We start from the raw sequence: 144,179 nt of genomic DNA, 5'->3' as shown, positions 1-144,179 counted from the left end.
TCAACATGACATTTCAGAATTTATGAAATGTAGCCAAAGTATTACAGGAAAATTTATAGTGTTTTCATGCCTTTATTAGGAAAGAAGAAAGAATTGATGATCTAAAGACCAGCAAACTGTGGTTCACTGACCATGTCCAATTCATAGTATGTGGACATCCTGCTTCTATACAGTCTATAAAACTAGCAGAACTAAGAGACAAATCTCCAGTTATCTGAAAGAGAGGAACACCAAAGAGTTTACAGATATTAAAAGAAGAGCCTCTGGTTTTTACCAGTGGTATCTTGTCCTGGGAATATTTTGGCAATACCTAGAGAACTCTGGTTGTCACAATTGGGTTGCTATCAGCATCTAGTGGGTGAAACCAGGGAAAACCACCATAGTGCACAGAACAGACCCCCACAGCAACTTGCTGATCTCAGATATCCATAATGCTAAGACTGAAAAATCCTAATCAAAATCATAAAAGAATATTATAAATAAATAAATTTAGACAAATAAATCTGATAACAAAGGAATAAATTATTTGAAAAGCCAACTACCAAAACTGATTGATGAAGTTGAAATCTGAGTATTTGCATATCTGTAACAGAATTTGAAGTCATAATTTTAAAATGCTTTCCAAAGAAAACTCTAGGCCCAAATGGTTTCACTGGTGAAATCTATCGAACCTTTAAAGAACATATAATGTCCATCATATAGAAGGTTTGAGAAATAGAGGAGAGATAATGAAAGTATAACCCTCAAAGAAAAACTGACAAAGGCGTTAGAAAAAGAAGAAAAAAAATCACAGAGGAATATGTTCTGAATACAGATATAAAATTTCTATGCTAAATACCAGCAAATTGAATGCTGAAATATAGAAGAAATATGGGTCATAGTCAATTGGGGTTTATCCCAGAATGCAAAATTTCCCAACTTTAATAAGCCATGTAATTTACCACATAAAGGAGAAAAAAAAATCATACGATCTTCTCACTAAATGTAACAAATAAGCATTTAACAATGTTTTGCCGGCTTTTTTAATATTTATTTTTTAGCTGTAGTTGAATGCAATACCTTTATTTTATTTATTTTTATGTGATGCTGAGGATCAAACCCAGGGCCTTGCAAGTGCTAGGCGAGTGCTCTACCGCTGAGCCCCAACCCCAGCCCATGTTTTGCCAACTTTTGATAAAACCACCACAAAACTGGAAATTAAAGAGAACTTCACTTTATAATGAAAATTTGAGAAAGACCAGTAGCTACTATCATGCTTATTGGTGAATTATTCCCAGGACTGGGAACAAAGTGAAGCTGTCTTTTCCCTCACCACTTCTATTTAACTTGGTTCTCACAAATCTTATAAAAATTGTGAAGATTAGAAAGAGTAAAACTGTACTCACAGTACTCCCTGCAGGGAAAAAATTTTTTGTTTGTTTGTTTTAAAAGCCTACTGCCAGGCATGGTGGTGCACACCGGTAATCCCAGTGGCTGGGGAGGCAGAGGCAGGAGAATGGCCAGCCTCAGCAACTCAGTAAGGCCCTAAGTAATTCAGGGAGACCCTGTCTCAAAATAAGAAATAAAAGAGGGCTGGGAACGTGGCTCACTGGTTAATCCCTATTATGGAAAAAAACTACCAAATTGTCTTTGTAGATTGTTCATGTATAAAATCTTCAAAATCCACAAGAATTAATAATTAAAATTAGTGAAGTCATAGGATAAGAACTGGAAAATCCCCAAATCTCAGTAATCAAAGGCACACATTTTCCAGATTGCTGACCTCAGAAGCTCAGGGTGACATCAAGGCATTTTTCCTCTCTGTGCAGCCAGTTGTTACACATAGGAAATGATTATGGAAATATTAGTGCCACATTCTAACCAGCTGCACTAACCTGGCACTGCCCTGTGATTGGAATATGCTGGGAGCAACTGCAGACGGCTGTTCTATCCTTGAACATTGTACTGAAACAGTTACAGCATATTTAAAATTCATGAAATTTTTCCCATTTCTTGCTTCCCTCAGACTGAAAACACTGATGACAAAAAAAAAAAAAAAAAGTCTGGGAACAAGATGGTGGGTGTAGTTGACAAAACAGAAAATCTGTTCCTGGACAGCTTTTGATGAATTTAATAAGTAGAAAGATAATGAACTTAGACTACATTTGCATAATGGCATACAAAAATTCATTGAACACTGCTAACTGGGGAAACCACAGTTGGGAAACTGAACGTAAGATTCTGGTTCTGGCAAGATGACTCATTCTATTTAATGATGATGCATGGTTTTAAACAAAGGGAGGGGGGAAACAGCTCCATGCTTTCCTCGTTGATTTGAAATATTTCATCCTATTGTAATAAAAATGATAAAATTCATTTTAATAGAAAAGTTTCCAATACCCAGAGTTGTCCTAAGTGGATCTTTTCCAAGGATTTAGGAAAAGTATAAGGTTCTCTTTAATAGACCTTGGAGAGGATTGGGATTATAAATCATTTTTTAATGTTAAAAAAAAATTTTGACCCTTGAAAAGTTTTTTAAGTTACTCTTCCCTGTATTTTAACAGTCAGTTATACTTAATTTAAAAATACTAATTTTCAAATTTAACTTTATGAGTAGAGTTCAAAAGACCCTTTTTTTCCCCAAAAAAAAAGAATTTTTATTGATTAATTATTTTAAGCCTCTACATTTTACAGTTTTAAAACTTCATGCTACTTAACATTCTGAAAATAATTGTAAAATTTTGGTATAATTTTCTGAAATCTCAGGGGAAGTCTTTCTGAAACTTTAATATGAGTTTGAATGTAAAAGGAAAACCAAATGTGATAGTTTGTTAACAGTTAATTACAGCTGAGATTATTAAACCATTAGATGCCCACTATGCTCACAAGAATACATTACTTGTTCTCTCAATATCCTGTGAAATAGAATCTACTGGAGTCCCCATTTTACATACAAGAAAACTGAGGCTCAAGGAGATTAACCAGGGTATCCAAGATTGTGCAGTAATTAGTGAGAATCTGGCTTTGAGCTCAATTGACTCCAGGGTCCTCATGCTTAATCACTGATGTTTACTATCCCCCATTTTTTCTGTGCATTTACTAAGTAACAGGAGTATTTTGAATCCCCCAATGTAATCTGACCTCTGCAATTTCAATGTTATCTTCCTATGAGTGTCATATACTATAATGGCATGGTGTGGCAAAATTTCCAATGCGATACACAATTTCACCACACGATGGTGCCAACGAAGTGAGAAGCTGTGTGCTAAGCATATTTGACATTAGGCTCAGACCTAAATATAAATGTCTAAAGAATGTAGTTCAAGGTGTTTAAAAAATCAGAATTTATAAAAAGAGCAGTCATAAGGAATTATAATCTGTCTTTCAAAAACAAAAGATCACCACAAGAGTAATTGCCTCATAAAAGTTAAAAATAAAAAGATAAAAGATGAGCCTTTGTATTCATAAAGAAGCATGTGGGACAGATGTCAGAGACTTTCCACAGGAAGGAAAACACCACAGGAAATGAATTAAATGACAGCAGGTGACTTAAAAACAAAGTGAGACCAGCTGTATAGGGATGTAACTCCAGGGTCAAATGGCTAAGTGCTCCAGTAAGATTCCACACTAAGTGCAAATGGGTGAGCAAAAGCTAGGGAGTAAAGGATTAGAGAACCCTTTAAAAGACATCATTACTTTTCTAACTAGAATAAGTACTATTTCTTTTCCCCTGCAATATCGAATAACTAGGGAGGAAGCATTACTTTCGAAAATTATTGAAGCAAATTTTTACACATTCTTTTACTTCAGTGATTTCTCAAAGTTGGATCCTGGGACCAGCAGTATCAACTTTACCTGAAGTTGTTAGACTTGCAAATTCTTTGGCTCCACGCTATCTTACTGAATTAGAAGCAGGGAACAGGGTTCCAGGTGGTCAGATGCATCCTAAAGTTCAAGATCCACTATGTTACCATAAAAAAAAAAGAAAATCCATTGAAGCATTATTAATAATACAAGGATATGGAAAATTACAGTCTAAAATTAAGTGATAAAATTATTATCCAAGCATTTACACAAGTCTGTTAATACTTTTTAATAATAGAAAATACATATGCTATTATAGTGCAAAAGTTAGAATATAAAATTGACCTCACTTATGTAAAAACAATTGTAGAAAAATATGAAAAGAAAACAAGCAAGACTAACAGTGATTGGCCTTGGAGTGATGAGATTATACACACCTTCTCCACTATGCACATTCTTGTTTACACATAGTGTTTTCAAATTTTCTATGAGAAACCATTTTATTCTTATAATAGCCTTATCAACTTGATAACTGAGTGAGAAGAAAGAGAATGGGGATAGGAGGATAGAAAAATTAAGGTGGCTCCAATTTGGTTGAGAGCGCCAGTGTGCACAGAGCTAATTCTTAGAAATCACATTTGACAAGCTGCAGTTAGAGACAAGTCCTTCAGTCTTTAACTTCCCAGTGAAAAGTCCCTTTAGGAAAACTGCTTTCAAGAAGACAGATTTGCAACCATTTCCAGTCCTAGGACTCGTACTGACTTGTTGAGATCTGGAAAGATTTATTGCTTACTAATGACTTCACCCAACAACCAATCATGTTTAATGTATAAACATCCCCCAGCACCAGTGTGTGTGTTCCCCAAAACTTGAAAATTAGCAGGGTCAAAAGAAAATGGTTCAAAGTAAGTTACTTCACCTCTCCCTATTGTCTCCCTTTTTCCGTTTAAAAATCCAGTCTTCCTTCCCCTTCGTGGAACACTGGCTTCCAATGAACCTGTGTCTCCCGGTTTGCAAATCCATCTGTACCCATAAAAATCATCTCTGCTTTTATTTATTTTTTAGAATTTTTTAATTGTAAATGGGAACAATACCTTTATTGGATTTATTTACTTGTAGGTGGTTCTGAGGATCAAACCCAGTGCCTCACACATGCTAGGCAAGCGCTCTACCATTGAGCTACATCCCAGTCCCCTCTGCTTTTATTTTTACCTTGTTTATTATTTCTTGATGTACTAAAGCAACAGAGACAATTTCCAAAGTCCTATTTAAAGATTACATTCTTGCCCATTTTTTTTTGTAAATATATGACGGTTGGGAAAAAATTGACACAAGTGACAGACCAAAGCTTTAAAAACAAACAAAGCCCAGCCATCTGATTAGTACTAGAGAAACAAAGCACAGAAAGACATAGTTAATGTGTATGCAGCATTGGAAAGAAGTGGGGAAGAAAAATATTTGACAGAGAAAATCTTGTAGATACCAACCATATGCTTTGCTTTTTCAAGTATTATTAGGTGGTAAAATATTATGCTTTTTTTTCTTTCTTTCTTTTTTTTTTTTTTTGATACCCAGGATTGAATTCAGGGGTGCTTAACCACTGAGCCACATCCTCAGCCTATCTATATCTATACCTATACCTATCTCTCTCTCTCTCTCTCTCTCTCTCTCTCTCTCTATATATATATATATATATATATATATATATATATATATATTTTTTTTTTTTTTTTTTTTTTTTTTTTTAATTTAGAGAAAGGTCTCACTGAGTTGCTTAGGGCCTTGGTGAGTTGCTGAGGTTGGCTAAGCCTAAGCCTCCAGAGCTACTGGGAAAAAAAAATATTAAGCATTCTAAATAAGGGAAATATCTTTTTTTTATTTTTAAAATAATATTTAATCTTTATTTTATTTACATCTTCTCTGATGTTTAGTATTTTTTCTTCTACTAGTTTTGGGTCAGGCGTGTTCTTGATTTTCTACCTCCTTGAAGTGGAAGTCTTGGTTGTTTTCTTTTTTGATGTAGGTATGTACTGATCTAATCTTAAAATTGCCTCTGCTCTATGCTATAGGGTTTTTTTAAAAATTTTTTTTTATTGGTTGTTCACAACATTACAAAGCTCTTGACATATCATATTTCATACATTAAAGGGAAATATCTTTACATTTAGAAAATAATATGCTTAGATGTATTACTCCTAAGAAATATTCTTACTTTATACCACTGCCACTTGAATTAATGACCTGACAAATCAAATAAGCCAAGAATAACTCATAAAACTATAATTTAAAAGATTAATAATATCTACCTACCTACCTATATAAATTTATGTATGCCTTGGAAATTAGACCCTACATATGATTCTATCCTACATTTGATGAGGATCTATAGAATATGTGATAAAATTGATAATGTATTTGGGCATTTAAAACTTAGCCACTTAAAAAAATAACCTAAAACAAACCATGTTCTCTAAAAATTATAAAATGTAATACAAATTAATAGGAAATGATTAAACAAGGCGGGAGAGGCAACTGTTTGAAAATTTGGGAGGAGAGTTGTCCCAAGTAAGTCTTAGGACAAAAAGGAAATTAAAGTTATAATTACTGATATTTTAGGAAAAGGATTAAAATATTAAAACTCATTGAGCTTAAACCAAATCCATTATTTAAATATTTCCATTGTTTAAAAATGAAAGCCTTAATTAAAAAGTATTCAACTCGATAAAAAATAAAAAAATAGGAAAAATAACCCTTCCCCCAAAAATATTATGAGAAAGGAAATAAGAATTATCAAAGTTAAAATTGAAGAATTCTGAAATGAAAGCCATTCGAGTTATAAGTAGACCAAGCATTGTGGGTTTTTTGTTTGTTTGTTTGTTTGTTTTTGAGCAAAGAGAATACAAGACTGCCCTGAGAATTTCTAATTAAGAAACACAGGCATACACATACAGATACCTAATACTTTAGGAATGAGAAAGAAAATAAAACCCCTTAGATGTAATATTTTAATTATAAAAGCAGACCTCCATTTCCAATAAGACGGCAGGCTAGGTTTTTTCAAACTAACACTTTCTGCTGGAGGGAAGAATTGACTTGAAAACGATTGGTAGCACATACTGACAAATTCCTTAAAGCCGTAAAGATCTAATGAGATAGTAAGGGATTTCCAGGATGAAATCTAAATGGAGAAAGGCCCCCAGAGATGTTAGCAGAAGGCTGAAACTATGGAAATGCCCTAGGAACATTTGCTAAACTAGACAAACTTTGGCTACCTTCCAGCCCTTCCCCAGGGAGACACTTTTCTTGTCAGAGCATTGGCAAGGGAATAAGTGCTTGCCTGAGTTTGCTGGAGAAGCATGGTAACTTTATATTGGATCTTGTTTTTTCTAAAGAATTCAGGTTTTTATTCTCTGTGGGCAAACAGAACAACCAAAGTTCTTTGCAATAGGATCATCCTTAACACAAACCCCACTTCCTTTCATTGCCTTAAAGATACTTTCCCATTTCATTTTTAATAGCCCAAACCATTAGAAATTGGCAGAAGCAGGAGTCAGAGGCTTGGCCATTCCACTGACAGCTGTCAAGTCCCTCCCAGATGCCGGCTGCTTGTCTGCAGCTCTTGCCACCCTGGGGTACAAACACCTTAGCTGGACCTACATGATCTGGTGGAGATCCGGCAGGAATTGGATCTGGGGCTGCACCAGTGTCAAAACTGGATGCCAGCCCCAACCTCCTTGGAAGGATCAGGAAACAGACACAGGGAGTCTGTGGTTGCTGCCACATGCTTTGGCTCCTGACCTTTTTGCTCACTGCTGCAGCCACCTGGCCGTTGGAGTAACAACCACCCCAGGCTGGGAGGAGTGGGGGCCACTGCTGTTCCCTGGGCAGCCCCAAACCCAGCCATGCTATGATTGACACTGCCAGGGCTCCTGAAGTCCTGTGGGAAGGGTATGCAAACCTGACTTCAGTCCCTTTAACCCTGCCCACAACCCAACATCTCCCACTTCTGTGGAAACCAGGAAGCTTCCCATCAAATGGCCACTTTGGAGGTCTGATGAGCAGTTATGATCGCCATAGCCAGTACAGATGCCTTGAGATCGCTCCTTTGCTTGAGATAGACATTGCTTGGCTGAAGCCGATCTGAGTGTTCCATGAATGCCCCCACATGACTCTGCTTCCCTCCCCAGCTAATCTGGGTGTTCTACCCACCTAAGCAGCTGTTTCATATGTCTTTATTTGTTCCCATAGAAGAACCTCCCCCATACAGCAAAGCTGCTTTGTCTACAAAAGCACAGCACACCTCATTGTCATTGGGCCATCCTGGGACTTCTGTTCTGTGCACTGACGAACACTCCTCCTACCAGGTGCTGCAGCATGGGCCTCAGTGAAGCCTTGTTTGAATGTTTTATTGCTTATTTGTGATTTTTATCTTATGCAGAGTGGATTGAGCTGGTTGCACTAAGAACTGTTTACACCAAGGGCTGCTAGCTCTGAAAATACTTAGCAGCCAGAAAGCTGCAGAAGAGCTCCAGACAGTTACACCTGGAAAGCTGCAGAGAGCTGCTGGGAGCTGCTCTGGCTTCTAAGGAGCTGCCAAGAGCAACTGCAAGAGCTGTTGACACCAGCTGCCCAGAGTTGGGGCACTGAGAGCAGAGAACCATTAGCCCTTGGAACCTGGACCCTCTAGCATTAGCTGCACTTTGCCTTTTTGCAATTTCTGTCCAGATTGAACAAAGAACCCCTCTGCTGATTGGTGACAGTTTCAATGATAAAAATCAACATAATTCACAATAACAAATGATAGGTGACATATTAAAGGCTGACATAAAATTTATGACTTAGTCCAGAAATTCAAAGATATTTTAATGTTGACTATTAGTTTAAGATCCATAATCTTCATTATGTTAGGGTAGCATCTCATTTCTTGTTCACTAAATGTTTTAATTTAATCAAGAATGGGTAGTAGCCAGGCACAGTAACTCCCAACTCTTCAGGCCACTGGAGCAAGTTGTCATCTGGTCCTAGGAGTTTGAGGCCAGCCTGGAAATCATCACTGAACACTTATCAATGGAAGAGTACTGAGACAGGATGAGACCTTGGGTACACAAATTTCCAACCCAGAGGATATTGGGGGTAGGTAATAATGGGACTCAGCAATCCCCTTTGTAGGGTCCTGGTTCTCAAAGTGACATTTGAAGAAACCTCTTTCACACAAGGTGTGGAAATAAGGCGAGGAATGTTTCAACCCTGCTTAGAAGATTGATAAGAAATAAAAGGAGCCCAAAGTCTGTGGGCTGGGCTCCATGCCCTGCTGTCATACAACTTCCACCTGGCTATGGCCAGGTTTTAGAACATAAGGTCCTGCCAAAGATGGGGTGACAGTGCCTAGGTTTGGCACGTTTCTTAAATAGATAGTTGGTGAAGAAGGCCAAATCCAAAATGTGTTGGTAAACATTGATACATTTATAACTATCAGGCCAGTTATAAATCACAATAAAAAGCCCAGTTCACAATACCAACAAAAATTATGTATAAGAAAGGTGGCATCACAAATGAATGGGAAAATATGTGTTATTTAATAAATGGTTTAGGAAAATTGTTTTTTTAGGTGGAGAAGCAGCAGCAAAGGCATCATGGAGAGCTGGCATTGTCACTGGACTTCCCTTTGAGTACCGAGGCTGAGAGCAGAGCAGAGCAAGCAGGTTGTGTATGTGTGTGTTTTACCCGAGGTTGCATGCTAGGTAAATGCCCTACCACTGAGTAATATCCCCTGCCTTTTTAATTTTATTTTGAGACAGGGTTTCCCTAAGTTGCAAACTTGCCATCCTCCTGCCTCAGTCTCCCTGGTAGCCATGATTACAGGCGTGCACCACGGTGCTTGGCTAAGACAGCAGAGATGAAAGAGTTCTGCCTTTAGTACCAAACCTACCAGTAATGTGTGATTCCTAGATCACTGTCCATCTTTCTTTATTTAGAGATTGGGAGGAAATATACAATGCTAGCAATAACTGTCTCCTAGTTTTATGTTTTAATCAAATATACAAAGAACATGATTTTATTTTTATTAATCATAAAAGTAATGATGGGACATTGAACCAAGGGCACTGCAAGGTCAGGAGGCATCTCTAAGATCATCAGTGCTAGGCTGAGACATATGGCTTCCTCCACAAAAGTTGCCTGGTTTGATAAACATTTTTAAAAAATGTGCATGCAATTATATATTTATGGGACACATAAAAGCATATACATGATCATATAAATATGTATATATGTAAAAAATATTCATGTACCTATGAAGCTCTGGCTTCTCAGGGGTGCCAAATCCAAAATGTGTTGGTAAACACTATACCAAGTTGGAGAAAAACTACACACTTTTCAAGTTAAAGAAAAACTACACACTTTTTTATGACATTATATACAAACAAGTAGAAACAGATATTTTTAGGAAATATGGATTTAAAACATAAATATTAAAAATTAATAGCAGAGACATAATCTGCTTCTAGTCCAAGCAAGATGACAGAGCCTAGTTTCTCTAACTTCTCTGCTAAGAACCAATATTAACAACAAAAAATCCTTGAACAAAATGAGGCAAAATAGAACGCAAGGTGAACTCCAAAAGTGTGAAGAACAGGTGAGCTGCTCTGGGACTACAGGACTGGAGGACAGCTAACACGTTTACATAGTTTGCTTTGATTTGTTTTGCTTTAAATCATAGAAGTCTTTATTTCTTCTTTTTTTTTAAATTTTTTTTGTGGTTGTAGATGGACAAAATGCCTTTATTTTATTTGTTTATTTTTATGTGGTGCTGAGGATTGACCCCAGTGCCTCACGCGTGCTAAGCAAGTGCTCTGCCACTGAGCTACAGCCCCAGCCCTGTTTATTTTCAATAGTAGGTAATAATAATTTTTAAATTTAAAAAAACTAAATTAGCATTGCCAGAATTAGCAAATAAATATAGGGTGCCTATGAATATTTGGTACATATTTATAGCAAAAATGTATTTGTTGTTTATCAGAAATTCAAATTTAGTGAGGCATCCACTATTTTATCTGGCAACCTAATCTAAACCTAAATGCATTTTGATTTTCTAGATTTTGGGGGGAGGGGGGGGAGGGTGGTTACTGAGGCTTGAACCCAGGAATACTTAACCACTGAGCCACACCCCCAGCCCCTTTTTGTATTTTTTAAATTTTGAGACAGGGTCTTGCTAAATTGCTTGGGACCTTGCTAAATTGCTGAGATTTTCTAGAACATTTATGATTTTACTTCCATCATTACTGAAGGAAAATGGGTTTTAATCTTGATCAAAGATTATAATCAACTAGGGAGCTGGAATCTGGGGCATTGACCAGGACTCAGGATTTTATTCAGTGACCTCGACATCCTTCTCATGATCTTAACGTGGAGTCAAATTTAGAAAAACTGCCATCAATAGTTTTAACTGCTTAAATATTCTCCATTTTGCATGAGACTCCAAACATTGAAAGCTATAAATTTCTAAAATAATTACCATAATCTAACTTAATGTCTTTGACACATTGTCTTTACTTGACAGTAATATGTAACACTATGTCTGACAGAACCATTTTATAGACAGCCTGTTGTTTTAAACTACATTTCTTTGGAAATGTTCAAGCTTTTTTCCTTCTCATTCAACAGAAAAATGCTCAAGGTTATGGTATAAAAGCAGGCAAAAGCTCTTCCCTATGCTGAGACGAAGAACAAGACAGTATATTTTTAAAATCGTATTTTGTGAGGGACTTCAATTTCAAAGAAGCAAATAAACTTTTAAAAAGATTCTATTAAAAATACGGGCAGTTGGCCCTGAGGCATAATTCAATATTTATTAAATGCTTTGTATATTTTTGCTGAACTTGGAAAGAGTCGCTAGCTTTGTTCTCAGATAACTAATATTTAACTGTCTGTGATAAATATTCCTAGTCCCCTTTATGCCAAATTCAAATGTGCTTATTTGGTGTATTTTCAATTTCACAAAAGAGGGAGATAAGACTGAATAGCCAAGTGTTGATCTTGTTCACTGTTTCAGCTTTTTGGAATAAATGAGAAATGCACATAGCTTTAATTTAAAAGACCCTATGGGGCCAGGTGTCACCACAAGCCTGTAATCCCAGGGACTTGGGAGACTGAGGCAGGAGGATGGCAAGTTCAAAGCCAGCCTCATCAATTTAGTGAGCCCTAAGCGATTTAGCAAGACCCTGTCTCAAAAGTGAAAAATAAAAAGGCCTGGGGATATGGCCCATTGGTGAATTGGCCCTGGATTCAATCCCTGGTAACAAAAATCAAACAAAAAATACCCCAAAAAACATTAATTGGCTGTGTGCAACCGCTCTTATAAAAGAATTAAAAGTCGTGGGGGGCTGGGGATGTGGCTCAAGAGGAAGCGCGCTCGCCTGGCATGCGTGTGGCCCGGGTTCCATCCTCAACACCACATACAAACAAAGATGTTGTGTTCGCTGAAAACTAAAAAATAAATATTAAAATTTTCTCTCTCTTAAAAAAAAAAAGTCGTGGGATTAATTCCCCTGCACTTTCTAGTCCGTTTTGACAGCTATGCCAGCCAGTTTTTTTTTTTTTTTTAATTCCTGTAAGTCTTGAAAATGACCATGTCCTATCTGACATCTTAAATCGCATCTCAGCTATACATCTTCCTATGCATAGTTACAGAAATGTCTCCCAAGTATTTCATGATTATTGATTGATTCAAATTGCTGATTGGAAAGAGAACTTTCTTAAAGCCATCAGACTTGTGGGAAAGTCTGCCAGCCACCTGCAGGGGCACTGGAGCCACTTTGTGGGGACAGTTGCCCCCTACTCTTGCCCCACAGGCTCAACTCCTTTTATTCTTTCTCAGGTATGACTCAGGTTAGGCACACTCATGGACACTATGTATGTGACCAGAAGGACAACAATGCATCTTTGCCAGTAATTCTCCCCACAGGCCAATTTCCATTTGAGGCCAAGCTTCCATCAGAAGAGGAGTCAGATGCTGCCCATGGCTCACGTCATCCATCTGTCACACCTACTCACCAGCACCAGTTTAGGGGTCATTTCTATGTTGCTGACCATGGGCTCCAAATGACATGTACCTTTGAAAAATATGACTAAATATCCAGTCAGACTATGGTTGAGTGCTGGTGGGCAAGGGTGGGTGTGCTTCCTTATCCCCTCTGTGTTCCTCACTCCAGGGTTTAGTCATATTTTTCTCTTTCTGTATCCTAAGGAAGAACACCGTGTCTCTGAAACAGAAGCCACATGAGAACAGAAATCTGCCTTGTTCACCAGGAACACCCCCCTTCCCTGAGCCTAGAACAGTGCCTGTAACACAGTAAGCAGCAGTAAAAGAAAACAAAGAATTGAATGGAAGAACAAAAGAATATTGTCCCCTGTATTCCTATACTAGATGACTGTTGTTTAGGAAAAGGACATATCGTAAGTCAGGACCCCAGAGGAGCTTCAGGAACAGAGTTCACACACTGCACACCTGATTTGCCAATTAGACACTCACACATGTTATTATTTTCTCTGATCTGTCTTTTCCTTCAGTTCTTACCACGGTTGGGAGTTTGCAATTTATTTGTGTTTGTAACAGCTCTGAATCGTGCTCGGGGAAGGCTGGGCGACATCTGATTTTTATACAGCCTCTGTCTGTAGGCTGCCTCCCTTTATGCCAGGGGCTCCATATTCATAAACATCAACTTGGGTATCGTGAACCACATCTGTCCTACAAGCACAGGAGAAGGAAACAGTGACTTGGGGACTTTGGACCATGGGCAGGCAGCCATTCCAGCTTCCTGAAATCACACCCCACAAGGAGATGCTGACTTGACCCCTGGTGGACTATGCCAAATTGGTGCTCCAAGGCTGGTGACAGGAGGAAAGAGCTAGGACCCAGTTCATGTTCCTTTTGTAAAACATACTTTATAAAAATCTAGTCACATACTTAATAATCACTGTTTGCCTAAAAGTTGTTCCTTTCCTCTAACAGCTAGTAGTGCACTTTTGCCTTGATTATGGAATTTTGTATATTTAAATGCTATTTATAATTTGTTTAGTTTTACATTTTTTGTGGCGTGCTATGATAGCCAACCCCCAGAAGAACATCAGTTACTTAAAAGTCAAGTATAGAAAGTAGCAATGAGGGGGCTGGGGATGTGGCTCAGCGGTACAGCGTGCGCCTTGGACGTGTGCAGTCCTGGGTTCAATCTCAGCATTACATAAAAATAAATAAAATAAAGGCATTGTGTCCAACTACAACTAAAAAATAAATATTAAAAAAAAGAAATTAGCAATGAGGATTGTAAACAGGACAACAGTGTAACTGTAAATGGAAAACAGAAATCCAATGCGAATTTGGAATGTGAGGCTGTATTGGCTAGAACGAGTCTTGATGAATATGTGAAAATTGGATTTTATCAGACCAGCAATCAATTTGCCTGTAGTATCTATTGCATTGTCTGTTGCGAAATTTTGTTAAAGAATGGCAAGAAGCCACTGGAGCTTTGCATTGCTTTCAAAGTACCCTGACCTTTCTGATAAACCAATTGAGTTTTTCCTGAACAAGCACAAAATAATGCTTTCAAATGTGAAAGTGATTAATTTTGTCATTTAAAGGTGGAGAAGAGACCAAAACTAAAGAAATATCATTCAAAGTTAAACATCAAATGTGTGTGTGTGTGTATATATATATATATATATATATATACATACATATATTTACATACCAGATATCTATCTATCTATATATGTAGAGAGAGAGAGAGAGAGAGAGAAATCACACTATGTTTAAGAGGTTTCTCTATAAGATTAATGATAATGACTATGCTCAGGAAGAAACTTTAATTAGCTGCTGAGAATTTCATAATCCAAATGGATTGTCATACATAATATAAAACTAATGGCATGCTGCACAGAAAAGCAGTGTTTAGCAGGAGTGTGCCTTGTAGATGTTTGACTTACATTTGGAAAGAATCATAGAAGCATGGAGTATCAGTCAGCCCTTGGCAGAGAAGTGCAGAGATACAAGCAAGACGTGGCCACATTCAATGCCAGGAACCCATCCATCACCTCCTCCTGTCTCCCTCCGTGTTCTTCCTGCTTTGGGACCCCCACCTGGGAATGAGGATGTTGGCCTAGGGAGCAGTTCCTCCTTTCATTGTGGCATTTCTGGCCAAGGGCCTCATCCTTGCAAAACGTGGAAATTCCACTCAAGAAGGAGAACAAAAATATGAGAGAGAAGTGCTCGGTGACTTATTGGCGAGTTTGTAGCTCCCACCCCAGGCAAGAGGAGGTCCCTCATGTCCTCAGCCATGACCGTGGGAGCCAAGATGGAGGCTGAAAGACACACATTTACTGCGAGGACAGAGCGTTTGTCCCTTTATCCATCATTTCATTCCCAGAAGACTGTGGGTGAGAGCAATTCATGAATTCACTGTGACCCCCAAGGGTTGGTCTTTTAAGATGCTTTGGGAGAAAGTGGAGCAAGTCCGAGCCTCCTCTTCCACATAGATGGAAACTGTTCATTGAGGTGAAGAGTGTGTACACATGTTTTCGACAAGAAGAAAGAAAGAAAAAGCTTTATTCGTGACACCAGTAATGTCATTTTATTAAAAGTAATGTATTCAAGTGGCATCTCTCCATGATATGTTCTACTTTCAAGGGCCTCAGTCAATCATGTTGGGATGTAAAATTTATCTTTTTAACTCCTGGAGCTATCAGGATTTTTTAAGAAGACTAAACTATGGTACAAATATCTTGAATTGATTTTGACACTTTTTTTCCCCCCCAATCATCAGAGAAATCAGTGATATTATGGGACAGATTTATATGTCAAATCCAAAAAATAAGATGAATAAAAAGTAATTCAATGCTGGAGAAATACTTTCCAGAGCCATATCAAAATAATATTTCTTTTTATTTCTTTTTTTTTTTTTTCTTTTTGGCTCTGGGAATGGAACACAGGGCCCTGAGCATACAGCGCCACATGAAATAAAAATGGAGGAGAACTTCACTTACCATTATCTCTGAGTAAAATCCTAGAACATTTTAGGTATTAAATGGGATGTTTTTAATCCTAGTGCCTGACACTGCTGAGAAAGAAATTACAGCATACTTTCTGGTACATGTTTGAACTACGTATTTAGAATTATCAGACAGAGGTTCTGATCAGTTTTGCCAACCCCAATGACTAATTGTGGTCAGAACTTTCTATTTCAGTTTCTATTTTTCAGAATGAAAAAGAAACTGACCTTGTGTGGATTCCAACTCAGTTCCTTAAGCTTTTCGTCTTGTATGGCATCACAGAAACTTTGGTGAAAGATCACAAACACTCTTGGGCCTTTTACTGATACAAAATAATTATTTAATTTGAAACCATTGTGTTTTGCACAAACCTTGAAGATATTATGTTGTGTGAATAAGCCAGACACAAAAGGGCAAATACATTATCCCCCTTTCATAAGGGAACAAAAATAGTAAGTTCACAGAAACAGAAAGTAAAATTATGGCCACGGGGGTTGGAGGGAGTCAGGATTGGGGAGTTAATGTGTAATGGGTGCACAGTTCCTAATTGGAGAAGTGAAAAAGTTCTAGAAATGGATGCTGTGTTGACAATGTTAACACCACTGAATTTTGTTCTTAAAAATAATTAAAATAGTAAATTTTGTTATGTATATTTTATTATTTTTTGGGGGGGGGGAGTTGCCAGGGATTGAACTCAGGGGCACTTGATCACTGAGCCACATCCCCAGCCCTATTTTTTGTATTTTTTATTTAGAGACAGGGTCTCACTGAGTTGCTTAGCACCTCACTTTTGCTGAGGCTGGCTTTGAACCATGATCCTCCTGCCTCATCCTCCTAAACTTCCGGGATTACAGGCATGTGTCACTGTGCCTAGCTAAATATGTAACTAACTTTTAATACATTATTTAAAAAGAAAGTCTCAAAATTAGAAGGATTTCCATCCCATTATCTCTAACCTTAAATTTTCGAATTCATGACTTCAGAGATTTAGTTGTTATTGGACTGCAGGGGTTGGGGGGCAGTACTGGGGATTGAACCCAGGGGCATTTTATCACAATCCTCCTGCTTCAGCCTCCTGAGATGCTGGGATTACAGGCATGCACCACTGCGCCTGGCCTATATTACTACAGTTCTAAAAGAAGTTGTTTTTAATTGCAAGTGTGTGTGTGTGTGTGTGTGTGTGTGTGTGTGTTGCCAGGGATTGAACCCAGGGCCTTATGCATGCTAGGCAAGCGCTCTACCAACTGAGCTGTATCCCCAGCCCCTAATCGCAATTTTAAATTGTCATAATGATACATTTAATATGTACCAAATTGTTATCCCTGGGTGTGCCAAATGCCCAGGGTCTGTGTTAGAAGCCATCCCTGGCTGTTCCCATTCGGGACTTTGAAGCACGATTCCTGTGAAATGGAAGAAGTGAGAGTGGATTGGAAAGAATCAAGGGAAGGGCTGACCCTGAAGTGAGAGCTATGCCTCCTGTGGTTTGCCGTGGAGGGTCCACGCCCCTCTTACTTGCTGAGAAAGAGCCCAGGAAAAATATATAACTCCCCACAGAGAACTCTGAGGAAGGTGTGGCCAGTGCTGCTATTTGGTAGTTTGCTCCTATGCTGGGCCTCGATTCATTAGGCAGGTGGAAGAGAACACCTTTGGTGGTGGGATTCCATCTTCAAGAAAGTAGTCAAAGTAAGAGTCTTTGGGTCTCAGTACGAAGACAGAGGGTCTGCTTGGACTTTACTAGAAGCTAGCATTTCCTAAGTGGGGGGCCGCAGGATATTAACAGGTGTTCCAGGAAAGAAGATTTCTGTGGTTCAGTAATTGATGTGACAGGCTCTCCACTGCAGAACCTCCCAGTGTGCATTTTGAATCAACAAAAGGATTCATTTTTTTAAAATGTGGCCAACATTGTCTGAGGTCTTAAAAAGAAACTGCTTGTTTTTCTCAGAGCATTTTACAGACATATGTTCTGGGGAACACACATTGGGAAAGGTTTTCCCTAAAGAAATCATTTATATTGTTATTTGTTAGCTAGTTTCTTGCCCAGGTTTTATGTGATCACCATAAATACCAGTGGCTCAGTTGCTGTCACGTGGTCTTAACGCTTTGGTTATCCAGAGTGTTTAATGTTTTTTCTTATTAAAAAGGCAGTGCATGGGTTCAATCCCTCCTACCACCAAATAAATAAATAAACAAAATAAAAATAAACAAAAATCAAAATCAATGCAATCTTATTGGAGGTAATAGAAAAATATAGAACATAAAAAAGTATAAAATAATACACCTGTGGCCCGCCCCACTTTCTAAAAGTAGTCATTGTTCCATAAATCAAAAATTCAGTTCTCTTCTTATTAAAACAGTTTTTTACTCCAATGACACACTCAGCACACATTGTTTCAATCTAATTTTTTAGATACCAAACACAAACTTCTTCTGTGTTAGTAAATATTCATCCACAGTATAATTTTATTGCTAGAAATCCCATATTAGTAAATAGATATGTATGATATTAACATGCAGGTCTGAACTATCCTCACAGACTTTGTCGGTTTAGGAAATGCAGAAATGGCCTTCGTTCTTTTTATCTCCTTTACGAGAAAGGATTTGGTCAGCTCTTCCTAAGTCCCTCCACAGCTGTATTTTGGCTAATTTTTTTTTTTTTTAATATCAGGGATTGAATCTAGGGGTGTTTAACCACTGAGCCACATCCCCATCCCTTTTTGTGTTTTGTTTTGAGACAAGTCCTGCTAAGTTGCTTAGGGCCTCGCTAAATTGCTGAGGCTGGCTTTGAACTTGCAATCCTCCTGCCTCAGCCTCCTGAGCATCTGGGATTACAGGCATGTGACACCATCCCTGGCTTGGCTAGTTAGATATAGCCACAGCTGAGCAAGATTATGAGTGTTGATGACATACTTGCCTATAAGGATAACATGCTTTGATTCGTACTTAAAAATGACTCATTTCTGAGACACCCCCCTGCCCCCTGCACTGGCAGTTCACCTGTGTTTACTTAGGGTTGATCTTGGCCTCCCTGCAGGCTTGGGACCATTAAGGGTGATTAGCAACTGAAGCAGAGCTCAATGCACTGGAAAAACAAAAACTTCTTCCAGGAAAGGAATTTGGCCTTTGAATGGAAATCTGTGGAGAGCCCTGCCACTCTCCCAAAGATCCTTGGAGATCAAAAGGGATGGGCCAGGGCACTCTGCCCGTGGGAACACTGCTTCTCAGGAGGAAGCACCCTGGTAAAAGGAGGCCTTTCTCTCCTTTGTCCTTTTTTTAACAACCCGAGGGAGATTCTTCCTCCACCTTGGTCGCCTTGGTAGCCAGGGTTCAGCTTGAGGACCAAGGTTGGGTAATAATATTAAGAGAGGCACTAGGGGTGTAGCTCATGGTAGAGCTCCCGGCCAGCATGCTAAGGCCCTGGGTTCAGTTCCTACCCCCCCACACACCAAAAATAAAATAAAATAAAATTATGAGCATAAGTAAGTATATCTTAGAAATTAAAAATGGAAGTCTTTTTTTTAAATTTTACTTTAGGGGTAACTAATTCACTTAGAGATATTGTTTCCAAACTATAAACATTTCTAACCAATTGCAAGGATAAACACAAATTGATAAACAAAGAGTTAAAGATCACACCCTTCAAGAAACAAAGATAGCCTAATTCTCAAAACCGTTTGGTTTATTAATCACCTAAAAGTTTCCCCTTCCAATTTGCCAAATCCTTCAGACAATCTGAGGTACCTGACTATTTCTAAGGGTACTTCTAAGGGCTGAGAAAATAGTCTTGTATGCCCCCAAAAGGGGCTTTTGTTGCCCATAAAAAGCACACACAAAGAATCAGACACACAAACTTCCACCCACTTTCATGAATAATATTTCAAGACCAATACTTCACCCTATTTTAGGTTAACATTGAAAAACTTACGCATTTTAAAATAAAGCCAGGAGCAAGAGACCCAAAGGAATACCGAATACTTAATTGTAGTTCAAAACACTGTTCTTCAGTTAACAAATCTCCCAGAAATAAGAAAATGTGCATTTGTGAATGGGAAGCCACTGTAAGCGAAAGCAGAAACATATGAAGCTAAAAAGTTTTTCTAAGTGAAAACAAATATATTTCTGCATCTTTCAAATGCCTCGTTGCTCACTCTCCACACACAACTAGGTAATTAAATATCCTGAACAAATGATCCCTTTTGAGAGTTGGAAAGTACACTTGGATGTCCTGAAGATTTTCTTCAGTCAAGGTTCTTGAGAGGAACCCAACTTTTAGAAGAGACCTACCTATGGTGAGAGACACTTTTAGATCTGGGAATGACATAGCAGATCATTTATCTGACTGCTTCATTTGACGGATGACACAAAAAATACCCCACTCGGGGAAGCTGAGTAGAGCTGCCCGGGGTCATCAAGCCATCGACCTGTGGGCAACACCGAAATGAAAAGACCCCAGGTCTCCGGGTCTCCTGATCCCTCGGGGTGGGGGGCCTCCGCCATCTGTCATGTGATGTATGATTGATCAGGTCTCTCTGTGCAATGATAATATCCATACGTGCCCATAAAGTATGCAATGGCATTTATTGAAATTGATGCTCCTTTTAAATCAGTTCCTCACAGAAACTGTCACCCTTCACACTCAATCCACAAGTCCTCACTCAGTCTCAGAGGCTCAAGTATGGTTCAGGCAAAGCATTGATCCCAGATGCTATGTTACACTGAATTGTGTGATCATAAGATTCGACTCTATGAGGGCAGGAAATAGATCTCAAGCCCTGAGCACAGTATCTGGCACAAAATGGATGTTTAATTAAGTGAATGGTGATCACCAGCGTCAGCGAATGAGAAGAATTCAGGTTAACCATTTTTTTTTTTTCCGTGTTCAGGACATGGGCAAATTGTCCTGTGGCTTGTGACTGTGAAGATGCCCATCAGTGTGGGGTAGGGGGAGAGGAATGTGCCAATGGCTCAGTAAAGACTGTTTTTCAGATTTTACTTGTTTATTTTTGGCACTGGGTATTGAACCCAGGGACTGAGCAGGCTAAGCACATGCTTTATCACTGAGCTACAGTCCCAGCCCCCAAGACCGTTCTTAATAACGGTTCTATATCTGACTACGGGGACCTCGTGTTTTTGCCTGTGGCTGTGGATCCTGTCCTTCAAGGCACAGTCAAGCCTCATTTGCTGCATGTACTTGCGGATTTTCCTTTTTTGCACATATCGACCCAAGTAACGAGTGTGAGAATTCCGCAGCCTTTACTCCAGGTGGCAGACCCAAGCCCCCATGTGGGTCTGCATGCCCCTTTGAGATCCCACTAATATCCCAGCAAGCAATTTAAAATGTAAAAGAAAACAAAAACCAGCAATAGCAACAATTTTTTAAAAAGGCAAAGGAACCATCAATGGATGAGAGTCTTAGGGCGTTTCTAGAATGTGTGAGAGAATGGTGAGCGCTGACCATGAACCAGGCGTGGTTCTGTGGTGCAGAACGGAGGAGGCGAAGGCTGCTGCTGCGGGGAGGGGACAGGAGAGCAGATATCACAGCAGAGGGACAGAAGGGTGGCAGAGAACAGAAGGGCTCGCTGCACAAGTCCTCTCCTCCCCCTCATGATCCCTGCTCTCAGAAGAGCCACAGCCCAGCAACTGCTCCAAGGACACCAACTTCCCCAACAGACTCTCCAGGAAGAGCGAAGGCAGACATTGTAGATCTTGGTACCCAGAGTAAAACCTGCTCCTTTTGACACACGGGTCCTAACATCATGGCTAAATGGCTGAGAATTCAACAGACATGTGAGATGAAACAAGCACCATGATCTAGAAAGTTCAAGATAAAAATAACACCAATGCATCAGAAGAATTTGCAGTGGAAGAAAAAAATCAAATAAAAATATAATAAAAAAAATATAAATAAAAATAAAATTAAAAACCCCCAAAACAAAACAGAACTTTTCAGAGTTAAAGAAGCTAATATATCCATAAAATAAGAACTGGATGGTCTAAAAAGGAATCTTGAAAAGTGAAGATCTCACAGTAGCGTACACCTGTAATCATAGCTCCTTGGGAGGCTGAGATGGGAAGATTGCAAGTTCAAGGCCAACCTGGGTAAATTAGTGAGGCCCTGTCACAAAACAAATATAAAAATAATTTTAAAAAGGTTGGGGATGTAGCTGAGTTGTAGAGCATCTCTGGGTTCAATACCCAGTACAACAAAAAAAGCCGAGGGGAGTATGTAAATCTAACACCAAAAAAATCTGTATTAGTTTCTATTGCTGCTGTAAGAAATTATCCCAGACTTAGTGGCTTAAAATACAGATTCATTGTCTTACAGTTCAGGAGATCAGAAATCCAAAATGGGTCTTACTGGGCTAAGATCAGAGTGTTGGCAGGTCTGCGCTCCTTCTGGACGCTCCTTGTTTCCTTGTTGGTCAGTTGCTGAAGACCACCTGCATGTGTTGGTTTGTGACCCCTTCCTCCATTTTGAAAGCCAACAGTCTGGCATCTTCAGACTTTGCCTTCTCTTTCTCCTGGGCTTCAGACCCTCCTGCCTTCCTCTTTTCCTCCAGAAGACCCTGGTGATCATGTGGGACCCACCTGGATAGTCTCCCCATCTCAAGGTCTTAGGCTAGTCACCCCTGCGAAGCCCATCTTTGCCACACAAACGACACATCCACAGATTCTGGGCGTTTGAATGGGCCTCACAAAGTTGGTGACATAGAGAGCTACAGCTGGATCTGTCATCAGGAATCTCAGTACACCCAGGGCGAAGAGAAGATCCGAAAGGCTGTCAGTGGAAACCAACAACCATAGGTCGTCTAAAAAAGCACGATAATCAGACGAGCATGGGTTCCATTCAGCCATCCAGCCATCCCAGGTCAAAGGGAAGACTCTCCCAGAGCCTTCAAAGTTCTTAGAGGGAAGTTGTTCTCAGCCTGGAATTCTGTGTTCAAACTATCACTCGAGGGGGAGAGCAGAATTTAAAAAGCTTCTCAAAAAAAAAAAAATGAGATTTTGTTTTACATTAGGAATTGACTTATTCAACCAATAAAATGAGGAAGGAAACCAACAGATGATGTCGTAGCATCCAGGAGACACAAGGTCAGCGAGAGAGTGCAGAGAAGGCAAGTCCTGAGAAGGTGGCTATGCAGACCCCCAGGGAGCAACTTTTATGGACGGGGGAGAAGAGGGAGGCAGGGCTCCAGAACAGAGGGCGATGTGGAAGACTCAGTGGTACGTACCACAAAGACGTTGGCGAAACTTCAAGATGAATAAAGGAACAGACGGGAAGCGCATCAGTCAAGGTTCAGAGAGAAGAGCAGAAACAGTGGGGACATGGGAGGATGGAAGATTGATAGATGACAGACAGTTGGGATCATGAAGGTCCCCCAAAGGACCCTGTGATCAAGATTTGGTCTCTAACCTGTGGCACTATTGGGAGGTGGTAGAACCTTTAAGAGGTGGGGCCTCCTGGGAGGAAGGTAGGTCATTGGGGCAGTGCCCTTAAAGGGGACATTGGGTCTCGGGACCCTTCCTCTCTCTTTTTTTCCTGGCCACCCTGAGGTGAGCCCCTTCTTCCATCATGTCTGCCTGGCCCTGATGTACTTCCTTGCTATAGGCCCAAAGGACCATGGATGGAAACCTCTAAAGCTGAGAGGTAAAATAAACCTTTCCTCTTTTTAAGTTATCTCAGGTAATTTGTTATAGTAACAAAGAGCTACTAGGTAGCTGGTAGGAAGGAAGGTAGATAAAAGATAGAGTTAATACAAGGAATTGGCTTATGTGATTGCGGGGACTAGTATGCAAGTTTGAAATATATAGACCATGTTGTAAGAAAGGGAAGATCATGGCAGACTTGAAACTATACAGCAGGCTGAATCTGTTGACCACAGGTGGAATTTTTTTTTTCTTTCTTCGAGAAATTTCAGCTTGGCTTTCAAGGTTTTCCAACAGATTAAATTAGGTTCACCCGCTTTAATCTCCCTTATTTAGAATTATTTGCTTAGGGACTTCCTAGCAACACATAGATTAGTGTTTATATAACTGAGGACTCTAGTTTAGCCAAGTTATTATATTGAAAAAAATCATCATGTGTAGGCCAAGGAAAAGAAATCAGAAAGCATAACTAAACAACAACAACAACAACAACAAAAAAAAACACCCATTATCAGAAAGCTATAGTCCAACTACAAGCAAAATAAAATGAAAGAGTCATTATGATTACATGGTAGAACACACAGAAGGAAAATGCATTTGAACTTGACTCTGGAAACAGTTGCTACTGAGGGGCAACCAGAGAGAAGGGAGGTCAATCGGAGCTCCCCACTTGGCTCTCGATGGACACTTAACACGGTTATGATGATGTAAATGCTGTTGGTTGACTTGGAGTATTTGGAACCAACCTGTTGGCAAATCCCAGGAGACTCGAGTACGTTAAAGAACACAGTGTAAATGAACTTCTACTTGGAGGATGTCGACATTGAAGGCAAGGTAAGACCCTTTGTCTTAGTCTCAGAGAGTGGACGGGTATTCATACAATTGATGGATCATGAAATGGAGAGTTAAGGTTTGCAGCGATGAAGAAGGCCAGGGAAGGAAATGAGGATCACAAAATTGCTCTCCCGGGAGTAGGCGGGAAGGGGATGTGGGAGCCATGTAAGCTAAATCCTCCATCACAGGAAGAAATCAATAAAGAAGGTCTAGAGTTAATAAAACCAAGAAATAGAAGTAGGAGTTTATGATTCAGAACTGTAGAGATGGCAACCAAAAGAGAAACAATAACAAACGTTAGCACAGGTTGCATTAAGGCAGCAGAATTAAGATAGAGGAGAGTAGAGCCCAGGATTGTGGCTTTGCAATTTTAAGTCAAAACTGTATGTTTGAATGTGAATTAATCAAATGCAAAAACTTAACTGTATCAATAACTTAAATTATATTTGAAAAAAAATAGGAGTAGGAGGAAAAGAAGGGGAAAAAAAGATCCCAAACAAAAGCAGAGGTGTGGTATCTGTAAAAGATGAAAGGCCAGGCATGATGGTGCATGCCTGTAATCCCAGTGGCTCTGGAGGCCAAGACAGGAGGATGGCAAGTTTGAGGCTAGGGCCTCAGCAATTTTGTGAGGCCCTAAGCCACTTAGCAAGACCCTGTCTCAAAATAAAAAAAATAAAAAGGGCTGGGGATGTGACTCAGTAGTTGAGCACCCCTGAGTTTAATCCCCAGCCCCCCCTTCCCCTCCAAAAAAAGATGAAAGTCAGACAAAAGAGAGCACTGTAGTAATATTTACCGTGGGAATTCAGCCTTCTATGCCTTTGTCTGCAATGAAGCTCCCCGAGATTCCTGTTTGGGGCCCAGTGTAGCAGTTCAGCATGGTAATACACAGCTAGTGTGGACCATGGGGAAGAACAGCAGATAAGAGTATAATGTGATGATAACATGACCTTGACCCCTAATCAATACAGAGAGCCCTTCTCCAATTACCGGGCTTCTCAGGCTGCCTGCTTTTGCCCCTTCACCTCCAAATGAAATGTCAGCCGCCCTGCGGTCTGAGGAAACCTGGGGAAAAGGGACGTGTTGTCAGTGACCCCACTTCTAGCTGAGCGTCCCCGTGCAGGTGACTCAGGCTCGGTTGGAACCCTCCCAGCTTTTACTTCTTCATTGCAATTTCCTGGCAGCCCTGCTGCAAACCTGCAAGACATCTTTACTGTCCCTAGAGCCATTCCCAGTAAACATGCCTGCATACCTGAGGGAGCCATGGGAGCTGGAGGAATCGGCAGGTCAGTGCTTGCAGGTGGACCTGGGGGAAAGGGCCGGGCTCTGTCCTCTCCTCCCCCACCCCCACTCTTCCTTCATCCTGTGGTCAGCCGTCAACCCTCCTCCTTTTTCTCTTCTTTCTCGTCTTCCTTTGCCTGATGCCTGGGCTGTCAGCCCTCCCGCTCTGCTTCTCTGTTCTCTGCATTTGCAATTGATATGCATTTGTCCCTTCTCTGGGCATCACGCTGATGCTCTGTTTTAGTGTGTTTGCAGATCGCTCCTATCTTTTTCCTCCTGGCTTTTCCTCCCCACTTTTCCCCTCCATTTCTTCTTTCTTTCTTTCTTTCTTGGAGGAACCCTCACCATCTATTATCTATTTCATAGTGATACTGACAGATCTCCTTGAGATGTCTGCAGTTGGGATCTCAGTTTGTTGTCTGTCTGGCCCCATCTGAACACTCTCAGTGAAACCTTTTCAGCAAGGAAACCAAGCTTTAAGTAGAATCACGGTAGGCAGTGTGCAACCTGGGAAGAACTTCCTGATCTCCTTCAGTCTTGTTTAAAGGCCAACTAAATGGACAATGGCATAGGATGGTAGACTGTTCTCACTTCCGCCAGCCAGGGCATCAAGGTGAGAGCGCTCAAGAAGGGGCATATTCTACTTCACGAGCAACAGAAATGCAAAGCAGCCTCTTTTTTTTCTATGGCAAACCAAGAAGCAGGGATGCCTCTCTTTCTAAGAGTAAAAAGATGGAGTCGAGATAAGAATTTCCCAGGGAACCTCTGATTGTCATTTCCTAGAGAGAGAAAACCAAGTAATAAAGTGTATCGTCCTTTTAAATGAGTTAAATACGTTGGCTCATGTATAAATTAGAGCAAGTCATCAGTATTTTAGAAACTAAGAGCCTATGAAACTGCAATTTTAAAAGCTCAAACATAGCTCAGTAATTTTATTATAAAATTTACATTCTGACCTGTACTACAAATTTAAAAGGAATTTAAAGATGTATCCAAAGTGTGTGTATGATGGTGGGGAATGCAAGTGTCATGGTACAGTTATAGTATTTGGTGGAAAACAGAGATCAAACGTAGTAAACATTATTTATCCCCGGTTTTAAAGTGGGATGCTTTGATATTATATTTAACTTAGGATAAATGGAACACTGCCATCAATTTGTGAAGCATTCCTAGTGGAATTGTCAGAGGTATCAGACTTCTTGATGGGATGAGAACATGGCTAAGAAGTGGACATAGCCCTGGACACTGGGTTCTAGACACAGGTGCGTGCTAAGACGCTGTGAGGCCTTATAAATGCCCTAACCACATAGGCTGCAGTTCTTCATTAGGGGGAAGGTGGATAACCTTTTACAGGTCACAGTTGGTTTTGAGAATTTAGCGGGCCCACCCAATCCCACACTTTCAGGGAAATACACCTTGGCACATACACAGAATGTTTTACATGCAGTCTCCTGACCCTAACACCACACATGGGCCATCCAAGGCTCCATGGCTATATGGTCTGTCTTCTGCAATTTCTGCATCGTGGGCTGCCTCAGATTGATTATAAATCAGACTGGGCTCTATCCTCTACCGTTTTGAAACCTCTTTTCAGTGTTATAGGCACAGATATCCTCCATGAAATCCCACTGCACATGGAGTGGGAGACTGTGAGGAGGAAATCACACTAGGAATGGTTATTGCCTGAGGTGGTGCGCTGTGCTGGGGGACCCCAGTGGATGAGCTGCCAACGTGGCCCCCGGCAGGCGACAGGGAGGCTACACGGAACAGTCATGCCACAGATACTTTTTATTTTGCAGTGCTGGGGATGGAACCCGGGGTATTTCACATGCAAAGCAAGTGCTCCTCAATTAATCTACACCCCCAACTCTTGTGAGCACTTCTTAAAGGATGAGTTAGAATTTTCCCGGCAGCAGCAGAAGGACCTTAGAAGACCACGTAGAGCAATGGATGTTGGAAAGCTTGGTGTGGCAAGTTCACCAGTGTGACTGGAGCGCAGGCCTGTGTGGGGACATGTAAGACAGATGGAGCCATGCTATGAAGGGTCCCTGCTGGCTCTGCAAGTATGTCATTGATGTCTCCTTATGCATGTCATGTGTGATGATAGGGACACACTGAAGGATTCTCTCAGGGTAGAGTGACATAGCTGGTATTTTAGGAAGATGGTGTGTAGGATGGATTGGATGAGGAGGCTGGGGGTCCCGTCATGAACACTCATTATAGCCATCACTTTTTGTCTTTCTCTTGATGGAAGTTTCTACTTGCTGGAGCCCTATGTTCATATGTCAATTTTTAAAAAATTTTATTTCCTGGTGCTGGGAATTGAACTGAGGATCCAAACATGCCAGCACATGCTTTAGCACTGAGCTATACTCCCTGCCATACAACAATTTTTGATGTGGACAATTTTTGTTGCTTAATTAGAAATGAAAGTTTGCTGGCAGCCCTCTGACTCGTGTCCCTCCATTGTGATTTGTGAGAAGAAGAAGATATCACGCATGAAAACTTTTATACTCCATGTTCTGGCCCACAGATAGATCTTGTCTAAGAAACACACACCTAAATAGGCAGAAAAGAGCTTGTAAGTACACTGTGAAGGTTATTTTCAATGAGTACTGATTTTCCACCCCTGAAATGGTGAGCAAGGGCACCACAGATGCCGCAGGTGGGTTCAAATGTTTTAACCTCCTATTTTATAATGCAAAACTTAACAAGCCAGTTGCAGTAGCACACCTGCAGACACAGCTATGGGAGTCCAAGGTGGGAAGATCACTTGAACCCAGGAATTTCGGACCAGCCTGGGCAACATAGTAGGACCCATTAAAACAAACAAACCAACACTTTGCAGTTCTATATGTTATAGAACTAGGGAGGCCCATTTATAGATTGCCGCAGTCTGGCTGGGCATAATTCACGAGCCACTTATCAAGCAGAAATGAACTTTATTTTTAGAACACACATGCCACACCACACAAGCTCTTCAGGAATTCCCTCAGAGCCCAACTGCCACCACCGGCTTCCCACAAGCCTCTCAACCCCCCCACTCCTCCTGCTCTTGAGGCTGATTGGCTGGGTTGTATAGGCGGGGCCAAAAAAATTCCCCAATGAGCAGCTCTGTGGTCCAAAAGGGCAGGGAAACAGCCCAATGAGCATCACCGCAGAGGAGCCAATCAGCTGGCAGCTAGAAGTTTGCTGGGGCCGCTGTGAGCCAATCATCAGCTGGCAGCTGGAAGTTTGCTGGGGCCCCTTCGGCTGTGGCTCTCAACAATAGATCACCAGCAGGATGCTTTACCTTGTTTGTTCATTCTTTCATTCCACAAATCTATAAGGGTCCCCTTCCATATTCCAGACTCCGTTGGAGGCAGAAAGAATGCACTGAAGTCTTTAATCAGGTGGCACATGCTGAGAGGACTCAAGGAGGCGCTTTGACAGAGAAAGCCTCAGAGCTATGACTGCTGGTTGGTTGGCAAGGGCTGAGCAGGTGCAGGAGGGAGCATTGCTGGTGCCGAAACCAAAGTGCCAAAGGTGGAGCTACTGTAGTGTGTTTGGGGACTTGGGCGGCACAAAGCAAGGCAGGAGAGATAAGCAGGACCCAGAGCACCCAGGATAGTGGTTTTCAAACTCACGGGACCCAATGGCTTCTCCCCCTCATTTCTCAATTAGGGCATGATAGTAATACATAATACTGGGGTTCATTCTGATATAATCATACAGAGATAGGATGTGATTTGTTCCACTTTAGTCCCCAATACTTCTTCCTCTTTCCCTCCTTTCCTCCTTCCTCCTGTTCCCCTTTCTCTATTCTACTTGGTTTCCTTCTATTTATTTATATTTTTAAAAAATCAGTGCTTAATAGATAATACATAAAGATGAAATTCACCGGGTATGGTGGTGCATGCCTGTAATCCTGGTGGTTTGGGAGGATGAGGTAGGAGGACCACTCGTTCAAAGCCAACCTCAGCAATTTAGCAAGGCCCTGTGGCTCACTGGTTAAGTGCCCCTGGGTTCAATCCATAGTACCGAAAAAAAAAAGAAAAAAAGAAAGAAGGAAAGAAAGAAAAAAAAATTCAATATATGTAAATTCAATATATGTATGAAATATGTATATTCGTGTATATACATAGCATAGTTTGGTCAATTTCATTCCAGCATTCCTCTCTTCCCATCCCTCCTCCTCCAATCTCTTTCCTCTGCTCCACTGATCTCCCCAATGCCATCTTAAACAAAAATGTTTGTGCTGCCCCTCCAACTGCCCTGAAATCCCTACATAATACACTATTTTCACCTTGTTTTTTTTTTTTTATTTTTTTTTTTATTGGTCGTTCATAACATTACATAGTTCTTAATACATCATATTACATGGTTGATTCACATGGATTATGAACTCCCGCTTTTACCCCGTATACAAATTGCTGTATCACATCAGTTTCCCTTCCATTGATTGACATATTGCCTTTCTAGTGTCTGATGTATTCTGCTGTCTGTCCTATTCTCTACTAACCCCCCTCCCCTCCCCTCGCCTCCCCTCCCCTCCCCTTTTCTCTCTCTACCCCTTCTACTGTAAATCATTTCTTCCATTTGTATTATCTTGTCTTACCCCTCCTTTCCTCTTATATGACATTTTTTATAACCCTGAGGATCGCCTTCCATTTCCATGCACTTTCCCTTCTCACTCCCTTTCCCTCCCACCTCTCATCCCTGTTTAATGTAATGTAAGTTTTATGTAATGTAAGTTTTTTCTCAGCAAAAGAAACAATAAGAGAGATAAACAGGGAGCCTACATCCTGGGAACAAATCTTTACTCCACACACTTCAGATAGAGCCCTAATAACCAGAATATACAAAGAACTCAAAAAATTAGACAATAAGATAACAAATAACCCAATCAATAAATGGGCCAAGGACCTGAACAGACACTTCTCAGAGGAGGACATACAATCAATCAACAAGTACATGAAAAAATGCTCACCATCGCTAGTAGTCAGAGAAATGCAAATCAAAACTACCCTAAGATACCATCTCACTCCAGTAAGACTGGCAGCCATTAGGAAGTCAAACAACAATAAGTGCTGGAGAGGATGCGGGGAAAAGGGCACTCTTGTTCATTGCTGGTGGGACTGCAAATTGGTGCAGCCAATTTGGAAAGCAGTATGGAGATTTCTTGGAAAGCTGGGAATGGAACCACCATTCGACCCAGCTATTCCCCTTCTCGGTCTATTCCCTAAAGCCCTAACAAGAGCATGCTACAGGGACACTGCTACATCGATGTTCATAGCAGCTCAATTCACGATAGCAAGACTGTGGAACCAGCCTAGATGCCCTTCAATAGATGAATGGATAAAAAAAATGTGGCATTTATATACTATGGAGTATTACTCTGCATTAAAAAATGACAAAATCATAGAATTTGGAGGGAAATGGATGGCATTAGAGCAGATTATGCTAAGTGAAGCTAGTCAATCTTTAAAAAACAAATTCCAAATGACTCCTTCGATATAAGGAGAGTGAACAAGGACAGGGTAGGGACGAAGAGCTTGAGAAGAAGATTCACCTTGTTTTTGAATGTAAAAATATCAATCATCTTCTCCTAGGAAACACAAAGTTGATATTAAAACTGAAATTTCAGTCCCTAACTTGGAGGTAGCCAACAGATTGATGGGTTCATAGGAGGAAGACCTCTCCTAGGTGTTCATTTTGTCCTAAGAGTGTTACTCTATGTGTTGGGAAATAATCTGTGCCTTCATCCATCAATGGATGAGTATAATTAGACTAACATTCTTGCTCATAAGCCTGAACCGGTATTGTAAATGAATCAGCCATTCATTCTTGTTAAAGGAGTAATTTAAAAAGCAATTTATAATGAAGTACTTTGCATTTCCATAAGCAATGCTCAGGCATGACTCCACTGGAAACATCAGGAGTCATCAGCTGAGTCCCATGTAGGTGGAACGCATGTGCAAGTGTCAAGGTGTGTTGCAACGGTGACTCAGATAGAGTCGGTGGCTTCTCTAAGGATGAGGTAAGTGATCTTCTGAAACATTTCTAGATAAAGCTTGGAACAAAACAAAAAGTCTCTTTTTCTTTTTTTTTTGTACCAGAACACTTTACTACTGCATTACATCCCCAGCCTTCCATTTTTAATTTTGAGACAGAATCTTGCTAAGTTCCTTAGCGTTCTCCCCAAGTTGCTGAGGCTGGCTTCAAACTTGCAATCTTCCTGCTTCAGCCTCCTGAGTTGCTAGGTCACAGGCATGCACCACCACACCCAGCCAAAATGCATCTTTTTCTACATTGACACAGAAGTTGCAGTCCTGGAAGATCCCACGTAAAGACTTTGCACTGGATATATATTATTGAGCAAAGAACAGGCTTAAATAATGATCAACGGCCGGATGAAGGATCATTCCACAATATGGACATCTAGCATTCTCTATCCTGCTTGCTAAATGCCAGTAGCAGCTCCCCTTCCTAATAATTTGACGATAAAAAAATCTCCTGTAAAATTCAAGCCTGCCCTAGGAAGGAGGACCACGAGGCGGGGCTTTATGAGACATAGGAAGGAGTTTGCATTTTATTCCAAGTTCCTTGGAAAGTCACAGAAAGATCTTATTCTGGGACATAACATAAACTGATTTGCATTTTTAAGTTTGCCCTGGATGCCATGTACAAACTGATGGTAGCAGGGCTGAGAGTGGGGGCAGGGACATTGCAAGCAGCAGCATTGACCCCAGACAGCAAATGAGACTTCCAAGGAGCTAGAACAACAGTCACTCACTCTCCCTCTCACGTGCACAGATATCAGATTGAATCATTTAACCCCAATACATACTGCTAGTTATGCAAATCTTTGCATTCAGTACAGTGGTTAATATTCCTTTGACAATATTATGATATGTATGATGAACCACTTATTAGATTCAAGAAGCATTGTAGCACGATCTTGTGAAATGTGAAGGAACATGAGTTTCGTCTGAATGAGGACGTCTGTTTGGAGTAGTTCTGAAGTGGGAGGAGTCTATAAATGTTCTGTGAGAGACCAGAAAATTATTTCTGAAAACATCCCAAATATTTTAATGTAGGTGGTCAGACTAAGTCAGAGTCTTTTTATGAGTGGTGAAAAAAATATGTATAAATAAAGCAAACATAAACACAAACAAATCACACTTCATCAATTTCTACTAAAATAACAGCAACAGTATTGCTATGTAATCAAATAAGGAACAACAAAATAAATATTGAACTAATTCCAACTGAGACCAAGCTCGTGTCCAGAACCATGCTGATTATCCCAGCAGGCATGACACGTGATGCTACCAAGCACCTTTAATGTAACCGGTCCAAATTGAAATATGCTTTGAGTGTATAACACACACTGGATTTTCAGAAACTTAGTATGAAAAGTGTACAAAAGACTTCAAAAATAACTTTGTGTGGATTATTAACTGTAATGATAATATTCTGTGTGTATTGATTTAAATAGATTTAGTAATAAAGAGTGAGATACACACATTTATTAGAGAGAGAGAGAGAGAGAGAGAGAGAGAGAGAGAGAGAGAGGAAGACCAGCCAGGGAGTTATAGTTGGAGTCTAATCTAGTCTAGTCTCTTGATCATGGGGCCCACAAGATGGGTGAAAGTAGAAGAGATGAAATAAATGGGTAGGTTCAGAATGTGTTGAGGGCAGAGGCAATGGGATTTATTGATGTGGTCTGAGAAAAGATATTTGGCTTTGCAACTGGGTGAATGATGGTGGTCTCTGGTGATACAAAAGGGGAAGAAACATGGTGGGTGGGGAGCAGCCCGAGAATCAAGGGTTCAGTCTGACCGTGTTAGGTTTGAGATGACGCCTGTGAGGGAATGATAGGTTAGGTGATGAGATCTTGAGAGCTGCTCTGGCTGGAGACACATCTGGGACTCAATAGTACACAGGAGGCTTCCAAGGTCGTGGGGTTAACTGGAGACAAGTGGTCACCTTAGAAGAGTGGGTGGGTGGAGGAGAGAAGGGCAGCCGGGACAGAGCCCTGGGGACTCCCACACTATTAAATGGGTGACTTTTCTCTATTAATGACTCCATTACGAGAAACACTAAAGTTTTTACATTAATTTTAATGGGAATAGTTAATGATTGATGACTCCAGTTTTGGCTTATGAGCAAAAATTTTGGAACTAATTAGACTCATTTATCAAAGCATGAAGATGTACTTCTTTATGAGTTTTGAATTATTTCCCAATGCAGAATACAGATATCATAATAATCTTACAATACAAATGTAGTAATTAATGTTTGGATTAAGGGCAGACTACATGTTCTCAAGTAAAATGACAGATGAGTTCATTAATTTTTGTTGGTCACCTACAGCACAGGCATTAAGCATTTTTTTTGTTGAGAAATCATTTTCATGTTTTCTAAGTTAATTTGATAGATTTCATCTTTTAAACTTAAAAAACCAGGTTTATTGAAGAATAATCTTTCTACTCTACAACTTTGAATATTTTTGAATTTGAAGGGGGTTACAGTGAATTTTCAAATACACACACCCATACACACACACACACACACACACACACACACCACCCACCGGTGTAACCAACATAGTTATAGCAACTATTATTTAATAAGTACCAACATAAGTGTCAGGACTCAAAGTTTCAGGAAGACTTTCCAGAAATTGCCCAGGGAGGAAGTACAGGAGGCGGGATTTGAACACAAGTCTCTTGGACTCAAAGCCGTTTCTCTCTCCCTAACTTCAGTATCCCAAGTGATAGAAGCTGGAGTCTAGAATAAATGTGGAACCCCGCCCCCATTTCCAAGCTAGATCCATGTCACAACTCATCGGTATTAGAGTTTTGCTAATTCAAACGTTACAACGTTTTACTGTCCTAAGGGGATTAGCTTCAAAGAAATGTCTTAGTGGTGTTACACTTAACACCTCGTGCTTAAGTAGAATTACACATCTTACAAATGTTAAGTTGGCCTATCTTGTCTCGTTCCTCTGCAAAGGACCTGTGCTAATTTAAGTTTCTAGATATATTTAGGCAAGTGTGGGGGCGGGGTAGGAAAATTGGTAGGGACAGGAGTTAATGGGTTTTACTAGATACGAGGGAGTTATTAATACGTGATGACTAGGGAGGGTAGAATGTGCTGTGTATTTAGGCAGACACCCAGGGCAAAGTGACTGCCAGTTCACCCAGTTAGGGATCATGCACTTCCAGAAGTAGAATGCACTTCCATGTTCTGACCAGGGGAGATAAAATGACACCACCAAAATAAATCCTCGCCTACAAAGGGATAAACAGGAATTTGGGACGTGGAACTACACAATAAGAGAAGGCCCTAAGTCATGATGAAGGCATCGAACTGGCTGCCAATTCCCAGGGGGATGACAGGATTACTGGCAAGTCCTTCCAGCAGATGATGTGGAATGTGGGCGACGGAACTGAAGGGCAGCTTGAATCCTGTGGGAGTCGTGGGCGGGAGACCAGGTGTGGCATCTATTCAAGGTAGAACAACAACCCAGGACCAAACCAGGAATAAAGAAATAATTCTGGGATTTTTTCTTTTCTGTTTTACTTTCTTCTTTAATTTGTTTTTGAGGAACTGGGGGATGGAACTCAGGGACTGGCACATGCCAGGAAAGTGCTTTACCACCGAGCTCCGCCCTGAACCAAGAAATTATTTCAATATTGGACACCACAAGAGTAAAAGATATCCTACAAGCAGCTGGTCTGTAAGTTAGAGATGCTGTAGGAAGTAGTGTAAATGGAAATATTTATAAGCATCCTGAAAGAACAATTATTTAGCAAAGCCCTGTGTGATTTCCTCCCTCCCGTCATAATAAATAACACTTTTTACTGCTATTGTTGCAATTTAGAAAGTTCGGGGGCGGGGGGCTGTGTTCCAAATCACCTACCATGTCCCATGGATACTGAGAATCCAGCACCACCATCTACTGAGTGCTCAGTAGGCCTTGAGGTCATTGTCACCAACTGCAGCCAAACCACTATTAGTGCTCACCATGTGGCTTGTGGCCAGGTATTCCATGTGCATCACACCGGTCCAGCTGCGCAATGACCCATGAAAGGGTGCTATTTTTCTGTTCTACAGATAATGAGGCCGAAGCACAGGCTTTAATTCACTTGCCTGAGATGGTGAAGCTAGGAAGAGGTAGAACTGGTGTTAAAAAGCTCGGGTCTGTAATTCAAGTGCCTGCTCTGAATCATCACATCTGCAACGTAATTATCAATCCAAGCCAGGGGTAGGTGCATATCCTTCAGTCTGTATCTGACCCACGACCAAGGGAAAGATGAAATGTTCTCATCACGGCCAGCTCCAATGCAACTTCTTTTCTTTTGTATCCCCCTCTTTTGTTTTTGAAACTTACTCTGTGGGAATAAAGAGAGCTGTGACACTTTATTTGTCTTTTGGATCAAGTTTTTTTTTTTTTTTTTTTTTTTTTTAAACAGATCGTCAGCTTTTCACAAAGTATTCCTTAGGAAAATCACTCCCAAGCTTTTAAACCTAACAGGCCCCTGCCTTTGAATCATCATGCTACATTTAGGCTGAATGGATTATGGCCTTTCCTATTCTGTTGCTAACACTGAGCTTTCAGATCTCCAAAGAGATTCTTCAGTTCCAGGGCTTGGAGACTGTTGGCCACAGGTTTCCTTTTGGCAATTACGGCCTTCAAAGCCACTTAAGAGTTACAAAACTGTACCTGGTAGACACTTGTAAGACTCAGTAAAATAGTGACCTTTGTAGAAAACTGCCCATAGTTCATACAATCCAAACATCCCAGAAGAAACAGATGATTATGAAAAAAAAAGAAGCCAATTCACCTTGTGGTGAGCAGTCCTTCTTCAGTGTCCAGTGACAGGGCACGGTCATGTGACCTGAATGTGGTACATTTGCAAGGCACTTGGCAATTTGCTTACTAAGGCTAGCTAGTAGAAGAAAATGCAGGCAATAAATAAAACACAGTGTTTTAAGAAATACCTGTGGTTCTAAGGGACTCTACTGGTATTATACCTCCCAAGAAATACCAAATATTCTAAGGCCGTGGTCCCTGGAGCTGGCGATGGGCAACTAGCTTTTCAGAGATCTATGTTTTTCCACAGCTGCTAGAGACCCAGTGAGCTTTGGAGGAGCAGGGGTCTGTCCCTGATCCCAGAGCTGCTAAACTGGAAAGGCCTCGTCTGCTGTCACCATGTCTCTCCTGCTGCTGTCCTGGAAGCTCTGTCTTCCACTCATCCCTCTTGCTGGGTGTTCTTATTCTGGGTATCACTGTGGACATGGTCTTATCTGGGGAAGCAACTGAGGAGGGCTTGGGTTTGCTTTGTTCTGAGGTTCTGGCGGGAACCCAGGGCCTCACGTGAGTGCTCTACCTCTGAGCCGCACCCTTTGCCCCAGCCTGGGAATTCTTCATTAGTGAGCTTCATCCAGCTCATTCCCCCCCTCCCCACACCTGTTTCCTTTTTCTTGACTTCCTTTCATTTAAGAGTATTAAAATCTCAGTGAACTGAACTAGAAATTCTTCAGAAATCCTCCCAAATCCTTGGGTATAGGGAATTTTTAAAAGACACAGATGATAGGAGATCAATGAAGGAATTTCCCATTGCCCTCTGTCCGACCCCAGGATGGATTGATGGCTGTTACTGACTCTCCCGGGCTTCCTCTTCAGACCCAAGTTCTTCAGGATCCTGGGGTGACTTAATTTTTGTCTCTTCATTACTGTGGTGCTGTCCCTCCCTTGCCCTACTTCTACTGTAACCTTTGCAATGTCTTCTGTATAATTCGGTATGACCCTCGATGGCTTCAGTTTCCATGAGGCTACACCATTTCACTCATTCATTCATTCATTCATTCATTCTTCTTTACTGAGTGCCTAGGCGCCATCTAGTGGTGCACTAATGAAAATCAACACTCTACTCCCAGCCATCCTCTTGGTTCCTTGAGTTTTCTCTCCTCCAGTGACTTTTACAACTCTGCTCCATAACCAGCACCCCTGGTGAAGGTTTGGTTTACAACTGATCATCTTTGAGGTTTCTGCCATCTCAGATTTCCCAGTGGAAGGCTGTGGCTGTTCACAGTGAATGTGCCCTTTCTCTCCCTTCTGCCTTGGTGTCCCTACTTTGATTCTTAGCCTAGACCAATGGGCCACCACTGCAATGAGTGTCCCCAGGACTACATTCTCAGTCCTAAACCCTGGGGACTTGAACACATTTTCTTCTTCTCTGATCCCCAATTCCAGCCTATAGAACTCTGGGGACTGGATCCACTTCAAGTCCCATCACCTAACCTTCGCGGCACTCACAGATGCTTGACGGTGCTTCAGCTTGTGACCAGTGGGTACAGGGGTTAGCTCCTGGTTCTAACACGACCTTCCTTCCCTTCCATGCATCTCTCCAGCTACACAGACAGAGTATCCTCCATCTTCTTCTCACCAATAAACTTTTAGATCAAAGTACTCTGCTTCCATTTCTTTTAGTCATACTTTCAACCTCTTGTTATTGGCCTTTGTGAACCACCCCTCAAAATTTTTAACAGTCCTTAAAAACTTCCTAGTTATTCAGTTAAAAAACATTCCTAACTAACTCTTGCCTTGGTGTCTACCACGACTCTTTCCTGCTGTCAGGTCCTTCCTGCCTTTTATGTGACAGCTTCACTAGAGGTCCTCTCCCGGGCCCTGGTGGGTTTAGTCTCTACCATCTAGGAGCTAAAATCACAGGGGAAAATAAAAAAAATCCCAACCCTTAGTACAACCTACACGAGATCCCTAACGACCAGGCTCCTTCCCAACGGCCCTGCGCCTCCAGCTACACTGAGTTACCCGACTGCGCCCAGGTCTCCTGGTTGGGCCTTCTCCTTTTCTGCCTGGTAGACATTTCTCCTGCACAATACCCAGTTAGCCCTGGTGAGTTGCTCTTCCCGTCTGGGTTATGCACCCTCAGTGGCCCTATCATGGCACTGGAACATCAGTCTCCTGCCTGCCTTCCTCATCAGAGTGCAGGTTGCTTGGCAGCAGGACAGGTGTTGTTGACGTGAGCGCAGTATCTCGTATTCTTGTGAGGGTGTGAGACAGTGCTTAGAAACCTGTCACTCAGGGCCAGCAACACAGTAGGCACCCTGCAATCTCCTGTTTTCTTCCTTCCTTTCGTAAGCTCCTGGGGGACAGGATTTCCCCGATTTAATGAGCCGTACCATCATTTACTGAGGGGTTCTAAGTGCTTTGCATGGATGGACTTAATCTTTAGGATAACTCCATTAAATAGGCTTTTTGCTTCCATTTTACAGACAAGAAAACAGGTGCAGAAAGAAACTTGCTGGATATCAAATTCTATTAAATAACAGAGTGAGGCTGTAGTTCTAAGGCCTTCCATTTTTTTTTTTTTTTTTAATTTTGGAGCCAGGGATTGAAACCAGTGGTGCTCTATTGCTGAGCTACATCCCCAGTCCTTTTTAAGTTTTGAAACAGGATCTCATTAAGTTGCCCAGGCTGGCCTTGAACTTTTGATCCTCCTGCCTCAGCCTCTCAAGATGCTGGAATTACAGGTGTGTGCCACCATGCCCGGCTTGGCAGCTATATTCCTATGACATTTTCCTACGTATTTTTATCTGAATGATCCTCATCTCAGTTTTGTGATAAGAACATAACTACATGATCTCTGCTTAACAAATGAGAAAACAGGTTCACAGAAGTTGGATCCGAACAGATGGGCATGAGTTTGTTATAACATGTATCTTCTAGCCAGGGCTTTCTCTATTGCACTCTGGTGACTTGGCAGACAACAATAAGAAGTGGGGATCTTTTCTTGATCGTAGTGTGGGGATACTGCATTCTGGTGATGGGGAGGGGGGCAGCACTTTTTTTCCTTTTAAGCTGGGTTTAAAATGGGAAGAGAAAGAAACTTAAAATTTTAGGTCTGGTACACCTCCAGGAAAGAGAGAAAATGTGAAGGAGAAAGAGTGGCATCTATTTGGTCAGGAAAGTATGTAAAAGTCCTCAAAATTTGGGTCCCTTACGGACAAAATCATTCTCTCTTTTTTTCCTTTGGGAGGGGTTTGGAATCATACCAAAACCCAAGAGAACTGCAAAAGCAATTTCTCTTGTTGCACTGAGTTCTCAGCACCACCCACTGCCCCCCAGTAACACCCTCCAGTCACTCTTAGTGTCATCTGAGTTGGAAACTGGTTCTTTCAGGTGACTGAACGGCACCAACCAATAACGGTTGCTGCTGTATTTCTGCACACTGAAGGATGTGTACATTTAGATTCTGCTAGGTTTTTCTCACATTTTTTTAGTTCTACCTGTCCTTCCTTTTCTGACTTAAAGGGACCTTGCTCTCTACCTGATTCCTCTTTATTAGTTATTTAGTTCACCTGTTTTATTTGGCAGAGAATATCTGAGGAAAAAAAAACTTTCAAAAGAAAAGCAAATCTTACCCTAAAATCTAATATGTAAAGAATGAAATTCACCAATTTTTAACCAAAGTAAGCAATAATGACAGGTTTATTTAAAATTTCCAGTAGAGAAAACCCACTAGTTTTGGAATAAAAGTACTCAATGTACGAGAGCATAAGTGAATATAAAAGATAACAGAAGAAAATAAAACCAAACATAGTACAAAAAAATTAAAAAAGTTTGAAATGGATTTAAACAGGGATGTTCTTTAAATCCTCCAAATATTTAACAGTTACTAGGTTTGGCAAATAATTCATTTGAAAATTAAAGCCTGTTTCTGTACTGTAAACTCCATAAAAACTGCTTAATAAATTCAAGCACTCCACACAATTGGTATTGAAATACATAGGCAGTCGATTTCAGAATAGCAGGAATTATTCATTTGCTCTCACAGTTATATGAATTAACCAGCTGCATAACTGCTTTTTTGGGGAAAGGATGGAGAGAAGAAAGAAAGAAAAAAAAAAGAAGATAAAAATCTCTAAAAAATTGAAACACAGCAAAATTCAGACATCAGTTCGTTTCTTTAAGGCGACAAACTGAATTTTTACAGTATATTCTACATTTGCAACTGTCATTTCCCCCCCTCCCCCCACCCCCTCAAATACTCCTAAATTCACTAGTCTAATCAATTCTTAACTTTCAAATATTCTGTACATACATATTTAGCAAAGAGCATATGCCTAACATTATTCTGACAGCAGTATGGTCAGCATACAATTTTAGAAAGATTACTATGTATATCATAAAGATTAATCTTTACTTAAAAACAAACAAAACCAATACTAAACAAATAGTTTTAAAAATTATGAAAACCCATGAAAAGAAGATTCAACATGGGCCCTAAACCTGATAAAAACACACTTCAGAAAGACTAACCATTAATGCTAAACTTCTGCCAAACGATGACCCTAAAGTGCCAAACACAAAAGAATCTCTTAGGACCATTTTTTCTAATAGATAATTTGTCCCTGGCTTGGCCATCTCTTCTTTAACTATACACAGAGTCCTGCTAAAAGTCTGCATTTTAGTTGATTTTACAAGAGAATGTTACAATGTAAACTAGACAGGTTCTTGATATCAATAGTATGTTACCAAGGGTTTTCAAATTTCTGAATCCAACAGTTGGTCACAGAGGTCAAGTATTATCAAGGCTCCTTTGTCAGCTCTCCATTGGGTCTGACTCATCCATCCTTCAAGTACATGCAAGGCTCAATAGTTTTCAAGAGGCAGAAGCCTGAGGCCATTTAAGACACTGATGAAATAGGATTATGAGGTGAACCCATCTGGGTGAGAACTTTATCCAGCCACTGGAGGGGACCGTGCAGATGTATCTCAATCCAGCAGGGGGTGCTAGTAACATCCTGGCGGTGGTATTCTGCTCCCCAGCCCTGGAAAAAAACAAAGCAGGGGTCATTTAACTTGTTTAATGCAGTGTTCAACTTATTAAGTAAAAGGAGTTCACCTAATTAGGGACTCTGACTGAAGCGACAGACAGTTCCCAGAAGAGTGCGCACATACACGCCATCTGGCAGGCAACCTGCGGGAAATGGTGCTGGCCACTGGAGGACTCCAGGTTAAAGAATTGCTGGGGCTGGGGCTGGGGCTGGGGCTGGAGCTGGGGCTCAGTGGTAGAGCACTTGCCTAGCAGTGAGGCACTGGTTTTGATTCCCAGCACCACATATAAATAAATAAAATAAGGGTCCACTGACAACTAAAAAATATTAAAAAACAAAACAAAACAACAAGAATTATTGGCCCTGGGGAATGAAAGTTTTAAAAGACACACATTTTTTAACTTTCATATTCATTTCCCATTCCCTTCTGATAGTAAGGTAATAGCTATTATTAAATTCTCATTTTATCATCAATAAAATAAGGAAAAGGCTTCTTTGGACATTGATACCCTCTCTTCCCTGTTCAGCCACCTAAGGTCTGCCTATCAACACGGACCTCTTGATCTTTTGATCTCTAAGCAAAACTGGCAGGAGTGCATGTAAGTATCCCCAAAGTTACCTAGCCACTGCCTGAAGTCAGCATTTAATTATTCATTTGTATAAGAAGGCAGCTTGGCAGACATCTTCAAAATTACTGAATCAGGACCCTAAATTCCATAGAAGATAAAGAGCAGAGTAATACTGCCACTTCAGAGCTCAAAGACTTGTTGGCAAGTGTGGACAGCAGAACATGAAGTTCTGGTTGATCCCTGTTCCCTGAGGTGTACCACAGAAGGCTGGCTACCTACTCTAGCAATTTCGAGAGGTACATCTGAGTGTACACCTTCAGGAGACAGTGGTGACATGTGAACTCTACCTGCACATAGTACGCAGACACATGAACTTGAACCTCCATTAATATATTGCTAAATGGAATGTGTCGGTTTTCCTCCATCAGACAGCAGGTTCTGAGAAGGCAGGGACAACGTCCAGCACAGTCACTGGCACAGAGCAGAAGCTCTATACACCCTTGTTCAGCTGAACAGATCTGGATTTTTCATCTATGGGGGAGTTTAAGATGCAAATAATTTATGAAATATATGCTTTATATTAGCATCCTAAAACGGCAAGCTTAAAAATGGTGCAAGATTGGTTATTAATGTTGGTTATATTAATGTTCCTCAGCATTTCTCCAAGATGCTGAATGGCAGAGGGTGAAGTGTCCAGTCATTGTGATAATGAAGAACAATGCTGTAAAAACAATCTGCAATGTTTTTGTTGCTAATATATGGGAATCCCTTACGATGTCAGCAAGAGTTTTTACTAAGATTCGTTTATCCTCAGCTCTCTAAACCCAGCTTTCCAGCTGTGTCCACTACACGGTGTCAGCCCCTTCATGCTAGTGCACATGGGTATGTTGTATTAATTACATGTGTGAGACCACAAGCATCCTGAAGCTAGAGACTGTAGGTTGTTTTCATCTTTGTATTCCTTCTCTGGAATACTGCTAAAATTCTGGCTGAAAGAATAAAATCTATTAGTGTAAAAGTTTTTTTCTTGTGTAAAAGTACATTATTGAAACTATAAAAGTGCAGTCACAGATATACACACAGCATATAATAATAATGTCTATTTTATTCTGTTGTCCTTCCTTTCCCCCCTTCCCCTCCCCTCCCTTCCCCTCCCGTGACTGCATGACCAATGTGATTCTGCAACCTGTACACTCAGAAAAATGAGAAATTATATCCCATCTGATTCAAATGTATGATATGTCAAGATCATCATACTGTCATGTGTAACTAATTAAAACAAAAAAATTTAAAAAAATAAAATGTAAAAGTTTATTCATGCTAAAAAAAGAAACTATAAAAGTGAAATAGTTAAAATTGATTGGATAATTAATATGAAATGAATCAGAAGAGGCAACTAATTGGAGTATTAGAGCCATAAATTCTTCCAGAGTGGCCTTCAATAATAATAAACTCACAAGGGATCATAGAATAATTACCACAGTCCCAGCTCCATCCACCCCCATTTTACAGATGAGGAACATGAGGCCCTCAGAGGAGTCCCTGCACCTTAGTCACACAGTTAAAATAGCAACTAGAGGCCAGGTGAGGTGGCACACACCTGTGAGCCGGGCAACTTGGAAGCCTGAGGTAGGAGGATCACAAGTTTAGGGCCAGTCTTGACAACTTAGCAAGACCCTGTCCAAAATTAAAACAAAAAAGGCAAAGACAGCTAGAAGAAGAAGAACCTGTATCTCTTCAGGCTGTTCGTTCCTCCAAACCAATAAAAAGAAACAAACAAAAAAATGCTTTAGGCAAGTCATGTCCTTATTTTAAAAATCACCTGAGTCAAAATGCTAAGTCAAAAATTAAATAGTGAATTAAAAATGGATGAAAATGGTCTTTGTAGTCTCATATGTACATGGATAATAGGTCAAACTCTGAAAGGGGTAAAACAAAACAAAACAAAACCCTCTTTTAATATTAAAGAGGTACCAGGCTCCGTTGCAAAGAACCACTGAACTACATTTTGAGAAAAGAAGCAGTAAGAAAACATACCAAAAATCTGCTAAGAAACTCAAAACAGGAAAAAATGGTATTTGGGAAAAGATACATTTGATCTAAAGAATGATGAACAAAATAAGGTTCCAAAATTATCCTCAGTAATAAATACATTACAAAACCGGTTTGATAACTAGCTAAGTGAGCTTCTAAAGAAACGACATAGAGGGTGAAGGCCTCACCCAAGTCTGTAATTAGTTGTGTTTCTCAGAGTGACACAGGATGAAAATTTATCTTTGAGAAATCAGAGACAAGTCAGTCAGTTTCTAGAATAAGTCAGTGACTCATTAAATATAATCAGATATTCAAATTTTTTTTTTTTTTTTTTACATTTCAATGGCACCTTAGAAACTTTCATTTCTCAGAGGCACAAGATGAGGCAGCACAGAGTGACCAGTTAGTACAAGCATGTCTTTAACCTTCTCTTCAAACATACAATACACACCTAATGCACTTAAAGCTAATAAGGTATCTATCTTAGAGCAAGGGCCTTAATAAATTTTGAACTATATGAAAAGTACAAGATGTACTAGAACCACTAAAACAACAACAACAAAAAAACCCTGACCAGTCAAAAATAATTTCCAGGGGTGAGGATATAGCTCAGTTGGTAGAGTGCTTGCCTTGCATGCACAAGGTCCTGGGTTCAATCCCAACACCAAAAAAAAAAGAAAAAAAGAAAAATCCAGTGTGATGAACTTTTATTTTTACAAAAAGATCACGCACTTATCATTGAACCAAAAGTAACAAGTGTTACTATCATAAAAGTAGCTAAAACAGCTAAATTTGTATAAGGAACAGGCTACTGAAGGCTACTGCAATTGACATTTAACACAAGCGCTCCTATGTCCCAATATTTTCTTAGAAATTCACATGCTGGTTAAGGTTTAAAAATCCTTAGATAGTAAGTCTGCTATGACTGAAATGTATCAAGAGGATGTAGACTGATACACTTCTACAAGGCACAGCAAAATGTATTAAGCCTAGCCTAGAGCAATCGGAGCTCACTCACCTTCACAAAGCTCATGCGTATAGTACACATTTTTGTGAGCTCGTAGACGGTCTCGAAACCATGGTTCACAGACTGTGCCAACAACTGAGCAAATTCTTGGTTGTTAAAAATTTTCAAGCTACACCCACTAGGGATCTTGCAAACAGTAGTGGGGTGAAATCCATGATGGTAGTTGCAGTTCCGACTTTGCACAAAGATGCTACTGTCACTGAGGCATTCGGCATACACCTCCCCTCCAACATAGTAAAGATGCACTCCTGTGGGAAGACAACCATTTAGTTACTGCCATCGTTTTACAGCTGAAAGGCACTTGTGCAACCTCAACATAAAAATATACATTTATATGATTTCAACTTTGGCAACACAGGCAGATATTCTCTAAGTCCTGCACAACTGAGAGACTCTTAGTTAAAAAAATATTCCATACATGAATACAATATCCTTACATCAATAAGCACATCCAGGAGGTTTCTAGGGAATAACAGAACAAGTCTTGAAAATAATAACAAAGTATAAAAATTTCATGTTTATTTTTTGGTACTGGGGATTGAACCCAAGAGTGCTTTATCACTGAGACACATCCTCAGCCCTTTTTGAGACAGATCTCACTAAATGGCATTGGGCCTTGTTAAGCTGCTGGAGCCAGCCTTGAACTTGTGATCTTTGTGTCCCAGCCTCCCAAGTCACTGGGATAACAGGCATGTGCCACTGTGCACAGTTCATTTTTGGTAAGTAATTAATGCCTTATTTGGCCATGGCTAAACATGTATTCTCACTCTAAAAATATTGTACGATAAAACTTGGGCTTTGTTGTGGTATCTTCTATGCATTCATAATGTGTCTCTTGGATTTATTCTGCAGCAGAGAAGGGGGAAAAATAAGGTACGATAAAACCTGGGCTTTGTTGTGGTATCTTCTATGCATTCATAATGTGTCTCTTGGATTTATTCTGCAGCAGAGAAGGGGGACCAAGAAAAGTAAACTAGAAAACTAGAGGTTGAATAAGCTTTGCTGAGAACTGAGATATAAGGTCTAGTAAAACAAATTTTTAAACTAAAAAATATATTATATGAAACAATAGCTCACTAACCTACCACCTGCTGCAAACTTCTTCCTGTGAGACCGACCCAGAGTTCTAGAAGTGTAGGAAATCGATACTAGTCAGTCTTTAAAAGAAGGAAAAAGGGGAAAGGGCCCCTCTGACAAAGTCCCATGCCATTAAGGGAGATTACACAGGCCACCCAGCAGTCACAGCCCGTATGGCTTTAAATGATCCATCTTACAGGTAGCTGCATGGCTTAATCACTGCTAATGTGGCTGTCCCATCTGAAATATGAAGTGTTGTGTTTACATGTGCACCCAAGGCAGAAGACTTCTCTAACAATTAAATAGCTGCTGAGGCAGAAACCCATCTTTCACCTGATACAGTAAAAACTTCTTCACAGAAAGACTTTCATCCCTGATGGAAAAATGATAAATTTAACCATATAAAATTTAGAAAGTAAACAAAAAATGTAAAGAAGCAAAAAATGTCACTCCACTAGCAACACAGAGGAAATAATTGTTAGTAGTCTGAAACACCATATTCAGTTAAGGGCATCATTAAGCTTTCTTTGTAAACATTTAAAATACCTGCATGACTGTATGGATCTAACCATTTGTTTTACAGTTCTCCCATTAGCAGATCATTGTGTTGATGCTGATTTTCTGCTGTTATAACAATGCCATGATAAATGTCTCTGGACAATTTTTAATAATATCCTTAGGAGAGATTCCTGGAAGTTAAAGCACTAGATCGAAGGCTTTGACTCACTTTGCCAAATGACTTTCCAGAATGCTTGGATCAATTGACACCCTCACCAGTAGTGTATAAGTGTCTTCCTCATTTGACCCAGGCAGAACTGAATATGAGCTTAAACAAAAGCAAAATTTTTCTAATGTATAGCTGAAAAATAACATAGCTGTTTTCATCTGTGTGTAAGGCTGGATACACTCTCCAAGTCCATTCGACATCTGGGTTTCTACCCTGAACTCACTGTTCGTGTTCCTCCCTTATCCTACTACAGTTCTGGCTTTCTGATTATTTTTTTATGAGCTGTGCATATAGAGATAGAATGTAAATAATTTATTTATTATTTCCCTGTTCTTTGTCTTTTAATTTGGTTCATGATATATTTTTTAACCTAAAGAAGTTTGAAATCCTTTTAAGTCTCTTTTTGTTACTTTTTTATGCTTAGAATTTTTTTTTTACATCTCTGATCAAATATTTTTACTCTAGCTTTTTAATTGTTTGCCTTTGAAAAAAATGTTCAAAAATCCATTCACTTATATGATATGAGGCCAGGATTCTCCCCACTTCACAACAGCTGACTGTGTTATTGAGGTCTATTAAAAGACTCTCCTGATTTGCTATGCTTCTTAACAACTTAAATTTTTATGCAGTCTGAATTTATTCTCCTGTTTTGTTTTTGATTTACTTGTTGTTTTGTAACATTTTATTAACCCCAATGTCAACAGTTTTTTTCTTTTCCATTAAATCTTTTAGATACTCTCATTTGTTTATTCATCCAGGTAATACTCAGAATACATTACTCAAATCTCAGAAAACATCACATTGTAGTTTAACTTCCTTTAAACTACAATTAAGTTAGAAAGAGCAAATATCCTAAAATGCTCTCACAATATTAAGCCTTCCCTTTAAGGAACAAAGACTGCCTATTAATTCAAATTTTATTTCTCTCTCAGTCCAGTTTTAGTAGCTTTATATAATCTTGCTACAGTTCAGATTATTTCCAAGAAATTTATGTTTTCTGTTGCTATAGGACTGGGACTTTCCCCTCCCTTATACTTTTTAATGGGCTATTGCCAGATGAAGGGAGACTAACAACAACAACAACAACAACAACAAGGTTCTCCAGGGCTTCCAGGTGAACAGTGCTCACCCACAGTGTGGGCACAGGTGAGGGAGAAGGCTAGTGTGCTTCTGGCAGGGTTGTGAATTAATATTAAGCTTTCTGATAAAATACATCAAGAGCTTTTGGCCTACCAGTTTCATTTCAAGAATGTATCTCGCGAGTGTTATCTAAATCACTCTTATCATCTGCAAATCATGATAATCTTGGCTTAAGCTTCCATCTTCTGAAATTGTGAGCACACTACTCAGAGCATCTGGAACAATTTTAAGAAATGGCATTCCCAGAATCCTTATTTTCTTCCTAATATTCTGAAAGGCAATTGTACACTGGCTTTTTACTACTTTGGGGGAATAGTCACCTTAGAATTTAATGAAAAGTAAGTCCTTCTATTCCAAAGGCAGAATGTGTTTATACATAAATTACAGGGGTTTACAGACCATACAAAGTTATCTGTGTATGTTATGAACCTAATTTCTAGCATTTCATCATTAAATGCATTTAGTTTTTACTTTTTCCCCTTTTAATCATATTAAGGAAATACCTATCAATTCCTATTTAAGGACTGCTGGGTTTCAATGCCTCTAGAATGTTAAAACTTTGTCTCAAATGCTTTTCAAATACCCATTAAATAATCTATCTGGTCCACTATTTTAAATTTCACAGGTCGTTCTTTTTAAACATTCAACTCTGAAAATAATTTCAAATTTATAGAGAAGTCTGAAAAACATAACAAAGAGCAACCGTACACCCATCACCCAGACTAACCTACATTGACAATCTGCTACATCTGCTTTATTGTTTGCACTCTCCTTTCCCACTGTCCACACACACACACACACACACACACACACACACACACACACCCCTTATGTATTCTGACACAGAGTTGCTTCAGATACAGACAGATGGAGAGAAGACAGATATCTTCATATGTACATAATGTCTTTCTCAACTATTGCATCACAGTCCTTTACTCTTAAGTACTTAAGTATGTATTTCCCAGGCAAGACGGTTCCACACAGTCCTCAGCAAAGTCAGTGGATTTAACATTGATATGAAACTTTAATCTACCATTCTTATTCCAGAATTCTTCTCTCAATAATATCATTTATAATATTTTTCCCCCTGTCCAGTACAGGATCCACTGTCATATATTATATATAACTTGTCATGTCTCTTTTTTTAAAAAAACTATTTTTTTAGAGGTTGATGGGCCTTTATTTTACATGCAGTGCTGAGAATCGAACCCAGTGCCTCACACATGCTAGGTAAGTGCTCTACCACTGAACCACGCACGACCCCAGCTCCTTAACGTCTTTTAATCTGGAACACTTCTAGCTTTTCTTGTTTTTTTTTTTTTTGGACAAATATTTTGGGAGAATAAAGTCACTCTTTACTCTCTTAAATACAGAATGCTCATCATTTTGGGTTTGCCTGATGTTTCCACAGGATGGGGCTCAGGTTTGCATTATCAGCTAGAATCCTGCACGGGCGATCCTATATCCTTATCAGGGTATCACATCTGGAGGTATATGGATTCGGCGCTGTCTTTACTGCTGATGACAATGTTGATCCCCCAGTCAAGATGGGGGATCAATTATGTAATTATAAAAACAAATTACACAGTTTCTGTAATTACTGCCTTCTAGTGTCCTTTGTGACTAATAGGTAGTTTGTAGGGAAACACCTGAAGACCATGCAAATATCCTGATTCTCATAAAAAATTCTCTTGGTATTTAGTATTCATCAAGGAGCTTTTGCAAACTGCTGTTTCTCCAACTCTAGCTCATTCTATACCAATCAGTCTTCCTAATTCACTAGTTCATGTATTTATTGTTGACAAGGACATATGTTAGTGTTCTTGATTGGTTTAAAATTAATTAATGTATCTACTTATATTGGCCCCCAGGTACCCATAGGATCTAAATTCACAGATTGAAAAATATTCTTTAAAAAAACTGCATCTGTACTGAACATGTACAGACTTTCCTTTCTTGTCATGATTTCCTGAGCAACACAGCGTAACAGCTACTTAAACAACATTATATTGCATTTGGTTTAAAGTATATAGGAGGATTTCACAGGTTATAAACACTAGTACACCAACCTATACAAGAAAACTGAGTACCCAAGGGTTTTAGTACCCTCGAGGATCCTGAACAAGATACACCAAGGGACAACTATGTTTTGTGCTCACACTGGGAATTGTGGAAGCCCCTTCGAGTTGGCTCCTGTGACACGCCCCATAAGCATTCTTTACTTTCTGCCGTAATGAGATGCTGGCTACTTTTCCAAGGAGCCCCAGTTCCTCTTGGTGGGAAATGGCAACAGAGGTTGCAGTCGGGGCTAGAGATGCACTTGTTGCTACTGGATGTCTCTGTTTCTTGGCCCTCCCGGCACACACATCAGAAACCACATGCATGTACAGACACACATACATAGATTTCCATACACACGAGAACACACACAAGCATGCACGTCTAAGTATCTATTATTAAAGTTATGATTACACACTGATGCCTCCATCTACCTCACAATTAATCTCTTGCCCTCCTTCATGTTTGTGTGCCTCTTACTCCACAGTGAAAACCAAGCTCCCCAAATAGCCACACACTCATTCTCTTAACCTTATCATATATCTAAAAGTAACAGAACTATTTTACTCGTATCACCACTAAATAATTGAGTCTATTAAAAAGATATTTCATTCTACAGCAAAAAAAGATAGAGCAGTGCCCTAAAATAGCAAATCACGATTCTGGCTAACTCACATTAATAAAATGGCAGTCAGGAGACCACATAGTGTTTAAATGGAAGAACTTCTAGATAATACAAAATTTAAAAATACTTCAAACTGCAGCCTCTGAACATGACCCTGTGTTTGCTACAGGAATGAATGACCAAGTCTCCTCTGGGAGAACAGCGATAGGAAAGATAAACATCTGAAGGGTTCAAGTGAAGACTCACCTTTTCCAATATGCCGCCTGGTGTTTTCAATAGTGGAATTCCGGTTAACATTGGAGAGCAGCCCAAGGCAGAAACGGTTCTTATTGTTGGAAGGATCAGTGAAACCATCCACCAACACACTTGTGGAGGAGGCATGGAACGCTTCACCCACTCGATTGTTGAGCTCATAGTAGACAATAGAGCACCAGTGTTTTGGTTCCTCATAAGCAACTGCCTGAACATCTGTAAAACAGAAAAGGTTCCATCAACTGAAGTTTGTGCCTCGGGCTCTCAAAAACTGAAACTGCATCCAAAAAACTGGCTCAGGATCATGGAAGAGCAACTGCGGTTACAGGTTTTCTCTGATGCCTAAAGCAGGTACTTCTTACGAAGTGTGACATTCACCTTTAAAAGGAAAACAATTTCCTACAATTACTATCTGAGAGCAAGCCCAGCGACAGCATCTGCTGAATACTAACAAAATGCTACTTGCTCTTTAATATGCAGAAATGGAAATCACCCTACCACAGACCCTGGCTCCCCATCTAAAGAAGCGAAACAAGAGGCCAGTGAAAAAAACAAGTGGGAAAGAACAGCAGAGGCCCGGAGTTAGGCCAAGAGGGCCGCATACAAAGGGCTCACTTTTGGCAAAGCCTTTTCTACCTATGCTTTTTAAAGGAATGAAAATCAGTTTTTAATTATTGATAAGAAGTGACTTTATTTCGTATAAAGTTGCCAATAATGATCACAGCTCCAGTTCTGCTCCAGTTCTCCAACTCAGGAAGAAATCCTGCCAGCTGGCCATTCTTACACAATGAATCATATCTCTCTCATCCAGATTTCATGCTAACTTCCTTATATTTGCTTTAAGTCATGCAGAGCAGGTGTGTTTTGTCTCTCCATTCCCAGAATGGGCCAACAATGGAAATTACCCAACTTTACTGACAGGATGCAGCTTGTTAAGTCAAATCTCCTAAGACTAACAAGTCTCCCAACAGAACACACTTCTAAACACTTGCAACTAAAAGGTTTTAAAGATAAGTTCCTTCTGTAGTAAAACCTCTTGTACAACTGCTTTAGAGATTCCAGGAATACAAAACCATAGTATTTCCAGCATACCAATAAATAATGATCTGAGGTTTATGAAGTCTTGGGTGTGCAATCATAAAAAATTGAAAGAAAATCCACATCAGAGGCATGGGCTATAACTGTTCAGGGAGAAGAACCTCTGTGTTCTTACTATCAGCCTCTACACATATTAAAATGCACTTTGTTTTTGACTTTGGTAAAGAAAACAAAGAAAACGATCACTAAAAAATCCCACACATTAGTTGCTTTATATACTTACATATTTCAGCTGAAAATATATACTATTTCCCTTGTTTTCTAAGCAACTCTGCCATGTCAATTTGCTTAAGCTCATGGAGCAAAATTTTAGTGATTTACAAGTGCCCAACCTTAAAGACGGCTCCAATGTCATTCATATAGGTCTTTTATCAGCTTCCAGAATTGTTCAAAATACTATTCAAGTAGACCAGACACTGATGCAATTCTTTTTCTATAAAAGTGCCCTGATAGGGCTGGGGCTGTAGCTCAGTGAAAGAGCACTTGCCTCACATGCATGAGGCACTGGGTTCAATCCTTAGCACCACATAAACATAAATTAATAAAATACAGATATTGTGTCCATCTACAACTAAAAAAATATTTTAAAAAAATGCCAGAATATTTCGTGAGCCATACAATCTTTATTAGAACTACCCCACTCTGCCCTTGTGCAGCAAAGGCAGTCAGAGATCACAGGTAATGACTGGCACGGCTACGCTCCAATAAAGCTTAGTTTACAGAAACAGGAGCAGACTCAAGGGGATGTGGGCTCCAGTCTGCTGACCCCTGCTCTTGGGAAGTCACCAACAAGGACAATAAGAAAAAGGCCCAACATCCCCTTCCTTATGAAAATATTAAATGATTGTAGACTTATTCCAATGGGGAAAAAATTTAAAGTTATATTAACAGGAACATTCTTAAATCTGTGTCTATTTCCTGAAATCAACATGTTAGACTTAACCACAATGGGCACAGGGTCCACAGGGTCTCATCAGTGTGTACTACTCTGTCCGTTCTCTCCTTCTATCCTGTTCTCTAAATTCCAAAAACGTGTGCGAGAGGGATTATTTTTCAAATCAGAGTGTTTATTTGTTGACTTATAGTTGTATGTTTGATAGGATGTCCTAGAGATGATCAGGTACCATAAAACAGAGAATCAATAAAAAAGAAAGTGATTTTAAAAATTTAACTGCTTAGAAGTTGTACATCCCAATTTATTACATTGCACATCTAAGAAAGGTTCTTTGAGTTCGACTTTTTAAAAATAAATCTTACTTTTTAGAGCAGTTTTAGGTTCACAGAAAAGTTGAGTACAAGGCCAATAGATTTTCAATATGTCCCCAACCCTATGCATAGCTTCCCATATTATCCATAACCCCTATTGAGGGGTATATTTGTAATAACCTATAAATCTACTATGACACATAATTATCATTCAACGTCCAGAGTTAACATTTATATGGGGATGTATGTGGTACTGGAGATGGAACCCAGGGCCTTGTGCAATCTAGACAAGTGCTCTATCTTAGCTACACCCTTATCTCTTGGTGTTGTTCATTCTGATGGTTTGGACAAATGCATAGCAACACATAGCTATCATCATAGTATCATATAGATATCATCAAACTTTAAGTACTTAAAAATACCTGCAACTCTGACGAAGTCTGAGATATCTATTTTAATTTAAAAAGTGTCAATAAGACATATCTAGCAATCAAGTTGCATTTTTAACTTCAATTTGCATAAATGTTACACAGATTGAACAATCTGTGCATGTGAGTGTGTGGGTGTGCCAGTGAAACCCTTCCCGAGAGGCCACTGGCTGTGGCTTCTAACAGATGCTCTCTGCTCTCTTAAGCCTACTCGCCACTGTCAACCTGCAGGAAGGATGGCACTATCCCCTCAGTCACTGCTGAAATTAAAGACCCACCCTTCACTAAGGAAGGAAAGAAACACTCAGTTCTGCTTAGAGTTCTTCAGGGTGAGAAGAGGAAAAAGGTGTGCCTCAGTGTCTTTCGGGTAATAAAGTTAGAAATAAATTCAGCAAGAAAGAAGCAAATGTTATTAGTTTTGGTTTCAGCGAGACATAAATAAGGTCTAGAAAACAGATGGAGTTTATGCATATAGATCCTAACCACAAAAGAAACTTTTCAGAAGGCCAGTTATGAGAACTTTCCACTCTGAACATCACCTGTGGAGCTGGTGCTGTGCCCACTGGGGTTCAACTCCCCTCTGTCCACTTAAAAGCATTCCTTTCATCACCAGCTCTAAACGATGCAGTATTGGAGATAAAAAGACGACTGCACAACCACACTCAGGCCTCTGTTAATCAAAAATTCAGTGTTTGCTCTTTAAATAAGAGACATATGTGTTATCCGCAGAATTCTGCCCACCGAGCTTCTCTTCCTGTGCTCTGCCTTTCTCTAGCAGCTATCTTTTTTTTTTTTTTTTTTTTTTTTTTAAAGAGAGAGTGAGAGAGGGGAGAGAGAGGGAGAGAGAGAGAGAGAGAGAGAGAATTTTTAATATTTATTTTTCAGTTCTCGGCGGACACAACATCTTTGTTGGTATGTGGTGCTGAGGATCGAACCCGGGTCGCACGCATACCAGGCGAGCGCGCTACCACTTGAGCCACATCCCCAGCCCTATCTTTTTTAAAGATTAATAAACTTTGTGAGAGAAAGCAACATATTGACTTTGGATTGTAAAAGGGGAGTAACCAGCAACTCATTTTACCTCCTCTGTTGATTTCTGAGGGCAGGGAAGGCGCCATCATATTTGTGTCCATTGGTTGAGAGCCATCCTGGGTCATGGGGTCCTCGGGAGGCAAGTAGGCAGGTGGGGGAGTATCAGCTACAAAGTTTCAAAAAAAATCAACATGCTTAAAACACTCTTAAACACGTATTCTCAAAAGTGCTTAAAACACATATTCTCTTCTCTGCTAAGACAAGACCCCAAGTTGCCATCTAACCTCCACATCAGAAGACTAGATACTACGGACACTGGTCTTGATGTTACCCCAAAACCTTACACATTCTTGATGACAATTCAATGGGAGGAGCACCCACTATGAGCCCAGTTCCAGGAGCTGTCAGCCTGTTCAGGACCACACGATTTTATTTATTTATTAAACATTACATGCAATTTCTTGTTAACACTTAGGAGTTTCACCCAAGTTTTTAGCACTAATTATACAGAAGTCTTAATAAAAGTCTATGGAAAATGCTTCCCATCACTAATATTTGTTGTAGCCATTTTTGGGAACCTTAATGACTTCAGTGTCCTTAAGGCTTATAATATGGCATTACTATTGCCAGCTTTTTCTAAACTTCTGCAGAAACACATCCAGGTAAGCAGACTCACTAGCTGGCTTGGACCAGGACATTTAAAAAAACAATCAGAACGGCACTTAACTATGGATGGAAAACATCTGAAAGCTAATTATTTAAAAAGGAGGTTTCAGAATCTTTTGTATTAAACCTATGGGCTTTTTAGGAATTTACCAGCCAAGTTTCATTAGAGTCTATGGATTTAAACTGATAATTTTCCATGACTTTGAGCAATATGTTAGGATTACCTTCTCCCTTCTATTTAAATCAGCACTAGTTTTAAAATCCCTAATAATAAAATAGTTGGAAATAAATCAGTTTATCACAGTTTTAATTCTAAAATCTTCTGTTTCAGAATCTACGTATGTACTCTTCTGAAGGGCTCACCAGCTGGCAAACCAGGGCAGCAACAAAGACTAATAGAAGTCTGATGTTTTCTTACTGTAAAATAGAGGGTATTTTGGTTCCCCACAAACAACCCTTTGTGGTCCAAAGCCAAATTCCTCACTGGCTCTTGGGAGCCCACCACCTAGCACCCATAACAGAGCCTAGGGAACAAACTTTGATCTTAGGGAACCATGCATGCTTGGAGAAGTACTCAGGGCAACTCTCCAACACAAATAACCAGCACTTGGGGTTCTTGGGGATTCTACTGATGCTCCTGTTGAATCAGCCCAATGCTTCCACCATCCAGCTGCTGAAAAGCTGTGACTCAATGTCCTGACACAGAATTAAGGGGTTGCAGCTGGATGCCTTCCCCCCCCCCCCCCGCTTTCTCCTTCTCTTTTAAAATTAGCTTCTTCTCTATTAAAATTGACTCGGTTTTACCTCAAGCCAGGACTGAAGACAGCCTCCTCTGAGCCTGAATCCTTTGAATTTCTGCTATCAAGTTGGTGACAATTTCACTGGCAGCCTGCAGCATCAGCATGGCTGATGAGGAGGGAGCAGTTCATTATTGCTGGTGGTCTACTACTCCTCCTTTCTTCTTCCTGCATTTCCTCTACTTGGCCTGTGCCTTAATCCCTGACAGTCAAGGACAAGGTGTAAATTCAGGCAATAACCTTCAGTGTTTTCTTTCAGGCTCGCCCTGGGTGTCACTATTGAAAGTGCTCTGAAATATATCTCCTTGCCACTAACCTGTCCATCAAACCCAACAGGTTTTTGAGGGAGCAGTGTGGACAGGGAATCACCAAATGATATTAGTTTGATCTTACTATCACACCACCTTCATCCCAAAAGTTTTGGATTGAAAAAAAAAACAAAAAACACAGGCTTAAAAGTGGGGAGTTAACAAATACATAAAAATAAAATGGAAGCAATGGAAGCAATATGAAGTATGAAACACTTTCCTTTTTTTTTTTTTTTCCAGTACTGGGGATTGAATGTAGAGACACTTTACCTCGGGGCCACATCCCCAAACCTTTTTATATTGCTAAGTTGTAGAGGCTGGCTTTGAACTTGTGATTCCCTTGACCCAGCCTTCCAAGTGGCTGGCATTATGGGTGGGTACCACCACAATGGGTCATTTTTCAATTTTTGAAGGTTCAGGACTGATGTTCAATTTGACACGTTTGCCCATTTTCCTTTTCCAAAATGTTAAAGGATTTCAAGTGTACCTTTGATTCTTCTTGAGGTCAACTGGCCAGAAATTTGGTATTAATTTTTTTTGTGTGTGTGAGATGCTTGTTTATTAATTTATAATTTGAAAAATACAATGTCCTAATTAATCATTTATTTTGATAACCATTACACCATCAGTTATGTCTAAAAGAGGAAAATAATTGTTTTTTGTCTCTGCTGAGTTAAACAAGCAGATGGTTTCCAGTACTTCTGCTGCAATTCCTTTGTTGCTAAAGTATATGTTTCTTGGGATTACATCACCACTTAAATGAATTTAATTAAATGGGGAGGGAGGGTGTGATCCCTTAGGAAATATCTTTTCTGAAGTTGCACTGGCAACAGGGGTTTTCCACATCTGAAATGATGTTAATCGAGACTGTTTTTCATAACAGCAATGTGTGTAATGCACTATTTCTCTCTCTCTTTTTTTGTATCAAGAGCAAAGACTGTAATAATTATGCCACTCCCAGAAGGATGCAGCTGTTTCAAAACTTTTTTAAAACAAAGGAAAAACAGTTTATTTGAGCATTTGTGCCTGACAAAGAAAGCAAGACATTTGCTTCCTTGGCTGGAACCTCCTTCCTCTGCAAGTGGCACTGCAAAGCACCAGAGATTGGGCCCGGATGCTGCGGTGAAGCCCCCTCCCGCCAGGTCTCCCTGGGACCACTCCATCCTACCTGGCATCTGGAAAGGGCTGCCCGGGTCTGAGCTGGTGGGAGAGTGGGGATAGGTGCTGCTGCTGCTTCCGGGAGAGTTCGGGTAACTGCTGCTGGGAGAATGAGGGAACGGGTGGCTGTTGGGCTGCTGGAAAGAATCTGGAAAAGTGGCGTTGAGTGGCATGTGAGGCTCATTCTGTCCCAGGTTCCGGAACTGAGCTAGGAGGCTGTGCTGAGGGTTATATTCACTGTGTCTCGGAACCAGCACTGGAGGAAGAACTGGAAACAAGGAGAGGAAAAAAAAGAGAAATAAAAATGAGAATTGTGAAGATCGATCAGCACCTCACTGTAAAGCTGTAACATTATCTGTAAGAAACAACAAATGATCTGAACCCGGCCCTGCTGCCAACTCAAAAACACCATTCAAATGAAAAGCCACTGAGGCTCAGGAACAAATATAGCCTCTTTAGACCCCGAGATGACATATGCCTGAGATCTGCAGCACAGACAAAATGCCCCAGAAAAGTTTGCAAAATATATTCTTTTAGGTTAAAAATTGTTAAGTTTCTCATTGTTAATTTTTCCACCCACTAAAAACCAAACACAATTAGGAATATGTCACCATTGACAAGTCCACTTCACAGCCCAGCTGATAAGGTGTTTATTGAATGATATGAATTATTCCCAAAGAATGTTTTAAATTGACACACGACTTGCTTTAAAATGAAAAGGAGATAAATGAAGTCAAGAAGGTAGATACAGTGGGCAAGAGAACATCCCAAGGCTGGTGAAGATGTCCATCACACAGGGAGCGATGCTCTGTCGGGCAGGTTCATGCTGTGTCCCATCCCAGCAGCAGCACTCCATGAACATCTTTTCCTAAGGAGCTCAGTGACTTTACCCAGCATTCCTTGGCACCACTTGGTAGGCCAAGGAGGACACAGGATGAACTCTACATTCTGCTAACTGAAAACTCAAGGTATGAAGGCCAAAAGGCAGGCACCTGGGAGAAGCAAAACAACTCCTGTCACTCCTAAAAGCCTCCTAAAAGCTCTCTATAATACTAAGAACCCAAGGAGTTGAAAATCGGCATGTTCATCAACCTCTAGAAACCGCCAGGCAAAGCCGCTATTGATACAGGGGCAGGGGAATGGTCAGTTACAGAGCCTTGAGTAGGCTCCACCCTAAGTTTCCCACTTGGTCACCGGTTCCTCCTAATGACAAAGGCCTCTGGAAGTCCTCCTGCTCTTGTAGCCTCGATGGAGAGGATAAAACCCATTTTCAAACTGCACAATCCAAGAGACAAGATTTCAAATCTATTATAGTTGGAAGTTCAAACTCCATGTGTTAAAGAAACAATACTTGGTGGCATTAGGAATTCAGTTGACTTTTGAGGCTTTCCAGGCAATCTGTCCATGATCTGTTTTATTTTCGGGGAAAATAAGCTCTTAATACTTGGATCATTACATATTTATGGGCTGAAAAAAATATTTTTTAAGTAAAAATAGGTTTTATAAGTATTAAAATTTCTCATGCTGTATCTTAAATTTCTATATAATCCTGTAGCAGATTTGTTGATTTCTCTATTATTTGGTCCTTTAGGAACTAAGCTTTTGAGCATATATAATTTTTTTAAAAAATTTTTAATAGCTCTGTGATGGAATCTGCCCAAACCAAGCCATGAAAAGCCTGATTCTTTTCTCCTTCTACCTTTCAATGTCATCTGAAGTACAAACTACTTTGCTTTATCAAACAAATTCCTAATAAATGCTTCCGCTATGCCAATAGAAACCTTACAAAATAAACACAATCTGTCAAACAGTCCAATACCTTTAAATTATCTTCTAGCTACAGTTTGTTATGCTTTTCACTCTAACTCACCCTAACTCCTAAACCACTTCCCACAAATGCAGAACCAGGCTGCAATCTGAATCAATTCTCCATCTCCTCTACCTTTCCGAGAGCATCCCCTGCCTGCCTATTTTAGCAGCTCTTATTCTGCCCAGGAGTCTTAGACTGAGGACTTCCTGTTCCTACTGCCTGCAGGCAGGGCAGCCAGGGGGGAAGAATTAACCTTTGCCACAGCAAAGGACAACGTGTTTCTGTACCCCCAGCATGTGTTCCTGCAGTAACCCTGTTGTGTGGCTACCTGCTCAGGCACAGAGCTGTCCTCAGCCACAGATGAGCTCCATCAGCTTTTGTAGATGACCTGGGAAGTGAACCACCAAGGACAGCGAAGCAGCATGCTGCAGAAGAACTTGACCAGAAAAGTAACTATTTCCCTCACCTCTGTTTTATTTTGGTGTGGTGCTAGGGACTGGACCCAGGGCATTGCACATGATAAGCACATGCTCTGCTGCTGAACTCCACCTGCAGGTCTTCACCTCCGATTATTAAGATGATTTTGTCATTGCTGGTACAGGACCTTTTAATAAACTCTAAGTAATGAATTATTAGAGATCTATAGTGAGATGCACAGATCTTCGCATAAACAAAACATATACTGCTCCATCTGGCTTCTTCCCCTGTGAGATCCATCTAACGTTGTGTTCCATTTTATCACATGTATATATTGCAATATATTTGATGATATAATTATATCTTATGCCAAAGAAATTTTTTCCAGTTTGGAGTAATTATAATGAAGCTGCTATGATTCCTTTATTTAACTTATTTTAAAACAATTTCAAAGCTACAGAAAAATTACAAGAATAGTATAAACAACTCATATATCCTTTACTCAGATTCAACAGTTTTTAACATTACGCCACATGTGCTTCATTATTACATCTCCTCCCTTCTCCTTTCACAGGCACATGCACATGCACATATACTCTTTCTGAATTATCTGAAAGCAGGTAGCATATATCCCCCACAATTCCTAAAAAGAATATTAACTTCCACATATAAGGTTAACAAAATAGCTGCTTTCAGTTTCATACTACTAACATTTGAGTTGTTTCATAGACTCTCTCTCAATTTGGGGTTTCTCCTCTGTTTCTTTTCTTTTTTAAAAAAAAAATATTTTCTTAGTTGTTAATGGACCTTTATTTTATTTATATGTGGTGCTGAGGATCGAAAACCAGTGCTACACATGTGCTAGGCAAGTGCTCTATCACTGAGCTACAGCCCCAGCCCTCTCCTCTATTTTTTGATAATTAAACTCAGAGATTTCTGACTGAAATACTGCCCAGGTGATATTGCCCCCTTCTGAGGGTAAATATCCAAAAGCCACTGTGTCTGCTTATGATTGATGTGTTGTCTAATTCATCCACTGTCTATAGTTATAATTCTTCCTTTTGTAATAAGAAAATCAGTGAAAAATACCTTAAGTCTATGTAAATACCATTTCTCATCAAACTTTACCTCTATGTGAAGCATCCATTTTTGCTTGAATCAATTTTTGCTATAATGATTACAAAATGGTGTTATTTAACTCCATTATTCCTCGTCAAAATTCTAACATGAGCACTTTCCCTTCTTCCCCATTTACCTGCCCATCTATGACAATCAATCATCCACACGGAGTCAAGGATTCTTAGTCAAAGGACTACCTATTTTGACGTTCAGATGGTCTTGGAATTGGCCATCAGGAGCCCTTGCAAGCTGGCTCCTATGTCTTTTTAACATGCCATAATTTTTTGAGATTTAATTTCTGGAATAAGATGTTCCAGACTTATCTTTCACCGTTCTCTCCAGCTCTAGAATTCCCAGTCCCTTTCAGTTAGGAATGAGATATAGAAACCAAAATCTGGGCTCTGTGTTCTCTAAGTTTACCAGAGTCACACAGATTCTAGGGGTGTGTGGGCACCTGTGTCTTACAAATCCCAAGTTTTTACTGTTAGCTCCAAGTCCAATCCAACTACACAGGGTTTTGATTTGATTTCCTCCTTTAGTTCATATCAGTGTAGCCATATTTCAGGAACAAGCCTCAGCAACACCAATATTAATACATTTATGAAGAACATCCTCAATTCTAAAAGATACTTAAAATTTTTCAGAACAATTTTTCAGAATCATTATATTTATACTAATTTATAAACCAAACCTAAGATAAACTTGAGGCTTATTTTCTTTTTATGAAAAGTTTTTTTTTATATATAAAAAATACTTAAGATTTGCTCCAATTCATTTACAATGTATTCCCTCACACCCAGTGTTATTTTATTAACTTGAAATTTTCTTTCTCTTCTTTTGGTGAGTTTATTTATTTGAACATGACGTTTGTTGCTGTTTTAAGAATTTTGTTCTGCAATCTTGATTTAACTTTATTTTTTAAATAAAAGAATGTTAACATGATTCTGAAAGTCAAATACTATAGTCCCTCTCCTGTGTCTTTTACTCAGTCCCCTATTCTAACCTCCTCATTTTTATTTTCAGGTTTATTCTTCCTGTGTTTCTTCTTGGGGGTGGGGGAAAGCAGATAAATGTCTGATTTTTTTTTTTTTTAATTTCCTCTTTACTACTAACAAAGAAAGGTGGCCTACTGTTGTTATCTTCTGCACTTTTGCTTTTTCTACACCTGTTATGGTTTAGATGTGGTGTCTCCCAAAAGTTCACATGTGAGACAATGCAAGAAGGTTCAGAGAAGAAATAATGTGGTTATAGCCTTAACCTCATCAGTGAATTAATCCCTTATAGGATTACCTGGGTGGTAGCTGGAGGCAGGTGGGGTGTAGCTGGAGGAAGTCCTCACTGGGGGAATGGCTACGGGGTCTATATTTGTATCTGTCAAGTGGAGACCTCTGTCTCTACTTCCTAATCATCATGTAAGCTGGTTCCCTCTGCCATATTCTTCCACCATGATGTTCAACCTCATCTTGAGCCCCAAGGAATGGAGCCAGCTTCCTATGAACTAAGACCTCTGACACTGAGACCTCAAAAAACTTTTCCTCCCCTAAAATTGTTCTGGTCAGATCCTTAAGTCACAGCAGCAAAAAAAGCTGACTAAAACCACATTCTAGTAATAACTTCATGTTATAGAGATCTTCCTCATTTGTTTTGAAGTCCACCGTCAGTTTGTTGAGCCCGTCTCCCATGCCTGGGTGTATTAAGTGGTTCCCATTATTTTACCTGTAAGGTTGCACTGACTGCGCGTATGTGCGTGCTGCTAAATTCCCACAGGTGGAGATGCCGGGTGAAGGGGTAAATGCACATGTGACGGTGACTGTTAAGCTCCCCTTGTAAGGTTGTCATTTCCCACTGCCACCAGTTATGCATGAGCATCTTTCCCCTACCATTTTCCAGAGACTTGGTCAAGCTTTGGATGCTTTTGACAATCTGGTGGGTGAAACATGTTTTCTAGGTGCACTTTTAATTTACATTTCTTATTGTAAGAGATTATTATCTCTTCATGTATTCTGGAAGAGTGTTTTTATATCTTCTGTCAAGTGTCTGTCTGCTTATGCCTTTTTGCCTGTTTTAGGGTTTTTTTTTCACCCTTCATTTAAAAAAATATGTGTCTATGCCCTAGAGTTGTCCACATTAGCCTATATCTCATGTTGCAGGTATTTCACACCTGTCACAGGTCTTTTGATTTTTCTTATATGCCAATGTTTTTAATTTTTGTTAGTCAAATATGTGTTTCACTGCATGTGAACATCTACGTCATATAGTCATTTATACCCATACTACAAGGAGGAATTCATCTAGGCATTCTTGGGTGCAAATAAAGTTTCAGGGTTTTTTGTTGTTGTTGTTGTTGTTTGTTTGTTTGTTTTTAAGATTTAAGTTTGATTTTACTTGTGAGGAATCCAATTTTACCTTTTTCTAAATAGTTAGCCAGTTACTCACTTATTGAAAGGCTCGTCCTTTTGTCTTACTCATGGGAAACACCACTTTTCTCATAATTTCTACATGTTTGGGTCCCTTTTAAGATATTTCTTTATACTTCATTCTCATCTGCTCTGTGCCCAGTATGACTGTTTCAATTGCAGCTGTTCTGGTCTCTGACAGGGATAATCTCTCACAATTCCTGCTCAGTGTTTTATTTGTAGGCTTATTTTTCCACCTGACTTTTATTATTTACCTCCTGAAAAATGTTATTGATGTTTTCATGTTACTTTTATAGTCTACTATCTGCCTGGATTATTGGTACTTTTACTGGGATCATGTTATCTTCATAATCTGACAGCAAAAATCAACATCTTGAGCATGGTAAAAGGCCTATTCAAGAACTAGGAAGGTCTGCTGGATTCTACTGTTGTGCCTTTTGTGTTCGATAGACACCATCTGTATTAGTTTGCTAAGGCTGCTATAACAAAAGTACCAGTCTGGAGCCTTCAACAACCGAAGTTTATTTTCTCCCTGTTCTGGAGACTGAAAGTCTAAGATGAAGGTATTGGCAGGTTGGTTTCACCTGAGGCCTACTGATGGCCATCTTCTCAGAGTGTACTCAAATAGCCTTTTTTTCTGGTATTTCTCTGCATGTCCTAAACCTCCTTCTTATGAGAAAACTAGACAGATTACATTACAGCTTTCCCCTCATAACCTCATTTTTACTTAACCTTCCTTAAAGACCCTATCTCTAAAAATAGTCATGTTATGTGGCACTTGAGACTTGGGCTTCAAAATGAATCTTGGAGAAGTAAACCATTCAGTCCATCATGCCACATACCGGATTTATTCATTCCTTTTTAAATTTACTAAGCACTTTATATTTTCTGCTATTTTTAAAAGGGTTTTTCCATTACATCTTCTAAATAGTAATTATATATACAAAGGTTATTGATATTTTCATGTTACTTTTATAGTCTACTATATGACTGGATTATCTTGCTGAGTTACTTTTATAGAGATGTTCAGTGCATAGATCGTTGTCAACTGACAAAGGGACAGCTTAATTTTTTTCCTTTCCATTGTTTTCTCTTGTCTAATTGCATTGACTAATCGTGTCAGCAGAATGTTAAAAAGCAGCCAAGGGAGCAAAAACTTTCCTGACTTATCTTGACCTTGGTGGGATGCTGAAGTGTTTCCTCCTCAAAAAAGATGCTGACTTTAGGATGGAGGTGTATCTACCCATTCCTAAAGTTGAGTGTTTTTAATTAGGAATGACTGTTGAATTTTGGCCAAAGGCTTTTTTAGCATTTCTGCCACACTCGTATTTTTCTTCTTTGACGTACTAATACAGTCCCTGCACTCCTGGCATAACAGCTGCTTGGTCATGAGATACTATTTTCCTAATATTAGAGTCTGACCACAATAGTTTATTTAGGATTTTTACATAAATATGAATAAGTGACGCTGGTCTGCGTTCCTGTGTGCTACCTCTACTGGGTGCTGGTGTCGACATGATGTCTGCTGCATCAGTGTCTGTAAGCTCTGAAGCAGTGTGTTTCCGGACAGTCTCCCCATACTCAGTTGGCTGCCTCTGTGAGGCCATCTGGGCTTGGTGCTTTTCTGTGGACTAGTTCCTAGATAACTTTCGGTATTCCTCTATGAAAATAAATTTGTTTTAGCTATCTCTACTAAGATAAGTTTTAATATTTTTTTTCTAAAAAACTTATAATTTCTTCTTGGTTTCCCAATTTATTTGCATGAAAATATGAAACAAAATCTTAAAGTTTTTTTTCCTTCTATATAAATAACTGTTCCCCACTTGTTTCTTATTTTTATTGGTTAAATTATCTGTTCCCTGGTATATTGTTGTTTCTTTTTTAAAGCAGGGTTTGGATTTGATCTGTCCCCCCTCCCCAATCTGTACCTCAATTTTGTGTTTTGTTTTGTTTTGTTAATCTCATCATCCCTGAACTTGCTTCGATTTACTTTGACGTTCCTGTCCTGCCTTTCTGATTAGGAATGCAAAACTCATTTTTACTCTTTCACTTCTACTAATAGAGGTTATGAATTTTCCTTTCATCATTTATTTAAATGTATCCCACTGACACCAATCTATAGGTTTTTGCAGAAATAACAATTTTTTGTTTATATCTTCTCATTCACCTACAAGTCATTAAATGGAAAAGTTTTTAAAATTCTCAGGTGGGGGATGGAGATATAGCTCAGTGAGAGAGCACCTGCCTAGCATGCATGAAGCTCTGGGCTCAATCCCCTGCACCAAGAAAACATAAAACCCCAGGTAGAGTAGCTACGTACTTTTACAATAGCACTGTAATAAGAATGTTGGTTTTATTATTTCTACTTTATGGAACTTGACATTTTGTGAGCTACAATATAATACATTGTCTGAATTTTGTATTTCCCCAAATGCTTATTTGAGGATATTTATTTTGAAGCACTTCACAAATTCAAGCCATGGACCTGAAGGAAATCACATCTGATAAAGGACTTGTGTGTCCTGAATACATAAGAACCCCCAAAAGTTATTCATAAAGACTAAAAATCCAATTTAAAATTAGGCAATCAATTTCAACAATCTCTTCACTAATGAAGATGTACCTTCAAAATAAGCTTAGAGAAATAAGCCAGACTCGGTACCAATAATCTGTGATTTCACTATGTGAACAGGCAAATTCACGAAGGCAGAAAGTAGAGCAGAGGTTATCAGAGGACAGGGATAATGGGAAGGGGGGAGAATTGTTTTATGATATGGAGTTTTCACTGGGAATGAAAAAAAATGCTGGATTTGGGTAGCAGGAATGGTTATGTAATATTGTGAATGCATTTAATGCCACCAAGGTTTATACTTGCAAAGTATATACTTAGCTATATCCCCAGCCCCCATACCTAGATATGGTTAAGATGATAAGTATTTTATGTTTATCTTATCATGCTAACATTTACTTTTTAAATCAAAAGTGCTGGCATGGGTGTTGAACAAAAGGAATCCTAATACACTGCTGGTGGGAATATTAAGTGGTTGTCAGACAATATTTTGGCAGTTTCTTAATAAACATGAAATTTCTATATGACCCACAATCTCATACCTAGATTTTTTTTTTTTTTTGTGGTGCTGGGAATTGAACCCAGGGCCTTGTACATGCAAGACAAACACTCTACCAACTGAGCTATATCCCCAGCCCCCATACTAGATGTTTTATGCACGTAAAATCAAAACATTCCACACAAAGACGTGTATGTTTTATTTGTAATAGTCAAAAACTAGGAACAAACCAAGTGTCCATCAATGGCTCAATAACTAAACAAATCACAGTTTATCCATACATTGGGATACTGTTCACCAATAAGAAGGGATGAAACATTGCTTCACATGACAACATGTATAAATGTCAATTATGTTGAAACAAGGCAGACAGAAAAGGGGTATCTGCTATATATTCCATGCATACAAAATCTAGCATAGGCAATTCTGTATAGTAACAGAAAGTGGTCATGCCAGAGAAGAGGATGGGCGCCCAGCAGGGCGTTACAGGCAATGCCTATGTTCACGCTCTTGTGCCGATGTCTGCATGGGTTCTTAGGTCAAACATAATCAAACTGTATGTTCTAAAATACGTACAGTTTGTTCTACACCAATTCTGTTTCTCAAGAAAGGTATTCAAAAAATAAATGTGAAGAAGCGATTTTATATTGTCCTATGCCAATTTTTTAAAAAGCTAAAATTTTGCTACTGTCCACTCCTTTTCTACCCCCATCTTTAAGATCTGAGAATCGTTACTCTGAGCTCTCGACACTACGACATTCCCAACTAAATCAGTTTTATTCTCCTGTCTCTATCACTATCCCATAGACATAGCATTATACTGAAAATCAACTGAAGACACTGAAGTAAAGAGCTATGGAGTGGTGGTAACAGTTCAGACACAGACTGTCTTGTAATACGAGACACCAAGTTCAAAAGCCAAGTGCGAGGCAAAAAAATAAATGGATACCCTACACACTCTTTGCAAAGGACTTTTCTATCAAATCTCTCTGAAGTTCAAAGAGTGGCAATCAGCACTTGAAATCCACTCTATAATCATTCGCAGAATCTTCTGCAACATTTTCCCACCGTTTCTTAACATTTTTCAGGGCGGTAAACCTCAGCGACAGGGGAAAGTGAATTCATCTAGAGTCCAAGCAGCTCCGTTGGAATAGTGAAATTTTGCTTTAGCTTACTAATTCATATACATAGGTTCTACTCCTTAAAAGTCATCAAATGTAAAGTAACACCTTAAATAACTAACAACAAACTGGCACTGGAACTCCAGGAAAATGTGCATGTTACTTTTATTCTGAGTGCCCAGTGTGGCACGTGGGGCTGGGTGGGTGCTAGCACTCTGGTTTGAATGTGATTGTCTATTCACCAAGTGTGACATAAGATTCTAACAAAGTTATAAATTTCTCAGAAAAAGATAAAATATAAAACTACCCTAGAAACAAGGATGTTCAGGGGATAACTAAGTCCCACAAGGGTCACATTGATGTTGCTACCACAGTAATTATCTACGAGTACAAAACACACTGAGCACAGGGCACCATGCTGCAGACTGGAGTGCTGAGAGAGGCAACTTCCTCCCCTGAGGCCACACAAAAAGGGTCAAAGCCAGGCTTCAGGGGAAGGCAATGGGTGCTCTTCAACGGAGTCTCCAGGAGACTTAGGGGACCAAGAACAGGACCTGTCTTTGGGATCTCAGCATTGTTGCGTTCTTTGTGGTCTGTTCAAGAATGGATGATTAGAATAAATTCCAGAATGTTTCTGGACAAATTAAAGTTAAGGTCACTCATTTTGCAGGGAAAAAAGTCCAGCCTAGTTTAATGAGTTCCATTATGACAAGTGCCTATCTCCCTGATGCTGCATGATACAGCAAGCATAGAAATCTGATTTGTGTCATTTGAAGACATTTTATAAGTAGGATGTTTGCCGGGGGCAGTCCCAATTTGTACCTATTATCTGGCTTCATTGGTAATAGGGGATCCCTGTCAATACCAAAAGTGCCTAACCTGGACAATAAACAATATGGTCATCTTAAATACAAGCAATAATGGATGAGATTCAGGAAAGAAATGGATCTGGAAGAGCTGCCGGCCTAGGAAGAAGTATTAGAGTGTTGGAGAAGGGCACCTGGGCGCTAGGCAGGCTGGGCTACCAGGCCAGGCACCTCTTCCTGGTGAAATCCTGAAGGGCGGGCGATGCTGCGGCTCTCCTGGGCAACCCCTTTCCCCCACACTGCTCCTTTCATTTTGGCAATGTATCTGTTTTCTGTTGTGGGGAAAGAAGAAACACCCAGACTATCCACGTTGAAGCACTCTTGTTGTGCAGCTCTCAGTTCCTGGGCGAGAGATTAACCAACCTACAGAATCAGGATTGCCAAATTAGGCCCGACTTGGGCAGAACTAGGGAAGCAGCGAGGTGCTCATGCTATCTCTTTCTGCATCTCAGGCTACTCCTATCTTATGGGAAACGGACATAGGAAGGTAATGACTTTCCTGGGAACCATTTTCAGCTTCTTAGGGCACTATCATCGTAGTGCGATGAGATCCCACCTGGTACCTCCAGGAATGGGGCTTCCCTTTTAGGAAAGGCTGGTTAATTTGAATTTCAAGAATCTCCTCTAAAAAAACAATGTGGTGTTGAAACACCTTTCTTCTTAAGTCATTTAAAATCTGATTATGTGTATACAGGTCCTATATTCTAACCCTGGTAAATCCTGACCTGGTCTCACTAGTTCCCTCTCAAGTGTATTGTGAAAAAGGTGCCCAGTGTCCCCCCTCCCTCACCCCCCCACCCCCACCCCCACTGGCCTGAAAATCCGTCTAGGAGGGGGCTGCTGGTTTCACTCCTTTCCCGGCCCTCTCAGGAGGGAGGTCAGATTTCTGCCCGTTCTCAGTGACGTAACTGCTTTTTAAACTGTGCATCTCTTTTGGTTAAAAAACAGAATCCCCTTTTCCAGTCAACAAACTAAGAACTTAGGAAGCGGAAGTTTGGGGAGACCTTTGTGATCTGCCGTGGACTCCGCTCTTCCGCGTTGCCAAGGGACGTGGGAAAGGAATGAAGAGGACCAGCTGAACTCTAAGGAGGGGCTGGATGCTGGAGAGCCCGCCTGACTCTGGATCCCAGCCTGGTCAAGATGTAAGCACGGCTGGAGATTCGGTCACCACGTGGAAACTAGGTAGTCCAGTCGTCTAGTTTAGTCTAAATCTGACAAATGCCCCCCTGGGCTGGGACCCACCAACTGCTTTGGAGGAGCAGCCCCACCCCTGTTCTCATTGACACACCAGAGTTGCCAGGAGGCGGCGGCCAGGCCTTGCCTGTGTTTGTTCTCAGACACATGATGGCAAACAGGCTACCTGCCACCCGGCAGTACACGAATGTTCCCTGGCTCCACAGGGTTAGAGAAGACATGTAGCTGTGAACTGACTCACCTGGGTTCTAGTCCTGCCAGGACAATAACTACCTTTGTGACTCTGAGCAAGTCACCCAACTTCTGTGGGTTTCAATTTCCTCATGCAGAAAGAACAAGGGGCTTGCTCCCAGGGCCTTCCCGTGTTAAACTCCACATGTCTTCTGCTCAAGAGAACATTGCCTTGTGTACACCTAGAGCTCCACTGGGTCCAGAGCTCGGTCCCAGATGGCATTTTTGGATACTTTGGTGAGGTCACCTGAGAGCAAAAAGGTGGCCCCCGGGGTTAACGGAAGAATGGTTTGAGAGCCAGTCCAGCAGCAGCAATCCTCACACAAAGGGGGCAGGGAGCTGTCAAAGTGGCTGTGCCCAATGCACTGTCCTCCTTAGACAGAAGTCCCAACAGTGTGTGCTCTGTGGTCTGTAGACAGAAAAGTTTCCCACAGGAAGTGGTGGAGAGCATAAGGCCACTTAAAAGCTAACAGTATTCTCATTATGAAATAAAATTCCTCACCTCAAAATCCCCTTTGGAGATTCTGAAGAAATGAAGAAACTGAAGAAATGATCCATAGCACCTTAATCAAGTTTTCATGAAAATATAGAATAGCCTGAATCCCTGCATGGTGGCACTTGATTTTTTTTTTTTTTTTTTGCTTCTTGGTGGTAAGCTGATGGCAGGCTGGGTTTGACAAAAGGTTTGCTGAGCACTACAGTTACTATAAAAACCTGAAGGGTAGACACTGCCCCTGCCTCCAGGAAGTTCCCACAGGAATAAATTTAGAATAAATTCCAGAATCCTTAGGATGGTCATCTGCATTTTACAGCTGAGGAGGGGCTCAGCCTAGTCAGTCTTGCAACTTAGGACACACTGCTGCTGACTAGAGGCCAGGATCTGAATACAGGTCTACTACGGGTCAGCACCAGACCACACTAAGTATTACAAAACTGAAGAGACAATGAAAGTCATTTTTAAAATCCTCTTTCCATTCTTCTGTGTGGTTCTTTTGGGGAAACATGTTTTTAAAAGAAAGGCAGTTTTGCCTAAAGATGGCAAAACTGTAGTGTTTACCTTCTAGGAATCCACTAATGACTCCTAAGTAAGAATATGTCAATGAAAACAGGTATGCAAATGATTAAATAGAGAGTTAAAATAAAGCTTAAAATAAAATAAAAATTAAATGTACTTTAAAAAGGCCCAATCTTAACTCCTGAGAACTCAACTTTGTAGCTATGTCATGCCCATGATTCTTTTTAGTGTGCCACCCATCTATGAGAACTTGAGCCTACAATACGTGCACAAGACTTATGACCCAGCTGAGGTTCCTGCTGCAACCTACGTTCTGGGGGAGCATCACACTCTTCCCCCACCTACCCCTGGCCTTCTGCAGTTTCCTTTGCTAGTTGCGCTTCTGCACTTTGCTCACCTAAGTCTCAGCTCGGACATCTTTTCTTTTGTATTGCTCTTCCTGGTCTTACTCTCCACCAGCAACAGAAACCAATTCCTCTTTGTGCCCCACTCAGGCTTAACAGATTTCCATCTTAGGACCTGCAACATTTCAATGCTAATTTGACTACCTCATCTTGTAGATCATAATGCCCTTGATGGTAGAACTGGTTTTCTTTCTTTTGATTCATCCAGTATCTGACATATAATAGGTCCTTAATAAGTATTTTTTCAATTAATATGTTAGTGAATGATGTTACTGTTACTGGCATGTGTATTGTCAGCTGGTTAATACAGAATAGACCTCTGACTCCCTGCATTTGAATTAATAAATTTGCAAGATACTTCTTTTTTTTTTTTTTGGTACTGGGGATTGAACCCAGGGGCATGCAACCACTGAGCCACATCCTCAGCCTATTTTGTATTTTTTTAAATTTAGAGACAGGGTCTGAGTTGCTTAGTGCCTTGCTGTTACTGAGGTTGGCTTTGAACTCCCAATCCTTCTGCCTCAGCCTCTGGAGTCACTGGGTTTACAGGTGTGAGCCACTGCGCTCTGAAGATACTTCGTTTAAAAGGTGGACTCATTACAGATATGATAAATCAGAACCAGCCTGGGTGAAGGAAGATGAGGAGCTACTGTGTGTACCGGCACCAGAGGCTCAGGTTTCCTGCCCTATCCATGGCTCTAACTCTTGCATAATGAGAACTTCCATTTTCTCACTTTACACTAAGACTCCAGGATGTCAACCGTGATTCCTGGACACCACACTGATTTAAATTGGAGGATATGGGAGCAGGGTGTGCTGACACACATCTGTACTGGAGAGGCTAAGGAAAGAAGGTTACAAGTTTGAAGTCAACCTGGGCAACTTTTTATCTCAAAATAAAAAAGGTTGGGAATGTAGCTCAGAGACAGAGAGCCCCTGGGTTCACTCTCCAGTACTTCCAACAACAAAAAAAATCAGAATGATGTGGAAAAGTCTGGCACAGCTTTGCATGAAGCTGACAGAAGATTTTGTAGTGTCCAGTTTTACCCTGGTCACCCAGTACAGCATCATGGAAGAAGAACTGGCTCTGGATCCAGAGAGCTCAGATTCTGGATTTTTAGACAGCACAAGTTCTTGCCTAGTTTCCACACAGAGATAAGGAAAGCGTCCCTGGGACCTGCACCTTGGGGATCAGGAGGACTGCTCACAGCAGTCTCTCAAAGCCAACTCCCTCTCAGCCTCTGCTCTTCCTGCCCTCACCCCAGCATCCTTTCCCTTAGCTTCCACAGAACAGGTGCTAGGTTATCAATGACTGCGGAAGTTCTTTAGAGGTTAAAACAACAACAACAACAACAACAAAAAAAAACTTCTGGGTATAAATAAAAAAATAAAAAAGAGGGGATGGGGGTGGGGTGGGAATTTCTTCATAGGGAATGAGGCATACAACAGAGAGTGGGTTTTAGTTTCAGATTTCCAAACTGGGAAATCTGCTCAATTATGTACTGACCAATTAACGGGGGCAATTTACAATGGTAAGCACTCAGTAAGGGCTAATTACTACCTCACTTTTATTACTAAAATGGGAATAACAGTATTTGTCCCAGACTTTCTTTTAACATTTACATGGTGCTTATCTATGCCAAGTGTGGTATCAAGCTGTACCAAGGCTAACATATTTAATCCTCATACCAACTCTGCTCCTAGGCACGTTACCTCTGTGGAAATCGAGGTACAGTGAGATGAAGTAACTTGCCCAAGAATATATTATCCAACAACCAGTGGAGACAGGATCCGCTGTGGGCACCCTGGCCCCACATCCCACAGCACCACGGTGGGTGTGAACATAGGCACAGGTTGGCTGGAAGGAAGTTCTGAGCCTTGGTAAGCACTAGTGAAGAACTGTCCGGGCCACACAAAGCAGTTGGCCTGGCTGCCTAATCACCCATTGATATGTAAATGACAATCCCCAGGCGTCACACCAGGCAGCTTTGCTTAATTTGTAATTGCAGCTGAATTAATTATATTCAGCTCATTCTGAGCTCAAATTTGATTCTGTTAAATATGTTCTGTGGATGAGAGACACTTATTACCTGATGATGACCGACCGGCCAACAGGAAATAAAGACAAATAAAGTTCCGTAAACATCTGACATACAGGTATGGCTGCTCTCAATTTACCATCATCAACCCAGGGCGGCACGTACAGCAGATCATACCCTGTACCAGGGCGGACTTCAGAGGCCGGTCCCCTTCAGTAATGAGAGAAAACTGAGGGGGGAAACCACTTCTTTGGAGAAGCAGGCCAATGTGGTGGTTAAGCAGCATGGATTTTGGCGTCAGACTTTGATTTGAACTCTGGCTCTCCAGTTTTAAGCCATGTGACTATTTCCACCAACTCTGCAGTTCAGCTGCCTTGTTGGTACCAACTTCCTACAGTTGTGGTCAGGATTCAATGGCACTGTGAGTGAAATGGCAGCACAGTGTCACCACACGTGAGCACATAAACAGCTGGGCTAACTGCCCTCCACTATGTTTATTGCAATGGCTGCCATTAATTTTCTGACATTTGCTTAGTGGAGACTTGCTCACTCACGTTACAATTTCGTTCTTATTCTAAGGAAGATATACAGAGAGGTATATTTCTTGTCCTGTTTCAGGCACAGCATGTTTCCAGAGTGCATTAAGTACTTGGGGCCTATTTAACTGTGTGGTCCTCACCACAACCCTGGAAAGGGACACAAGATCACTCTCCCACTTCATGGGTCAGCAAACAAAAGCCCAAAGAGGACGAGTGACTGGCTCAAGGTTACAGTCACCAAGTGCCAAAACTGAACCAAGGCCTTTTAATCCTCCTTTCTCTCCTTTCATATTTTGACCCTACTACTAAAAGGAAATCAATATCTACTTTAACTGGCCTCATCTATCCCGCATTTCTTCAAGAACTCCACTCCACATTAGTAGAGGGCAATCAGCCCTCGTCCTTGTCAACAGGGTTCTTGGATTCCTGTCCCAGCCACCACCAGTGACCTACTCTGTCCTTAATTATTCTGCTGATGGAACCATCTCAGATTTGGCCAGGGACCACTCCTTCGAGCTGGCCCCAGAGACTGTAAGACAGGCTCCCATCAGCTGTCTCTTAAATCCCTCACTTTAAATTCAGCTGTTCTTTTCCCTATTTCAAAGCAATTGGGTTTATATTTCAAAAGCATTTATCCACAACCATTTCCTAACCTGACTACTTTACTTAAACATCTGTCCAGTATACCACCATCCACTGGGGAAACTTTCCAGGTGTTCACAGAAAGAACATCACTGACTACTACAAAGCTGGCTGTCTACAGATAAGACCTGTTTCGGTCTTACGGTGTTTCAAGAAGGCACTAGTACACAGGGCCCCCACACGTGCACACACACAGGTATCAATTACGTAACTGAAACAGGACGTATGCATGTGTGTGTGTGTATATATGAGATATATATATATATATGTATATATATATATATATATATATAGAGAGAGAGAGAGAGAGAGAGAGAGAGAGAGAACAGGACATATTGTTGATACAGAAATGAAGAAAAGACTATACAAGGGCAGTTTCACTGTTATTTTTATATACATATTTTTTATATATTTTATATAAACATATATGCATGTACATTTAATTTTAATTTATAAGAAAAGTCTTACTCTTCTTTTGCCTTATTCCAAGCGCAGATTCCATACAGGTGAGCAGATAATAAAGTAGCGAAGGTGTTGTGTGACTACAGGCACCAGGCTGCCACCTCCTAGCACATGGGTGGGTTCTTGTGAGAGTGAACTAAGAAATGCAGTATCTCCTGCAAAGTTGTCCTAGCTTGAGGCAGGGGTGCAGCAGAAAATAAACCTGAGCTGCCATCAAGTCTGCTCAGATTCCAGAGCATGGAAGTACCATTTAAAGGACTGGGGGAAAACTGCCAGTCCTTCATTGGCCTAAATCTTTTAATTTAAACCAGAGAATGCAATTCCAGACTCTCTTTTATTGGAGGAAGTTATGGTTACTTCTGGCTCATAGCAGTTGGATGACCTCAGAACTGCCCTGGAGTTTTGCAGTCAGGCTTCAGGGCTAAAGGTCACAGGAGGGCGAAGAAGACTGGGAGGGATGAATGGGCAAGCAGCAAGGTTTTTCAGCCCACCTCCCATACAAGAGGAAGAGCTTCTAAACAAGGACTCCAGTCCAGGCCGAGCGCAGGGGAAGCGAGCCTGTGGTTTTTCAAACTAGTCAACACCATGATCTAACAACTGTACTAATCCCTGGCTAGGCTGGCAAATCTACAGAACTGGGGATTCTTCAAACCCACTTTGATTTGTCACATAGTGCTCATGGGATCTGTCCCCCAGCTATGCTTTTTAAAATGAATATCCTCTTTTTACTTCCCTTTTTCTTCCCCAAACAAACCTCATTTTCCCCAAAATCTGGGCAAAGGACTGCTGATTTGGCTAACTGATGATTATTAGTAATGATTCTCTGAGTCTTTGAACAGAAAAATGGGAAGGTGGTAGGCCATACATTTGGGGGGGAAAAAAAGTCTTTTCTGAGCCTTTTGAAACCCAGTACACCAAGAAGGCTGAAAGTAAAACCAATATAAGCAGTCTGAGATCATTACATAAGAAAACACCCCATTTATTTCTTTCCCTTTTGCAAGTGTCCACCAAGGTCACAGGGCACTCCTCACATGAGGTAAGTTACCTGTGACTCCTTTTCCTCCTCTCATCACACATAAAACCTCCCCAAACCTGCAAATAAGTCACTGTTTGAGGACAATCCACATGTGAGATTAATAAGCCAAAACCCATTATCCACAAAGTCTCAAATTATTTTGCCCAAACCCAATCTTGGATGCATTAGCATGATGATGATGGTGGTGGTGATTATTGTTATTATGGTACTGGGGGTTGAACCCGGTAGTGCTCCACCACTGAGCTATACCCCAGCCCTCATTTTCAGACAGTGTCTTGTTAAGTTGCCTAGGCTGGTCTTGAATTTGTGATCCTCTGGCTTCAGCCTCCTGATTACCTGGGATTACAGGAGGGTGTCACAGCCCCCAGCCAAGTTACTTATTTTAAAAAAACCCAAAAAATTATTTTCACACAATTGCAATCAGTATACACACTACTTCTTTCATTTATTACAAAAAATATTTTTCTATAATTTTCAAAATTGCTTTTTCTTCAGCCATATTTTTATCTTTAATAGCTGCCAGCTGGATGGTGCATTCAGCCCTATGAACACCTATGAACAAAATATCTGAGACTATTAACTTAAAAGGGTTTGTTCTGGCTCGTGGGTTTCTTCTGGAGCTACTGTCCATGACTGGTAGGCCCTTCAGGCCTGTGTGACAGCAGCACACCAGGGTGGGGGTGCGTGGCACAACAGGGCCCTCACCTTAGAAGCAGGGGTCAGAGTGAGCGAGGAGCGGGCTGTCCCAGAAGCCCCTTCAAGGGCACAGAAAGGAAACGACCCAAATGACCTGAAGAGGTCCTACTAGGCGCCATCTTTTAAAGGCTCCAGCACCTCCCCAAAACAGCAACATGGGGACCACATCTTTAACTCGCAGGCCTGAAGGTGCCAGTCAGCATCCAAAGCATAGAACACAGTACAAACACAGTTATTTTTTTCAAAAGTTTTCGATCAGCAGCTGATGTGGAGAGCCAATTGCACACAGGAGTCTATGTGTATCCCAGTAACTGCTGTAGAGCCCAAATGTGGTCATTTTCCTTGGTCAACCTTTTCATTTTCACTTGTTTTCCTTGGTATACTTTATTATTAACACCTAGCACGCATGAGGCCCTGAGTTCAATCCTCAGCACCACAAAATACATACGTACATACATATATACACAAACAACTTCCTACTTCCTATTTCTATCTATAAACTGATTTAAACTTATCACAGCAAAATATATACATGTAGGCTGGAACACACAAACCCAGCCGTGTTATTAGACGAGGGAGTATTGTTGGTGTTCTTGGGCTTATAAATTGGACACACCCTTTGTCCACCTCTGTTACTCAATTTTGCACACTGCTGGAGTTACAGACCAGGCTTCTTTAAGCAGGCACAGTTCCGGAGGAGTCATCTATGTGGTATAAATGTCTGAATAAAGGGAAATTTAGATGTATGTAAACACACGCTTCATTTTAATTTTTATAGTTATTGCTGCTAATTAATCCCAAATTTTCAAAATACTTTTAATGAACACATTGCTACCTGGCTTACAATATCAACAATCAGACTCCTGGCTGCCAGCACTCAGAGGAACTTCATGGAAAAGTCAACACTTTTCTCCCTACCCTCCAAATGTACAAGACTCTTGGGAGTTGAAATGCATTTGCCATCCTAACCTACCTAACCTCCTAGCTCGGCAACACAGGTCCTGCAGAGTGTTGGATTGTCTCCCCCGCAACCATGTGGCCAACTGGGAGCTGAGGCTCTGTGCCCTGCTCAGCACCAGGAGTGTATCCTACTGCACATCACTAGCAAAGGGAAATATCAAAATCCCCAATTAGAAGTCGTTTTGATGAATGTGTACTCTGCATCACCTTAAAGGTACAACACTGTCACAAGGAAAAGCCCAGGTGGCTGAGCTGTGAGCTGAACTAGCTGCCTTTTCATGGAACGTCGAAACTCGGCTCACCTTTACACCACAATATGAACAGTGCCACCCCACACAGAGAAGGTCTCTCTCAGCCCCAGGCTTCCTCAGTTTGCTCCTTTCAGCCACACCCACTTCCTTCTCTACCCTTGGCAACAACCAATCTGTTCTCCATTTCTATAATTTCAAGACTTTCTCTTCAAGATAAAATTTGCCAAGTCGTGAATTACAGGGTGACTTAAGTGTTCAAAATCAAAACCTGTATTCAGTCAGCAGGTGAGGAGGCTCCCGGGTGTATCATAATTTTAAACAGCCGGCAGCCTTCATGTTGAAAGAAAGGCGCCTGGAAACCAACTCCGGGGTATTACTGGAAAGATGGAAACCGAAATTGCAGAATGTGAAGCTCAGGCTTATACAGCCTTTAGAGTTGATAAAGTTCAAAGTACAAAAGACAATGGCCAAGAACCACATGGAAAACATTAAAAAAAAAAAAAAGACCAATGGTAGGAAATCTCCATTAAGGCACTTTAATAGCAGTAGATAGCAACAGGATGGCCTTCCATTACCAGCCAGATGACTGACCGAACCACCACTGGCATTTACTTTGGTAAAGAAAAAGAAAAACCTCCACTTAATTCAACCACTAATAAGCAGCCTTGGTCCCTAAGGCTAGTAAAACTCCAAGCACAGAGCCACCTGCCACACCATAGCAGGGTCAGTCTTCATTCACTCCTGGAACTTTCTGTTTCCTCTAAGTATCCACACATATGCAGAAAACAAAATGCCTAACATTTTCTACTTCCCAAAAATGCATTTGTCAGTGATGGTCAAAGCGGCACCTTCCAACCACTTCTCATGCTCTGCCACTGTTACTAACAGCAATGAATCCCAGCCTCTGCAAAATGTTTCCATAACTCAGTTTTTCCCCATGACTATTTTTATGCTATTTTATTTGAAATAAAATAAATGGCATAGGTTGAGGAAAAACTATAGGAGCTTAAATCAACAGAATTATTTTTGGTCAAAAAAACTGAGGGCAAAAGATACCCAAAAGAACAATGACAAAACTTGAGTTTCAGCCAAATAAAAAAAGCAAGTCTTTCTCCCCCACTTTCCTACTCACCTGAAGTTACCTTATAACATCAGCATGCTAATCTTAATGAACACTAACAGAAGGAAAAATCTAGAAAAACAAGTCAATTTTATATTTGTCTCAAAACATGCAAAATTCAAAATGCTGCATGGCCAAATCACTAGTATCTCTTTTCAGTATTGGACCACCTTGCCCAGACAGTTGGGCCTGTCGCCTGGCCTGGACACTTAGCCAGGAGACATCAGAATCACAGCACAACTGTCCTGCACTGTGGAATCTAAAAAAGTGAACTCATGGAGAGATAAAGTAGCAGAGGGTACCAGAGGCGCAGGAGGGGCCAGGTTCAGAACAGAGTTTCCCTTGGACAGGAAGAACGGTTCTGTGATCTCCCGCACAGCACAGTGACCTCAATTAATAATGTACGTTTCAAAGTTGCTAATGAAGTGGATTTTAAGCCTCACCACAAAAAAAAAAATGAGAATGATAGTAAGTGATGGATATGTTAATTAGGACTTGATTATTCCACAATGTATACATATGTGGAAACATCACAGTGTACCCTACAAACAAACAATTATTTACTGATTGAAAATTTTTGCATTTTTAACAAATTCTAAGGTGATGCTAATGCTACCAGTAAGCAGACCACAATTTGAAAATTTCTAATTGGGATTTTCTCAAGAGTTACTAAGAACTCTCTGGAAAACAACTCTGAGAGACTAAGTTAACTATCTTATGCTTGAACTGCTATACTGCTCTTCAAAATGCTTCATCTGAGATATTCAAGTAATTTCAGAGTGGAGCTGAGTAATTTGCAGTTTAGAATTCCAGACCCCCTTTTTCCTGTTTCACAAAAACAATACCTAGGTGTGCTTCAGGTGGCTCTACAGGGAGAAAATGCCTATTCAACTCTGGGAGGAAGGGGTGGACCTAACCACCAGCTATAGGGGTTGCTCCACAGCAGTCTTTGGAAAAAAGCCATCTGTTCCAAGTTTCACACCGGGGCCTCCACAATGACAAATAAGTAAAATCCTGGTATTTTTCACAAATTGAATAGATCTTAGCCTCAGCCTCAAAACTCTTCTAGAACTGTTCTGTGCATGGCTCCCAACACTTTAGGTAAAGAGAGGCTGAAATGACATCTGTGGAGTCTCAAAACACCTATTTTAGCCAGTTTCCCACCTCTTCCTTATCAAACCTTTTATTATAGTATGCAAATTACTAAGAGTAACAAAATCATTTCAGTATCAGCAATGAAATGATCAACGAAGGACAGTGGATGGTAAAACAATAGAGACAAACTGAAAACTCATCTCTGAAAAGATGGGACAAATGACCATACTGATAAGTTAGAAGCAGCGTTTTCATTTTACAGCAAAGATTCACTGAAGCCAATACCTCTGCCCTCAAGGGGCTTTAATCACTGTCTTGTAGAGAAGCCCAAGGATGACCACGGCAGAGAAGAGCACTAGGGGAAACCCAGGTTACTGTGACACAGGCATAATCTATCTGGCGGCAGAGAAGAAGGAATTAAGAGGCTGCCCCAAGAAACCGACATTCATTAAGCCCAGACGCCAAGGACAGAGTGAGCTGAGCAGAAAGGGAGGAGGAAGGCATAAAGGCAGAGGAAAAGAGCACCAGGTGTCCCCACAGAACACAGGGTACATACCAGAAAAGCAGGAAAGGAAGCTGGGAAGGGAGGCAGGACCCACCGTGCAGAGCTCCAGCAAGACTGATGGATCCTACCTGCATTTCAAAAGACTACTTTCCCTAGAACACAGGAAGCTGAAGGGTGACCAGCAGGAGGGAGGCCACCGCTTGTGGGGGTGGGGGCCACACCCAGTGTTTTCTAGTAGTGGGTCCGGGCTTCAGAATACTTTTCATCTCAAGTCACCTCTCCTTCCCCATGTCTGACACACAGGTTGCTTAATCTATGAGGGTCTCGGTTTCACTGTTTGTGCGTGATTAAAATCTTCCCTCTGTAACCCTGAAAGTCACCAATGACCCAAACATCTTATTTGTACATCTTACTTAGACCCTGCTTTTTGTTCTCCAAAATTCTTAGCTCCATTTTAATTCCTGACTAAAGAGGACTGTGTGCCTCTATGTTAATCTTTGTGATTTTAAAAAATTCTAGCATCTTATAACAAGCAGTAAAGAATGTCTAAATTCGAACTAATAGAATATGGCAAGGTTGTCTGAAAAAAAGCAGCTGCCTTCTTAGCACAGAACAACTATAACAATGTAACTTTTAAAGATATAATAAAAACAGTCATCTGGAAACACATCTATGAAAAGATGTGAAGAAAATTTTAAAAATATTATGTTCCAGAGCATGATTATGTCAATCCTCCTCAGATGATAGCAATGACATTTCAATAAATACCCAGAGGGTTCTTCATAGAATTAGACAAGGTAATCCTAAAATGTATTATCTAGAATCACAAAACATACTGTTGAATGAATATAACAAGTTGTTGCAAAAGGAAATGCTAATATTTTATAGCATTCTATATAATATTCTAAAGTATACAACACAACAGTATGTAATGTCATGGATTCATACATATATAATAACAGTACAAAATATGCACAGGAATGATAAACATCAAATTCAGAACAGTGGTCAGAGAAACAAAGACAAGGGTTTCAGTTGTGTGTAGTCTGTTATTAAACTGGGTGCTGAATACAAAGGAGTTTATAAATTATTCCCTAGTCTTTAAATACGTTTTGTATGACTTTTTTAAAAAAATATTTTTTGAACGACTTATTTGAAAACCATGTTATCATATGATTTGGCTCAGTAGTTCCCAAATACCAATCCTTTTGTCAGCAAGACCCAAAGTAATTGTTAAACAGATTACCAGGCTATCCCAGGGTCAGGATTTCTGGGAGGGGAAACCGATTCTAATGCACATCCACCTTTGGGAACCCTTCATTACCATTAGCTATTAATAGCCATTCCATCAACAAAACTGGCCCCAATCTGACAATGAGATTACTTAAATGCTTCAATATCAAATCTCTTTCGATTGACCCAACTGTCCAGAATATGGATTCTAACTTGAGGGCAAAACTATAATTTAAAAAGAGTCATGTGTCCATGGGAGACTGATTCCAGGACTCTCCTAGACTCCATGATCTGTGGATGCGCAAGTTCCTTATGTAAAATGGTGCAGGATTTAAGTATAACTTATACGTAGATCCTCCTCCACACTTTCAATCATCTTTGAATTACCTATAATACGTAAAACAACGTAAATGATATAGAGATAGTTGTTCTACTCTACCGTTTAGAGATAATGGGAATAATCTGTACGTGTTCAGTATAGATGTCATATTTTTCTGAGTATTTTCAATCCCCCGCTGGTTCTACATATGAATACAGAATCCACAGACGTGGAAAGTCAGTTGTGTATTCTTTACCTCCAAAAAGGTCATATGTGTAAAAACTAGGAGTATCTTATAATTGTATCAAATTATTTCACAGCATAATTCTTTTACATCCTCCACTAGGAGACGATGATAAGTGCTATTCTTAAAGACAAAGTAGTAAAAGTCACAATGGCCTCGTGATGGCTCGTGGACATATGGCAAGCAATAGAATGTTCTTTCCTGATTTTCTTCCCTTGCAATATATTTTTTCATAGCTAAATCTGCCCATACAAATGTACAGAACAAAGTGAAACAAGAAAACAAATTCAGAAATGCATTTACTAAAAATTAGAGGTACAGGTATTGCAATGACAATTTTCCCAGCCTGTTTCTAAGAAATAAAGCTAATTTAAGAGGTCTAAGCTGTTAAAATGTATGAAATACTTATGGGCTGCTACGGTTTGGATTTGGATTAAACTGCCAAAGACCACATGTTAAAGGCTTGTTCCCCAGAGTGGCATTGTGGTAGATGGTGGGACCTTTAAGCGGTCAGGCCTACTGGAGGTCTTCCAGTCATCAGGGGCATGCCCTTGAAGGGCAGAGAGGGACCCCAGCTCCTCTTACTCTTGAGATGAGCTTTGCTCTACCATGTACTCCACACCACGACGCGCTGCCATGCAACAGATCCACGTGACCATGGACTGAAACCTCCAAAACTGTGGCTCAAATAGATCTTTTCTCCTCACGAGTTGATTATCTCAGGTCTTCGTTCCAGTGTGAGAGAGCTAACTAACACATGGGCTCATGTTCTCTTTCTCTCTCTCTCCCTCACACACACACACACACAATTCCCCAAATACTTTGGAATTAAAACCAAAGACAGAAATTCTGTTGTTACAGAGAGCGTGAATCTGCTGCTTGGCAGAGAGCAATCAACACAGAGAGACTCACTCACCGGGGCTTTCTACTCGCTTATAGTGGTAGGGATTGATGCAGACTTCCTTCTGCTTGGAGCCAAAAGGGAACTCGCAGCATTCCAGGGGCTTCAGTTCATGGTGGCTCTGAAGATCAGGCCAGCGCCACACGCGGCAGTAAATGACGTGAGGCAGTCCCTTCCGGTGGGAGACCTGCAGCCTGCCGTCCAGAGAGCGGGGGATGGTGACACAGTTACTGGGCTGCCCGGGGCAGCTCAGGGCCTTCTCCAGCTCCTCCATGGCACCCTTCTTCTTCTTCAGTTTTTTCACCAGCGCATCAACAGCCTTCTCTGCCCATTTTTCTTCTTCGTCACCCTGCTTCCACCCGAGAAGTCTCTTCACAGCTGGACTTGTGAAGGAAAACAAACTTGTCACATTCATAATGACGGTGCGAGTTATATACTCCTCGGATGTGGTGAAATAAAGGGGTCTCCCAATGTAAAAGGGCAGCAAAAGAGATCACAGTTTATTTACATAGGATTCTCTGCAGCTTCTGAGTTTGCAGTCCTGACAAGTAGAAATCACTATTCTTGATGTTCTAGAACATAATCCAAAATCAGCACCTACAAAAGAAAAAAAAAGGGGGGGGGATGTTTAGAATCACACAATTTAATTACAATGTGACAGGTAACTATTTTAAGTATTGTTATGTACAGAAGGTCCCTGGCTTATAGTGGTTCAATTATACAAACTACTATGTGATGGGTTTACTGGGACCTAGCCCCATCCTAAGTCACGGAGCATCTGTATCAGTTTGCCAAGGACTGAACTGTGGTGCCCCAAAATTCACATATTAAAGCTCTAGGCCCTGGTGTGATTTTATCTGGACATGAGCCTTTAAGGAAGAATTTAAGGGCAAATCAGGTCATAATCCAATAGGACTTAATCCAATAGGACTGATTGTCTTAGAAGAGGAAGAAAGAGATCCCCAACACCTGTGCCCAAGAATGATGGAAAGACTGAAAGAACATGTGAGCAAACAGCAAGAAGGTAGCCATCTGCAAGCCAGGCAGAGAGCCCTCACCAGAAAACTATCCAGAACCTTGATCCTGGACTTTCCAGACTCCAGAATTGTGAGAAATAAACTTCTGTTGTTTAAACTGCCCAGTGTAAGGTACATCGTCCAGAGAGGAACAATATACAAGTATTTGTCCTTTTAACAATCCCTTGAGATAGGTAATACAATTACTGCCATTTTATGGCTGAGTAAACTGAGATAGTTTAGAACAGTAGTATGTCAATTCTTATGACGCATTGGGATAGAAACAAATAGCACCTTAGTGTAAATAAGTTCAAATTTTCAACTTATATTGTGATGTTTTTATCAAGATTCATTAATAACCTCTAAAAATATATTTTAAGATATACCTCCATCAGCAAAAACTAAAATCAATAGAAAACAGCAAAAAAATATTTGTCTTAATACCTCTGATTTATTTACTTATTTGTTTATTGATTAATTATACTAAAAGAGAAGGCAGTTACACTTCTGCTACATAAACTTAACCTTTTAGGCTATTTTTCGGTAAACAAACCTCTGTCTACGGGCAATAGGGCAAGCAAGGTAGGAAATCATTCCTTGCTTTAAAATTCTTTTCACTGACATGAAAAGAAGGAAACACATGCAGACACACTGTGCCAAAGTCTTTAGTCAAACTGTCTCATTAAACTTTCCATCTACTCTATTCCAGGTGAAAACAGAAAAGAAAGGTTAAGAGACTCAATTTGGCTAAGATGGAACAGCAGCTAATAACACATACCAACCTCCTCCCCAAAAATTACCACATCAGAAAACCAAAAGTCCAGCTTTTTAAAGGCATCAGAGAGCAACTAAGAAAAAAACAAAAATTCAAAAAAAAAGAAAGAATTAAAGAGTTAAGATCCTGGAGAGAAGGTATAAACAACGAAACAAGCTGAACACCTTCACTACTTTTCCTCTCCAGGCATTCTAGTAGGGAAGCAGGAAGCAGCTGTGAAGAAGCTAAAAAGGCTAAGCAAAGCCACACTAGCCCAGCAGTGCTGAAAAGATACCAAAAACCCGGAGATGAGCCCACCAAGAAAGAGGAGCCCTGGTGAACACTCTGCCTCCAGCAGTCTTCTGCAGGTGTAGGCTCAGTACAAAGCCAAAACTGGAAGGGAGCAGTCTTTACAGCACTGAAAGTCCAGATCATCCCCATCCCAGACTGGGTCAAGGTGATGGACACCACCCTCTTGCAGCCTGCCAAAAGAAATGCAATATACCCTCCCAAGGGAGAGAACATCATCTTTAGCCTCAATAAGGTTTATTCATAATGTAGAGGAGGCAGGACCAAATGATCCACTGAATCAGAATTGCTTTCTCATAGTTTATATTAGAAAGATGTCCAATATACTAAAGAAAACCAAAACAAAACAGATTAGAACTTGACCTAAGAGGTCAACAAATTCCAGATAATAAAATACAGGCTTAAAATATTAATAAATACTGACTGATATGCCAAGGAACTAGAAGACAAGAGCGAGGATTTTAACAGAGAACTGGAAATCATTAAAAATTCTAGAACTGAAAAATAACCAATGAAGACATTAAATAGACTTAACATAAGATTCTAGAACTCCAAGGATTTTCCAAAGTCCACAGCCGACTCTAGCCATAGATTCATGAAACAAAAAATACAAAAAAGTCCACAAGTTTCAATGTGTCATATCACAGTAAAATACCTAAAAATTTAAGAAAGAACTCTTTCAAAAGACATTTACATTTCAAATAAGGTTGACAGCTGTCATTTCAATGGAAACAAGACAACGAAATGACACCTTTAGCATGCCAAATATAAATAAGTAGTAGGTAACTTAGATTCTACATTTGGAGGAAAAAAATTAAAAATTATTGTGAAATCAAGGTAGTCTCCAACGAACAAATTCTGAGAAAACTGGCTTCTAGCAGACTGAATCTAGAAGAAAAAGAAATTCTTTGGGCAAAAGGAAAAAGAATACAGAGAGAAGGAAGGAACTACCAAAAAGAATGAGGAACTCCAGAAAGGTAAATAAAGGTAAGTCTAAAAGGAATACTGATTTTATAAAACAATAATATAAATATTTTCTGTCATTTAAAATATATGTAGAATTAAAATGCAAAAAAGCAAAAGAAACAAAAAAAGCAAAAAGGGGTAAGTTGTGTCCTAAGCTTCTTGGAGTCTCTAGGCCATGGTAAAGCATTGTTTATTACTGCCATTAAAAATTATATCAATTGAACGCAGTGGCACCTTTTGAGATTTGCGTGGTTTCTTCGCAAGTAGATTCTGGCCTACACATTTGGTACCACGTCTAAGGAACCTGCAGCCGGCTTTGATCTTGGCACCACCTATTTTTGTGTGGGTGTCTTCCAGCACAGAAAAGTGGAGATACTGTCAATCATCAGGGGAGCCAAACTACCCCAAGCTGTGTTGCCTTCACTGACCCAGGTTGTAATGAACCCCATCAATATGGTTTTTGATGCCAAATGTCTGGTAGGATGGAGATCTGACGATGCTGTTGTCCATTCTAATATGAAGCACTGGCCCTTTATGGTGGTGAATGATGTAGGCAGGCCCAAAGTCCAAGTAGAACACCAGGGAGAGAAAAAGAGTTTCTATCCAGAGTAGGTGTCTTCTGTGGTTCTGACAAAAGTGAAGGAAACTGCAGAGGCCTACTTTGGGAAGACTGTTACCAGTGCTGTGATCACAGTGCCAGCTCACTTCAATGACTCTCAGTGTCAGGCGTCCAAAGATGCTGGAACCGTCACCAGTCTAGTGTACTTAGGGTAATCAATGAGGTAATTGCCGCTGCTATTGCTCATGGTTTAGACAAAAAGGTTGGGGCTCTTTTTATTTAGAAGGTGATACTTTCCATGTGTCAATCCTCAAGATTGAGGATGGAATCCTTGAGGTCAAATCACAGCTGGAGACATACTTAGGTGGAGAAGACTTTGACAACCACATGGTCAATCATTTGAGTGCTGAGTTCAAGGGCAAGCATAAGAAGGACATCAGTAAGAACAAAAGAGCTGTCCAAAGTCTCCGTACAGCAAGTGAAAGAGCTAAGCACAGCCTCTCTTCCAGCACTGAGGCCAGTACTGAGATGGATTCTAAGAAGGAATCGGCTCTATACCTCCATTAACCGTGCTCAATTTGAAGAGTTGAATGCTGACCTGATCCGCGGCAACCCTTGGTCCCATAGAAAAAGGTCTTTGAGATGCTGAACTAGACAAGTCACAGATCCATGATACTGTACTGTGGGTGATTCTACTCGTATCCCTACGATTCAGAAGTTTCCACAAGATTTCTTCAGTGGAAAAGAAGTGAATAAGGGCATCCACCTTGATGAGGCTCTTGCTTATGGTGCAGCTGTCCAGGAAGCCATTTTACCTGGACATCACTCCTCTCTTTCCATTGACACTGCTGGTGGAGCTACGACTGTCTTCATCGAGTGTAACACCCCCCTTCCTACCAGGCAGACACGGACCTTCACGACCTGCCCTCAACACCAGGCTGGTGTGCTCATTCAGTCATGAAGGTGAGTGCGCCCGGACAAGGGATAACGACCTGCTTGGCAAGTTGAACTCACAGGCATACCTCCTGCACCCAGGATGCTCCTCTGATTGAAGTCACTTTTGACATTGATGCCAATGGCATCCCCAATGTCTCTGCCGTAGACAAGGGTACTCAAAAACAGAACAAGATTACCATCACTAACAACAAAGGCTGCTTGAGCAAGGAGGACATTGAGCACATGGTCCAGGAAGCTGCAAAGTACAAAGCTAAAGATGAAAAGCATAGGGACAAGGTGTCATCCAAGAATTCACTGGAGTCCTATGCATTCAACATGAAAGCAACTGTTGGAGATGAGCGACTTCAAGGCAAGATAAATGGTGAGGACAAACAGAAGATTCCTGACAAATGTAATGAGATCATCAACAGGCTGGATAAGAATCCGACTGCAGAGAAGGGAGAACTTGAACATCAGCAGAAAGAACTGGAGAAGGCCTGCGACCCCACCATTACCAAGCTGTACAGAGTACAGGAGGCAAGGCAGGAGGAATGCCAGAGGATTCCCTGGTGGTGCTCCCCCTGGGCTCACCGTGGAAGAGGTTGATTAAGTCAGCCCAAGTGCTGTACTTTGTTCCACAGTAAAACAGGGAAGGGCCCAAATTTGTAGCAAATGCTATGGCAGTTTTCAAATTGCTGCTATAGTAAATTAATGGGCATTCTCAATACTTGAATATGTCATATGTGTGTACTCGGGGAAAGGAAATAACATTAAACTTTATAAACACTGTATTGTAAGTGGAAAATGCAATGTCTTAAAAGTATTTAAATTTGGGGGAAAAAGTTACAAATTTGTGTCATAATACAGCAACAACTGAAAGAATAAGCTTAAAAGTACAAGCTAATAGTAGAAACAAAAATATGGAATTTTAAAAAATATTGTGATTGCTGAGTATGGTGGTGCAAACCTGTAATCCAGCATCTCCGGAGACTGAAGCAGGAGGATCAGAAATTTGAGGCCAGATTCAGCAATTTAACAAGGCCCTACCCTAAGCACCTTAGCGAGACCCTGTCTCAAAATAAAAAATAAAAAGGGCTGGGATACAACAGTGATACAACCACATCAATGTTTACAGCAGCTCAATTCACAATAGCTAAGCTATGGAACTAACCTAGGTGCCCTTCAATAGATAAATGGATAAAGAAAATGTGGTGTACATATACACAATGGAGTACTACTCAGACATTAAGAAGAATGACTTTATAACATTTGCCAGTAAATGGACAGATCTGGAGACTATCATGTTAAGTGAAATAAGCCAGTCCCAAAAGGATATGCTGATATGTGGAAGCTAATCCACAATAAGGAGGGGAGAGAACAAAAATTCAGTACATTAGACAGAGGGAATGAAGGGAAGGGAGGGGGAATAGGAAAAGGAAAGACAGTGAAATAAATCTAACATAACTTTTCTATGTACATATGTGAATACACCACAGTGAATCTCACCATTGTGTACATCCACAAGACTGGGGTCCTAATTAGAATAAGATACATTTCATACTTACTTGTATGATTATATCAAAATGGATTCTACTGTCATGTGTAACTAAAAAGAACCGACTGAAAACAAAGGGAACTGGGGATATGACTCAGTGGCAAAGTTGTCTCTGGGTTCAATCTCTATCAAAAACTAAAATAAAAATAATAATAATGATAATCCAAAGCATAGAAGGAGAAAAAGGGAACAAATAATAGATAAGACAAATAGAAAATAATAAGATTTAGATCTAATTCCCTTAAATATAAAGACTAAACTATGGCAACTAAAAGATGGAACTAGGTTGGGGAACACCACTTCACCATATTGGGCTTACAAGAGACACACATTAAACATAAGGACACACGAAGACTCAGAGCAAAAGGATGAGAAAAGATACACAATGTATATTTTAACCCCGAAGCTAGCACAGCTATCCATTCAAAGAAAACAAGACTTTAAGACATCTCCCCCAAGAGTGAGAAGGGGGATGGGAAGACATTTCATAATTTAGGAGGTGATCCACCATGTGGACATCACAATCTCCAGTTTATATCCAAGTGATAACGACTCCATACACATAAAGCAAAACCTGAAAGACTTAAAGTGACAAACAAACCATAATCCTAGAGGGAGATTATTAACTGATAAAACAAGCAGATAAAAACTGCTATAGAAGAGTGACATGTTCGGAAACTTGACCAACTTCATGTCCATAAATCACTGTTAGGGTTTAGATATTAAGTGTCCCCGAGAGCTCATGTGCGAGATAATGAAAGAAAGTTCAGAGGTGAAATGACTGGGTTATGAGAACCTTGACCTAATTAGTGCCTTCATCTGCTGATAGGGATTAACTGGTGGTAACTGTGGGCAGGTAGATATGGCTGGAGGAGGTGGCCTCCTGGAGGCATGGCTTTGGGGTAGATATTTGTCCCTAGTGAGCCAGCTTAGTCCCTTTCTGCTTCCTGACTGTCATGTTCTGAGCTGCTTACCGCCGTAATGCTCTACATCACCTCAGGTCCAAAGCAACAAAGTCAGCCATCAATGAACTGAGAACTCTGAAACTGTGAGCCCCAAATAAACTTTTCCTACTCTAAAATTGTTTTTGTCAGGTCTTTTGGTCACAATGATGAAAAAGATGACTAAAACAACCACGAGCACCCAGTAACTGTAGAATACAAAATATTTTCAAATACATACGGAATACCTTTCCAGGTTGACCGCATATCAAGCAAATGTCAACATGCATCAAAGGAATAAAATTGTGTAACTACCAAGATCCTTTAATTTTTTTTTTTTTTTTGTACCAGGGATTGTACCCAGGGGATTATACTGAGCCACATCCCCAGTCTTTTTTATATTTTATTTAGAGACAGAGTCTCACTAAATTGCTTAGGGCCTCCCTAAATTGCTGGGGCTGGCTTTGAACTTGTGATCCTCCTATCTCAGCCTCCCAAGCTGCTGGGATTACAGGTGTGCACCACCACCCCAGGCTCCTTTTATCTTATTTAATCAACAAAAATATTGTCATTGAAAATAACCACATTTTTTTAGCCCACAAGTCAAAGAAATCACAGTGGAGACAAATTATTTTTTAACTGAATGAGTGTAAAAATGACATGTCAAAAATTGTAGGATGTGAATCAAGCTGTAATTAATGGGAAATTTATATCTTAAATGCATACATTAGGGGAAAAATGCTTTTCACTATTCTATGTATCCACAAGAGGGAAAAAAAAGAATACTAAATAAAACCTAAAGAAAGTAGAAGGAAATGAGAACAGAAACTTTTCTCTTAAAGTATACTACAAAAAAACCCTGTTAAAATCAAAGTTGGTTCTTTGAAAACACTAATAAAAATCGGATAACTTACTCCTTAGCAAGAGTAATTAAAAAAGAGAAGGCATGGATCACCCCCATAACAGAAATAAAGTGGGGGAAACCATTACTGATCCCCAAATTTAACAAAATGATGATTATAAACAACTGTGAACTGCATAGCTGTGTTGGCTGTGCAACTGTGTGTCTGTTACAGGGTGACAATCTATCTCCACGTCGACCTTCCTCACTGGAGGAAGGTGACTGAGGAACTCTCATGATTTCCCTTTCTTTGGAGCCTGGAAGTGTACCTGGCACAAGGCAGATTCTCAATAAACGTTTGATTAACTATTTAGCTCTCTAAAGAACCTAGAAGGCCAAACGTGGAGGTTCAATTTTATTCAGTAAGGTTACAGGAAGTGAGTTTTCTATTTTAATGAGCTTCACCAAATTTACTAGTTATTCTGAGGCTGGTATTGTTGCTTTTAATAGGAAAGAGAAAACAAAACCAGGCTACTCTCAAAAGTCACACTTGGTCAGAGTGTACCTATTGGTATGGTAATTTACTTTTTACTAAAGATTGGTTTGGCAAAAGAACCAGAAAGACAACTTCTCTCTAGGCCTCCAGTTAACAATCCAGAGAGGGACTATATTTCTTCCTGTTCTGTGCCTCCTCTTTTACTCCCAAAACAGCTTTTTTAACAAATGATTTTCAAATGGAAGGGATACATTATCAAAATCACTTGGGGTAGTGTCAAATTCTGATGGGAGTTCGTTATTCTCTAAAGGGAGTCTGCTGGAGGGTAATATAATAAGAACCATTATTTCAGACCCTGCTTCAACTATTCTAATTGACGGTCAATCACAAAGCTGTGCTACGGGCCTGCTAGACACAGGGGGGACACAGAGACAAAGAAGTCCAACATCCTAAAGGAGCTGTTCACACACTCAGTACAAGAGCCAGTGTGCCAACAGTCCACTCCCACAAAGCAAACTGCTAACTTGCCTGCTGAATCCAACGCACGCACGGTGCTGAGATGTTTTATCAGGCCATCTCCAGGACTTCTGCCAGAAGGAAGGCCATGGCGGTACCAAGGTGGACCGTGGGCACAGAAACAGAAAAGAAGGTCCATGTACTGTGCTTTTGCACAATGCTATCATAGTACAGTGTGATACATGCAGTAAAACAAGAGCAAACCACGCTAAGGTCTGGATGTTTGTGACCCCCAACCCCATAATGTCTATGCTGAAATTCTAACTCCCAAGGTGATAGTCCTGGGAGGTAATTAGGTTAGGGAGGAAGAGTCCTCTTACACAGGATGACTGCTCTTACAAAAGATCGCAGAGAAATGTCTCCTCTCTTCTACCTGGTGGGGTCACAGTGAGAAGAGGCCATCTGACTAGAAGGAAGTGGGCCTCACCAGACACCTACTCTGCCACACCTTGATCTTGGACTTCCCGCCTCCACACTGCAAGAAGTGAAGCTCTGTGACCTGTGAGCCACTGGGTCTCTGGTGTTTTATAACAGCAGCCCATGTGGACTGAGAGGAATCTAATACAGCGCAGAAAAGAAAAGAACAATTAATTCCAGGAAGTTTTTCCAAAGAGGAAACATCAGTTAGGCCTTAAGTGATGAGCAGAATTTTGCAAAAACAAGAGTGCTCACAGTGGAAGTGCTCATTATATGACAGCCACTGTTCTAGTACTTCATGTCTATTGACTAGTTTGACCTCACCAACAAACTCTGAAGTAAAGGCTGCCACTGTCCCCATTTTACAGGTAAAGAAAGTGAAATATTAAAAAGTTAAATATCGGATTCAAAGTTACATACACAGTTGTAAGTGGCAGAGCCAATATCTGAATCCACTTTGCTTGACTCTAGGATCCGGGTTTTTAAACCACCATTCTAAACCACTACTTCTAGCAGACGCGAGGTACAAATGACCGGGCTTATTCTGGGTGGAGAGGATACCAGGCTAACTGTGAAGGGCAGAGGCAATCCTGGAACGGCTCTGTGATACGCCTTGTCCCGTGGACAAGTGCAGGTCTCAAATTAGTGTACCAATATGATTCAATCTATGTTCTAGAAAGACAGCTGAGGTAATGTCTTTGATACAGGAAGACTTCTCCACACGAGGAGGAAAAAAAAAAATTTAAAATTGCCACCTCCCAAAACTGCAGGGGTTGGCAAACAGTAAATAATCTTGATGCTGTCTGCAAAAATTAAAGTGTAAAGATCATGAACCTGGATATAAACGTGCACAGACAAAACAAAACTCAGACTGATGACAATTTTCACCTACTTGACTCCAGCATGTTTTATATACAAGTCACACATGTAACCTACCTCACATCAGGGACTCACATGAGTTCATGATACCATGGCCTTGGCAAGATAACTTAAATTTTTTTTTCTACCCCTTTTTGTACTTCCTGCCTTGGTTTATGTCAAAAGTTAAGTGGCCTTATCAGTCTAAAGTGCAAAATAAAAACATGAGTCAGCAAACAGAGATTTCCTTCCCTCTTGTCCAAATACAAACATTTCACACTGATGGAAAAGAAAGCACCCGTCCAGCAAAGACCTGCCACCTCCCCACCCCCACAGCCTTTAAAAATATGGGGCACTTTGTTCCAGAAGAAATTTAATCTAAGGAAATATTCTAAACTGGAAAGGAAAGAATGTTTCACAAAAAGATTCATGAGAAAATCATTTACAACATAGGAAAAGAGACATTCTAACCATCAGAAAATAGCTGCCAACTATATGCATCCATTAGGTTAGGAAGGAATTCAATGGAATACTCTGTAGTCCTTAAAATTATGTTCACGAAAACTATATAATAACTTTGAAAATGGTGGTGGTATGGCTCAGGATGGAGTGCTTGCCTGGCCTGTGAGAGGCCCCAGCTTCCATCTCCAGCACCACACACACCAACAAAAAAAGTACTTTGAAGCCCAGCTTCACCTGTAATCCCCACCATGCCGGAGGCTGGGGCAGAAGGATTCCAAGTTTGAGATCAGCCTCAACAACTGAGTAAGACCTTGTCTTCCACACAAAATAAATGATAAAAAGGACTAGGGGTGTAGCTCAGTGGTAAAGCACCCCTGCGTTCAATCCCCAGTACTAAAAAATTAAAATAACTTGGAAAAAACTATAAGCAAAACAGAAAATGGCACATGACACGAACAACTATGTAAGCATACCAAAAAAATGGTGGCTGAGTTTGAAGATCGATTCTCTCTCTTTATTTTTCTAAATTTTTCAAAGTTTTTTAGTGAAAAATTATGTCATTTTTAAGTCCTCCTATGCCAACATTTGCTGATTAAAATACACACACATAAAGCAACTCATGAGCTCAAGTCACATAGACATTCTGCTTCGAAGTTGGCTTTCCCTGTACTCCATCCAGTTCTACAAGTAGTAAGGACAGTTTAAAGCTGGGTTCTAAATTCAGAAGCCTTTCCCATGGAATCTCACCCAGAAGGAGGGTCTCTATTGGGACTACCAGAAGATGTCCTTATAATACTCCTCCTCAGATGGCTATGGTACTCCTTATTGTTAAAAAGGGGGGAGCGGGGAAGCAATGAATTTTAAAATACTTCTCAGTGCTGTGTAACCTGCTGTATATTTAAAGGAAACCTAATTAGCCGGTTGCTCCGCCATGGGCATTCTCTCCACCGTGGCCCCATCTAGTAAAGAAGCATGTAATTACCCAACTGTGTGAGTGCCAACAACACATTCTCTGCCACTCCACACCTTACAGACCCCAGTTTCCCACAGGAAGTTCTAAAAGAAGAATTATTCTAATTTGTGTCTGAAGATGCAGTTGGCCCTCCCTTGTCCATGGGTTCTGTACTTGTGGATTCAACCAACAGTGACAGAAAAGAAAGAAAAAAACTGCACCTGTGTGAAACATTTATACTTTCCCCAAACAATAACTATTTACACAACGTTTACATTGAAAGAGGTGTTACAGAGATGACTTAAAGCACAGGGGACAAGGTGCATAGGTTACATGCAAATTCTATGCCATTTTATATGGGGGGGCGGGACTCAGGCATGCATATTCTGGTATTCTTGGGATCCTGGGACTAACCCACCCACAGATGCCATGGGATGACTAGGCTTTAATACAAAAATGAGGGGAGAGAAAGGCAAAAAAAAAAAATGGCTAAACACTCTCTTTGATTATCAGCTTCAACCAGAGGCTGTTTTATGATTCTTGCACTAGAATGGAAGCCGGCCGACTAGACGGAATGAATGATCCCATTAAATATTGAGGAAATAATTATCCAGAAAGATAAAATATGGATCCGAAAAATGAACAGGAAACAAAAATCAGACTCCTATCTTAAAAAAGGCAACTGACCGAAGACAAATGGTGTGTCTACTGTCACTGAGGCAAGGGACTCACCTTTTCCCTCCACTTGTTCTTCGGTTCACTACTCTGTCTCAACTAATGGTAAAATATCATAGCATAAAGATCAAGAGAAATAAGAAGCAAAAACAGGTTATTAATTAACTTTACTTTGAAACTGTTTAACAGTTGGATAAGTTATTCAAGAAAAAAAGACAACTTCATAGTAACTCAATAAACCAACTGTACACATATGTCCAGGTTTAAATAGATGAAATGATCTCATGACTACCTGGAAAAAGCAAGACCTGAACTCCTAAAGCAGATCTTCAGTGGGGCTTCACAGTGATAACCAACCAACTATTGAATTTTGTAGTTCAATGTTTTTACGCTATAAAGCCGTTCTGCTATATACTTACTAGATTCCATGGAGATGTAAAACACCTTGGAGATAAACTGCATAAAGTGATCAGTGGCAATATTAATTAGCACTGTGAAAAGGTATGTGTAATCTAGCCTAACATCCAATTTTAGATAGGGTTCAAGGCCTGAGGAAGTTAATTCTTGCCTCCTGAGATACTGAAATTAAAACATCAAAAAGGGTCAAAGGGGACCATACCAAGGGACCTGTAATGCAACTTTCATTACTGCTTGATTTCACTTAGGTAATGAAGTCAGCTGTGTAATTCTAACAAAGGCAGAATTGTCAAAACAGATTATGATTCCCAAGGAGGTTTTTTTTCCAGAGACATCCTAAAATTCCTGACACTCATAGAAACCACAGACTAACAGAAGACTAGACACTAGAGACCCGGGTTAAAAATACTTAACAAGAAGAAGCTGCAAAAAATAAAAAATAGAGACAATGCCATTAAATATTTTAAAACATAGAAAGCAATTCATTTTTAAGCCAAGAATTGAAACATGCTCTGTTGATAAAAGAGAATTCAGAAAGTTGGAACAAAAATCAAAATCATTAAGACCTACATAAAATTAGGGTACTGAATTAATCAGAAGTTCACGAAGAACCGGAGGGCTTGAAACTTTTGGTAAAGCTAAAGTACCTATTACTTAAAAGTGAACAAAAGACTCCCCCAGAGACTGGCCCAGTAGGAGGGCTGTGCAGAAACTGGCTTTCACTCCCGTCTCTAGATGGAGAAGCAGCCCACAGGCAGGACCAGGAAAGGGGTGAGGGAGACGTGCTCTGGAACAAGCAGAAGGCGGCTGTGCATGTTACTGATCTGCCCAGTTCCTCTTAAACAAAGTGGGAAAGGACACTGTATAACTCCTTAAGGAAAATGATAAATCTTGACTCAAGGCAAACAGGAAAAAGTCAAGTTAAAATTCGCTATATAAATCCAAAGCCGTTACATGAAGACAAAAACAGATGGGTCTCAGAAAAAAACAGAGACGGGTCTATTTCAGTGTCAGAAAATGCCCTAAAGTAGAAATGTTCTGTGATTTAGGTTCAACAAATAATCTGCTCAAATGCCGTCTTCCGGGTTACTCTAGTCAGGAACTCAGTCTGAGACATGTGTACTGTAGGAGGAAACAGGTAAAGCACCCTTGCACTCCATCATCCCATTGTAAAACAGCAGTCGACTGTCAACATCTCTCCATCTCAACCCATGTCAACTACTGCTAAAGAAAAGGCACAGCTAACCAAAATAGAATAAAAAGAAATATGAAGAAAAACAAACCTCTATTTCTTCTACAGATCCTAATGCACATTTTAAAGTAGTTACTTTAGGTTAAAATGAGTTCCTCAATTGAGTCCTCAGAAAATGTATTAAGCAAAATTCCTACACAAGAAAGCCACAGTTCACAGAAGAATTCTGTTGGTCCCAGTCACAGCAGCAGAAAAGTCCTACAGTCACCAATATCTGGAAGTCAAATGCTCCTTGTTGAACTTCTTACCTATTGGAGCTTTGTCTACTTCCAAATTTTCCAACCTTTTAAACACAAGGCAGACTAATAAGTGTGCTAAGTTTTCATTAAAAAAAAAAAAAAAGTTTTCTAGAGCTTGACTTTCTGAAGCTGGAAAAATGGGGGTCGGGAGTATTAAAACTCCTGAAAGCCTATTTCCCTTTTAGAGCAATAATGCAGGAACTGCTAAACAAGTGCTACCAAGAGCTGTAACAATGTAGTCTCAGCAGAGTGCTAAGTGGGAGTCCTAGGAAATCAAAAAGAAAAGGAATAACATGAAGACTTTGGATTCCAACTCACCACACAAACTCACTGCAAGCTTCGACTTTTCAGACAAATAATTCAAAAGGAACATCCCCTTGATAAAAAGGAAGCAAAGAGTTTTTGAATGTCACTATTACATAAGTTTCATTTATACATGTAAGTGCATGAACTATGCATCTCAATACATCTTCATTATATTAAACAATCAGGCTATGCTGTGTGTACACAAAGCCTCCCATCCTGACAATCTAGGCTGCTTATGGGGAGCCCAGTTAGTTTTTCTTAGTCACATAGATTCCCTAAGGAATAGCAGGTGTCAGTTCTTTTCTGTCTCATTTGATGATAACTTGTTTAGGTAAGGAAACTGATGGCCATAAAAGTTTTCTTACTGTTACTAACTTCAACAAATTTGGCTTTTCTACATCTTCTCCCCATCTCCTCTAAAAGTCCTAGAATATTCCTAATCACACTGGATCTCCACTCTTGAATCATGCTTGTAATGAAAAACCGTCCTCCAGGACATAGTAACCTTCCAAAAGATCCAGGTTCTCACGACCCTCACTCCCCATAAAGCTTATCTGTTTCACTTCAACTCAACTGACGTATAGACTCATTTGATCACTCCTCAAATGCAGGAAGGATACCAAAACCTCCAGTTTTAAATTTTGATTTTATTGACTACCCCAGGAAAGAGTCTATTGTAGGAAAAAACTGTTCTCTGAATCATAGTTATCCTAGAATAGCAATTTCACAGACTGCAAGGAAGGCTAAATCTGGTAAATTTCCATAAGTGGCCAGTTATGGAGGAGAAATGTTTAACTGAGCGTCTACCTTATGCAAGATTATACTGTATGTTTTTACAAACATTATCTTACTGACTCCTCAAGGCAATCCTCCAAGGTATGCATGTCTCTATTGTACTAAGAAATCAACTTGAGACTCAGAGGTAAAGTAACTTTCTCAAGCAGCAGCTCTACATTTTAAACCCGTACTAACTGATACTAAAGTTCATTAATCATGTCAAAAAATAACAATTCAAATACCAAATTCATGATGAAAACAGAATCAACTACAGGAGGAAAAACTATCCCTTTTATTTTTTTCTAAAAAGCCCTGCTTCACTTCATCTTTTGGAACACATTTCTCTTGCTCCAGGGATCCTGCAGGTGCTGTCCACAACAACAAACATGCACATCTGTAGGGCGAGCGGACTGACGCAAAGCAGGACGGCCTGAACCCTTTCCCTATATTTAGATCCTTTAACTCAGCTCTTAATTGCATCATTTAATCAGGACCCTCTGGAAGGGAAACACATCCATATTCATCACAGGCATCAAAGGAAACATCTTTACAAGTTACATCCTTTTGCAAACTCACACACAACCCCAGCCGCTCTCCCCACTGCTGAACCCCTCCTCTGGGAAGAGCATGGAATTTTATTTCTTTTTATCACTTGAAAAAATCACTTCCCTCCTAATTCAGTAAAACTGGGTGGAGGCCACTTCCTCCACAGGTGAGAGAAATAAAACTTGTTGATCTGTCATTGTCAGGAATTGTATCGTTAACCATTTATTTTACATATTTTGAAAATGGAAACAAAAGGCAGACTAAACCCAGAACAAGAAATCGGGGCCCATGTTCAAGGCTTTCAAATAACACCGCCCCCCCGCATTTTTTTTGTCATCTTAAGATGGTTTCTAAATTAGAAAACAAGAGTCCTGAACTTTGTAAAGGTTTGAGCGCAGCCTTCTACTTCAGAGCTGCACTTGAACAAACCTCTCGGAACTTCAATTCGATTTTCCACAAAATTCTGACACCACCTCCACAAAATTCTGACACCAGTGTGTTTTTACAGGGATTGAATACGAATATGTAAGGCTGATTTGGAAATTATAACATGCTGAAAAACTTAAAAAGCATATCATCAACTGAGCAATATTCCAAATAAAGCTAACTTTAATTCTTTGTTAAAAGAGGAAATCTGTTCAGTTCTTTTGTTTGCTTAATGAAGTTCTAATTTATTTTTTTAAAAAGGGAAAATAAGAAATGATAACCGCTACAGTTATTCACTTCATACAACAAACACCTACTGTGTGCTGGGAGCCATTCTCAGCCCTGGAACACAGCACTGAAGGAGACAGAAAGCTAGTGCCACCTGAAAGGGCATGCGGGGAGGAGAGAGCCAACAGAGAAGAGCAAGTACCGAGGCTCTCAAGAAGAATGCACGGGGGACCTTTGAGTCCCAGGCAGCTGGAATGGGCCTGACAGCTTCTGCTCCAAATTAAGATGGGTGATGGGGACCACAGGGAGAGGTGAGCACAGCAGAGCCACCATCTGACTATCTGCTTCACTGGATGACTAAGATGTCACGGGCTGAGACAGACTGAATGGGTGTGGGGTGAAATAGTGAATGGGGGAGCGATGAGGAAGCCATGGCAACTATTAAGGTCCAAGATGTTACAGTGCTGGGCAAACATGGCATGGTGGACACAGTCAGGTTCTGGGTGAATCCTGAAGGTCCCGTGGTACACAAGTAACACTCGCTGCTTGCATAAAGAACACGATTCACCACAAAGTTGGAGAAAGCCATTTAAGTTGTAAAAGTATGAAATCCTGGGCTGAGGCTGAAGCTCAGTGTTTAAGTGCTTGCCTCGCATGTGTGAAGCACTGGGTTCAATCCTCAGCACCACATAAAATAAATAAAGATACTGTGTGTTCATTGCAACTAAATAAATATTTTTTTTAAAGTATGAAACTACATTATGGGGACTGAGAGCGAATACTGGAGGAGCAGCATAAGAATTTGGACTGGAGTGTATGCAGAGAGCGTGACTGGGATCCAAACTCTTGCAGGAAATGGGGTGATGGATCGATGGGGAGTGTGAGGCAGTACTCGGACTAACAAGGAAGGGTGGCGAGACTACAAACCTACAGGAGAGCCAAGGCTGGTGGAGGATGGTCTGGAGGTGACAGTGAAGAGGTGAGAGGGTTAGGAAAGAAAAGAGCTAACACTTGAGAGCTCCAGGGAGCCAGCATCCTCAGAAGAGCACACAGGAAGACCTGTGTTCAAGGATGTTCCTGCTCTGGATAATCCAGCTGTCTAACAATAATGGAACCATTAAATAAGTTAGGTACATTCAATTAAATAATAATAAAGAGATAATAAATAAAAATGACATGAAAAAGATATTTACATAGTGGGGAGACCCATATCAAACTTTTTTAGTTCAAAGAAGCTACAGATCAACTATGAATCCTTTTCAAAAGCAAATGAAAACAATGTGTGAAACACATGCACTTTTACAGGCCTAGAAAGAAAAAACCAAACCAAACACACTGAAAGCAAGTGGCTGCCTTCAGCAGTGAGCTGGGAGCAGGTGAGTGCAGAGCCCACCACTGCTCCTCACACCAAGGATGATTTTCAAGTTTAAAACCCAATAAAAATTAAGAATGAAAGTAGGCAAAGATTTATTCTGCATAGCTCCAGAAGACAGCATTGTGACCAAGAGGTTGCAAGTTTTTTGTTTATTTGTTTTGTTTTGCGTTTTAAGAAGAAAAGAATTAAAAGGGTATCTTCACAGAATAGATACCACTGAACAACTGAACAGTGATTTTCAGAGGCATGCCTCCTGTACCCAGGGGTGGAACATGTGACCCAATTCTAGGTGAATGGGATAATGGATGGGAGTGTACTCTTTCATTAAGCAGTTCAGCTTCATGATCGAAAACTTCATTTAACAAAAAAAATTTTCCTTCCTATTCAAGTCCCCTTTCTGCTAAAAATTCAAATATCCATCAAAATCCTCAATGCATAAATTTCTAACAAAAAAGTTTTGTATTATTCAAACAACTTCAAGAGTAATTTGGTCCTGATTTTTTTCTAGAATATAAATCTGCTATTTAGAAAAATAAAATGTCTAGAAATCAACACTTATATAACAACTGAAAAAAAAAAATTAAGATCAGCCAGATACTATCCCACATGACAATCAATGACAGCCTGTTTTCAACCTGCCAAAAACTGGAGTGGACTAACAATTGTTCACTTGGCACCTCCGAGGCGCACTTGGATAAACAGCAAGAGCTCCCTCCAGCTAAAAGCTAAAAGAAGAAAGTTTTCCTCTGGTTTTAAAGAACTAACGCTTCAGATATAGGTAAACACTGCCCACAGAACCAGGTGGACTTGTATCATAAATCTAGGTCTTTTGTGCCTTTGATGACAAGTTCTGTCCAGTTCTATCCCATAACTTCCCTACAGTAACAAACACACCAATTACAAGTGCAAAACCGAAGGCCTGAGAACCCAAGTAATCCTCTTGTATGGGTTCTATGATGTCTAAGACACCAACTATTATTGAAAAAAAATCCTTTAAGTACTTACTATCAAACATATAGGTACAGCAGAATGAAGAGGACAATGATACCATTCCCACCACCACCCCCCTTACAGATATAAAGTCTGTGAGAGAGCTGGCAGGGGTGGGGTGGGGGGCATTTAATAAGGTACTGCGGTAAGAATCACAGGGCAATATGACTGGACTATTTATCGAAGGAGGAAACACGTTCAGGTACAGTAGCCAATGGCCTGTGCCATTTTCTTTGCTACCGCTATATCTGCTATGCATACTGAGCTTCATGTTGTTCACCTTGCAATGGAAACCTAAATGAGTACAATTAACTATCAACCAGTCACACCATGGAATATGAAAATGGAATGCATATTCCAAAGCAGCATCAGCAAAAATGAAATGCTGTTTTGAAATGCATTATGATTTAACCAAGAAATCTTTTAGTTCCTTCTGTTTTTCTTAGAATGATAATAAAGCTCTTATGTAGCCTGAGAAAACAGTAAATGAAAGAACTACCTGTTGGAGATTCAAAACTTGCTGTGAAAATATGGAAGTGGATGACAAATTAACCATCAGTTTTCTCAATATCGTAAAAACTTTTATCACATGAATCACTCTATCCTCCTCTCAGAATTTAGAGTATCAGCAAGAAAGAGCCTTTTTATAGAATACATCCTGGCATGAGAACTCAAAACACTTTTGTCACTCTTGCCACCAATTTCAAAGGGAAAGAGTGTTGTGCAGATGGATCTATGGAAAATGCCACTAGTCATGGTCCCCATCAATCTTCAACACAGATAAAGTATTAAAAAAAAATCACCCCATGTCCTCCTCATCATCAGCACTACGTGCAAGCACTTGACCGGTACCAACTCTCTCCATCCCGCTGAGGCTCCTGTAAGCACTGTTTTACCGATGACAAAAGTGAGAACAGATAAGCTAAGAAACAGCTGCCTTCCTAACCACCTCCTCCTTTCTTGATGATAAAGCTGAAGGACCCACAAGCAAAGATTTTGTTGTTGTTGTTGTTGTTTAGTTATAGATGGACATAATACCTTTTATTATTATTATTATTATTATTATTTTTATGTGGTGCTGAGGATGGAACCCAGTGCCTCTCACGTGCTGGCAAGTGCTCTACCCTGAGCCCCAGCCCAGCCCTCGTTTTATTTTAATCCCTCTAAGGCTTCCCTTCCCAGCTCCTTTTTGGTTTTTGTTGTTGCTTTACTTCTTGACACCGTCCCACTTTCTAGAACATGTAAAAACCAAGAGTTTTAGCAGGGTAGCAATGACAAAATTGAATTCATTTTCATCTAAAGAGCATGGAATAAACTTAAGTTTTAATTTAACAAAAGGAAACGAGGCCATTGCTTCACATCAACACCCCCTGTTATGTGTTCGACTCTTAACATCCTTTTCTTACAATGAGTCTGTGGAATATTAAAATGAAACTCTTTTTAAGAAATTCAATTTCTTTACATTCTCACCAACTGTTTTTAAGGTCCTTTATGGAAAACAAAGTAATACCAAAAAAAAATTAGTGGCTCATTTTTTGGGGGGTACCTCTTATCTAATCAAGCAAAATACAGAGACAGAGAAAATTTAAAGGATTCTTTCAAATATCCTATCTCAATAAAGTAAAACACTACAATATTCACAGCCATACCTGGTGCATAGCTCTAAGTCGCAATTCTGCCTATACTCTGGAGGATTGCGGTGGGGGGGTTAGGAATGGAGGGAGATAAAGCAAACACGTAAGGAATGGCAGCCACTACGGTCGGTATCCATCTGCCTCCCAATCCCTTCTCCATCCTCAGTCCCAGCATTCTCGGCTTCAGCATTACAAGGTGCCCAAGTAGCCTCATAGGACTCTACCTACCAGATGGCAGTCACAAGGCCCCTCCTTCCCACCCACTCACCCCCCAGGTGTGACAGCCAGAAACTTTCCCAGGCTCTGCTGGTGAAAAGCTGCTCTATTCCACACTCTACCTCTCCGTTTCTCTTTGTAACCTCAGCAGCTTTATGTAGCTGCACTTCTAGACTCCAGGAATCAAAGAACTGCTGGTTGCTTCAAGGAAAAAGGAGACCATGTAAAAGACACACACCTGTTCTCTTTTCTCCTCAAATAAAAAAAAAAAAAAAAGGGAGCAAGTCAGTCCTAGCTTTTAAATGGCGTGCCTGAGCACCTGGGACAAGATCCTCGCTCTGTCAAGTGCTACCGTGAGCAAAAGACCTTCTGAATGGCTCCGACCCACGGGCACTCACGAGGAACAAGAGCACATATCCTGGCATGTTTTTAAAAACACCAAAATGGAAAAATGCACTCCAAAAGTGTCTACTTTGAGTCAGGTCAACAGCTCTTAATACTGCTGCATTGTCCAAGTGGTAGTTTCTAAAAGCACCCCAATATAACCCTGGAATAGGGTCCCCTAGGGGTGGGGGACTGACTATTCATGTGACTCTGACGAGAAGATGCTGGCAGTGCTGTGCTCCATAAGGTGCCAACACCAGGATCAGAAGACGCTTCCCATACCCTCAAGGGACTCAGTCCAGAGTTACTGAGATAACTGAAATCAAGGTGTCCCAACAGAAGCCAGACTAGACAAGCAGGTTTGTACTGTTCCTCAAAGTTACATTTCCCATTCTGTATCCCAACTTTATCAAGCTGTACACGCAATATGCTGTGAAAACAAGAATAAACATAAATACAGACACTCAAAAACTTGCTGAGAATGAACTAAGGTAGAAAAGTAGGCAGGAAGAGAAAGTTCTACCAATTACATCAAACTTCTTTCCCAATCCCTTGATCTGGAGACACTACCCCAACTAGAAGTGGAATACCTTCAGTCTAAGACTAAGTAACATTACAACAAAGGCATGTTATTTAACTTTTTATATTGCTGTCATCTCTTCTTACCAGTCAGATTGCTTCTTCAAAGTAGAAACTAGTTTTACAGTATCCTTTCCTCTACAACCACAGCCCTGTGCTGGATGCACGGTACAAACGTGAAGTTCTTGGTGAATTGTTTACTTCTGCCTTCAAAAGCAAAACCTCACACTCAGGATGGGCTCTTTTTTAAAGACTTTCCTAGGACACAGAGTAACATCTTGGCTACACCATTTGACCACTCTCCACTGTTTAAATGCAAATAAATGCTATGCTGTTTTTGTACCAATCATTTAAATGATAATCAATTCTATTCAGTGAACAGAAAAACATTTAAAATCAATCAAATGTTCCTTCAAGCTTGAACTGACTAAACAGAAGTCCTGAGCACACAAACTCAAATACAGGGAAAATAAAAAGGTTGTTATTAATTATGCCAGGCTCCAAAGCCGGCAGTGGACAAAAGGCGAAACAGGAAGCTGTAACAGAGGACATGTGAGCTACATACCATCGACTGTCCTGAGTTTCAATAAGGACTAAATGTACAATTTCCACAGCAACATTCACTGCCCTGTCACTCCCTTTCACAAAAAAGCTACTGTCCTTTAATAAAATTAAGATCCCAACATTTACCCTCCCTCTCCAACTTAGCTTCAAGAGTTTGAGTGACAGGTTGGACCAGTGTATACCAGTTCAGGGCCTGCCCTCCCAGTCACTCATCACAGAAAACACAGTTGGGTAGCAGGCCAGTGATGAGCCTGTAGGTGAGATTCTCAAGCTCCCCCACCCACCATTTCCACAACTTTGAAATATTTGCAGGTAATTTAAAAGAAAGGCAATGTGGTAAGGCTGAAAATGCAGACAAATTCTGATTCTGTCTAGTAGTGAGCTAAGGGCCCACTTAATGCTGAGGTAAGACAATGTGACTCAGTTAGGTATGGACCCTACTAGTCACCAGCAGACTTCTTCCTAATGGGCAGTACATGAAAAGACTTTAAAACCCATGACCACTAACTATTACCCATAAGAGAAAATCTGGAAAATTAAATGCTGATGTCTAACTTTCTTTAACTTTATAAGAGGTTTTACTACATGGGGGAACTTTTCTTACTTTATTTTAATACCTCATAAACCAGTCCATCTCAATAATCAAAACCATATTCCAAGACATCACTGTGTCTCTCATGAATCAGTAAATGCCACTATAAAATCTCATACTGCAACACAGGTAGGTGGGAAAGAGGCCTATTTCAAAATCCTCTAGGGAGAACTGGTGTCTTTAAGCCCATGCCAGCAGATTGAGGAATATGCATATGACTGATAGCCCGGAAAGTGCTAGAAACACCCCACATTCTAATAAGAAAATTCCAAAATCATATCATGAGGGAAGCAGGGTGATATCAAGTAAACCAGATGGAGAAGGCCTGCTTCTCAGAAGCCATGTAAGTCTAATAGGTATAAACACACACAAGACTACGAACACAATGTGTGTGTGTGTGTGTGTGCACATATATGGATACATATATACATGGATAAATATGTATAGATATAGATAATCTTGACCCTCCTTGTAACTCCAGGGCATTTCTTAGGATTCTCCTTTTCTTCAAGGAGAAAAGCCCAGCGTTTCCAGATTGACACTTTCTGGTCTATAAAGAAAAACACAATAAAAGAGAAGATATCATTTCCATTCCAGTGATGAGTCTGATCCAGAACACAGTAGAACATTTTATGTTTGTTAGTTTATATATTTTATTTGTTCTTACATTACTTGATCATACCCCTTTCCTGTATTTTTCTATTAGAGTGGTATTTCCTATTAATTTTAAAAGTTTCTTACAAAGAACAATAATTAGTTGAAATCTGCTATCTTTTAGGCTGTATCTGTGTGTTTGGTCAAATCTATAAAAATTTTCCTTTATGGTTTCTGCCCTTGGAGCCACATGGAGAAGTGCTCTGTAGCTGGCTATTAATAATGTCCCCAAACTGACAGAAATCAATCTCTCTCTTTCCATCCCCCAATAGGGTAAGAACTCATGCCAGAATTTTCCTGCACCAAACATGTATCGCTATAATGAAAAAAAAATTAATACTAATGAACACTATAAGAAAAGCAATAAATAAGTCTGAAAAATTTATTTTTAAAAGCCCTGAACAATTTAAATAATCTCTTTAAATCATTAAAGAGAGTCTTCCCTTAGCTCAATTAATATACTTTTCTTTAAAACCTTTATCTAGAATTGTCAGGGAAATGCTCTATCTACAAATTCCCAAACTTGATATCTCACAATTTCATTACCAGGACTCCCAATGTGTAACTCCTCTCAATTCATTTAATCCATTAGGCTCCCTTATCTAGATTGGACTCAAGATTGCCTTCATTAACATTCTAGACTCTAAAAAACATTGATTTTTATAAACAGTTACCATACATGAATGCTGATTATGTGCCAAGACCTATGCTAAGTCTTTTATGTATTCTGCACTTCACTGACTACGAGATGCACCTCTGACATTTTAACACCACAGAAGCCAGGAAAGCTTACAATTCAGAGTACTTTCAAGAGGTTTTCCCCTCATTTGTACAGGAAATAACACCTCACAATTAGCACTATCTCAGATTAGATGAAATATGGATGAATAACTCATTTCATCTCCAAAGCAATCCAAGACTGATACTATCATCCCTATTCTTCCCAATGAGGGAGAATCCACGGTTAGTGGTAGCTTTGCAAAAGCAAATCAGTGTCGGGCCTGGATTTAAACCCAGGCAACCTGACTTAGCATAGGGTACGTATGAAAGCTTGGAAGTCTTCCCTAAACTTCAGGAATATCCTTCCAAAATCCCTGAAGAACTTAGCCGCCCCACCTTAAATTCCACCTGGGAACCCATCTGCTCTCCAGGCCCAGCAGGCCAGAGTCATACTAGAAAGTAGCCATTACTCTGTTCACCAGAGTCTTTTTATCCACTGTTTAGAATTTGAATCCTCGGTCAACCCTCTGGCACACGATTTACAATGGTTCCTCCAAGACTTCTCCAGGATTCTAAAACTTCCCTGCCGTTTGCTGATCCCCTCACCTCATCACCCTGATGCGGGGGCTTGCCTCCCAGGACAGTGGAAGCTGGCACGAGCTCTGCAGGGCACTTTCCTCTAACCTTGCCCCCCAGCCTGCTTCCTCAGACTTGAACTCCTTCCTGTATAGGTATCTGCATTTTGTTATCTGCGCCAACACTAACTCCATCACCTTTAATCTTCAATTGCTCTCTATTAATTTCTTTCCCTGAATCTCCAAATATAAACAGGTCTCATTTTGAAAAATAAGTAATTTGAGATAGTATGAGAATCTAATCCTCATCTCTTTACATACTCAGACCTTTTTCCTGCCAACACATTCATTTGATCATGTGACCTTCTCTCCCATACCCTGAACCTCACACTTGCCTCTCCAGACCTACTTCTGGATTTTCTTCCCACAGCTTCCTGGTTTCACCTCTCTGCTGACCCTCTACTCTTCTTCCAGTTCCTTCTTTTCTCGATTTCAAACATGCCTCTTCCTTCTCCTAACTCCTAACTGTGGACTACAATGAAGCCAAAGCACTGTTTTTCTCTTTGTGGGTCCCTGAGAATATGAAGTAGACGGCTGCTGAGGGTACATATGAAAGCTTGGAAGTCTCCCCTAAACGTCAGGAATGCCCTTCCAACAAACCTGTAGAACACTTAGCCACCCCACCTTAAATTCAACATGTCTGGTCAACCCTAACTTTCTCCTTCTACAGCCACTTCTCCCATACTCAGGTTGGAAATTTAAGATTCACCTCTGACATCTGTTACTCTATAGCCAATCACAAGTCTCTGTGGTATTTGGCCTGAAAAACTCTTTTTTTCTTCCACTTCCACCTTCACCAGAAACTTACCATCACACAGATCATTCAATAGCCTTCTTATAAATCTTTGGCATCGAGTTCTACCTGCTCCAATCTGAACTGCATGCCCCATCACTTTCAGTGACTTCCCCAGGCTTCCTATTCTAACACACCAAGGTTTCAAATTCTCATCCCAACATATCCTTTCTGAACACAGGCTCTGCTCATCCTGCTGGGTTCCACTGGGAGCACCACAGAGTCAGGTGGAGACGCTCACCAGTTACCAGGTCTGTGCCGCCCCGTGACAGCCATTGCGGCTACTGAAACAGAAGTTAGTTAGGACAGCAAAAATGCAGTTCCCAGGTGCCCTGGCCACTTTTTGAGAGCTTGGTAGCACCTGTAGCTAGAGCTATTGTTTGTGCTAATACACGTGCTAGAACACCTGCTCCTATTGAACAGTGCTGCTGGAGAGCTATTCAACACCAGTACTGATCTCCCAACTGCTCTGTGCCCAGCAGCATCTCCCTCCTACTTGTGCAAACCCACGTGTCCCTCCACACCACAGTGGTGGTCTTCCCATGAGCTGTCAATACAGCTTACTCCTGCATTACTTTGTTATAATTCATACAATTGTTGCATTTAATTTTTCAATATTGTGTCTTAAATTATTGTGCCTCTTAGAACTAACAAATACTCATGGAATAAATGAAGAATATATAATTATTACAATACCACACCAAAATTACTAAATACGGGTGTATTTCACATTCTTCCTCCATTAAAAAAGATGTTTTCTTTCAATCTAAACATACAAACATTCTTGAATTTAGCTAAATGAATGACCTGGTTTAATGGCTAATTATAATAGTTCACAGATAATTACTTCCCCTTTTTTCTTGTGGTGTTTGAAATTGAAAGTAAAAAGCTACACAAGGTCTGAAATACTTCCACTTTGCATAAGCGTACCACAAAGAAGCCACAAAAGACACACAAGGACAGGAAACTGAATGAACAGTCTGAGTAACTATAACCTAACAATCTGAGATTGCAGGAAAAAATATCTATAGCAGAGCAGCCCTAAAATTAGAGGAAACTACAAATAAAGCTTTAAAAATTATGTATAAAAATATATTTTCAAATCAACAGGCAGACCCTTATAACCCACTTCTCAAATATGACAGTTAATATTCATTTACATCTTGAGCTCAAAAACACAAATATGCATAATTTATGGTTGTACGTATATGAGTTCTTTCTTTAAATTCAGGTTTGTTGTCTCAAAAACAAATCAAAAAAAAAAAAAAAAAAAAAAACAAAGTTAAGAAACCAATCCACCACACCACAGACCTGGCTGGGTTCTTGTAAAAGAATAAGGCTCCTTTTCCAAACACTAAGAACCAAGCAGAAGAGATTTGGGAGAATCACACCAGGTAAAGACTCCTCAGACCTTAAGAGGGTGGGAAGCTCTGTTTTCTGGAGAGTCTTCTCTATTATTTTTAGCTAATGACAAAGGTGCTAAACTATTCGAATACTGCACTCCCAGTGCCTTCCAAAAAGTCTGATGCAGACACTGGAGTTGAACCATTTATGAAAGTTTTACTTTTTCTATCCAAAAGATGTAATTCCCTTAAGCAAACGAATGTTCTAGAGCCTGCTCATTTCTGCAAGTCAGCCAGTAGCAGATATAAATGTTACTTTTTGCCTGTAAAACTAACTGTGCTATAAAACAGACATTATCTTACAATAGCTTAACTTAGATTTTAAGTAGTACATGCTATTTAGCTTTCTTTCTTTTCTTTTTAAAGGTTGCTATAAGGGTTAAAAATACTTCGAGTATTTTTGCTACAAATCAAATAAGAGATCACCATATCAGACTGAGTATTTGTCTACCAGATAACAGCAGAAAAGGAAGATACAGAGTCAAGAGATTCCAGTTTGAAACACAAGGAATGCCCCTGTTTGTTCCTAATGCGCACGTCCTGCAATTTTGGTACCAACAATCAAAGCCACATACAGAAGTATCAGAGCACTTCTTATCTCAAAGTTGCTTTATGACTTAATAACAATTTATACCACCTTTTTACATTTAAATTGTCCCTTTTCTTCTCAACATTTCCAACTCTCTCCCTAGAGCCCCCTATCCCTTCTTTAAAGACCCCAACCTTTAGCTTTTGGTGAAAAATGTGATCTGATTTTGAGAGTCACAATAGGAGTTTCATATATTCCTACGTCAGAACCGTCTGCTTTACCCTGAACTTTGTACAATCTTGGATCTCCCATTGATTAAATTTGATACAGGGTTTTTCTTTTCTATTTCTAGAATGAAAGAAAAAAAATCAATTTCAACCTGGAGAAAACAAACATCTCTCTTTGGTGGTCAGACTTGATTCCTATTTACCTCAAACATTAGGTATAAAATGTCAGTATCATGCCAAAAACTCTTCTCCCCTTCCTTACCCAAACTCTACTGGACATGCTCAGCCAAAGCCTCAGGAGTGTGGAAGGAAAGAACAAACAAAATATCCTACCCTCATACATAAATATACCCCGAATGTAACTCAACATCAAGTACAACCAAATAATGGGACCTAATTGGAACAAGTTACACTTACTCTATGTATGTATAATATTTCAAATGATACTCTGCTGTCACGTAAAAAAAATAATAATAATAATAATAAAGAATACTCAACAACACTAGGAGGACCCAGGGCTGCCTTTCCTGCCTGCAATCCCCACGTGGGTAACTTCAGACAAGCAGGTTGTTTTCTCTCAGCCTCACATGGCTTATCTCCACATGAACCATCTGGATTAGAAAACCTTTAAAGCAGCTTTTAACATTAAACATTTCTAAATAGGAAATCACAAGTCAGTGTTTATGAAAGCACCTGTCAAGGCAGTCCCAGGGATGAACTTCACCAGAAGGATCGTGCACTAGGGCTGTAAAAGCGTACTCACAAACTCACCAGGACACAAACATTTCTGGATGAGAGGATGGAAGAGAAGACACAGGACCCGTGGTTTTATCAGATTCTTAAACAGCCTAACACTCTATTTAAAAAGTTGAGAACAAGTGAAAGGTAAGACATACAAAAGAATACTCAAACACTTCCCACCCCACCACCACTCCTCCCCCGCAAAAAAAAAAAAAAATCCCCCAGGAATTTGCAATGAACTAGTCTTATCTCAAGACACGTGTTTAACCACTCAGGGAAAACACAGTAATTTTGATGAGATAAACTGAACTACTAGAACTTTCATCAGTACCCATTATCTTATGATTATACAATAAAACACGAGAAAAGTGACAGGAATTATACAGAAAAGCTGAGATAAAACTAGTTGGGCTTTGAAATGCAATATTTCTATGTCAGACTTATTCTTCAAATTACGTGTTGCTTAGATAAGTATTACCATTACTTTTCCCTTTTAAACATTTACAGGAACAATAGAAGACAGGCCCAAAAAAGAACAACAGAGGACAAATATGTCTAAGAACCTAAAAGTCAAGTCATGTCTACACTGGCATAGTACCACCTACTGCACAATGCCTGTTTGGGTCCTCTAGATGAAAACCAAAAAGCACAGCTAAGAATAAGTCTGGAGTCAGCCTGCCTTGTTTGTATCCCAGCTAAGATGATAAATCAAAATCACTCACTGGTTATGGGCCTGGGGGAAGACAACCGCTTGGGCCTCAGTTTACCTGTTAAATGTGACAACAGTCCTTAGGGAAGTTTTGAGGCTTAAATAAGTATTACAAATAATGCCTGGCACATGGTAAAAATTCTGGAAAAAAGAGTACACTATTTCTTACCCCATGCTGTAAATCAAGTGAGAATCCATGACATTAATGACAAATAAGATCTCCAGAAAAGTCAACCTAATTTTATCAATAGCTTCAACTGTCACTTCCGAACTGCGTTTTAACAAGAGCAGTTAGTTGTAAAATTAACCAATGTATGTATATATTTCTGTCTCTCTTGAACCTCCCAAATTCACTATTAGAGGAGACAAGTGAGAACAGTGTGGAAGATCCTGGGACAGCACTATCTAGAATTTTCTAAGATGATGAACTATCCTATATACACACTGTCCAATATGGAAGCCACTAGCTTCATGCGGCTGTTGAGCACTTCAAATTTGGGCAGTGCTGAAAAAAAATTTGTTTTAAATTTAATTTTATTTCATTTAAACAAATAGCCAGATGTGGCTATGGAGCTACTTTACTGGACTACATGGCCACAGATGATCCATAAATGAAAAAAGGAACATAAGAAATTTAAGCAAAATCAAGGGTCTTCTTTTCCTGAATTGCTTATATGTTCAATGCAAGTATCTTTGTGTTTAGTGGAAATCGGGTAACTGACTAGTTAAAGAAATAACATGTCAACTCATGCATCAGTACAGTGTAAACTCAGTGCTAATAAAAGGATCAGAGATAAAGAAGTATATGGCCTTCTGATATTTTAGAAGGTCCCTAAGGCCAAGTTAAATTTAAGCTCATGTGAAGTATGATTCAATACATACACCAGATCTGCAAAGGGCCAGCACCAAAGCACTTGTTTCTATACCACCAAGTGGGAAGCTACCTGGACAATGCACACTGAACATCTCTGAATTTATCTTCAATTGTTTCTCTCAGACATTCACAGTTCTGTAAGGCTTTCCCTCTTTCAGAAACACTAGTATTCTTGGCCTTTCCACTATGCACAAAATCCATGAACCACCCATATCTGAAGTATAACGCCAGACTCCTGCTTAGCTGCCCCTGTAATATGGTTTAATTATGATGACTGAACTAATAGGCTGACATCATAGACTTTTACAGGCTGACCCCATGTCTTCCTGATGTATCATTTTGCACCAGTTCAGTGCTGTAAATCAATTTAAGATCTCGAGCAGGTTGAAAAGGCTGGTAATGATGCTTTCTCTGCCATCTCTGGAGACTCTACATTATACACAACTTACATTATTTATAAAGCCTCAGCGATGCCTCCATTAGCCTTGTAAGACTACACAAATGAGTTCTTTTATACACACACAACTTGGCCTTAATTATGTAGGCTACTGCAGCTTAAATATACTCCTCTAATTACACTCAAGTTTATTCTTTTTCCAATCTACCAAGTTATTAAATTTTACCCTGAACCCAGAATTGCTAAAAATAAAATTACAAACAATTTTAGTTTTTAACTTAAAAAAAAAAAAAAATATATATATATATATATATATATATATATATATATAGTAAATGTAGCTGGAAAAATGAGACTTACTTCCTCTTAATGCTTTAGTCAACTTGGGGGGGGGGATTTTACTTAAATCCCAAGAGGTGTTAAGAGGTTAACATTTTTAATTTCCTAAAAACTATCATTTCTCTAAAACACAAAGGTCATCAGCTCGGCAAGGAAAGGATAATGCAAAAAGAAAAATGTATTTGATTCCATACCTATGGTTGCAGGGGTCAAAACTAAATCAAGGACAAATCCCTACCCTCAGAAGAAACCCGATCCTGCCTGGATCCTCTGGAGGCTCTAGCATCACCATCTCCAGAAAATCATCTCTCAAGACCCTGGTTACAGTTTCCTAAGAATTGCACTATTACACAAATGGTCCACCACCTGCATAGAAATATCAAATAACTGCAAATGGGGAACGAGGGAGGGAGAGCGGAGGACAAACACTTTAATCAGTACAGCACATTTAGGCCTGGCACCTAGATCAGAGTAAAGCTGATGCAAAAACATTTACACCCATTGAAAATGCTGGGGCAGTGAACACAGGATCTGCCTGGACTTTTTTTTTTTTTTTTTTACAGCCGTTCCAATACAGCTCACCTGCCTCCCACACAACGTTAAGTGGTAGTTACAAACAACATGTAATATTAACCTGGGCCAGGCACAGTTTTCTCCTGGTGTTCCTGAGGTGTGGGTACGTTATCCACGACTGGCAATGAGCGCAAAAGATGTTCGTTCTGAAATAAGGGCATTCTGTGATTTAGCCGCTGAGAGCTTCCGCAACAGGAAGACACAAGAGAAATCTGCCAACTTTTGTGTCAGTCCGTACTTTGGGGCGGGGGTGGGGGTGGGGTGCAAAGCCAAGGAGAGAGACAAGGCAGGCTGTCAGTACTCACGAAAACGACGCTTGCTCCGCGGGAGATGGTTCTCAGACCCGCCTCGATTCTCAGCGCCTCACTAGTTATCTCGCACCGAGTATTTTTGTTGTTGTTGTTGTTGTTTAAATCGCCTATGCCTCAAAATAAACAAAAGCCTGGGCTACGGCAGTTGTGAGATCCGGCCGGCATCTGTTCCTGCTGCCTCCCCAAAGCACACCCAGGAAACCTTCTCCCTCCCGGCCCGCACACACATTGAGCAACCAGCAAACAAGCCCACGTCGTCTCTCTCACGCCCACCGCCCCCACCTCCCTCCAGAAACCACCCGAGAAACCCTAACAAAGGCAGGCGCAGAGGGGAGGCACAGTTGTTCCCGGCGACTCGCGCGCACACACGCACTGAGGCAATCGAATCCGGTAAAGGGAAAGGAATGAGACGACACTCGGAGGCGCAGGGGGTGTAGGCGGAAGAGGGGGAAACTGCGCGCCGCCGCCAAACCTTTGAATAAATCAAGAGGGAATTTCGGTGCGAACTTTCCCTGACCTCGACCCCAGGGCGGCCGGTGGGGCACGGAAGGGAACCCGCGCGGGATGCCCGGGGGCCCGGCGTCCCCCTCCCGGGCGCCCCGCTCGGCCCGGGCTCGGAGAGGGCAGCGCCCGCGGCGGTCCTCCGAGCACGGCGAGGGTCGCCCGGCCGGAGCGGGACACAATGGGCCCGCGGGCCGCGCGCACGGGCCTCGGCCCGGCTGCAGAAACGGAAAGAGAAACAGGGAGAGAGGGAGGGCGGCCGGGAGGTCCCGCCGCGGGCAGGCCGGGGGCGACACTCCCCGCCGCACACCCAACAAAGCGGCGCGGGGAGCCCGGCCCGCGGGGCACGAGGGGAGGGCGAGCGGGCAGGTTCGCACCCGGAGCGGCCGGGAGGCGCCATCATGGGGGGGGTCCGCGGCCCCACGCGGGGAAGCGCCCCTCCCGCGCAGTCCCCCGGCGGGGACCGCGGCGCTGGGCAGCCCCGGCCGCCGAGCGGAGGGCGGGGACGCGCGCAGGGGAAAGTTGGGTTCGGGTCTGTTTCGCTTTACCGGCTTGGCGGCGCGCCCATCCGCGCGGACGCACGAGTGGCCGGGCGAGCGGGGTCCCGCGGCCCCAGTGCGGCCGGCCGGGCGCGGCGCCGCGCTCCGCTCGCAGGGTCCCACCCCGCGCCTCGGCCCGGGCTCAGCCGCTCGGCCTCTCCTTCCTCCGCCCGCTCGCTCCCGGAGCCTGGATTGATCTGGTCGCGCTGGCGTCAGGGAGTCGCGGCCGCCCAGCCTCCACTCCTCGGCTGCCAATACCCGGCGCACTCGCTCGCTCGCCCGCCCGCCCGCTCGTTCACACGCGCACTCGCGCGCGCCGCCGCCGCCGCCGCCGCGCGACCAGGGATCCTCTCCAAATTCCGGCCCAGCTGGCGCGAGCGCGGCGCAGCGCAGCCCCGGCCGGCGGACAGCGCAGGGGAGCGGCGCGAGCCACCGCCCCCCGTCCCCAGCCCCACGCCCAGATCGTTTCCAGGCCAGAGGAAAAGCACACCGGCTTTCTGGCTTTCGCAGCCCTGCCGCTAGTCCCGGTGGGGCAGGCTGGGTGCGCTAGGAGCGAGTCCGGCTCGATGGGCTGTGGGGGTTTTTTTTCTGACACGTTTTTTAACACGTCCACCGCGCGCACGGGTTCGTCGTTAGAACGCGGAGCACATTTTTTCACTCACCTTTTCCTGTCTAGTTTTCATTGCCGCTCAATCACTCCACAAAGATTTGCAGCCCCCAAAGTTGCTTGTGTCCAGAGTTGGATAAAAACTGTTGCAAACCCTGAGTCCACAGATGCATTTCCAACTCAGGATCCAATGATTTGAGTAAGACCCTGTTGCTCCAAATAATGACAGAAGCCACAAGGAGATAGCTCTTTATATTCTAGGTTTTTGGTCCAGTTTTTTAGAATCTTTTAGATAACCCAAACGCCCTCAAAACAAAAACAAACTTAACTTATATATACCTGATTTGCATGGACGTTGAAAACATGTTTTTTCCAAGGATCAACTTTTTTCTTCGCCAGTCTCCGAAAGCTGGAATGGAATCTTGAATAATTACTATAATGGTGAGTTGTGTTTAAAGAAGAATTATTCTGAGGAGTAAATTTCACATGAACCAAAGAATTGTTGCCAGCAACGTTAATTTCAAAAACCATGGTAAATGAATGGTACTCCGATTATTCCTGTACCTCTATGCATCAAGCATCCCACTTAAAATTCTTGCTTATTTTTATATATTTTATATTTAATTATTCAAAGGAAATATAACAAATCCCATAAAACCCATAAAATGGCATTTATAGGTTATATATCAGAATTTCTGCTAATTAAATCCTTTCTTTGTTAAACTATTTGAGCATTTACTGGTCAATTCTTGGATCTCATTTTTTTCCTAAAAGCAACATTTATCAGAGTTGCTCATTTCTGCTTCTCAGAGCAAAAGCTACAATTTTAGCCTTGTAAAATGCCACTGAGATCAGGTCACTCTCTTGTTCAGAACCCTCCTTTGATAAATAAAATGAGGTATATCCAGACAAGGGAACATTATTCAGTCATAAAAAGGACCAAAGTACTGACATGTATGTTACTTGGATGACCCTTTAGACATTATGCAAGTCAAAGAAGGTAGACATAAAAGAACAAGTTTTGTTTGTGTCATTTGTATGAAATGTCCAGAGGAGACAAATCTATAGAAATAGAAAGTAATTGGGGGATTGAAGCACCTGGGGGTAGCCAAAGGTTATGGGGTGATGAAATTATTCTAATATCATTTTCCAATAATAGTTGCACAACTTTGTGGATACACTGAAAGCCATTGAATTTTATACCTTAAATGAGTACATTATATGGCATGTGAATTTTTTTCTTTTTTTTTTATTGGTTGTTCAAAACATTACAAAGCTCTTGACATATCATATTTCATATATTAGATTCAAGTGGGTTATGAACTCCCATTTTTACCCCAAATACAGATTGCAGAATCACATCGGTTACACATCCACATTTTTACATAATGCCATATTAGTAACTGTTGTATTCTGCTACCTTTCCTGTCCTCTACTATCCCCCCTCCCCTCCCCTCCCATCTTCTCTCTCTACCCCATCTACTGTTATTCATTTCTCTCCTTGTTTTTTTTTTCCCATTCCCCTCACAACCTCTTATATGTAATTTTGTATAACAATGAGGGTCTCCCTCCATTTCCAATGGCATGTGAATTTTATCTCAGCAAAGCTGTTAAAGGAAAAAAAGGAAGATATAACTAAACGCAGTATATGATCTTTCATTGGACCCTGATGAGAAAAAAAAAAAGCTATAAAATGGCATTATAAAGCTGCTAATTTTTCTGAACCTATACATGGTCTTTCTTAATGCAGTCCTAGAAGCCTCAAATGATAATTATTAAAATTACACACACTATGAATTTTGATTTCACGCCTTGTGCATGTTATTTCTTTAAATGGTAATAAAAATTTAGATACTCTTTTAAAAATGACATTATTGAGACAGTTATAAGAACGTGAATATAGACTATATGTTAATATCATTGCATTAAAATATTTTAAAATCCTTCTTTGGCTCCCCATTTCACTCAGAATAAAAGTTCTCCCAGTGTGTAGAGAACTTATATGATATTCCTTCCCCAACCTCCTTTACCACTCCAACCTCATCTTCTACTTTCCCTCTTGCTCCCTTTCTCAAGTCACCCTGGCCTCCTCACTCTTCTGGAACATTCCGGGCACACTCTCACTTCAGTTCTCATGTACTAACTGTTCCCTCCCTGGAAGGAGGTCCATATGGCTCCTCTGTCCCTCCCCCATGACTTTCATCTGCATGTCAACAAGGCCACCATCTACAGTTTCTCCTATACATTTTTTATCCTCTCTCCCTATTTGGCTACATATGTTTCTTGTAGCAGTCCCTGTATTGATTAGCTTTCCATTACTGTAACAAATACCTAAGACAATCAGCTTATAAAGAGAAAAGGTTCATTTTCGCTCAGGGATTCAGAGGTTTCAGTCCATGGTCGGTTGGCCCTATTGTTTTTGGACCTGTTGGAGGCAGCAGGTCATGGCAGGAAGTCTGTGGTGGAGGAGACTGCTCGCCCCATGATGGCTAGAAGTGAGGAAGCCAGAGAGGGGAGGGGAGGAGAGAGAGAAAGAGACACAAACATCCCAGGATCCCCTTAGAGCATGCCCCCAGTGACCTAAAACCTCCCAGTAGGCCCCATCTCTTAAAGTTTCCTCCACCTCCCATTAGGGCCAGGCTGAGGACCAAGTCACTGAGGTCTTTGGGGGCGACATTCCAAATCAAAACTCTAGCATGGCCTAACTGCTTACCTAGAAAGCTAAATTCTTGGCCTGTTGTGTTCACTGCTGTAGCCTCAGTGCCTGAAACTGCCTGGCATCTAACAGAATCTCATTAAACACCTGCCAGATAAATGAGCGAATGAATCAATCAATCAATCAATCACGCCTTGTTAGTCTTGGGGGACATGATGGCAAACAAAACAGATGAAAATCCCCGCCCTCCTCAAGGGAGACATAATAATTACAAATACGTTAGGTGGTGGTACAGGGGATAGAAAAAGCAAGGGAAGAGAGATCTGGAGCAAGGCCAGGGTTGGGAGATGGTGGCTGTCTCCACTGGGACAGGGAAACCCCCTGGCAGGAGGTCCTGCACACAGTAAAGGAGGCCTGGCACACTCTCTGAGGGATGGTTTTCTGACCTCCCAAGCAAAGGACAGAGCCAGTGCAAAGTCCAGGTTACTTCATGTCTTCATGACACATCCAGGTGCCACTGCAGCGTTGCCAGGAGAAGTGAGTGGCTGGCCGGAAGGCTGGGTGTGGGGCCCAGGGGCACACAGGCCACAGAGGCAGCACCCCAGGGTGGTCTCTTCTCACTGCTCTCCTATCTGGAAGAAATATCCAAGGACCTGCTTTCAGAGAACTGCAGAGGGTGAAGAGATGTTGGAAGCCGCAGAGAAAGGGCACCTTGGAGCAGTTGTCTTCTGGGAGGGCTTGGGAGCAAACGAAGTAGGGAACTGTGGCCAGACTGCCAGCCTGCAAGACAATCCTAAGAGGGGTTGGAGAAGAGGGGAGGACTGAGGAAGGGGAGGGAGACAAAGGGAGAGTAACTGGGAGGGCATGGATGTGATCAAAGTATGTCACATGCCTGTACAGATATGCCACAATGAAACCCACTCCTCTGTATAATTAATATACACTGATTTAAAAAAAAAACAACACTATGTTATAGACACTGTATTCTCTACTTTATAGATGCAGAAACAGAGGCACCAACATCATAAGTGACTTGCTCAAAGTCACACAGCAAGTATGCTGGTGTCTATAAAGTACTGGATATGGTACCTGGCCTCTTGTATGCATTCACCAAAGTTACCAATAGTCTTCTTGCTGAATATTTGTAGTGCTATGCTGAGAATACAATTTCTGTCTCCAAGACAAATATTTTGGGTAAACTCATACCCACAGAACAATTAATGGAGTAGTAAGTTTTTGAAAATGACTACATGATTTCCAGAAAAAAAAAATTCTTCAATGGTTTTGCTCCCAGTAGCAAGTTCTCTCCTCTAGACATGTATCCATTGGCAAGTTTCCCACAGTGAAGGACTGGCTTTGGCTGCATTTAATATAAAACATAAATAACATTGATTAGGCAAAAATAGGAACGTATTTAATCTCTTATAAAAAGAAGGTCAGAAACAAGAATTTGGGGGCAGGGGTGGTGTGAGATAACACAAAGGTGTTAGGGCCAAGTTCTCTGCAATTCTCTTTGCTTCTAACTCATTGTTGATTATAAAATGTCTGCTGCAGCTCCAGTCATCCCATCTGCATTTCAGAGAGAAAAGGGAAAAGGACAAGGACAAAAGAATAGTCTGAAGTCCCTTGGACCAAGATACCACTCATCATCACCACCTGTGACCAGCTGTCACCACTACTGCTACAACATCTGCCCATACCTCATGGGTGAAGACACTCCTGTGGCCCTTCCTATTTGCAAGGATGGCTGGAAAATATCACTTTAAATCGTTTAATCTGGGCAAATTGTCACTCCAACAAATGTCAGTCCAACAAAATGAAGAAGCTGAGTGCCATAGTGTGCTTGCCCTGGCTGGGGACAGCTAAGGATCCATCCTCAAGTTTTTTCAAGCTCTTTGTTTAACACATTGGTCGCCTGAAACTGGCCATGGTGGGTGTATCTACAACACAAAGATTAACAAACACCACAAATAAGGTCCTGCCTTCTTTTCTGGAGAACCACTTTAACATTTCCAGCACACACAGAATACTGGGCAGGTAAGGCTTTCCTTGCTACAGAAGGCTTTTCATTTCATCTTATTACCTTCTGTTGGTTATTTCTGACTATAATGGGTGAGACTTATTAAAGATGAAGCAGGTGATCTTTTGAAGTACCTGGTGTAATAAAAATCTCCCTCTTTAATTACATAAAGGTGCTAGGAGTATCCATTTATATTAGCTCTTCTTTCTTTAGAGAATGTACAAGTTCTTTGGTGGTAAGTTAGGGGTGTCATAAAACTATTGTAAATTCCTTTTCAAGATGTAAAAGCTTTCATTTTTAAATATTATGAAAAATGCCTGTCCTAGTAAGAATCAGACATCTCCGAAACAGCCTCTCGATTTTGTGTTTGAAGCAAATGTTACAACAAGCTGTTGCTGCAACAACCAACTTTTCTAAGATGTAATTTTAATAAAAATATAAAACACCCTTTGAACTAGCTTCTTCCAAAATTTATTCTGGAAAAAAACAGTAAAGTGGAATATCATCACTTTTTTTCCCCAGTGCTAGGGGTGGAACCCGGGACCATAAGCATACCAAGCAGGTGGTCTATGACTGGGTGACCCCTGCCTGCCTGATTTTCATTCCTAAGGAGGAGAGAGCTCTTTCCTCCTTCCCTTTGGAATACAAACAGGTGCTTCAGACACAGCACTGACATGGACAAAGAATGTCTCCCCTTTGGCTTGAGAAGAGCCCATAAGAGTTAATTTCGGGAGCTGAGCCAGAAATTGAAAAGTAGGCCTCAAGGGTTTGTGAACACAGTCCCACCCCACCTAGGAGGTTTTACCTCCAAGCTAAAAGTGTCTTTAGGATATTTAAAAATGAGCACCTGAAACCAAGTCGTGTATCAGAGTTGCAACATGTATCTTAGATGTTTCTGTGAAAAATCTTGCTCTATATGACTAACTTAATGTTATCAGACTGTAGCCATAATGCTGAAGAATCTTATTTGAAAAATAAATCAATGATCAATAGTGACCAATCTAAAAACCTTGGGTATCCAACGGATTCATACATATCTATTGGGGGTTTTTGGAGGATGGTCAATAAATAACACCTCCTCTTTCTCCTAAGTACAAGGTCATATAAAAACCAATTAGAAGTCACAGAGATGGAAGTCTAAATATGATATTTATTACCTATAAAGTGCATTGGAAGGTTTGGTCTTAGATCTGTGGCCAAATTGGCTTGCCAATATTGTACTTGCAAATACAATACAAATTAGCAACCTCCTGAAACTCGCTGGCACTAGTATAAAGGAAGAGCCACAGGCTGAAATTTACTTGTTTAACTGTGGATCAAACAGAATATCTCCAGGGGTGTAGTGATGCATGCCTGAAATTCTAGTCGTTTGGGAGGCTGAGGCAGGAGGATTGTGAGTTCAAAACCAGCCTCAGCAGCTTAGCGAGGCCCTAAGGAACTCAGCAAAGCCCTGTCTTTAAATAAAATGTAAAAAAAAGGGCTAGGGATGGGGGCTCAGTAGTAAAATGCCTCTGGGTTTAATTCCTGGTACCAAATCAAAAAAGATATTCAAGAGAATATCCTTCTTCTGGGTTCCTGAAGGATTCTTCCGCTCTGCATCAGCATGTGCCCTAAGTTAGCTCATCTTTCAAAAGCAAAGCTAATGTTGCACTTGTCCATGTGAGACAAGGTGATCAGGTTTTCTCCCCCAGTTAACAAAAGGATGCTTCTAATAAAACTCCACTACAATTTGCATTTTGTTTTTAAGGAGTTGAAACTAAGTGTTATCCATTTCAAATTTGCTGCAGTTATATTGACACCCTGCTCCGCAAACCATGGTTATTAAATGAGAGTACTTCCTGAAAACCGTAGGACTGAGAACATGGAACAGTGTCTGTAGAAGGTACTGACAAATGAAATAACAATATTACTTTAGTTGGCCAGTATTTATTGAGCACCTACTGTGTGCTGGGTACAGTTCTTGGCACTAAGATAACTGTAGCAAATAGGACCTTTCATTTTAGGTTGGCAATTATATTTTCACTGGGGAGACAGTGAACACAGGAGCACAAGATGTGATCGTTGAAGCTAAGAGGACAATAAAACAGGATAAGGTGACAGTGATATTAGGGACCCGGCAGGGTTCTGTTTTAGACCAGACGGCCACAAAAGGCTTCTCTGAGGAGAACTTTGAGCTGAGATGCGGATAATAGGAAGGATGCTGAGGAGTTAAGTTCCATTTGTAACGTTGCATTTTATTCTGAGTTCAATAGAAAGTCATTGAATGCATCCAAGTATCGGGGGTGGGGGAGGCAGGATGAGGGTTCCCTTTTCCTGGCTTCTAAGTAGAAAAGTGGGAGCTACAGGAGGATTTAGAGGGAAAGCAGGTAAACCAGGGAGAGGTGACTGCAGTGGTCACAGGAGAAGATGGTGGCCTGGACAGGGCTGGTAGTGAGGATGGGCCAAAGAAGAAAGAATACCTTTAAGGAATAAGGCTTCTTTGACAGTGAGCTTCCAGAGGATTGGCCAAGTGAAGGGTGGTCCCCTTCCTATGGCGCTGAGCTCCCGTGAATTTCAGGAAATATGTATTTTAAAAGATGCTTGTCTCACATTGATATTTCTCAACGCTGCTCTCAACAATTACAAGAGTCTTCAATAATGAAGAATTGCAGAATTTCTCCACCAGCAGTACCTCTTGTTTTCCTGTGGTCCTAACTGCAGTTGGTTTTGTCACCCAATGATGAATATGCTCCAATATCTTTCATCCTAAAAATACGTACACACAAATATTCATAAACATATAGAGACACAAAGATAGAGCCACTCCTGGCCCTAAATATTTCCCCCGTTACATCCATTTTCTGGGTGACTCCATCATCCACATTTCCCCCAAAGAGTATTTTACACCCCTGGCTATCTCTTCTAAATCCCACTGGCCACATCACGCACTCTAATCCAACTTCTGCTTGTACCTGGCCATTGAAACCCTTTTTGCTGAGCCAGGGTCACTGCATACTACGGGGTAGGTTGTGTATATATGATTTATCCCTGGTTTTAAAATTTCGTTGACCTTCACATTGCCAAGTTTAATGAACACTTTTCTGTTTTTGTTCTCTGGGGTGATGCAGATTCAATAGACACCACCAGTTGTTCTTTCATTCATAAACAACTAGGATCAAATCAACTTCCTAGAGGACTGGTTGAGTTAATAATGGAGTATTTTGGAGCTTGAATGAGGAAATAGGACTGTTTTCTATATGCTCCAGGGAAAAATCTCCAGGATTTGTTAAGTAAGGAAAATAAAGTGGGGAAAAACATGTATGTTTTAATTTATTTTAAAAGGTGGAGGGATATGAATATGTTTTTGTTTGCTTGTAACAAAATGATAATGGAAGGATAACCTAAAACTTTTTTTAAGAGTCCATGTTGGAGAGAGTGAGATAGAGAAAGCAGGATGGAGACTTGAGTTTTCTGAAAACACAATGTTTTGTGGATTTGATTTTGAACCATGGATATATTCTACCTAATTAGAAAGCAAAAGTTATTTTTAATTAGAATCCATACAAACTAAAATAAAAATGAACCAAATTAACCTAACTATGATTGGGCCAGTAACAGAGAGGAATTATTTCAAATATCTTTAAAAAGGCAGTGATCTGACTATAAATCCCTAATAGAATATAATTAAGGACAGAAAGTAGTGGGGAAAAAAAGTAAAGAAGCTGTTTCAGTAGTTATGTTATTATTAATATAGCATTTTAAATTTGAAATTATAAAAAAATGTAACCAAAGTAATTATTTTAACATTGTTACAGCCAAGATTGGAAAGTTTCCAGGGTTCTGGAGCCAGATTAGCCATTCGAATTTGGCCAACAAACTCCTACTGCTTCCTCATCTATAGAAATAGATGAATAGTCCCTATATTATAAGCTTTTGAGAATTACATGCAGTTAATGTAGTACTGGCTCTTGGAAAGAGCTCGCTGTGAACTACTTTATGAATTATCTCCTCACTTAGAGCTGATTGAGGGTGGTCATGTGTTCAAAATGTTTAACACAATTTCTGCAACACACTAAGTGCTTACTAAATATCTGTAAGTCAATTAATTTCCCTCATGTTAATTTTAATTCAAATAAATTCAAATAGTTGTGACTGTCTATGTTTCTGATCTAAAGAAGTTGATATATTGTTTATATACTATATATGTAGACAATTGCATATAAACAAGAGTGCTAAATACATGTTGTGATTTAGTTGACTTTTTGCTACCTGTCTACATTTTTTTTTCGTGTCAATTATGCTATAATGTAAAACAATATCACTACCTGCTTATTCCTTTGGCAAAATTGCTGTTCAACCATCTAAAAGGTCCTTTCATTGATAAGGAAATGCACACAAATTGTGAAACATTACTACCTACTAAGTTTATCCTCTACTTTCCACATGGTGACCCAGACCTGAATGAGCAGTGGAGTTCATTTTCCACACAAGATTTTCCAAGGCTGTAGAACTTTTAGTTTTCCAAACTCCTATGCTTGGAAATTCCTACATTTGCAGAAAGTCTCCATTTAAAACTAAAAAAAAAAAAAAAAAAAAATAGGTCTAAATTTTTTTGTCCAGAGAGACCCTGTGATGTTTGCAAATTCCTGTGTTTTTAAAAATTCTTCCCATTCTGTTGAAGGAACAAGAAATGGTTGATATATTAGATGGTTCTCAATATTAAGATAGGGGGAAAATGTGTCCTGGGGCCCCCCAAATCTATGCTTTTTTAATAAGATAGAAAACATTTTTCTTTCCCACGGAGTAGAGCTTCCCTGACCCTTTCAAGTTACTCTTTGGTGAAAGCAAACTGTTAGAGCATGGTCAGTCACAGGGACCCTTAAACGGAAATCTCACCACCTTACCATCTTCCTTTACCCGGATGTCCATCCATTTCCTCTCCCTTAGCATGGTCATCACATTATTAGGCCTCAAGTCTCCCTGATAGGATGGCTCCTAAGATTAAAAAGAGAACAGAAAAACAAACAAAAAAGACAAAATAAATAAAAAACAAAATACATTTCTCTATTACTTCCCAGACAATACTGGCTAACCCACAAGAGGAGGAAGACATGTAATCTGGAATAAGTCTTAAAATATCATCTCCTTTGTCTATCTTCTTTAAAGTTCTAGAATGGTACATTCTAGCCTATGGCATAGGCCCAGAAAACTGACATATACTTTCACTTCTTTTAAGCTCTCTGTTTCTTCTAGGTAGGGTTATTCTCATCAAGGAAATGTTCTCAATGTAGCTCTAAGAGAACTAGATTAAAATTCTCCATCACATGGCACTAGAGCAGATTATGCTAAGTGAAGCTAGCCAATCCCTAAAAAACAAATGCCAAATGTCATCTTTGATATAAGGAGAGCAACTAAGAACAGAACAGGGAGGAAGAGCAGGAGAAGAAGATCACCATTAAACAGGGACGAGAGGGGGGAGGGAAAGAGAGAGAGAAGGGAAATTGCATGGAATTGGAAGGAGACCCTCATTATTATACAAAATTACATATAAGAGGAAGTGAGGGGAAAGGGGAAAAAAACAAGAGAGAAATGAATTACAGTAGATGGGGCAGAGAGAGAAGATGGGAGGGGAGGGGAGGGGAGGGGGGATAGTAGAGGATAGGAAGGGCAGCAGAATACAACAGACACTAGTATGGCAGTATGTAAAAAAGTGGATGTGTGAATCTGCAATATGTATATGGGGTAAAAATGGGAGTTCCTAATCTGTTTGAATCAAATGTATGAAACATGATGTCAAGAGCTTTGTAATGTTTTGAACAACTAATAATAAAAAAAATTCTCCATCACATAAACTGTCTCCCCAGAGTATGTGTACTATGTGTTTCTTTCTCTCTCCAGTCTTCTCCCAGAATACATCTCTTTTCCTAGCAGTGTTTTCAATGAATAGAAATTAACTAGCATCAGCCAGGTGTGTTGGTGCGTGGCACAGGCCTATAATTCTAGCAGATTGGGAGGCTGAGACAGGAGGATTGCAGGTTCAAAGCCAGCCTCAGCAAAGGCAAGGTGCTAAGCAACTCAGTAAGACCCTGTCTCTAAATAAAATACAAAATAGGGTTGGGGATGTGGCTCAGAGGTAGAGTGCTCACCTAGCATGCGTGAGCCACTGGGTTCGAACCACAGCATCACATAAAAAATAAAATAAAGGTATTGTATCCACCTACAACTAAAAAAATAAGTGTTTTTTTTTTTTTTAAATATCGACTGAGCATCTACCAGGCCCTGTTATAGGTCAAAAAGTAATGCAAGAATTGCTCTTGCTTCCATGGAACTGATGTTCTAGAGAATATGGGGAATATCTGGTGAGATAGCTCCAAACAGGCAGCCTGCTAGTGTTGGGAAGAAGCAGTACAAAGAACCAGAGTAGTACAGGCAGATTTCTTCTTCTAGAGCTCTCCCTCCTGTGCTCTGGGTCCATTTTTCTCACAGATAAGCTATGTGCTCTGTTTCTTATATTCCCAGAAAATATGCACTGAACTAACTGCAGGTGTTGTGGGAACACATTTAAGAAATTTTAGGAATGACCATAAGGGAAATGACTCACTTTGGAGAAATTCACAGTAATTGTGTATCTGGGGATGATCCCCTGTACTAGGTTCGAGTGCAAACATAGTCACCTCACTTTCATTCATTCCATTTATTACTTGAGTGCGCACCTGCCCTTAGTGACAGGAAATCTACTTATTTCCTGATACCTCCCACAATCTCCCTGCTTTGATAAGATCATCAAGGATTTATCCAGTCCAAAGGAGACCAGTCCTACTGCAAAAAGCCAGGAAACGAGAAAGAGAACCGGGAAGCATGACCAGTCCACTAGCAGCTTGGCTTGGGTTTCTGCCACAGGAAGTTAAAGATGAGCCCTGTACATTCTAATAACAAGACATTTGCTGATGGTCACTGTCATACTCCCATGGATTCAGCTCTTCTCTTCCCATCACCCCAGCTGCATCCTCTCCCACCCCTGCGCTCTGAGGCCACATCTATTTTAGATTGCATTCACACTGTCAGTCATTCCCCAATGTACACAGTACTAAGCCATCTTAGTACTGTGCCATCTGCACCAAGGCTAGAAAAGAACTCAGCCCCAGTGTCTGTCATCCTGGAAAAAGCATTCCCATAAAGCCTTAGCACCTTTCCTTCTGCTGGACACCTTGGCATATCCCAACCAGGAATCTTCTATTGCATGCAAAGGCAAAGGGTAGATCGTTGCAAAGCAGCAAACACATGTCTGTTTTACACACACACAGAGACACCTACATCTACACAAATTCATAGGGAAGTATTTGCCCTACATTTTCATAATTTGAGGGTCTTTTAGATGATTTCTTACAGTGAAGTTTGTTGATATCCTTGAAAGGAACTGTTTTAGTCAGCGTTTTTGCTGCTGTGATTAATGGACCCCACCAGCACAGTTATAGAGGGGGAAGAGTTTATTTGAGGGCTCACGGTTTCAGAGGTCTCAGTCCATAGAAGGCTGGCTCCATTCCTCTGGGCTCTAGTGAGGCTGAACATCATGGCAGGACAGGGTGGCACAGGGAAGCAGTTCATATCATGGTGATCAGGAGGCAGAGAAGCTCCACTCTCCAGATACAAATATATACCCAAAGCCACGCCCTGGTTCCCACCTCCTCCAGCCACACGCCACCACTTCAGTTACCACTCAGTTAATCCCTATCAGAGGGATTAAATCATTGATTGGGTTAAGAGCCTTTCAACCCAATCATTTCTCCTCTGAACCTTCTTCCATTGTCTCACACGTGAGCATTTTGGGGGCACCTCACATCCAAACCATAACAGGACCATTTTTGACTATGCAATAAAAGATGTGGTAGCTCATTCACTGACTTGTCTTAAAGAAAGTTCCACTTCTAGGACTATGGGTTTTAAGTGAGGTCAAGAACTCTCCATCAGGACTGGATAAGAGTTATGTTGTTTGCTTTTCCTCTTATCATCTAGTAGGAGGAGAATTATCATCGTCTTAATAACAGGAAAAATACTAAAACGAGTATGTTAGGGAGTCATTTGGTTGCTCATTAGAGAGCATGGTAGAACAAACACAAATCAGTGATGTTGGTGGCATTTCAGACTTTCTGATGGCAGAGCACCCATCTGAAGGCTTAGCTCTGCTCCTTTCTTCTTCAAACACCTCTCCGTTCTTTTATATGGACCTCAGACTTAAGTCTAAAATCCTCAGACAGACATTCAAAGTCTTCCACAGTCTGGGCCTTACTTACTTGTTCATCTTAATTGACCATTATTTTTAGAACCATATTTTCTTTCAGCTGTATTTTTTTACTCATTATTTCACAAACTTGCCATGCACATTTTTAACAATAAACTTTATTTCAGAATAATTTCAGATTTACAGAAAAGCAGCAAAGATGATACAGAGTTCCTAGAATACCCGTCACCCAGTTTCCCCTAATGCTAGCATCTTACATTATCATGGTGCATTTGCTAAAATGAAGAAAATATCATTGATGTATTATTATGAACTGAACAGTTTTCCTGCTAATGTTCCAGGATCCAATCGAGGGTATCACATTGCAGTTAGAGCAGGTACCTTTCTGTGTCTAGTTCCTGCTCATCACAGTCCCCCAACCCCCAGGAAGCTCTTTCCTTTTCTGACCTATCTCCAAGGTCCATTCATGCCATGTCTCTGTAATGTCTTTCTGACTTGTTCCCGTCCTCAGGGATTTCTCTGATCTTTAAACTCCAGAGCACTTTGGTCTGGATCACATGTAGTATTATAGCTGATTCTTATGAAATTTTATGTGGCAAATATTATAATGAGTCCCATTTAAGGTAAGTCGTTTGCCCAAGACTACACGACAGGAAGGAAATGGACCCAAGGCTCCTACTCAAGCATTATGGCTCCAGAGCTCACAAATTCCTGAGCACTTTACTACACAAAGTGCTTTTTGCCCCAGCAAAGATTTCCAATCTTTAGTCTACATTTGAGGCCTCCTATTCAATTCCATCCAGCCTGTCTTCAACTCTGAATACCTAGTTTCCCTGGTAGCCCACAGATCTCCTCCTCCTCCTCCTCCTCCTCCTCCTCCTCCTCTTCCTCCTCCTCCTCCTCTTCTTCTTCTTCTTCTTTTTTTTTTGGTACCAAAGTTTGACCTAGGTATACTTAACCGCTGAGCCACATCCACAGCCCTTTTTCTGTTTTATTTTGAGACAGGCCTCACTAAATTGCTGAAGGTGACCTTGAACTTGGGATCCTCCTTCCTCAGCCTTCAGAGCTGAAGGGAATATAGGCATGCACCCCCACTCCCGGCTCCACTGATGTCATTCTTGAAAGTTTCAATTACTCTCTTTTTACCAGTTCCATTGTCCTTTAAAAAAAAAAAATTATTTATTTATTTAATTAGGTCTATATGACAGCAGAATTCATTTTGATTCATTGTACACCATTGAAGCACAGCTTTGCATTTCTCTAATTTTACACAATGTAGTGTCCCACCATATGTGTCTAGGGTAATGATGTCCATTACCATCTTTCCTGCCCCCATACCTCCTCTCCTTTGCCCAATCAAAGTTCCTCCACTCTTCCTATCCTTTCCCCCATCAGCATCCACTTATCAGAGAGAACATTTGGCCTTTGGTTTTTTGGGATTGGCTAACTTCACTTAGCATGATATTCTCCAACTTCATTCATTTACCTGCAAATGCCATAATTTTATTCTCTTTTCATGCTGAGTAATATTCCATTGTGTATATATACCACAGTTTGTTTATCCATTCCTCTATTGAAAGGGATTTAGGTTGCTTCCACAGTTTAGCTATTGTGAATTGAGCTGCTATAACATTGATGTGGCTTCATTACTATAGTATGCTGATTTTAAGTCCTTTGGGTATAGACGGAGGAGTGGGATAGCTGAATCAAATAGTGGTTCCATTCCAAGTTTTTTTTCTTTTTTTTTTTTTTTAAAGAGAGAGTGAGAGAGAGAGAGAGAGAGAGAGAGAGAGAATTTTTTAATATTTATTCTTTAGTTTTTCTCGGGCACAACATCTTTGTTTGTATGTGGTGCTGAGGATCGAACCCGGGCCACACGCATGCCAGGCGAGCGCGCTACCACTTGAGCCACATCCCCAGCCCCCATTCCAAGTTTTCTTTTTTTAAAAAATTTTTTTATTATTAGTTGTTCGAAACTTTACAAAGCTCTTGACATAACATATTTCATACATTTGATTCAAGCAGATTATGAACTCCCATTTTTACCCCTTATACATATTGCAGATTCACATCAGTTACACATCCACTTTTTTACATACTGCCATACTAGTGTATGTTGTATTCTGCCATTCCAAGTTTTCTAAGGAACCTCCATAGTGCTTTCCAGAGTGGTTGCAATAATTTGCAGTCCCACCAGCAATGCATGAGTGTGCCTTTTACTCTGTACACTGATTGGTTTGGGACTTCTAAGCTATGTTGTATTGTGTACTTTCTCTCTTTCTGTGGGCAGGGACTTTGCATCCTTGCACTGAGCTTAAAACTGGAACACTATAGAACACAATAACCACTATTTTTTCTCTTTGTGAGAATATTTTGAAAGGCTGACATTTTTTAATTTATTGAAATTGACACATAAAAGTTGTACATATTTATGGGGCACCATGCGATATTTTGATACATGTATACCTTGTGTAATGCTCAAATCAGGTCAAACCTATCTATCTCCTCAAACATTTATCAGTTCTTTGTGGTAAAAGTATTCAAAATGCTTGTACTTTTTATTTTTAAATATGCAGTACATTGTCATGTCCTTCAGTCAGTCACCCTGCTATACAATATCACATGAGAACTTATTTCTCCCACCTAAATACAAAGTCCCCTTTCCCTGTCCCTCTCTCTTCCCTATTTTCCCTAGTCTCTGGCAATCAGTATTGTACCTTCAACTTCTATGAGATCAACACTCTTAGATTCCACATTAGTGAGATCATGTAATATTAGTCTTTCCATAATTGGCTTACTTCACTCCTATACTGCCCTCCAATTCCATCCCTGTTGCAAATGTCAGGATTTCATTCTTTTTTTTCATAGTTGAATAGTATACAATTGTGTACATATAAAATATTTTCTTTATCCAATCGTCATTTTTTTCCATTGATGGCCTACGTTTTTTAAATTATAAAAGAAGTGCATGCATATAAAGTGAGAAATTCCTTCTTCAATTTTTTTCCCCTACCCTTTCCTTAAGGACAGTTTGTTTTAAGATGTGGCCTTGGCATAAAATATTTAAAGTTATAAATACTTTTAATTATAAAAGAAAATATAAGAGTCCTGACTTTAATATTTTTCAACTGAAAGTTGGGTACATTGCTACATGCCTGGAGTCCTAACTGCTCAGGAGGCTGAGGCTTGATGACGGCCTGAACTCAGGAGTTCAAGACTACTCTGGGTAACACAGTGAGACCCAAGTTCAAACAAAATGAAGAAACAAACAAAAAAAAAATTTTAAAACTTCCCAATTATGCAGAAGAATAAATACAAAAACCTCACAAGAACCTCACTAAGCACCGCCCTCCCATCCTTTCCAGAAGAAACCACTGTGAAGGTTACAAAACCTTGGGAAGTTTTCTCAACTTTTGTATGTTTGTGGCAGCAGTAGACTCTCTGCATATTTTGTGGCCTGATGTGCCCGGTTATTCCCTAGACCTCTGCTGCCTTTGAGGTTGCTACCCAGTTATTTTTTTATCACATTCTAGCCAATCTTGTTTTTCTGGACACTAACCAATCACTTTCTTCTTTTTTACGTTTCTCCTTTCTTACCCCAAACAGTGACTTTATCTGAAATTTCTGAGTTTTTTTCTCTGAATATTTTCATCTTCAGAAAGTTGATTCATTCTCTGAGTTGGCCACCATCTTCCCTAGACTCTTGCTTCCAAACATCTTTTTGGAGTTTCTCAACCCACACTCATTCTTTAGTCTATTGTGATCTGACTCACACCTACCATTCCAATAAAATTATATTAAAAGGTGCCTGACTCTTTAAATGTCAGATCTGTTCATCACAGAAATTCCCTTAGCCCTCTACCATATGAGCTTCTGCTACCATGAACTCTCTTATCTTCAAAAAGCACTCTCTTCCTAGACTTGGAGACCTTGCAAAATCCTTGTTTCTCCTCTATCTTACCCTACTGCCCTCCAGGGTTTTTTGTTCCCTGTCTTTGTCTTGCCCCTAGATGCCCTGGGGAATTTCTTCAGCTTCCACCAACATCAACACCTCTAACTCCAACATAAACTAACCTCGCTCAAAACCAATTTCACACTTCCAACTATCTGCTTGTCATTTTCACAATTTTACTGCGCAGGTAAGATGTCATCTTACTCATTTCACATCTTCCTCATTTCCGTTAATGAACTTTGGCCCAACTGGGCAGCATATTGATCATTTTTCTTCCCAGGGCTCTTTGAATTTCATTGATTCTCTCTCCCACAAATTCTACTGCCACCTTTTTTCTTCCTTTGTCTATATGGTCCCATGATCTTCTAGCTTCTTAACTACACTTTTATAGCCCTCCAATTCTCTCATCTTTATTGTCCTCTTCATTGTCTATGCCCCATACAAATCTCCAGGTAAGTCTTCCATAAAGTCTGGCTCTAACCATGATTGTTTCTCCGATCAAACTCTCCAGTGACACGACACTGTGTAGGGGCAAGAGACAAATTTTTCTTCATGGTTTTGGAAAACCCCATACAGCAATTCTTAAACACTTTTCTGTTAGGATCCCTTTTCACTTTCAAAAGCTATTAAGGAAGCTGGGCGTGGTAGTGTACACCTGCAATCCCAGTGAGTCCAGAGGCTGAGACAGGAGGATTGCAAGTTTGAGGCTAGCTGCAGCAACTTAGTAAGACCCTCAGCAACTTAGCAAGACCCTGTCTCAAAACAAAAAAAAAAGAAGGACTGGGAATATAACTCAGTGGTATTGCATCCCTTCAATCACCAGTACTGCAAAAAAGAAAGAAAAAATTATTGAGAGCTTTTATTTTATTTTTTTTATTTAAAAAATTTTTTATTTGTTCTTTTTAGTTATACATGACAGTAGAATGTATTTTGACATATCATACATACATGGAGTTTAACTTCCCATTTTTGTGGTTGTACATGACATGGAATTACACTAGTCATGTATTCATACATGAACTTAGGAAAGTTATGTCCAATTCACTCTACTGTCTTTCCCATTCCCATCCCTCTTCCCTTCCCACTGTCCAATCGAGAGCTTTTATTTATATGGGTTATACCTATCCCTTACTGTGTTTTAAGTTAAGACTGAAAAAACTTTAAAAATACAAATTTATGTATTTTAAAATAAAATAACAGACCAATTGTATGTAAAGATAAATACTATATTTTATGAAGAAAATAACATTTAAAAAATTTAATCAGGAGATTGCCATTGCTTTGCACTTTTAGAAATCTCTCCATGTGACTTAATAGAAGAATAGAAGACAGCTACATAGTTCTTACATCTGCCTCTATAGTCAGTTCATTGTGATATCACATGCTTTGTAACCCCTAGAAAAATTCCTTTGTATATTTACAAGAGAAGAAGAATGAAAAGTCAAAGAACATCTTCCTATTATTGGGGTAATAGTTTTGGCTACACTGAACCTTTGAAAGGATTCCACCTCTTGAGAATTACTGCTATACACTTTTCTCTCAATGCTCCTTAATCAAACTTCAGATTCCAGTTAAACTAGACTATTTATCCCCTTAGCATATTCATATTTCCATAGCTATCATATGAATTCAGTATCTCACTCAAACAGTTTTACTTGTACATTGCAAGTTCTGTATGGTTCACCCAGGACACAGGATTTTGGTGGGGGAAAAAATGAGACTTTTCCTGGAAAGCAGTCAGTACTGAGAATCAGTGCTTAATGCCAATTCTGTAACTAACATTTTGTGCTACCTTGGACAAATCATTTAATGTCTTGGTTCTTGGTGCATGCATTTATAAGCAGAAGAAATTAGATATGGTGATCTCAGGGTATTGTTCCAAATTTAAAAGCAGCAGGGAGTTGGAATTAAATCACCTGTCATCTATTCTGAAGAAGTAGGAAATATTCATACTTGCCACTTCCAATCTTTTGTATTCTCTCTTAGTTAACCATAAACTGCTGCCTTCTTTCATGTGCATAAAAATCAGGTTCTCTGCAGTTTCTAATGACTATCTTGAAGGGGTTTCAAGAAAAAACCCTCTGACCTTTCTTGAGCCTCTTGAGTCAGTAAGTAGTTTTGTTTAATTTTGGAATATGTCTCCAATACATTTCATGAAATTTAGAAAATTTCCAGTCATATTTCTCTTTTCATGACCTTTAATGTATTATCACATATTATATTAATCTTTTTTGGTTGTCTTTGTGTTTCAGTTGGAATACTTTTTCAAATTCACTCACCTTTTGTCTGCAGAGTCAACTCGTCTGTTATTCTCATTGAGTGTATTTTTTTATCTCAGTCATTGTATCATTCATCTCTAGTAGTTTTTTTTTAACTTTTAAATTCTCTTTTAAGTCATCTCTTCTTAACATGTTTTTTTTTTCCCACTATCTTCTTGAACATAAGGAGGATATTATAGTAATTGATTAACATCCTTATCCACTAAATCAATTTCACTGGGTCTGTTTTCATGGACCTGTATTCCTCCACATTGTAGATCCTATTTCCCTTTTTCTTTGACATATTTTTCTTCTAGTAATTTTAGTAATTTTCTACTAGTAATTTTGGATACCCGACTCTGTGAAATTTACATTGTTGCATGCTGGATATTTCTTTATTTCCTTAAATATTCTTGGACTTTGTTCTGGAATGCAGGTAAGCAACTTGGGAATGGTTGGATCCTTTTAAAGCTTACTTTTAAGCTTGTGCAGGTGGGATCAGAGTAGCATCTAGTCTAGGGCTAATATGGCCCCTTTACTGAAGCAGTGCTTCTCAGAGCACTATATCCCTTGCCCTGTGTAGTAAAAGGTTTTCCATCTGGCTGCATTAGCCCTGCATATGATCTCTGGGGATTATCCTCCTGTTCCTTCCTGGTTATTCTTTCTCTGGCTGTTGACAGATGTAAGCACTGTTCAAAACTCACCTGAAGGGGGCTGGGGTTGTGGCTCAGTGGTAGAGTGCTTGCCTAGCATGCATGAAGCACTGGGTTCGATCCTTGGTACAATGTAAAAATAAATAAATTAATTAAATAAAGGTATAAAAAGAGAACTTACCTGAAGATTCCGGGGGAATCCCTAGCAGGCATCTGGAATTCTTTCTCTTCAGATCCCTCTTTGTGCAACAATCTTTCTAAAACTTGGCCTAACAGATTCTAGCTGTCTTGGCTTCCCTAAATCCTTAGTTCTACACCCTTAATTCTGGGTGCCCCTCAGGCTTTGTTTGGTTTCTTCCTTCCTGCACTGCCACCTGGAAACTTTCTACATGTACCAAGTCAGAGCAATTTTAGAGCTTATTTGGTTAATTTCCATTCTCTCAGGATCGATGACTTGTGCTGCCTGTTGTCCAATGTCAGAAAACCATTGTTTCCTACTTTACATTCACTCTTAGTAAGTTTTAAAATTTTGTTTTTCCTTGTTTGATCTGTAATTGATTTTTCCTTTCAATGATATATAGAAGGCGTTATGAACTGAATTGCACCTTCGCCCCCCCCCAAAAAAAAAAATTCGTATGCTAAAGCTCTGTCACGTAATGTGACTGTATTTGGGGAAAGGGCCTTTAAGGAGGAAATTCGGGTTAAATGAGGTGTTTAGGGCGGGGCCCTGATCCAACAGAACTTTGGCCTTATGAAAAGAGAGTGAGATATCAGAAATCCATGTGTGCAGAGAAAGGAAAGTCCATGTGAGGACACAGGAAAAAGAGCCGTTTGCAAGCCAAGGAAGGAGGCCTCACCAGAAAACAATCTGCCAGCACCTTGATCTTGAGCTTCCAACTGCCAGGACTCTGAGAGAATAAATACCTGCTGTTCAAGAAACCCAGGTACTTGTTATGGCAGCCCTGGAAGGCTAATATATAATAAATAAAGGGATTCAACTTCACTTGTAGATAACTAGTTATCTTAACATGTTATTGTAGTCTTGGGTTTTCCCTACAGAACTGCATTATAACCTCTCCCATGTAAATATTGCCTGATTTCTGTCCCACTGGTCAGTTTGTCTATTATTACACCAAGACAATACTATCCTAATTATTAGGATATTCAATGTCTTAAGTATTTAGGGGGCAAGTGCATCTCTCTTGTTCTCTTATCAAGAATATAAGAGTATGGTGATTGCTAGCACATTGCTCTTCTGTATCCATTTTAAAACCAGTTTCCAATTACCATCCAGAATACTGTTGGGATTTTAATTGTGCTGCATTCAAAGTGTAAGTCAATTTGGGTACTACTGACATATTTAGACTATTGTCTTCCTTTTCATGAATGTGGTCTGTTTGTCAATATATTGAATTTTTTCTCTTACATTTTTCAATACAATTGTATAGGTTATCGATAAAAGTCATGCACATTTTTTTGTGAGATTTGTTCCTGAGTACATTTTTGGTGCTTCAGTTAGATATTGGTATTTAGAATCTATTTTCTATTTGTCACATATATCTTTGTCTATATCTACACACATATGTATATGTGTATAGATACAGATATAAATCAATTGGTTTTTGTGTATTTTTCTTTTCTTTTCTTTTTTTTTTTTGTGTGTGGTACAGGGGATTGAACCCAGGGTCTTACACATACTAAGCAAGCACTCTACCACTGAGCCTCAGTCTCAGTCCTATATCTATCTTTTGGCTGACCACTTTACCAAACTCCTAATTATAATAGGTTGACTGCATATGACTATCATCTGTGAAAGTGAGTTTTTGTTGCTTCTTTTTCATCCTGGCATCTATTATTTCTTTCTCTGGGCTTATTGCACTGGCTTAGGCTATCTAATACAATGTTGAGCAGGAGAGGACATTGTTGTGTTATTCCTGATTTTAAAGGGAATATTTTTAATGTTCCTCGTTAAAAATAACATTTTGTATAAGTTTTGGGTAGTTACCCTTTATCAGGTCAAGAAAATTATGTTCCGTTTCTAAATTGATAGGAGTTTTTAATAAAAAATGAATTATGTACTCATAAAATTTTTATCCTGCATCTGTTAAAATGATCATATGGTTTTTCTCCTTTAATATGTTTTTGTAGTAACTGACATTTATGGATTTTCTAATAATAATCCATTCTTGTATTCTTTGGATAAACACACAACTTAGTCATAATGTATTTTTTACACATGTTAGACTCAGTGTGCTAATATTTTATTTAGAATTTTTTGCATCATGTTCCTATATTAGACTGACCTATAATTTTCTTTTCTTGTATCATTCTTTTCTAGTTCTAGTATCAAAGTTAGGTTTGTCTCATAGAATGCATTCCTAAGTTTTTGTCTTTTTATAGTTCTGTGTTAGTTTCTATTTATGTAAGATTATGTAAAATTAGAAGTATTCACTTCATAAAGTTTGGTGGAATTTGCATATATACACATACACACTTATTGGGAATAAATTTTTCTAAGAATTTATGCATTTCATCTTTACTTCCAAATTTAAATCGACATTGCTTATTTATAGTACCCTTTACTGTTATTATCACCATGGACACAACAAGGTTATGTCCCCCCATTCAATCCTAACTTTTCTCAGTTGCTCCATCCTCTTTTCCTTCATCAATCTTACCAGAAGATTAATTAATTTTAATTAATATTTTACTTTTTATTAATATTTATTAATTTTAATTAATGGAATTAATTAATTTTAATTAATATTTTCAAAGGCCACTATGTTTTGTTGGTTTTCTCTTTTGCATTTTCCCTACCCTGTTGATTTCTGCTCTTATCTTTATCATCTCCTACCTGCAGGCTTATCCTACTCTGTTTCTAATTTACTAGTAAGACACCATAGTAACTTTCAATCTTTCAATGACAGTGCCATTTTCACCTCATTATACAAGTTTTGATATGTCTACATTTTAAGAGTCTATATAATTAATTTCTAAATGTTTTTAAATTTAACTTTGATTTATCATTGGACTATACTTTAGTAGCTTATTAATAATTTCTAGGTATATGTGGATTTTATCTTTTTGTTATAAATATTATCTCATAAATTTTTAGGATTGCTGTTCAATTTGGAAAACCATGATCCACATTCTTTCAGGACGGGCTTAAAGATTTCAGGGAATTTCAAGATTTCCAGTACAGGACTAAATTTAGAGTCTTTGAATCGACAGCACTCAACAACTAGTTCATCATGGGAAACTTATAAGCTTATTTAGAAGAACATTATGAATTTTATGGTGTCTTTAATGATGTCAGAATTTTGTCAAATCCAGGAAGGATTTTATATTCTTCCTAATTATTTATATGTATCATTCTCTTCAATAATTACATTATCAAATAATACAGGAAATGCTTTATTTCTTCTGTTTGAAGTGGATCTGTTTTTCTTAATGAATCATGGCTTTTGGTATAAACTGAAACTTTTGTTAAAATTTGCCAAAATAATTTATATTAGTTTTAATTTATTTTTTATCACTTTTCACTTTCTAATAATTTTAACAAAGTTTTCTTCTGCTGTTGAATATATGAATGTAAAGATGACAAAAAGTCCTTTTTATATGTCCAAATCAGGTATTTTTAATGTTCCAAAATGTCCGCACAGATCACAGTTAGAATGGTATAACTGTATCAGTTTTTTAAATAAACATTTTATACCTCTTTTGGATTTGGATTCTGTTTCAAATCCTTGAAGATACGGATAATGTCCTTAAAATACAAGATTTGAACAGTTTTCAAGATGCACAGATCATGTGGATACACTGACTTTTCTTTAATGAAAGTCCAAGTTGGTTTATGTTTTAGTTTGGTGGGACTACTGTAACAAAATACCACAGAGTAGGTGTATTAAACAACAGAAATTTATTTTCTTGGAGCATGGAAGTCCAAGATCAAGGTGTCAGCAATTTGGTTTCTCTTGAGGCCGCTCAGTATTGGTTTCTCTCATAGCCTTTGCTCTTAGCTTGAAGATGGCCACGTTCTGCAGGGACCCCTTTCTGTGTCCTCACGTGGTCCTTCCTTTGTGCATGCATCCTGGTGGCTCTTTCTATGTCCTAATCTCCTCTTATAAGGATACCAGTCAGATCAGATCAGGGCCACCCCTAGCAGCTTCACTTTAATTTAGTCACCTCCTCAAAGACCTTAACCTCTAAAAGCAGTCACATTTGAGGCCCTGCACTAGGATTTCAACATTTGAATGTGTGCAGACATGGATAGCTCCCATATTCAAAGTAGCCCATTTATGGAACAAGTTGAAAGACACATATCTTTTGCAAAACACTGATGAGATTAAAAGAATGAACCTCATCCAGCACATATGCAAATATCCTAATGTTTTAAAGTCATTTTATATCACCTTGTCTGACTTTCACAGTAGCATTTTCCCGAGACAGACCAGGACTGCTATTCAGTGGCAGATTAGAATTGTTTAGAATTCACTTTGTGGAGGAAAGAAACAGAAAGATAAGTTTTGGTTGGCCATAAAAACAAAAAAAACTAAAATAGCTCCTAGAAATTTCAATTAAAATTGTGTCAGACAATAATCTCCATCTGATTGGTATTTGTCACCTCTGGTATGGAATCTACAAGAATGAAATAGTATTCATTGTCTGGTTAATTAGTTAAATTGGCTGTTTCATTTTGGACATGTTTTCACGGGCCTGTTGTGGGGGATGGGGATGAAATTCAGCCATTGGTTTGATAAAGTGGCATTTCCTGTGCTCAAAGTATACTGTTTCATATCTTCTTTCACTTAATTTAATAACCACAACTTTTGAAAAACTGGATATTCTTTCTCATCTGCTCATCTTTCCAGTGCCTCTTTATTTGACTTACATGTCATACAGATGAACTTGCTGTCTTTTGCTCTGTGGGACCCAGATGACTTTGGCTGGGGGGTGGTTGTCAATGCAAATCTGTCAGAAAATCTGTCTGATGTAAAAACGATCCATTTTGTTGAAACAGTTTACAAACAAAATATGTAACCTTTAATCCTGAAGTAAGCTGTCCAGGATTTCACAACAAACAGTTCCTCTTCCTTCTGATCAGGGTCAAAAACCCTGCCACAATATTAACATCACCTGCTAGTGACAGGATTCACAGGAAAAGCCCCAGGGACAGGCAAAGTTTATAGCTCAACAGTACCCTTGTTGTGTGCCCTGGCAACAGTGGGCCTCCAACCTTGCTGAAGCAGAATGGGAATGAGAACAACAAAATCCCAACTGGATCACTGGGAATAATGGTAGTTGGGGCCACTATTCTTCCACCCTTTGATCTCTAGGCCCATGTAGTCTTCCTATTGGGGGCATAGCCCAGCTCTCTGTTTAAACGCATCTGTTGTATTCTAGAAAGTAGTACCTAATTCTTCCAGATTATTGTCAGAGAGCTGGCACTGAAGGCAAACCTATAAAAGGTTGTCTCTATCTTGTGCAAGCCTGGCTACCTCTGGACAATGGCTTGTAAACATTGGATTGGATTGGATTGGATTCCATGACCACAGCCTTTGGGATCCACTCTCACACCCCCTTTACTGTGAACAGAGTTTCCTGGTTGTATGCTGTGTTCTATAGGATTCCATTGCTTATCTGAATTATTGTCCTGCAAGTTTTTTTCCCCCTACTGAGACATTTTCATGGGTGCTCACCACTAAAATCATTAGCTCTTGAGCTGCCATCTTGTACCAGGGCATCCCACCTATTATCTGGGGATGTTGCCCTCTTGATATGAGGACATTCCCAAATCTCTATCTTAACTGCCCGTTTTTCTGAACCATTCTCATTAGCACTTTCTTTAGTTCAGGTCTATTGAGAAGTAGATGCCAAGATGGGAGTTCTATTGGGGAATAGTGTTGTTTTTCCTGAGCTCAGTATAAACCTTTCCTCAGGGCTTTGAAATCCTCTATAATCTTTTCTCAGCCTATCTGTTCAAGTGCATTTCTTATATCAACCCATAATGAACCTTTTATGGTGAATACCTACTTCATTCCATACTGCCTACCCTGTGCCAATTCCTACTTCTGAAACTTATCTCAACCTTCTCTCCTAGAGTGTCAGTACTTTCCCCTTCTACCTCTCCATTCCACCTTTCCTAAAAGAACAGGACATCTCTGCAACTGACAGAAGCTTTCCTCAAATGGTCTGGTGCACACCAATATCTCCCTTCTCCAAATCACCCTGCAGTTCACAGGGACTTCTCTCTACTTACTGGTTCTGTATTCTTTTCCCATTTGTTGGTCTCAGCTCATGGAGGGCAGGGGCCAGGTGTGACTTTGCTGTGCCTCCCTCCCCCACAGCATTTCACACCTTCCATCAGAGCACTCCCAAGATTGCTCTGAGGCGAAATTGATGGAAACAGGTGTTGGTAGTTGTAGTTTATCTAGGCTCTTAGAGCAAGATTTCTTAAACTTTTCCAGTCAGGGGATTTTATGACAGTGCTTGTTAAAGACAAATTCCTGGAACACCAACGACCTTCTGAAACTCTCCAGAGGACAGAAGCAGAAATTTCTTGGTGTTGTTGGCCTCCAGGACCAGATGGTTGAGCTCGTCATTGGCCTGAGCTGGGTCCTCCTCTTCTATTATTTATTTTCTCATTCTCAAATGCCCTTCCCTCTCCTCTTCTGTTCACAGGCATCCATTTTAATGTTTGCATATGTTACCTGTTTTGTTTGTTATATGTTTTTGCAAAAATATAAGGTATTGTCTTGAATGCACATATTGTAAAATTTATGTCAAGTTATTATGTCCTATTTCTCCTTCTGGCTTTTTCCTAAGTGCCATGTTTTGGGTCCATCCATGGTGCTATGTGTATATTTAATTCATTGTTTCCAACTACTGCATGACATTCCTTGGTGAGCATTTATTTACTACCCAGGAACAGATCCTGAGGTAGCCTCGAACTTCTCACTGTCACAAACACTATTGCAACACACAACCTCATTCTTTTTCTAGGACCCAAGATTATCCTTCTTATTCAGTGAGATTAAAGTACAGATGAAAGAGGGGGTGATTCTTAAGCTTTCCAAATAGCTGGTGAATACCCACCTTGAAAGAGGGCTAGCAATCCAATTAGTTTCTCACCATGAAGGATGATAACACTACAACACAACATTTATTATTTTTAAGATGCTAGCTTTAATACACTTGGTAGTCCCAACAAATGCCAGATAATTTATAACAAGGCTTGTAAGAGGCTGAGGGTTCTTAGCTTTAAGATTCCATTTATTTGGAGTCAATTATGGGAACACCCTAGTCTCACCCTTGAGACAACACCCAACTGAAAAGAGAGTTTTGCAAACAAGAGTGATCTCCCAAAAGCACACCGGAGGTCAGTCCAGACTGAGTATCCAGCAGGTCCAGTTTGGAGTCATCAAATGCACTTAAGCAGAAGCCGGTTGTCATGCACCATAGTACGAGTATTTTTAAAAGCCGAGCAAGGCAGAGGCTCCCCCATCAGTTCTGGCTGGCTTCAGTTTGTTGCCTGGAGCTATATTGCAGAACCTCTGATGTATTGCCAGAGGGGTCACTGGAGGATTGTGTCTTTGCTCAAAGGTACTCTCACCTTCTTGTCTCTGCCCATAAGTCACAGCCTTGAAATGCAGCTATTGGCAAAAACTACCCCAGCCGCCCAGGGCTTCTTATGACAAGTCCCTCAGATCTTCTGCCATCTATCTAATAACGCATGGGGAAAACATATATC

The 144,179-nt window shown here is 40.2% G+C and overlaps 1 protein-coding gene, 1 non-coding gene and 1 pseudogene across 4 annotated transcripts; 1 reads left to right on the top strand and 2 right to left on the bottom strand.

Moving 5' to 3' along the window:
• Window positions 1–40,088: 40,088 nt before the first annotated feature.
• Smad1 (SMAD family member 1) lies at window positions 40,089–116,155 on the bottom strand. 3 transcript variants are annotated; one of them, XM_026392717.2, is made up of 8 exons: window positions 115,020–115,308; window positions 114,776–114,860; window positions 83,358–83,939; window positions 57,649–57,906; window positions 54,759–54,875; window positions 50,940–51,161; window positions 45,058–45,314; window positions 40,089–41,430 (listed from the first exon to the last, which is right to left on the bottom strand). In XM_026392717.2, exons 3-8 carry the CDS (start codon window positions 83,755–83,757, stop codon window positions 41,287–41,289), a joined length of 1,398 nt encoding a protein of 465 aa, XP_026248502.1. In that variant the 5' UTR covers window positions 83,758–83,939; window positions 114,776–114,860; window positions 115,020–115,308; the 3' UTR covers window positions 40,089–41,286. The 3 variants fall into 3 exon arrangements, with proteins under 3 accessions (XP_026248502.1, XP_026248501.1, XP_026248503.1); XM_026392716.2 differs by lacking the exons at window positions 114,776–114,860; window positions 115,020–115,308 and adding an exon at window positions 116,075–116,155; XM_026392718.2 differs by lacking the exons at window positions 114,776–114,860; window positions 115,020–115,308 and adding an exon at window positions 111,853–111,870.
• On the bottom strand, window positions 55,266–55,395 carry LOC113185550 (small nucleolar RNA SNORA33). The gene has a single exon (XR_003301142.2). It is a non-coding gene; the product is annotated as a small nucleolar RNA SNORA33 (small nucleolar RNA).
• Window positions 86,811–88,604, top strand: LOC113185535 (heat shock cognate 71 kDa protein pseudogene; annotated as a pseudogene).
• Window positions 116,156–144,179: the final 28,024 nt, after the last annotated feature.

This window comes from Urocitellus parryii, chromosome 10 (genome assembly GCF_045843805.1).
Source record: "Urocitellus parryii isolate mUroPar1 chromosome 10, mUroPar1.hap1, whole genome shotgun sequence".
Classification (NCBI taxonomy): domain Eukaryota; kingdom Metazoa; phylum Chordata; class Mammalia; order Rodentia; family Sciuridae; genus Urocitellus; species Urocitellus parryii.
The sequence above is the reverse complement of the archived record's forward strand: the minus strand, read 5'-3'. Positions and strand labels throughout refer to the sequence as shown.

Excerpts from the sequence above, each read along its gene's own strand:
- Smad1 (XM_026392716.2), bottom strand. The coding sequence starts at position 83,757 with ATGAATGTGACAAGTTTGTTTTCCTTCACAAGTCCAGCTGTGAAGAGA. Across the intron at positions 57,907-83,357 it reads TAAGCGAGTAGAAAGCCCCG|TTCTTCCTCCAGTGCTGGTT; the intron begins GTGAGTGAGTCT and ends CCTTGTTTCCAG. Across the intron at positions 51,162-54,758 it reads CTCAGAAATCAACAGAGGAG|ATGTTCAGGCAGTTGCTTAT; the intron begins GTAAAATGAGTT and ends TCTGTTTTACAG.